This window comes from Phyllostomus hastatus, unplaced genomic scaffold (assembly GCF_019186645.2).
Source record: "Phyllostomus hastatus isolate PE091 unplaced genomic scaffold, TTU_PhHast_1.1 phas_contig_58, whole genome shotgun sequence".
NCBI classification, from domain to species: Eukaryota; Metazoa; Chordata; class Mammalia; order Chiroptera; family Phyllostomidae; genus Phyllostomus; species Phyllostomus hastatus.
In genome coordinates this window covers 17,224,480-17,368,658 of record NW_025333916.1, presented here as the reverse complement: position 1 = coordinate 17,368,658, position 144,179 = coordinate 17,224,480, and the positions used below count along the sequence as shown (strand labels likewise).

Sequence of the window (144,179 nt, the reverse complement as noted above, 5' to 3'; positions counted from 1 at the left end):
GGGGCATCTATCTCCTGCTGACCTCGGTCATCAGTACTCCCCGTTCTCAGGCTTTAGGACTCAGACTGAACTATACCACAGGCTCTCCTGGTTTCTCAGCTTGCTGACTGCAGATCATGGGACTTCTCAGCCTCCATAATTGTATGAACCAATTCCTATAATAAGTCTCTATCTATATCCCTATATCTCTTTCTTTATGTCTATATCTAAATATATCTCCTATTGGTTCTATTTCTCTGGAGAACTCTGATGATTACAATCATAATCTGCTTGAGCTAACACAAATAGCACAGCCTCAGAGAAGCCGCTGAGTACTCATACATAAGTTAAAGAACTGGGAAGACTTTCTCCATGTAGAAATGGGGCAGTTCTAGGGCCCATGTGATCTGGCCACTGACCTGTGACTGATCTGCCAGTCTGTCCCCCGGAATAGCCAATTTATTTTGACCTTACACAGTAAAATCCTTCTCCACACACCCTGGCCATGGATTAGCAGCCATTCTGGGGGTAGAACAGGTTCTGCTTTCTCCCCACCACCACAGAGTCCCAGGCCAGGCCATCTCAGGCCTGTGGGTGACCTGAACAGTTTGAAATCTCTTCAAACAGCTGAGAGATTTATTCAGCATCTGTTTAAAGAAGAGGCTGAATTAGGGCTGCATGTGGTCTATGCAGGCTTCCTGGTAGAAGCATTCTGCCTCGCTTCTATTGGTCTAAGCAATTCAGCTCTGACCCTAACTTGCATCCTCTGCTCACACAGAAAAAACAACAAAAAAAAAACAAAAAAAAACCCTGTATGAGTTTTACTCAAACAAGCCCCGTAGCAATCTCAACACATCCTCAAACATCTCATGAATTGACTCCTTCCAATTCTCTTCCTGGAAAGAGTTTTGGTAAATACAATGTTTTCCATCTCGTTCCATTTAGCATTCCTTAAAATTGCTGCCCTGCCCCCTAACCCAGATTTCATCTTCAACAGCTCAATATCCACTGCTGCTGCTGGCCTGCCCGGCAGCACTTACCCCTCCCACTAGCACTAGACCTGCTCAGGCTTCACCACCTCGCCCATTCCCAGCCCCTAAGGCTTGCATGTGCATGGACCTCGCCTCAGGTCTTACGCTACCTTGGGATACCAACAGGAAAACCACATCAACAAGTCCCCTGCGCTTCATGCCTCCTGGCCTCCAAAGCACATTGAGGTTTTAAAACAAAACAAACTAGGCTTGAGTGGAAGTGACTGCCAATTACAATCTGTTAATTCAACATTGCTAGTAAAAGACCTGAACTATTTTCATTTTCAAACAAAGTGAACATTTGATGTTAATTCTGACCTAAAAAACAGGAGGTGAGGTAGAGGGAGGGAGGGAGGGAGGGAAAGAAAGAGGAAGGAAGGAAGGAAGGAAGGAAGGAAGGAAGGAAGGAAGGAAGGAAGGAAGGAAGGGAGAAAAAGAGAAAAAGATGCTTTCTCCTGTGATTTCAACCCCAAGGGTTGTGTTAAACTGAGCCCTCAGAAGTGGAAGGGTGGGAGGATGTTTTCTGATTCAAGTTGGACTCCAAACTACTTACTCTCTGGTTGACAAACCCTGGTGCACTCTTTGCTTTCCACATGCGCACCAAATTCACCCATTTCCTCCAGCTAGACCTTTGAGCTGCTTTCCTCACTTAGCCTCAGTAATTTGGGGTGGAAATTATTTAGCAGTTTCTTTACATTTAAATAATTACAGTGTGTGCATTTAAACAGAGGGAGTTCCAATCTATTCCAATTATCTCGCCATTAGCATTTTCAGGTTCCCCCATCTGCTAATGAGAATGGAGCTGTGGGTTGCGGTAATCCCTTCAGAAGCTAAATTATTTTGCACATGTATGCAGTAACCATCCGGGATTAGGGCTACACTCCACTGATTTAGCAGAAGCATAAAGATGATGAATAGACATTGCATGCTTTGCAACTGCAGAAAATAATTTTGGTTTATCCTCTCCAAACAAGTTTTACATTCTTTTTAATATCTCAATTTTAAACGCAAAGACCAAGATGGTGGAGGTTTTTCTAAAATAACATATTTAGTATAAGTAACCACTTTGTGAATCATTGTGTCAGTAGGAGCAGGAAGAAGCAGGAGATGGATAAGACAAAACTAGGGAGTAGGTGGGAGAGAAAGGGGAATGTGTGGGCTATTTTTAGAGTTTCAGGGAAGTACCGGTGAGATGCATCTCAAAGCACCCTGCTTATTCGTCATGGTGAGTGAAGTTTTCTGCATTTCTCCTTACCCATTCCCTTCACCTCATCCACCGCCAGAGTTCGGAATTCCTTTGGGTTGGAGGGTACTCTGTCTTCTGGCTCTTATAGGAGCCCATGAAATAATATACCTTTCAACACCAGGCCTGCAGGGATATGCACCTAGGAAAGAGAAAAGGCAGGAGTAGTGACTCATCATGATGACATTTTCACAAGTGTAAGGTGAAGTGAGAAAAATAAGGATGATTATATACATATATAATGATGTACATAATTATATACAAAATTATAATTATATGGTGTAAAATTACTAACTCATTTGGGAGGAAATATTCATTATACTGAGACTGTTTTTATCACTTATTTGAGGGTCAAAAAGTCTTATTATGAAAAGGTATGACAGAAGATGACAGGTTTCGGGTTTGGCTTTTGGTTAATGTCATTTGGTAAATTTAAAAGTTGACTACCCTATGTAGGTCTTCCCCCTCCCCCTTACTTCTTTTTAGAAGTTTACTAATTTGGGCAATGAGAGTTCTGAGAAACCACTGGCCTGAAGTTCTATATCTCAGGGGGTGCCAGCACCCACAGTCCTTCAGCTTGCTTGGAGGTCGTGTCCCCCACTGCCTTCCAGCTCAGTCCATGGAGTTCAAGGCCATGTATGTGGAATGGAGTCTTGACCTCTTTGCTTCTCTCGTTCCATGTGAACCTCTTCTTGTGGGTCCTCTCTGACTCTTCCCTCTCTTTGGGAGGGTCTCCTCCCAAACCGAGACAGCATTACAAAGTCAGGGAGGCCCCCTTGGCAAGTGCACATTCTAGGCTCCAGGCGTCCCGCCTGAGGACTGATGTGGTCTGTAGCCTGGGTTAGGAACCCTGACCCTGGGGCCTGGCAAAGTGAGCTTGTTGGGAGAGCTGCTCTCTGCCCCTTCCTCAGTAGCCCCTCCCTCCCCGTTGCTCCTGATAGCTGCCCTCCCCAGTCTGTGTCCACTCTGCACACAGAGTGTGCAGGCCTCTCCCAGGCCTGGTGGGTTGGCCTGGCCTCCAGCAGGTCACTGTGGGACAGCTGGGAGAGTAGCCATGGCTGCTCTGAGACTGAACAGGACTTTCTCAATCAATAATCATGCCCTTAAGAGATCCGTTATCAATCCAAAATGTATATTAAGTTTTCATCACATAACTCATTCATCAGAAGGCCATGTGATCTTTATCTTTCTTTTCTGAGTGGACAATCATTAGGCGTTCTTTGAAACTGGAGTTTACAAAAAGATGAACTGAGCTCTTGGGAGGTGAGCAGACGTCAACCACAAAGCCACAGCTGACTGCTTCTGCTGCACACAGCATCAGAGAAAAGTGGGGATTTTGCGCTTCCCCTTTCTTGAGCAGTGATGGTGAGGTAAGGTGTATAAGGGGATTGCTTTTATATCTGATCCCCTTGGCAAGTCACCTAAACTGTTCTAAAAGTTAACCAGATAATTAATTGCCCAAGAAATATATCATAGTCACCTATGTAGATATAAATTTTGTCCTATGAATCAGTTATCTATTGCCACAATAACATTGCATAAAAACAACCACAAAACCTCAGCGGGCATACCACAATACGCTTTTATGTAGCTCAGAGTCTGCAGGTAGGTGATTTAGGCTGTGCTCAGACAGGTAGCTCTGGACCCAACTGAGCTTACTCACATGGTTCCTCCACAGCTCAGCTGGCTGTTGGCTGATCCAGGATGGTTTTGACTGACCCCACTTACCTGTGCTACCTTAGGTCATCCTAGACTAGTTTAGGGCTGTTCTTGTAGCGACTGCAGCCAAGCAAAGGGGTAAGTGGAAAGGCACACTTTTTCAAGCCTCAGCTGACCTGGCATTAGCCAACATTCTATTAGCTGAAGAGAGCCACATAACCTGGCCCAGAATTGAAGGGAGGGGTGCTGCAAAGTTACCTGGCAAAGGATGTGGGTGCAGGGAGGGGTGAAGGGTTGGGACTATTAAAGCAGTCAGTCTCCCATACTATGCTTTTTAGGTTTCAGATAAGGTAGAACCTGTTGGAGAAAGAAGAGAAGGGAAGGAGGATGTCATGAAAACAACACTTTTTCCTCCTTTTACTTCCCTACCACACACCTGATTCCCCAACAGGCAGACTGCATGAGAGGATGGGTGTATTTGCACATAATTAGTAATAAATATCAACAACACCTCTCAGGAATCCCTCAAGATAGGGAGGGGTGATGCAGCCTAGTGTTGCTGTTTGCATGCAAGGAAGGTATACTTCTCATACCTACACATTAAAATCTGTGAAGTGTGTACAGCCAAGTACATCCAACTCAAGCAGCACATCTGCTGCCAGTCTTCCACAGCTGTGTTGTGGTAGCAGCACGTCCACACCATGCTCAGTAGCCGTCTGCCTTGAGTGCCTTGAGGCTTAGTGACAGCATTTGTGAATGAAGATGTCAGTTACTCCAGTGGTAGAGGGAAGAGTACGGGGACACAGGGCTTAGCGGAGAGTGGGTGATTTATGCAACGGGTGACACTCTGGTTCTGTTGCTTCCTGGTTCAGGGTCTTGGGACTCCTTGATTTCGAGTAAGTGAGCCAAGCTCGAGCAAGGGGAAGATATGGGGGTGTCTTGTGGGATCCCAGAGTAGGACTGCAGCTTTGCCTCAGGAAGGAAGCTTGTCAGGAGCAAACAGAAAAGAGCAGCCTCACTTTCGCTTTCCCTTGTTGCCTATCTCTGGACCCCATTCGTCAGTCAGCACCAACAGGAGAGGCTGCCTCAGAGCTCACTCGCAGGTCCAGGTCCGAGCAAGTGTGTTGTGAGGGAGGAAGAAACTCTCCCCTTAGGTTCTTTCGGCTGGACTAATCATTAAATTGACAGGAAACAGATTAACAAGAGAAAATAATCAAATTTAACACGCATACACATGGAGTCCCCGCGCCCTGTACATGAGAGAATTAGAGACCTCATGTACATGAGAATTTCAAGGACAGAAAGGGCAGGTGAGGTGCCAAATGCACTCTGAAGCCTGGGGCTTCGCAGGGGAGGAGGGTCCCTGCAGGATGATGAGAAGAGCAGATGTTCGTTAATCAGAAGTTTGCACTGCCTCACAGATAGGTCATAAAACTTCTTTCTGCTGACAACCCTTATTAAAGGCAAGGTTCCAAATTTAAATTCTTTAAGGGAGAGGTAAACATTTCTTATGAACCTGCAGGGCATTGATTGCCTCTGGCTCAAAATAATTCACATGCCAAAGTGGCATATTTCTTTTAATCTTCACTGGAAGACATGTTTATTGATTTGAGAGAGGGGAAGGGAGAGGGAGAGAGGGAAGGAAGGAGGCAGGGAGCGGGGAGAGAGAGAAAAACACTGAAGTGAGAGGGGAAGATCCATCAGTTGCCTCCCGTGTTTGACGCCCTGATGGAGGATCAAACACACAGCCTTTCGGTGCAACAGGACACCGCTCCTCCAACTGAGCCGCCCAGCCAGGGCCAAAGTGGCATAATTTGAGGAGACCTGTTCTGAACCCCTGCAGGGTATTGTGACTATCAGTCCCAAATTCAGTTTCTTGGGAAAAAAACATCTGATTGGCTTAGCCTGGGCTGGGTTTCCATTCCTGCTCTGGGCGGCAGTGACATGGGGCAGAGAGGGCCAGGCCCAGACGAGTTTCTGTGGAAGGCGGATTGACCATTAGCAGGGCAGAGGCCCCAGGGCTGCAGGACGCGGGGCAGATCAGTCTCTCGGAGCCTGTTTCCTCATCCGACCCGCAAAACAGAGAAGCTAGACTGCACCTCTCTGGACTACTGTGTAAATTGCATAATTTCAATCTGTTCCTAATAAGAAAACACCTTTTCATGGACTATAGAATACTCCAAAATATTAACTTAGTGTCTCTTATAATAATATAATAATGTCCTTATATTCATATCCTGTGAAACTAGGGGTAGTATAAGAGCGCACAGGTCTGAGGCTGGGCAGGAGCACCCAAGGTGTCAGTTGCTGTTTCAAGAGTCTAGGCATTGCCCTCCAAAGCTGCAGAAAATATTTTTAAATTATTTCTTGTAATTTTAGAATGTTGCGCGTGGGTCACCGGCCAGTAGTGACCACGGAACGCTGTGGATGGCTCGACGATAAACACGCGAGAAAAAACACACATGCACAGAGACAGACTAGTTTCTGTGGAGAAGTAGGGACGAAATGGCCACCCCCCCCCCAGTGGGGAGCGCCCCGATTTACAGTCCATACCTGCTTTTATTGGGCTCATTCTGCATAATAATTCAGGTAAAGTACAGTACTCATTAGGGGGAAGTAAGGAACCATAGAAAACAAAGAATTCTGCCGGTCTATTGAGTTGGGGGTCAAAGAGCTGTAAGACTGAGGAACAAAATAACTTCCTCCTAAGACCCTTCTCATTCAACTGAGAGCATTCTAAACAAAGAAGGTTTCACAGTAATTTACATGTTCTTTCTTAGGCCTGATCACCCCCGGAGAATCTGCACTTCTCAGTACAGAGCTGCACCACCCTGTCATTGTTTCAGGCTTAGGTGGAGCAAGGGAACTAAGGCAACTGGGAGACAAGGAGGTTTTTTCCCAGACGCTGAGAACTCAGGCTATGTCAAAGCCAAGGAGCGAGGGTCCATCACCCCCTTTTGCTGCAGCCCCCCAATCCTTCTTTTGGGGGGCCTCCCAAAGTGATTGTGCCTGTCTTAGGTCGTTCCCCCCGTGGGGAATCTTACCCGTCTTTGGCTAACCGACCAAGCTTTTTTGGGGTTCAGTCATGAATAAAGCAGCAGAAGCAGCATTCCTGCCAGGAAGATAAGCTTTTGTCTCCTTGCTGGCTTATGGTTCCAAGGGCGTTCCCTTAGCCTTAGCCTAGGCGGGGGTTTCAGCTTCTGATACCAGTCAGGGCGGTTCCCAACATTAGAACAGCACATTCTAAGTACAAAGCATTAAAATAATATAGAATGTATTCAACCACAAGTAAAATATCACCCACATCCGTTCCTCCGCCACCCCAAGCAGCCCCCACAGCAAGGTTACTGCAGCGTGGCGTGTTGGGGGGTTCCATGGGTGGCTTTCATGCATGTGTGCATGTGCGCACACACACGCTGACTCAGGGTTGTTGTCCTGTTCTACAAAACAGAGTCCTGTAATTCGTATTCTTTGGAATGTGCTTTCCTGTGAACTCTTCCTGGGTGAAAACACATGGATCGAGTATCGGTAAGCACAGTTCAGTAATGCTTGGCATGGCCGTCCCCCAAGTAGCTGTCGTTTAAGATAGAGGCAGCGTCGGTCTAGACAGAACCTGGGAACACTGATGTCGAAAAACAAAGCCTTTTCTGTTTCTAAACCTTTTGATCTCTTTTCTCAGAACATTCCAAAAACCTTTAGAAAAGAGCGAAGTGGTAGGAAAGCACAAAAAGTGGTAGAGGCAAAGGCAAAAATAAACGTAGGCCTTCCCCTGATAGGTATCCTAGCCACGACAAGATGTCTGGGCCACTGCAGTGCTGGTCACTCTGTTGGAGCCCAAGGCTCAGTGAGTTCACACTGAAGATATAAGTGGCTTCAATTTTGTCTTCAGATATAAGAGCCCAGAATAGTATATGAGGTCTGTCCAGATAGTATCTAGCCATGTGATAAGAAAAATAGAGGCATTTATTGAAGAAGATACAGGGTACAAGAAACAGTGTACACAGGACAATGATGCCTTGGTCTTCTTCAAAGTAGACACCTTGGAACTTCACTCAGTTCTGCCAGTGTCTCTTCCACTGTTCAAAGCTGTCTGTAAAATTCTTTGTTGGAATCGCCATCAGCTGCCCCATCTTTTCCTGTATCTCATCGATGGTCTGAAATCTCTTCCCTTTCAAAGGTGGTTTTAGTTTTGGGAAAAGCCTGAAGTTACAGGGCACCAAATCTGGGCTGTAGTGGGGGTGCTGAGTCACCTGGGTATTTTGATGCTTTGCCAAAAAATTCTGTATGAGACATGATGCATGAGCGGGCACATTGTCATAATGAAGCCGCCAATCACCAGTTGTCCATAGCTGAAGCCATTTTCATCATATTGCATGTCTCAACCAATGAAGAACATTGAGGTAATACTCCTTATTAATTTGTTGGCCTGGAGGAGTGTACTCATGGTGGACAACACCTTCTCAATCAAAAAACACTGTTAACATGGTGACTTTGAAGTGTTTTTGCCACACACTTATTTGTGTTACATTCATTGCATCATCCCTGAAAGCCTTCTGAATCATCCAAATAATTTCCATGGAGAAATGTTCAAGCTTAATGCAAAATTTTATGCAGATTTGTTGCTCTACACACTCAGTCATTTTGAATGCCATGGCCACACAGTACATATGCTCACTCAACATCTACCGCCCCCACTGACTAGTACAGTGAAGTCGTCATTGTTTATGGATGCATATTCCAGTCCACTCTCCTTGGCTGCCTGGTTACATCGATGTTGTGGAAGTCATTCTCATTATATTAACAATGGCTGTACTTTTTCCAGACAGACCTTGTAAGATATTTAAGGACACAGTTCAAATGCCTAGCCTGGAGGTTTCCACACATGTGATATTTTTATTCTGATATCCACAGACCCACCCTAAATTCATACTCTGAATCATACAGGCTTTTAAAAAACACAGTTTTACATTTATGGCAGGATGGAGTTCCTCTGTCTCTGCCATCCCACCCTGGAAGCAGAGCACTTTCTCGCTTTCCTTCTGGTACCTTGTCCTTACCAAACCAAGATGACAAAAGAGGTCTTCGGTAAGGCAGAGAAAAGTGATGTGAATCTGTTGACATTCCTCCTACCAGAGTTATGCTAAGAGAAAAGACATACCCTCATCTGTCCATTCATTCAATCAATATTTATTGAGCGTCTGCCAGGGAGCAAACACTACTCTCGGCACTCAGGATTCCGTATCGCAACTCATGAGGTTACATTCTGTAGAGGGCATACAGGCAAAAGCCAAATAAATAAGGAAGAGTATTAGCAATGATGAATGGTATGAATAAAATAAATTAGGAAGGGGGTAGGGAATACCGAGATTGGGGGTTTTCCTATTTTTAATAGAGTATCCATTTCCTAGGGCTACGGTAACGAAGTACATCACACAGGGTGGCTTGAAACAGACTGAAGGCAGAGAAGGTGGCAGCAGAGACCCGTAATAAAGAAAATGTTGTTTGCCTTTGGTTGTTTTGCTTGGAGATACCTGAAGAAACTAAACCTCCCCTTAATATTTTGTCCCATTGAAGGAAAAAAACTACAAACAACTGGGATGACCCCTGACAGCTGAGATCCTGAGCAAAAGAGAAAATGGCCAATGGACCGCAAACGGAAGTAAGGTAAAAGTGACCAGAGATGGGGGTCCCAGGGGTCTCTCCAAGGGGGATTTAACACCAATTCATTGAGACAAGTAAGAGGGATGTGTGGCTAGAATGTCAGCTTCACAAGGGCAGAGATATTTATTTTGCTCTGTCCCAAACTTATAGCCAAATATCTGACACATAAGAGGCATTTAAAAAAGCATGTGTTGACTGACTGAAAAAAGGAATGAATAAACGCATGCATGAATCAAAAGTGAAGAGCTTTTTCTCTTTCCCTTCTATTTTTTTTCTCTATTTCCAGTACTCCTTGTGTGCTTGGTCGACAAATAGTAAGATTTATTTTTCTGGAATGGACAGCTAAAGAAAGCTAAGACGTTACAAAGACAAATGTCTACAACCATAAATAATTCCAAACTACAGCCAAAGGCCTACTTCTTTTCAACAAGAGTTGATTTTTCACAATTCCATAGCAAGGAAATTGGTGCCAATCACTGGAGTTGGTTTCAGTACATTTAAGGGACGTGTGCTCAGGGGCTGATGAGCCAGACAGTCCCCCCAAGTCTGCACTGCACATGCATGCTGAGATTAGTAAGGTGGAGCAGTCATAAGAAAGTTGAAAAAGTAAAGACAAAATATATAATGCAAATCCACAAACATTATTGAACCAACAGAAACTAATACATAGAAAAAATGAATAAATTTGGCTCTATTTAAAAAATAACTTATGTACAAAGACACCATTCACAAAGTTAAAAAACAAGACAAAGACTGAGGGAAGATTTTTTTCAATGCACATAGATAATAATCTAGAATATTCTAGATAATAATCCTTTGTGTAAAGAGCTCATATAAACTCTCCCTCCCCCCCAAAAATGAACAATGTGAATAGGCAATTTCTATAAGAGAAAATAAAAATAAGCTTAAGAAACCACTCAATCTCACTACAACCAGGGGAAAATTTAAACAATAATGTACCATATACAGCCCTTACTAATGTGGCTCAGTTGGTTGGGTGTCCTTCTGCAAAGCAAAATCTCAGCAGTTCGATTCCCAGTCAGGGAACCTGCTAGGTTGCAGACCCAGTCCCTAGTAGGGGTATGTTCAAGAGGCAACCAGTAGATGTTTCTCTCACATATCAGTGTTTCTCTCCTTCTCTTCCTCCCTCCCTTCCTTCCCCTCTCTCTAAAAATAAATAAATAAATAAATAAATAAATAATTTAAACAATAACTTACCATGTGTGAGGTATGTCCAGAAAGTATCCAGCCATGTGCTATGAAAAATAGAGACATTTATTGAAGAAAATACAAGATACAAGAAACATTGTACATAGGATAATGATGCCTCAGACTTCCTCAAAGTAGGCACCTTGGGACCTCACAGAGTTCTCCCAATAACCATCAGCTGCCCTGTCATATTTTCCTGAATCTCAGTGATGGTCTGAAATCTCTTGCCTTTCAAAGATGATTTTAGTTTTACAAAAAGCCAGAAATTGCAGGGTGCCAAATCTGGGTTGTAGGGGGACTGAGTCACCTGGGTGATTTGATGTTTTGCCAAAAAACTCTGCACACAGTGTGATACATGAGTGGGCACATTGTTGTGATGAAGCTGCCAATCACCAGTTGCCCATAGCTGTGGCTTTCTGAATCACCTGAATAGTTTCTGCTGAAACATATTCAAGCTTAATGCATAAGCTGATTCACATTTCTTTCTCTACTCAGTCATTTTGAATGCCATGGCCACACAGTACACATGCTCACTCAATGGCATCTTATCACCTCCACTGACTAGTACAGTGAAGTTGTCATTGTTCACACATGCCCATTCCAGTCCACTCTCCTTGGCTGCCAGGTTACATGAGTGTCACCCAAACCATTCGCATGATATTAATAATGGCTGGTCTTTTTCCAGATAGACCTCGTACTTACTTAGCAGAGTTAACCTAGGGGAGCTATTAGCAGTATAGAGCTCTTGCTCTCAGCCAGGCAAGCTATTACACATTCTGGGTGTCTTCATTGCTTCCATAACATTTGCCTAAGCTTCTGGCTTCCTTCTACTTCTCTCCTCTGAATCAAGTTTGAAGCCCCATCTACTTTATTCTCTCTCTTCATCCTGAGTAATCCTAGGCATCCGTGAGTGTTAGATCAAATTGAATTGTCTGTAGACCAAGTTGGATCGCATGTGGGACAAAGGGGTATATAAGGACTATCAGTTAAGCATAGAGAAGATCTACTCGTGCCTGATGAAAAGAACTTACCAATGGAGCCTTTCCCCCAAGATCACATACCATGGCAGCTTCACATTTTGTGTCTGGTGAGTAGCGGTGGTCAAGGGTGGATGCACCAGAACCCTTCTTTCAGTCCAACCCCTGCCCCACTTCCTTCCTAGCTACACTTGGAGTCGCCACCCTCTCCATATATTCCCCTTTTCATGCCCTCACTGGAGTCTGTTTAAGGAATGAGTAGCCATGGGCTGTCTATCTCCCCTTGGAAACAGAGTTTGGTGGCACTAGGTTATGATGTTGCCCTGCTTCATGACCTTGTAACTGTAGCCTTGGGTCAAATGACATGTGGTGATTAAAACAACCCTCTCCACATCCCCAGCCATGCCTAGCACCAGAACCTGAATTTCATTCAGTCTTAGGTTTCAAGCTCCTTTAAAAACCTATAAAGGCTCTTCCCTTCACTATGAATAATTCCTGATTTCATGTTTGTCCTCACAAGAACTCAGATTCCATTTCTCAATATGTCATAGACTCCAATTTTAGTTATTTTTTCATTTTTTTCCAAAATCTGAAAACATTTCTGGGGGATCCTCCCCCAGAGCCCTCTGCAAACATGAGCTCCTTGGTCTCTTTTCCCCATCCAGCCTGGCCTGGGCTGTCAGATGCATGGACTTCATGGAAACTTTTGGGACTTACCTCCAATCCTCTGATCTCAGAAGAAGAGGAATCCAGCAAGCAATTTCACAACGCTGCGGGAGAGGCCACAGGCATTGATTTAAAAAGAATGCCCTTGAGAAAGACCTGGAAGAGCCCTCAGAACCCCCCAAGCTGTGACTATTCCTTCTGTAGCCCCTCTACTGGCTCCTACACCCCCCCACTTTAACACACTGGAGAGAGGGAAGGGTCTATGAATCCACCCATAACCCATACCTCACTGCATGCTATAGATTATTAAATTTTTAGAGTTCCATAGAAATCTTCAACTTGAAAAGTACTTTTGGCCAGTCAATATCCATTATACCTTCCTGGGTTACAACGCTTCAATTTTCTTTAGGGAACTACCTTTTCCCTGCAACATGTGCTTGGAAGAAGTGTTGGTCAGCACACTGTTTTCTACCTTCTCCAAGGGTGGGCATGTGATTCGGGCAAGGCCAATTGGACTGTGGCTATTAGTGAGTGAAACAAGGATGGAGCAGGCTATCAACGTGCGTGCATTCAAAAGGCATCCCGCCACCAGCATCGGACAAGACCACTGATGAAATCCTGCCAGTGGGACCCTGAAGCTGTGCTGGCTCCTATCCTCTTTCAGACCTGCTCCTTGCTCTTCCCTTCAACTCTGTGAGCTACTAATTAGATATAATAGATTTCTTTCTCTTTTTATTTTGCTTAAGTTTGCTAAAGTCATTTTTTGTTTGCCTTCACCCAAAGTATCTTGACAAAGAATTTATTTGATTTCACCCCTTCACTTCATAAGGAACCTGAGGGCCAGAATGGGTCTTGATTGAAGTCACCCAGCCAAAGGACACACATCTACACAGGCACTCAGGTGCCCTCAGCCTCTCCCTGGGCTCTTATTCCTCATCAGGCTGCTGTGGCTGGGTTTGGGACACAGGAGCTCTGCCCCTCTGTGGGGTGGGGGGATGCTGGCCCCCATGCTTCAGAAACTTGTCTTCCCCTTTCTCAGGTGCTGAAAGCAAAGAAGGATCTTCAGTGTCTCTGCTGTAGTCCATCATCTTCCTCTTGCTCTCTGGGCCTAAGGTACTGAGTACCTACAAGGAAATTAGCTCTGTAGCACCCTATGAGACGATTACAGCACAGGGGAAATGCTGTCTCAGCTCCAGAAACATGGGTCCAACTTTTGGCCCTGAACTTCTGTCCGAGGTGCTGTTGTGGGAGGCCAGCTGCCATGATGGCTGGCACCTCCGGGGAATACTATAGAGAAATAAAACATTACAGACACGTTATATCCACTGGGATCTCTTCTTGACCCCCTTCTCTCTGTACCTCTCCCCTGGAGGTAAACTACTTTCCTGAATTTTGCACTTACATATTTTACATGCTTTTATCCTATATATGATCAAACCTTTGAACTTGAATCTTGAAAAGGTCTTATGCTTCAACAAATAAATAAAATGTAGGTGTTTGTAACTGTGGTGTAACAAGTTCCTGTATGACAATACATTTACCACCCCCCTCCCAACTAAAAGGGTATATTAAAGGCAGTGGGCCCACAGTTAAGGGGTCTCTTGCCCAGAGGTTTCTTAAGAACTCCATGAGGTCTGGTGAGACCACAGAGCTTCAGGCACCTGTCCTTGAGGGCCTGGGGAAAATACTCCCCCCTCACCTCCACGCAGCGTTGATTTCTTCACGTAGCCTTGGTAGTAAGCTAATAGGTGGGGTCATCTCACCCTATCTCTCCATCCACCAGCCTGGACCAGTTTTGTAGACTGGCCTAGCTCCTTATGTAGGCTTCATCTACAATAGGAGATTGTGTTTTCAAATTTTATACAAATTGTGTGCTATTGTTGTCTGAATCATTCTGCAAATTGCCGGGGGGCGGGGTTCTCAGTTTATGTTTTGAAGGCTTATAACCACGTTAAATCTCAAAAAACATATGCAACTATATGCATATAACAAAAGCTGTACTTTTTTTTTCCTGGTGAAAAATTACCCAGTTTTAAAATTCTGACAATGCTACAGTGAGCATGCTTGTAAACTGTCTCTTTGTTAATATGTGTGAGCGTTTCTCACTTTATGCTTCATGACAACCTGATGGGTGTGTAAAATGGTATCTCCTTGTGGTTACAATTTGTAGTTTTCTCTTACAAGAAGGAGTCAAACCACTGAGGCAGCCACTGGAAAACTTTTTTAGTAACGGGATGGATATAAATATTTTAGACCATTCACCCTCTGTCCCAATACCTGGCCCTTCCCTAGTAGCACAGAAAGCAGCCACTTTCATTCATAAGCTAGTGGGCATGTTCTAAGGAAGCATTTCTTATAAAAAATAGCTGCAGCTAGCTAGCAGGCTGCAGTTTTCTGACCCTTGTTCAAGAGACAGTCTCTGAAAAACACAAACCAGTAGAAAAACATATATAAGATAATGTACAAGTGGCCAATCAATATACAAAGAGTTCAGTCTCCCAAGCCACCAGCTTGTGATCAGATTCCCTCCTTGACACAGCCTCAGAAGGCCTTCAGGTTTCTTCCACTGGCAGGAGGCGGACATGAGACCAATGGTGAGAGTATCCTGGGGCAGCTCTTCCCACGTAGAATGAGGGGGCACACCCTGGCTGTTCTTCACCTACACCGAAGCTATCCAAGACCCTCCTCGGCACCCTCAGATGCATGTAAAACATGTACCTCCTGCTGGGAGGCAAGCACTGCATCTGGTAGAATCACTGATAGGAGACAGAAAATTTCCAGAGCATCCTTCCTGAAGGTTAAATTCTCTCCTTGTGCATGGAGAGTTGGACAATGGGATGACAGGGCAGAGGCAAAGACATTTCCAGAGGCCTTCCTGCTTGGTCAGCTGTAATACGTTTCCTCTGAACATTGCTGATACCATACATTTTAAACGGCTCAAGCCTGAAGGGAGTTTACCGTTAGAAAAACATCCCCCTGCCCCGAAATATGATCAGTGGGGAAACTAATAGCTGCAGAGTTTGCAAAACATTCCATCTTCCCTGGATTAAGTCTGCAACCTGGGAAAATACCGGGAGCAGATGGTTTGCAATCAGGGTTAACAAGCAGACCCAAGAGGACTGAATTTCTTTCTTTTTCTTTTTTTTCTTTTCTATTCAAGTTTCTTTCTTTTCGTTTTTTTTTAAAGATTTTATGTATTTTTAGAGAGAGGGGAGGGGAGGGAGAAAGAAGGGGAGAGAAACATCAATGTGTGAGAGAAACATTGATTGACTGCCTCTCACACACCCCCACACTGGGAGTCTGGCTGGCAAGCCCAGCATGTGCTCTGACCAGGAATCCAGCTTGGAGACCTTTGGTTTGCAGAAGGACACCCAACCTCCTGAGCCACACCAGTCAGGGCAAGGAACTGAGTTTCTGCCTGTGACTCGTTAATGGAGGAGGCCTGGGCCCTGCAGCCTGGGCAGCTGGAAGTACCCTGATTATGTTGGTGCTAAAGGCAGGGAAGGACCCCAAGGAACACGGCTTTAAAATGCAGGCCTAGCTCACCAGTTAAGACAATGCTAGTCCTGCTGTAACTCGTGCAGGGTGCTTTGAAGCCTTCGTTATCTCCGATGGCAGCTAGATGACATGGCAGATGCTGTGAGCCATGCCCAGTGCAGGTATATAAGATTGGAACATAGGCCATCCCACTCCCCCAAGAAAACCCAAACTATACTCCATTCCAGAAATCACCATTGTAGGATGATCCTCTCCTCCTCACCCCATCCATTTGTCCACTTCCTGCAGACCTTGTGAGGGAGCGGACGGCCTGGAAAGCAGCACCTATAACATCACAACAGAGCCCCGGGGTCCTGGCAGGGACCTGCCCAGGACTCCAGTTCTCTGTGTCAGGTCAGATTTCATAATTAGCTGCTCTGGTCAAAATGTCCCCAGTACAGAACATCTTCTGTATGCAATCAATTCAGTTCTCTGAGCAAGGGCAGTGGACATTCTAGTCCTAACAACTACTTCTCAATACCTGTCTTTCCCAGGAACTGCTTCCTTAAAGTCTGGGTGGCCCAAGTTGTGCCTCAGATCTCATCAGAAGGTAGGAATAGAGGACGTCCAAGTAACAGTGCTGACTTGGGGATCACACAGGCTCTTGTCCACTCTGCTCAAAACGGGTGTCCCATGTACAGAGCACTGGCATTCCCCAGAGTCAACGCTCTCACCTCCCAAACCATTGCTTCCCACCACTAACGTAAGTGCCGTGTCTGCCAGGGACCGCCCCCACCCCATGCAGCTGGAGACACACCAGCCCGGACTCTGCTCAGTACCAAGCAGTGCCCTTGCCTCTCAGGGATGGATGATTAGCCTGTTCCCTGACTCTGGGTCTCACCTTGCTGCTTGTACCCCCATGGCTCACCCAGTCTTTTTATTTTTTCTCACTTGAGGGTATGTTTATTGATTTTAGAGAGAGAGAAACATCAATGTGAGAGAGAAGCATCAAATGGTTGCCTCCCATTTGTGTCCCAACTAGGGGTTGAACTCACAACCTTTTTGTGTATGGAAGGATGATACTCCAGACAACTGAGCCACCCGGCCACACCTCACTGAGTCTTTAATAAAATCAATGTTCTCCACTTCTATCTGGAGCCTTTTTCTCCGTGAAGACTCAGACATGGCTAATCCACAGGGTCAACACATCACAGTTCTCTCCATCCTCTCGCCCCTTTTATCCCCTATCAGCTCTTCGACCTACCCTGGGGCCTGTATCAAAAGCCCTCCTGCAAACCACCTCAGACACAGTGACGCCACACAGGACTGCCTCCTACTCAAGAGATAAAGCCAGATGTGCTAGAACATCAGTTTGAGTTCAAGCTTAAAGATCCACTTCAGTGCTGGCTGGGTAGCTGGTTAGAGCATCCTCCTGATGCGCCAAGGTTGTGGGTTCAATTCCCAGTCAAGTCACATACAAGAAACAACCAATAAATAAGTGGAACAACAAACAGATCTCTCTCTCACACACACACACACACCCATACACACACCCTCCTTCCTCTCTCTCTCTCTAAAAGATCCACTTCATTTAAGGAAACAAAACATAGCAACAGGTATGGTATCCTTTTACCACTGGACTATGGTAAAAGGCTTCTGAACTACCAAAATGCCCATAGTTCATAATTTTAAAGAAATATATTTACTCGCTTATTCATAGCAAGTATTTATCATTCACTTACCACCAGGAAGACAGATGTGGAGCAAGCACACCTTCACTTCCCACAACCAGGCCCTGGCAGACAGTGCTGGTCAATCAGGTATTCTCCCATTGAATCTAGATGAGAGAGCCCCTTTCTCAAAACTGCATTCCAGGCAATCGTTACCAATCAATAGGAATCCGCCTGTGAAATAAAACCAATCTGCTACTCCTAATCAACTGCACGTTGGAGACATTAGATCCTGGAGTTATAAAGATGAACAAAAACAAAACGCTTACCTTTGAGCAACAGTGAGGGAGCCAGACTCATAGTATCTAACTATGAATATGGATTTTGAGGGAAGAGGGCTGTGGTAGTCAGAGTGAGCTGAACTGAGGAGGTAAGAGTTACACAAAAAAAAAAACAGTGGGAAGGGAGAAGTGGGACAGTCCAGGTAGACAGAGCAGCACAGTCAAAGACAAGTGCAGGTGAATGCCCGTGGTGGGTTGGGGAAGGCCCAGTGGTGATGGGTTGTAGCCTGTAGAAGGGAGGTGGGAAATGTGCTGAAGCTAAACCCTGAAGGGCCTGAGAGATTGAATGTCAATCAGAAGACATTGAGGAGACAGTTGAAAATTTCTGAGTATACTTTGCTTTGTGATAAACTTTCTGCACTGGACAGAGATGTTGTATTTCACCTTAGCCCAGTGAGACCTTGCCTGTGGCCAGCACCCTGCAAGGGCTGGGTTTGAGAGTCAGCAAGTAGCGAAGGTCTAGTGGTGAATTTCTGCCTCATTCCCTGACCCAAGATCCACCCCAGGTAACTGGAATGGAAAGGATACCATGGAAACAGAAAGGAAGTATGTTGCTACCTTCTGTGGAACCTGGAATTTGTTTTTCTGTGAATAAAACAGACTTACGAAATGGTGGCTTGTTACAGGTGGACTATCAGGAATAGTCGGGTACTTCCGGGGGTTATATATTCATATGAAATAAGCTTCTCTAGGCTGACCTGGGAATTTAACCATTTATAACATCGTTTCTGTCTGGAAGTATACATGGTTTCCAAACAAGTAACTTGAAAATGAATTTGGAGCACAGTCCAATCAGAAGTGGGAGGTAGCCTGCATTTTTATTGGTCTTTGGGTCCCTTTGGATTCACATGCAGTGTTATTCTTGTCCCTGATCCCAAGATGCAAGTATTAATTGATGTCTAAGTGACATCTTTTCAGTAATGAGCTGAGAGTACTTTTTGAAGAGATATGCTCTTGTACCTCTGGTACATCTGCCTGGATGGTGGAAAGGTCTGCGGCTGGGCATTAGGAGCCGTGAGCTCTGGTCCTGCAGCTGCCATATATTAGCTTTAAGCCTGTGAGCAAGGGTGAGTGACTGTGCAATACCTCTGAGGTTCCTCCATTGCCAACATTCTATGATTTATGGCTTTAAGACAACTAGATCACAGATGATGCAGTAAACTTTCCATTGCTCCTTTTTCTGGTCAAAATACAATGAGCCTGGTCCAACCACTTTATTAGGATGTCTTTATTTTTATGATTTTTATGACTTTTCCACCAAATGCATTGCCTTCTTTATTTGGCCTGGGTTTTGGGGACATCAACTTGGCTATTACATCCACAAATGCTCTTCACAACAGGCAAGAGAGGATGTGGGAGCCAGAACCTTTGAAAGGTCTACATAACTTACAGTTCTGCTGGGATTTTGATTTGATGAACCTGTTTCACCTTAATAAATTACTGAGGCTTCTCTTCCCCTTGAATCTTTTCTGCTGTCTGTTCCAAAACAGGCCAAAGAATATGTTCGAAGTTGCCCTGTTTTGAAGGTGAAAGATTGCTGGGTGTCACCCTGAAAAAGCGACCTGTCCTATTAGATGTTTCTGTGGTTCTCAGGCCACTGTGAGCTTTGCCTTTCACTTGGCAAAGGAAGCCATCGTTTGATAAGCTATTTCTAGCCCAGAACAGCTGTTCACAGCTTAGGTTCAGCAAATGCCATCACACTGCAGACTCAGTCCTAATACCCCCAGAGAAATTGTCATGACCCAAGTGTGTGGCTATGATAAGTGGACAAAGAGTGACCACTTCTCCAAAGTCTCAGAGAAGTCACCCATTGAATATTTAATTATACTCACTTCTCTTAGCCGGTCTCATGCAGGCTCTTACATGCAAAAGCCCAAATGTGAATCTAAAACCCTCTAAGTTCCTACCCTGGTCTTCATTAGTGAAATCAAGGGATCAGATGATAATAGTGAGGTAATAATAATAACAACAACAGTTGCAACTTTCATTTATTTGCTCCTGATTATGTGTTAGGTAATATGCTGGATAATTGACAAAACTATTACTCCTATTTACAGATGAGGGAAAAGAAATTGTGTGGTTTGCCGAAGGACTTGATAGTTAAGAAAACAACAGACTTGGAATTTAAAATCAGGTGCCCCTGGAGAAAAGGCGCATCTTACTTCACTCTGGTTCACAGATTAAAATTTTGACACAGAGACGTGGATGTGGGTATGTGTGCCTGTCCCGACTCCTGGCTTACATATCCTTCCTTGTTAAGGTTCTTTAACAGCCTGTCCTTAATTCTGCTGGAATTATCACCACCTCTCCAGCCTGCCCCCACTTGCATAAAGACAGAGCTCCTTCCCTTGGTCTTTCCTCTGTGTTTCTGGGAACATCTAAATACAGCAGCAGATGTCACAACACATCACTCATGCTACCGCTTGCCCTTCTATTCCTCTCTGCTGCCTCTTGATCAGTTCTGTGATGTGGTCTATAACTTGGGCTGACCTGACAAAGTTCCCAGGTGGCATTTGCCCACCTGTCTGTGACCTCTAGTAGATGCTGAGTGATCCACGCTCCTTTCCTCCATGGCCCCTGGGGGAATCTTGGCTTACCCCCAGGCTCCCTCCAACTGGAAGGGAGAGCATGCTACCATCTGTGTCCGGCTCTCTTGTGTTTCATTTCACCTGTGTGTGAAGGGGTGGGAAAGTGCAGCACCTTACCCAGCCGACTCTGGAGTTACCATTCTTTCTGTTCTCCGTGTGGTCCTCCCATCCAGGGCCAGTAGGCACCCAACGCAGGATCAGAATGGTTCATGGAGCAGCTGCTGTGCTCAGTCAACTGGGCCAGGGCTCCTTCCTCAGTTAAGGGAAAATTTTTCTCCCTGAGGCCCTGGTCCTTCCCTGTAATTTGTGTATGTGTCTACATACGAACCCAGAGGCCTCTGGGCCCATGGAAACCAGGAAATGTGCCTAGAGGGAGTGAGGTGTTGTTTCTAACACACACTGGGTGTCCAGGTCTCAGGAAGGAAAGTCAGGGAGGGCACGTGTCTGGGCTGAAAAATATGTTGAGCTATCCATCTACCGTGGTTTAACCCGTTTACTTGTTTTTCTGCCTCCTTCTCCCACCCCTCCCGCCTTCAAGCAGATAACAGCAGACTGGGCTCCTGCCTAGTGGGAGGTTTGAGGTAGGGCTGGAGGCAAAGATTTACCTTCTGGGCTTTGAAAACAAAAGGCTAAGCTCTTAGTAGAAGACTTAAAAAAATAATACAAATTAAAAAAAAAAAAAAAAAGACTGTCCTGAAGAAACATGGAAGGGAAGAAGCAATTTCCCCAAACTTCCCCGAAAGATCTTCTGTTCGGCCGGGTGGGGGTGGGGGGGGTGGGGAGGTGAAAGTGGAGGTGACAGAGCGAAATTGTAAGCCCTGCTTCCGGGGAGAATGACGTCAGCGTAGCTCGGAGGCGCCTCTGCAGAGATGCTTGGGGGCAGAGTGGAGGGGGAGGTGGGGTCCCCACGTGGCCAGCGGCACGTGGTGGGCCCGAGGCGGGCACGCAGGTCAGGCAAGGGCAGGGCTGTCAGAGAAATGAACTGCGCGTGCAGAGAAGGAGGACTAACCCCCGCACCCCCAGAGGCCGGGCGCTGCGTCCACCCCAGAATCGCTGGCGCTAGCATCCATCACCGGAAGGAGCACACCCCAGTGAGGACTGAGGTTATGCGGTTTTGTTTGTTTGTTTGTTTTCTGCCAGCCAGAAGAAATAAGAACTTGGCATTAGAAATAAAGCTGTTGCAGAAAATGAAGAAAGTTATTCTTAAACCTCAGTGTGTGGGCTGGGACTGTCACCTGTGTCTGCGCCTCTTGCGTTAACCCAGGAGGGGAAAGCTGTGCTCGCACTCTGGCCCCAACACTTGGCGAAACTCAGACCTTCTGTCCTGGACCCCAAAATAAGTAGCCTTGACCATAAGTGTCTTCATATTGTGCTTTCATTTCCACTTCAATGATAAATAATTCAGGGAAATAGTTTTAAATAGAAAGCATTCAGTAAACACTATTGAGTTTTTCCAAAACCTTAAGTTTGAGAGGGATGTCACAAAATCATCTTCAGAGAAGTTGTGTGCGTGTAAGGCCGAAAAAACAAGAGTCTTTAAAGGAAAGTTCTAATTAAATCTTGCAGAGCACTGTATTTCCTGCCTTGTAATTGTGATGTATGGTACGGCTTTGTTTTTAAACAACACCTAATCTTTAAAATGACTCTGCTGAACAGCCTAGCGTTTTTTTTCCAGAATATGTCCACTGTGTATATTAAATTGACTAAACATTCAGGAGAAGGAACACAAATCAGACCCAGGAGAGACTATTATTCAGTGTAAGTAGAAGGGAGGGAGATGTTACCAGTACTGAAAATATACTCAAATTCTGATTAAAATTCCAGATCCAGGCCCATGCAAGCCTCTTAGGAACATTCAAACTGTTGAAAATAGAATGGAAAAAAGCGATTACCGACTGGCATCAGCATTTATTTGTTTAATGAACACTACGTGGCCTGGATCCTATTACTAATGTTTCTCTTCTTCAACATATATCCACTGAGGAAGAAAAGTTCTTTGTTGGTTGCAAAGCGGCCGTCAGAAGTTGGACGCGCTGAGAGATGACAAACAGGCAGCATCTCCTGCGTGCTCACGAGGAAAGTGCTGGCAGTTGCCGACAGGTCATAAACACACACGAAATGCTAAACTTAGTGGGTTGTTAGATGCTTTTCTTAAAGTTAAAAAACATTTTTAAAATAAACCTTCCTTATGTCTACTTGTTTTCCACATTCTCAACTCTGACATTCAAGTGCACTTCACGAACCGACATGTAATAACATTTCAAACCAAATTCAGGAAACCTTCACGAGTCCAGACTCTATTCATAGAGAATTGGCAAGGTGAGAGGCCTAGGAGACTACTGGGAAGTTTATCTTAGCATTCTTATGAATAGACAGGTGAATACTGTAAATGATATTGTTAAGAATAATGTTTATTTAATGGAGATATTTTCACGTTGTTTAGCTATCCCCCAGCAATTAGTTACTTCGAAGCTGTCTGCGTTGTGATCTCTCTGTTAGAGCACTGACGATCAATACATCCTTCTGGAAAGGGTCTCCTGGTCAGTTTCCCTGATGTCACTCCTCCTTCGGCTTCCAACTAGCTCTCAGGACACATCTTCTCAAATTCTTCTGTAGGCTCTTCTTCCTCACCCACCCACTCAGCTGGTGGAATCACTCAGCATTCCACCTGTGGACCTCCTCTCCTCTCTTCTCAATAACCACAAACTCACTGGGCAGCATCGGCCCCAGGGCTTGTCAGTGATAATGCTCATACTTAGGTTTCCAGCCCTGACGTCTTCCTTGAGCTCCCTCGTGTATCTGCTCTCCCAGGGGGTGACCTCCAATCTGCTGCTAGCCTGAACCTTAAACCTGGACACTGTCCTTAATTCCTCCCCCTTCCCCCATCATTATCCTAAATATCACTTTAACCATCCACTCTGTCCCTTCCCACAGCCACCAGCTTATTCCTGCCATCGTCATTTCTCACCTGGACTTCTGTAACAATCTCTTAACTAGTACACCTGCTTCTAATACATTCCCTCTGCCATCCCAGCCCGACACCATAGGGATCTTCCTAGAGTACAAATCTGAGGTGTCATTCCCCTGCTGAATCTCTTAACTGGGACTCTCACTGCCCTTGGGATAAAATTCAAACTTTGTACAGGCTGACAAGGGCCTTTGTGATGAAGACCACATTTGTCTCTCATTATAATCGCCTCTAGTTTTGCACACCAGACTCAATGTGCTATTTTGGCATCTTCTGTTCCCTCCACTTAGATTACCCTTGCCCTTCACCCCTACTCTCTCCTGGATCTATTAAGCTTTCAGTTAAGACATCACCTCCATTGGGAAGCTTTCTCTGCCTTCCCAAGACTATACACGGCACCTCTCATATACACTCCCAAGTACTCCTTGCCACTTCCCATGTCTCAGCATTTAACATGCTGAATTGCAATAGCAGGTTTACGTCAGTTTTCTCTAATGAACTGCAAATACCTTCAAGGAGAGACATGTCTTGTTCATTATATCCCCAACGACCAGTTCATTCTAAATACTCAATACATATTTGAAGGATGAATGAATGCAGTTACCTGTTTCTCAGTTTCCTGATTCTAAATTACGAACAGGGAGGACCTCATCAGCCCAGCCTGAGTCAGTGTCTACCCCCGGCCACACGAGCTGAGTTGAGCTTGTGAGGGGAGAGGTGAACTTGCGTAGAAAGGAGTGTGGAGGCAGACCATGGAAGCATACTTACTAGAATTATACAATGTTTTTCACTGAAATAAAGAAACTGTACTTTATGTTTAAATCATACACTGTATATTTTCCCCTAATCCATGCAGCCTCCTCCCATTAGTTCATTATGAAGAAGTGAAGCTGTACTTTCTTTGTAATGCACAAAATAAAGGGGTCATGGAGGTCCTCTCTTAGCTACATTTAAGCTAAGCCCTGGCTGCTTTGGGAAGAATGACTGGGGGCTGCGGGGGGGGGGCAGGGGGGGCGCAGTGTGGGGCGTGGCACTGAGTTGAGGAAGGTAGAGGGAACAAGAGCAGAACTGGGAATCTCAGGGAACTGTTGTGGCAGTCTTGGCAAAGGGCTAGAGTGGTGGCAACTGTGATGGAAAGAGGTAGATGAGTTCAGGACATTTTTGGAGATGGAACTGTTTGCACTTTTGATAAGTTGGGTGTTGGGGTAAATCGAAGGGAGATGCCAAGAATACAGTTGGTGCAGAGGTTAAGCACGTGAATCACCTGAGTTTAAATCCTAGTCCTACTATTAGTGAGCCCTGTAACCTTGGGTAAGTTACCTAACCTCTCTGTGCCTTGGTTTTCTGGTCTACAAAGTGGGTGATAATAATAGAAGCTCCCCTACGGATTTGTTTTTAAAAAAAATCAGACCCGATATTATATGTACAACATTTCAGACATTGCCAGGCATATTAGTAGGTTTTCTTACAAACTAAGAAAAGTAAATTTTCAGGTCTCTGCCTTTTGCATTGGAGTAACAAAAGGTGACATTTATTGAGATGGGGAAGACCACTAGAGGAAGAGATTTTAGAAGAATAGGTATCAGAGTTCAGCTTCAGATATGAGCTTGAGATTGCTGCAGACTTTCTAGTCATCTTTGGACAGGAGTCTGATCTCAGAAGAGAAGCCTGGGCTAGAGATGTCTGTCTGTGGGACTTCAAAAGACAGGTGATATTTAAAGACCAACAAGGGAGAGTGTGTAAAGGGAGTGAGTTAAGGGTAGTAACAGGGCCAGGGACTGAGCCATGACACTTCTCAAAGCTGAGTAGAGAAGCAGCCAACAAATGACGTTTGCACAGTGCTGTCACGCACGTACATCAGACCAGCGGAAACAGAGACACAAGGAGTACCGAAACAAAGGATTGCACTTCCATTTCTATTCAATGGAGCCTAAAACATCTAATTCTCAGTTTTGTTTTGTTAAATTGATTTTGGGGCTTCTCCTAATGCTCATGGGAGTCTCTTCATTCAAGATTTAAAATTAAATACAGATCATTTGGAGATTTAGGTGCATTTGGTGGTTGGATCTTCAAGGAGTTGGTGAGGACAGAGGCTAGGACATTAAACTTAAACCAGATGATGAAATGCCTTACAAGCCGCATTACGGAGCTTGGACTCGGTAACAACGAGGAGCCATTAAAAGCTATTAGATGGGAGTGAAGCATGATAATTTTACATTCTAGAAAGAGTGCTCTTGAACAGAGTGCAGAATGGTTGGGAAAGCAGCAAACCCAGAAGCTGGGAGACCAATGGTGTGTCTGCAGCAGTGACACAGGACAGAAAAGTCTGTTGGGGCAGAGGAGCCCTTCGCACTGGAGTGAGTACCACAGTGAGGCAGGCACACAGGGGACAAGGTGATTGAGTAGGCAGAGAGTGCGAGAGAGTAGATGACACCAGGCTTCTGGTTTGTTTTCAAACTGGTCTATGCCTTTAATAAACATCTTCCCAAACTTGTATTTATGCTTTACACAGTATCCCCAATGCTTTCTGTAGCGATAACCCTCTAATTTTCAAATATGTTCACATCCTGTCCCCTGATGAATGCACACAGTCATTAAGTAGCTCAAATGGAAAATAAACATGCAGATTTGGGCTCATTTGGGCTCAGTTCTCTGGGCCCCAGGCCTGGGAAGAGGAAACAAATTCTATTACCTAAACCACAGAAGCTGAAATCCTCCAGACAAAGAAGAAACACTCCAGTGATTGACTTGGTCTCTGCATCATTTGGCTTAACAAAATAGAAAAGTGTTAATATGCTAGACCTTATTTACAAAAGAAAATAATTTAGCCTATCATTATGAGAAAAAGCTCATATTTCAAATAGCAATATTCTTGTAATAAATAAAAAGTCCCTTGACAAATTCTATTAAACCCATTCAGATCTCTGTTAATGTGGAAGATTTTCTAATGACTCAGCCCAGAACTGCTTTGCTGGCTGCATGCTGACTTGATTTGTAGCTGTATATAAATATACATATAAAGACATGGCTGCCTCCTTGCTGGGAGCTGAAGGACCCTCAGGAAGGCATTTTTATTTCTAGGTATCTTTCCCAGCTCTCTCATGCTGTTTACAATTGTCCTATTCATAATTCTTTTCTTCTCACACTTCCCGATTCCTCTCCCCTTCGTCTCTCCTGAATCCGTTCCTATCTAGCACTCCACTGAAACTGCATTGTACCTAAGCTGCTTGGAGGCTTGCTTTTGCTAAAACCCTTACCCTGAGGTAAGGCAGCAAATGTTTAATGCATATCTTTGAAGTAAATTCCTAAAGCCTGTGCTAAAACTCCCAAGGATGGAGTGTAACCAGTTCAACACTTTTCCCCTTGCATTTGCAACATTCTTTTCTTTGTGATCTGTAAGAAGTAATCACCTAAAGCAAACCTGTGCATAATGAGGACCTCCCCTGATATAATACTCCCAGAAAAGCAACAAAAGCCTGTCCAGGCAGGGGTTGGGGCACCCTCTCACTCAGAGAGAGGCCCTGCCATCCCTTTTCCCCACAGGACTTCTGCAGTCTGTGTGAATTTGTTCCTTACATCCACAACATCATGGACCCCACTGGTCAGAGTCCGCATCATAAAGAAATGAATTTTTTAGCCACAAGGCAAATGCCTATTACTGGGGATGAGTGACACATTCAGCTTCAAGCTTCCCATTGAGCCATTAACATATCTTCCAAGCGAGGACTGGAACTACAAGTGGTATGTCTGTGACATCTCTCCTTTCCAGCTCATTCCTTCAACTTACTTTTGCACCAGTGTCTGTTCTTCTCCTCAGGAGAGGGAATGGGTACAGTCAGCATCACCTGCTTAGCTTTGTCCTCCCTAGGATGATTTCATCCTCTTCCTCCTTATCTCCACGGGGTCCTACTGGGACCCAGTTCCTCGGGTTCGTACCACAGAAAAAGTGAGCAGTGTCTCTATTAAAGAATGTTGGAGATTTCTAAATTGGCTCAAATCTGTAGCCTTGAACAAACCCGATTTAGCTCATCAACATCAAGAGAAAAGGATAAGGGAGAGTAGAAAAACCAAAGCGAAGGGCTAAGACGGGAGCTCTGCATTCCTAGAGGCTAGCATGAGGGCAATGGGAGAGGGAGAGGGGCATGGATGGAAGGAATGGACTGCCTCATGGGGCAGACATTAGGAGACACACATCTTTCTTTGACTTAAGCTGGACACTTGTGCTAACCCATCAAAAGTTTTGTGGGGCGCCGTAGTGCTGCTGGTAACTAGGACAGTCTTGGAGGAAGCTGCTCCAAGAACGCTTGGGAACACCCACTGAATGAGAAATGCCCAAGCAGAGATGTGGCAAAAGCTCTTACCCACTGGAGGTTTTCTGGAGATTCCAGGCCCCTTCTCTCTAGACTCACCATACTCTAACAACCATTGGGATCAGTAACTAACTAGAGGGAGGCTGAGCTTTTGTTTCAGTAAGTACTGGGCTCTTGTGAATGATGAGTCCTCAAAAACGCTGTCTTTTACACAGCACTGAATTTAACCTTGGTCAAAAAGAAATCAACAGGGAAAGTACCACATCATAGTAACGGACACATAGTAGGCTTTCAACAACTGCTAGTTCCTGCTTGCTACCACTCTTGTTCCCTCTGGTAGCCCCCACCCACCTTTGAGATGACTGTTTTCCATGTTTGTCTCTTTCATCTGTATTTCTTCTTCTTTGGCCCCAGATGTCAGATTGGCTTGCGTTACTCCAGGATGAATCATTTGATTTCCTGTCCATGTTCCTAACCTTTCCAGCTCCTCTTGTATCATTTCTCAGTCATCCCTGCTGTTTACAATACCTCTCAATTTAAAACAATCTGCAAATCTCATTACCGAACCGCTGACTCCTCTTCCCCGTGATCACAGGACATGTTGCATAAAACAACGCCTAACACCAACTCTCTTCCTTCCCTCTGAGGCACCACAGCCCTAAGGAACTTCACTGTGTTACTATTTTCAATATGATTATATTACACATTTGCTCCTAGTCTGTGCAAATCTAATGGGTGAAAATCAGGATTAATCATTTTTTAGCTTGTTTTCATGTCACAAAAAAGTTGATGCCTTTAACTAGTCACATGTTCTTGTATCCTCACCCTTTCACTTACAAAATAAAATCACTCAACTTTGCAAGGTAGTTATAGCCTTGAATGTAGGTATTTAATGACATTTGGCCATTTTAGTTTATAAGAAATTGTTTCTTAGTCAAGTTTTGAGAAAAAATCTTAAATTCTTCTATTTTAATAGTAAGCTTCTGAGGAACCCACCACTTTCTCACAGCTGATTCACTGGGTCTTGGCGTCAGCTCCTCTCACTGCTTTTCCTGATATGCTCACACTGTGTTCCAGTCCTACCCGGCCTTCCTTCCTCAACAACTTGTTGAACCCTTTCTACATTCCAAGCACTGTGCTAGGTGTGGGGATATGATAAAGAGCCTCAACCTTCTATGACGTTCTCAATTCAGGAAAGAACACGAAGGAAATAACACTGGTGGCACCTGCCTCTTCTGGGTCTGCAGCACGTTGTCCCATTCAGGCCACAGGAAAACCGCATTTTACAGCAGGCAAAACTGGGTTTCAGAAAAGCCCGGTAACATGCCTTTTATGTAGGCTGCAAACAGACCAGTCACAGAAGAAATAAATGAGCAATAGACACGTGGGGGGGGCGGATATTCAACCTTACTAATAATCAAAGGAATACATGTTAAATCAATAAAAATACTATTTTTTACCTACAAAGTCGGCGAAGAAGAGTGTGTGGAGCTGGTGGGGCTGCAGTAGTGCCAGCTCTCCCATGGGGCTGCAGAGAATGCACAGTGGCCCAGACTTCCTGAGAAATAAGGTAATAATATGTAACAAGGACCATTAAAAGGGGAACGCACTTTAATGTTTGTCACAAGGGAGTGAAATAAACAATGCTACATTCATACAATTACACACAGCCTTTGAAAATCATATAGAATATGTAATGACCTGTAAGATTTTCTGAACACTAAGTGAAAAAGCATATTACAGAACAGTACATACATGGAGATCACAATATACACAGGGATGTGTGTGTGTGTGTGTGCTCGCGCAGAAAATCAAAGACTGGAAGCATAGGTACCAATATGTCAACAGAGGTTATTCATCAGAGGTAGACTGGGGCTCTTTCTGTTAGTATCTAATTTTAATATTTGAAAAAACAAACACAAGCCCTGGCTGGCATAGCTCTGTGGACTGAGCGCAGGCTTTGAACCAAAGCATTGTAGGTTTGATTCCCAGTCAGGGCACATACCTGGGTTGCAGGCCATGGTCCCCAGCAACCTCACATTGATGTTTCTCTCTCTTTCTCCCTCCCTTCCCTCTCTAAAAATAAATGAATAAAATCCTTAAAAAAACACACACATAAAAATGTTCATTTGTTCACGTTCAGGTTCCACTGCATTGCATTAAATAGCAATGCAGACTGAGGGTCCAGTGTCTCGCTGGAAGCCATCATTTTGGTGTCTTGTGTTAAGCCTGGCTTTCCACTCTAAAGTCCGCTGTCTTTCCGTGTCCCATTCTTCATCACCGTAGCTCCGATTACAGCACAGCTAGAGTTCCTTTCTCTTTGGTTCTTTTCTCTCTTAATTTCCACACCTGCTATACCCCTTCTCACCTTTTTCTAAACCATGTTAGCATGAAGTAGTCGCCTTGTGAATTTGCTGTTATATGTGATACAAAATGTAAAACATGGTCATTAGACAGATGAAAAAGGCAATGCCCCCTCAAGGAAAAACGGGGACAATATGTACCAGAATAGGCACAATCCAACGGTCTTCAAATAAATCAGTTTGCTTCTTGCATTTGAAATAAAACTGAAATCTGTTTTGCCTTACTTGTGATATTTGGGAAGTGTTATGCTTTCTTCTACACAATAAGATTTCTTAACTTTTTCACAGTAAGAATTATTGAAAGGACCACCTTTCCCAAACTAGGATTTGAAGAACCAATCCTTAAGTATATTTATAAATGTTCATTTTCTTATTCTTTTCCCTCGCTTACTCAAAAAGTAGGATAAGTATAATAGCCTCTCTCACACTTGGAAGAATACTTTTGTAGTCCTGAGTTGGCAGTGTTAGAAATTAGAAATGTCTTTGATGATGCACAGCTGCCTTCATTTCTTAATCACACACATGTCTAATGCATTCCAGGGGGCTGACTAATGTACCTAGAGAATGGACCGTAGTCTCCCATCCTTTCTCCTGAAGTCTCGTCAGTTAGGTCAAGAAGGGACTAGTTTCTCCTTTGCTCTATGACTAGGAACTTCGTTACAAGATGATCTTGAGTAAGGCACATCCTTACACGTCCCCACCACTTCCTTCTTGTTCTCAGATCCAGTTAAACATGTGAGCAGCACTCATATACCCAGTTTCTCATGGGTAAATTTCTCTAATTTATCATTATCAGTGATCTAAACAGTTCCTTTATCTCAGTCTTCCTCATATTCGGATTCACTTAGGCTAAGATCCCCATATGGAAAAACTTAAGTTTTCCTACCAATAGCTGCTCTTAGTGGCAAAGGAAAACAGAGCACTGTTATCGTGTGGCCTACCATCCACTGAAGGTTTTCACACTAAATAGTTACCCAGGAGTCTCTGAGCACCCAAAGCCATCCCAGACCAAAGCAAGCCTCTGAGCGGAGCAATTAAGAACCAAGTTTCCGAAGTTCTTCGTGGTATGGTTCTCAGATTTGTGATTCCAATTCGCTGTCATTCCTCAAAAGAATTACATTATTCCACGATACTAACTATCCTTTCCTGCTCTCTTGTTGAAGATAAGTAATCATTATCACCCACCTTAATCCACCCAAGGACCTTACATCTGGGACCCAAAGTTCACATGCGATCAAGATTTGCGTACTTTGGAGATGGCTGGTTTCCCATGTAGGAGAAATACAGTGCTTACTTACCTGAACAGCTCTACTTGGAAGACTGATGCATTTCACTGTATGTGTATTATACCTCAATTAAAAATAAACTCTAACAAACACACTCATCCTCCCAGGGAACCTGCCCTTCCTTGACTAGCTCTACCAGAGTTCTGTATATGCATACATCTTTCCCATTAAAAAAAAATGCAGCAAAAAACATGTCTTCCCCCCTCACTAAAATTGCACTATTTTTTCTCAGTGTATGTCTTCCATTCAATTACATGGGACACTGCTGAACTATGTAAGTGGGCAAAGGGAAACTTCAAAAACTTACAGAGTCCCAGGGATGACATAACTGTCACCCTGAACAGCTGTGTGAGTCGCCCGAGTCACACACTTCCCAGAGGCCGAGGGAGCAGGCCACTGCCCTCCCTGAGCAAGGGCTAGAAAGGGCACAAGTGACCTCAATGCATCACAGACAGAATGAACATTTTAAGAACAATCCCTGATCTAGTTCAGTCCCAATCCTGAATAATCGTTTGTGACTATCCAAAAATTCACCTTAAGGAATAAATAACATCAAATCAGTATTTAATAAACATCCAGGAGATCTGAGATTTTATTGTGAAAACAGCTCTTTTGACATTATATCCAGTTTTTCATTTGTCAGCATAAATTATTTATAACACTGATCATCACCACCACTTCTGGGTATTTATACACAATCTCTCAGTAAAATACAGTCATACTACACAATGCCAGAATGTTGAAATTATGACCAAAATTGCTTATTTTAAGATTGTTTATAACAAATCTATAGTATTTGTACACTAGAACAGATGTTTAAAATGTTTACCATTCAAAGATAGGCTTGGTGGAACAAAGCCACCATGTATATAAATATATATTTCTTATTTATCTTCTTTGCTGTCCATCTTCCAGAAAGCTGAAGTTACATTCCAAATACCTCAAATTTCCACTTCAAGATAAACAGAAAAATGGAGAGACATTATTTTTTATTTTACAAAATAAGACATAAAGTAAAAATAAATAAATAAAGCTCATCTTTATGCAATTAACATAAAAGCTTCAGAGCACCCTTCCTTTGCCAAGAAACGCAGACGCCAGCTTGCAGGAGACAGAGCCGGCAGTCCGGCAAAAGCGTGGCCAGCAATGCCTTCTCTATAGCGCATGGCTTGCAAAGGACTGATGCAAACTCTGGCAACGCATTCTTCCTGACTTCCAAGGATCTGGTATACATAAACCCAATGATCAAAAGGCATTTCTCTGAATTTGCATGAGGAAGAATCACAACAAAGGTCCAACTGCTTTTCACGTGACAAGATGTTCACCATCATGCAATGCAAACACAAGGACAAGTCTTCCCTCAAATGCACGTCCGAAGCTGGGTGTTCCAGATCTGCAACTGTCTACACAACAGAAGACAAACCAGCACACCCCGGTGCCTGGTTGGTAATCTGGTTTCATACTTGGAAATGAAATCCAACATACTTAGTCCTCTGAAATCTGGAGGCCAGTAAAGTTTAAATTTGGGGGATATAAAAACTGCTGGGAATGTAAACTGTAAACTCTAAAACCTCGTGCTACGAAATGCACACAAAAACTGCATGGCCCTTAGGTAGACTGTGCCTCCAGAACTGAAATACAACTTGAAAATATTAACCTTCCTTTGCTTTGCTCCTGAAAGACCTATAAACTTTCTAGGACACAATGTGTGCACGCGCATGCATGCGCGCAAAAATAACCAGCTTACATTTGACTTTGGTGCTATAAATAATATTCATTGCCTTTTTGACAGCCAAAAATGGTTTAGAAGATTGTTCTGGAATTCCGAGTTTGTTCCCTCTATCTCCTAGATGCCTGTGAACTAGTTAGGGTAGTTCTCTGAAACCACCCATTCCCAAGCTGCCTGGGATTCTAGGGAAAGGGGCTGGACTGACCAGGGGCCTCGCATGGGCGTACCTCACCAACCTCACAGACCGCAGCCACCCTTCTCACAACCCCATGGTCCCAGGGAGTCCTGACCTGTTTCTTCCCGTTCATGGCCACTCGTTGAGGCACCCAACCAGAAGCCTTTGCAACGAGCACAAACAAGCAAAAACACTCTAGGCCAGCATTTCCCTACGTGTATTTCACAGAACACAAATCTCATAAGACACCTAATTTTAAAAAATCCACATAAATGGAGACAACTGTACTTGAACAACAATTTAAAAAATGTGAAAAACAAGTCCACATAAAAATAAATTAGGGAAATGGTATACAAAACACAGGTCCTGCTTGGAGACTGAAACCACACATTAGCATGTCAAAGTTCTGAAAAGCCTACAGTAACTTCTGTCTAAACCAACACTTTCCAAATCTATTTGACTCTCTATTCATGTAACAACATATTCTGCCAAGACACACCTTTAGGAACCACTTGTCCAATGAACTAAAAGATCTTTTTTAATCTTACAGTATAATTTCAAATTAATAATAAGGACATAAAAAGACATATTTTCCTGTATTTTTTTATAAAGAAATTGCTTTTTCTCTGAATATTCTTCTATCATTAAAAAAAATCCCCATTCCCCTCTCTGTTTAAAAATGTTCAAGTCAAGGCTACCCTTTCTTATAATCACTGTTCAAGAGTGCTAACTCTCGTCATTGGCCTCTTCACCTGGAAAAATAATCGCCACTATGTTTTTGATTCTGAGGCTGCCTCTCCACCTCCATCACAACAGTTTTGACTCTAGGTCGGGTAACCTGGGCTCCTAGAAAACACTCCTCCCAAGAGAGTTTTGGGCTGAATTACTTTCACACCCTTAAAAAAAACAAACTCCATCTTAACAGCTCAGTGAAAATCAGCTTTTTGAAGATCTAATGAAACTTCAATTAAACCTGTGAGGATAATAGGATTACTGACCTTTAATTCGGGTAACTAACAACAAATTTCCTAATGATCTGTTTAGGAAGTATGAAAACACTGAAAAGTGAATGTAAATTCCACAGAGCTGAACAAGGAAAAAAGGCAAAAGATAAAACTCTTAACACGAACAACATATACAAAAGATCATCATCACAACCCAATTGTAATCTGAGGCTCTGCTCAGGAGTTCAATGACATACATAACCAAACCAAGACAAAGTCAATTACGAAATCCCTGCGAGTTTAAAACCAAAAGCACACGGACAGGCTGCACCTCCACTAAAGCGAGGCCCCCGTGTGTGGACCCACGCAAAGGCCAAGGACTACCACCTAGAGACACAGAAAGTTCTTTCAAACTATTTTACCCTTAAGAATAAGCCCAGGTACCCTAGAAAGAAAGAGATATCATTATAAACATAAAATTGTAGAATATTTTTATATCCTAGGGAAAAGGAGTTCCTGGTCTAGGTTGTTTTTTGTTTTTGTTGTTTTTCCTGGTAAGGCAAAAGAGATCTCATCAGCAATTGTTGCAAACCTGAGTTGCTTGTTTCTTTAAACTCAAATATGAAATAAATTATATTTCATTTATATTTTGTATTTATTCATCTGGAATTGAATACTGGATACTATCTTTGGAGCATTAAATTTTAAATCATAGTTTATATAGATAATGATAAATTTACTCTACTGAATTTACTTTTTAAAACCCTTTTATTTTAAAGTAGTTATAGATTCACAAATTGCAAAACAATACAGCGAAATCCTGTGTACCCATCACTCAGCTTTTTGTCTTTGCATTTAAGCATTTATATTTTGGTTTTAAAGGATTAACATTTTTGACAGTTTATGAAAAAACTGTCAAAAAATCAGAAATGTACATTCTTGGAAGAGGCCCTAAGAAAACATACTACTGACTTCAAACTTTTATCACATGAGGCTACTTTTAAAAAATTGGTTTTCTGAAATACTCTCACCAATTTTTGACTCTTTTGACGTGTTTTTTTTTTTTCATTTTTCCAGACTTCTGAAAATTATAATTTAGCTATGACTGAAATAAGCTTCTCCATTCCTTCATGTTTATATGCAAGGGATGACCCAAAAAAGCACCCAGAGGTGCTTTTTATCTTCTGGAGGGTGGGCCCCTTGTAATACAGGCTTCCCCCATTAGGTGTTCTAGGAACCCATCTGTATCAGTGTGCCAGCTGGCATTGTTGTGAGAGGCTATGTTCAGCTTCAGTAAATTTTTTTCAAAGATTCTTTCAGCATGTTTGCCCATTTCATGATGGGTGATTTAGAAGCACACCTGCCCACACAGCAGGGTGTTCAGCAGTTTTTACCAAAAGTGGCAAGACCCCCACCCCCCACCTGCCCTCACCCAATTTCACCCCAAGAGACTTTATTTTTGTTTTCCCAGATGAAAAAAGTCCTGCAAGGGAATGGTTTGCCAATGTGGAAGAGGTAAAACAAAAAACAGTAGAAGCACTAAGAGGCAACAAAATTGATGAGTTCAAAACTGTTTTGAGCAGTGGAAAAAAGAGTCTCAAAAGGTGTATTGCATCAAATGGAGAGTGTTTGAAGGTGACTAAAGTTTAAACATGTAAGAATAAATACACAGTTTATCAATAAATTCCAGGGAGGTTTTTTTGGGTCCCCCTCGTATCTAGCAATATTGAATGAATAGAAATTACAAATGGAAATTAAAATGTTTTGGGTTTAATGTAAAATCTCTAATCCTCTAATACCCCCAAAATAATACAAACATACCTAAATTGACATCTATTTTACTTGTCAGTGCCTACCTTTGTAGGGGTAAAAAAACACTGTGAAGGAATGACCATCCTCACGGTTCTTTAGTTTCTTTAGTGCTGTGAGAATCGTCAGTCTTATGGCTGACTGATGATGGCTGATGTAGGTTCTTTATCACACAGGCATTATCTGACCAGTTTTCTAATCCTATGCCACAAACAAAGATAAACATGTAGTCCTTTTTATGTTAGCCTCCACCATCACTTCCAAAAGAAAGTAGGTCATAGCATTTTGTTTAAGACTGTGGACTGTTTATCTCAACAAACTCAGACTTAATACAAAGCACATCCCGACAGGCTGATCGCCAGCCCTGTCCAGACTGGCGTGTTGTTCCTCCCCAAGAGCGCATATATGCAGTGGTCTGTGCTCAGTTAGAACTTATACCAAAAAAGCTCAGCTAAGTAGGCCAACATACAAATTTTCACACATCTAAACCACATTTTGCCTCTTAAGAAAAGTGCTGTGGAAGCACCAGGGCCTATGTGGTACAAGTCTAAAGGCAGTTCAAAGCAGGAATGACCAAAAGGAAATATATCCTATTTACAGTCATCTTCTCTACTAGAAAATGACAAATACCTGTTTTAAAACAGAGCCTGTGATTAGACTTTCAACACATGGAACTGTATGGGATGCTTCTTGGCTGAAGTCTGTGTGTTGTAAGAGCACAATCTCCCACATTCTTATAGAAACTAAAACACGCTTTTCTTATTCATGGACAGTACTAGTTTTATTGACATAAAAATTTACATAATCCAGCATTATCTTTTGACTTTGCCTATGGAGAGACTTGGAATTAAATTTACCATTCAATTTTATAATCTGTAAGGGTTAGTATAGCTCTCTCTACCACTCCAAAACTAACTTTAATTGTCCTGTTTTACATGTGTTTGACAATTCTAAGCCACTTCAAAAGCTTTTTGGAAGCTTTAATATAAATCATAACTAAAAATGACTAACCCTGGCTGAAGCATAAACAGATGTTTGACTGATGCGCTAACTAACCACCTCCAATGTACATCATCAATCATAGAAGACAATAAAATCCTCTGGTCATGATTTTCAATACACAACATTCACACGGAGTTCAGACTGTTGGAAACGAACAGAAGATTAACACAGAACACACACACACACTCTCTCCCACCTGTTGCAGAAATTACAGTTACTCTCCCTAAATGCATCCAAACAGATAAACAGGATTTTGAAGACCACATTGTCTCTCACTTTCAAGAAGAAATATTTACAAGGACTTAAAACTCCTATATAAATAGCTACCCAAATACCAAACAAATTGAGAGGATGCAGGTCAAACACAGCGGAGCTCCACTCAGCTCAAACTGGATGAGTTTGGACTACAAAGCTGTTTTCTTTGCATGTGGGTTTCTGCAAAATGCGATAAGATTTGCTGAGCACCATAGTATTCCTTTAAGACACTAATCAAAAATATGGTCCTATATTTTAAAAATCCCAGAAGTGGTTTTAGGACAACAGAAGCACCTCAGCTGCTAAAATAAGATTTTAGTATAAGTAAAATTACTTGCACAGCAAATCTTTTAACAGTTCAGCAACCAATAAGTAGAAAATATTCTTAAAAATGTACTGCTATTCCCGATTATTCCACTGGATCCTTCAACTATAGTTAAACTACATAAAAATAGTTGTCATAAAACTTTTTGACTACATGATAGGCTTCTTATGAAAGAACACTGGTATGAGCCAAGCATGATGAACTTGGACCAGCACACAGTAGGTACTTCTATGACTCTGGTGAGAGTTCCTTTTGAGTGGTGTCTACAAACGGAACAGGTTTCAGTAAGACTTTAGAGCCTGGCATAACAACGATGTCAACACATTCAGTCCTCCTGGAATCAATCCAAGAAAGAGATGACCAGAGTTAAAGATATACTGCAAATACATAGGTCTGAAGTGGGCACATTCACCCAACAAACTAAAAGAGCCCTTACTAACCTAGACTGAACATATCAGCAAATACTTATGTAATACTGAAGTGCATATAGTCAGATAAATATTATATGTAACCACCTTTAATATTTACATATGGTACCAGACCCCCAAAAGATTAGTTTTATGAGAGCATAATTTAAAAGCACATTCCTCATTGCTTTTTATAGTTAAATGCAGGCTTTTCCTATGGAAGTAAATACAATATTAGGATAATATATTTTTCCTAATGTCTAAAGTAGGCATCAAATTTCTAAACAGAAGAAAAAGGACTCAGCCCAAGAGCCACATATTAGATACTCATATTGGTCTAAGAAAACTAAATTTATAAATTAGCTTAAATAAAGTGAGAGTGCACATTCAGAACAGAATTGTAGCTTTTGGTCAGCAACACGTGAACCGAAGGCAAAAATCTGCCACGATTAAGGCAGGTTTTTCTTTTCATATATACAGTACAATGTGTTTTCTTTTTCTCCCCAAGTTCACTTAGTATTCACTTTGATGGAATTTAAAGTGCATTGCCAAGCTAAAATACAAGCTTACTAATTTAAAAAAATAGATTATCATACAAAGTTTGTCTTGCTTGAGTCTTCCTGTACCTAGTAACAGAATTTTCTCTCTGTCTTCACACACTCGGTGTGAGAGAGCACTGCAGCAGTCCGTAACCCTGGACACGGAGCACGGTGTCTGTCAGGGGGACAGCCGTTGTAAGGAGTCGCTTTCTTCTTCTGCTGGAGTCAGTTTAAGTGTTGGCAGTTTCCGAGGAGGAAGCTGCGGGCTTTGGCGAAGATTGTCATCCATCTGTGGGAAGTACAAAAGGTACATCTGACTAACGGCTATGGCACCGTGTGCGTGGACTGTGGCCTCCCCACCCAAACTGTAACCCAGAGCAGTACAGGACCATATGTGTCTAGGGCTGCCAGAGGAACCTTTTTCTTATGGATCGTCTCTCAAGAATTCTAAATGTCATTCTTCAAATACCAGCTGACTCAGTAGATGTACAAAAGCAATATGGCTCATCTTGATGCTTTCACAAAATTATCGTTATTCTACAAAATGGATACTCTGCTGAAATCAACCCTGACATGACTTGGTTTAAGAGGTCTTCTACTTCTCTTATACTAAGCTCCACAGTTTAGAAAGTTTGTTCACATACAATACCTCATTTGATCTTCCCAATACCATTGTAAAGAAAGAAAAAAAAGCAGTTACAATCATTCCGTTTTACAGACTAACAAAATGAAGCTCAGAATGGTTAAGGAATTTGCATTCAGTTGCAAAGCTAGTATCAGAGCTGAAATTTGAACTCACTATTATTCTTTGAACTCACTGTCTGAATGAAAATTACCTGTACGCCACTCAAAAAGACCAGCTGTTTCAGATTGAAAATATTTAGACCAAGGGAAGCTAGGAAAAGAGACGGAAACAAGGATACACTCTTTAGCCCTGATTCAGAGGCATTCCAAACGATGGATCAGTTCTAAGTCTACTCTAGAAAAACAAATTCATATGGAGCAGAGTGAGAAAATGCCCGAGTTTCGGACTTACACTAAGGAGTACATTGGCATTCCTGGAAGCACTAGCAGAGGGAGTATTTAGAATTGAATCAGATTTTCGAAAACTACCTTTAACCAGAGCACCCTGCAAACAGAGCAAAATACTCAGGTCCTGGTGCTGAGCTCACTATCAGTTCAACTTCATAAAAGACTTGAAAGCAGCTGCCATCAAAGACACAAAACCAACAGAATATAACATCTTTTTACCCACTTGATATGCATGTTTTAGAGTTTTGATTATCTTCTCAAGATGTTCTCTCATACAGCAGGGTGGAAGTGTCTCAGCAGAGGTACACAGGGTGTGTAGGAAAGAGGATGGAAACTATACTGGCTAGCCTTCATCTAGCAGATAAGTGTCTTAAATAGTCTGTGCCTAAAATAGTCTGAGAAACTTTTCCATTATCTGCACTTAACACTCAATGTATTTTCTCTCATGAGATTTACTGGGGTGGACAAAGAATTAAAACAAACTAGGCTTTTATTCAGTTTACCCAAACCTTAATACTGGGCTCTTACAATTTTACTGCTCAGTTTTACTTATTTCTCAAGTTCTAACAACACATGAAATACAATAAAAAGAAACAGAACAGTCATTCCAGAGGGTGGCAGCTATAAGCCCAGCTACTATGCTACTAGCAATAGACACACAATCTCGTTCATAAGTTAGTTGGCTGATTAACTGCAAGGCCCATGCTGGAGTCCAATTGCTAGGGTTCAAATAACCTCTCAAACTCTTGTTGCTTGAATAACCTTGGATAGGTGACACAAGCTACTCTCGAAGCCTCAGTATTCTCCTCCATAAAACAGGGAGGACAGAGGACCTGCACTCATAGAGCTGCGGTGAGGATTAGATGAGGTAACTCATATAAAGGGCATACAACACAGCGCCCTTTACTGTTAGCCAGTGTTATTAAGCTGCATGGCCCCACTGGTTTGTGACAGAATTAAGTATTAAAAGCAAGTTTACCAGACACTTGGGGGAAATGCATAACTCTCTTGTATTTTTCCAATTAGAATCACCCTTAAAATTTCCATTGTTGGCTTTCCTCTACCCAGTTACTCAATCACTCTCTCATCAAATGAACACCCCCAAAATGGCAAAATACCTACACTGATAAAAAAAAATTGTGGACAACATTTAGAAAAGAAAAAGGTAAGAAGGAGAAAATATGACACAGTTCATGTGTAAGAACAAGATGTCGTAACACAATTAACAAGAAAGGATAAGCTCAGATGCTTCCGATCTCAAGAAGTGTTAACCTTCAGAGACAGAAGCAGACAAGCAAGCAAGAATTGTTTTTGTCTTTTTTTTTTTTAAGCCAGGCTTTTGGGTCTCCTAACTTGAAAAATACTAATTGTGTGGTAAAAGTAAATGCAATCGTGTTATCAGATTTTCCCCCAAAGCAATCAAACCACTTCTGGCTTCAAAATACTGTATTATATTACACAACTTTAGTAAATGTATATTTAAAAAGCTTTCTGAAAAAATTAAGAGGGTAAAGTTAATTCATAACCCAAATTACAATATTAATCGCAGAAAGGAAAATACTAAACTACTATTACAAATGATTGAAGTAAACATGACCTTTTCAATCAAGTTGGATTCCTTATTTACAAGCTGTGTGAGTTTCTGCAGATTTGCATCTACCGTTTCTTGTCCAGCAGGAGAAATGCCTAGGAAGCCAGGGACAGAAGTCAGAAAGACAGGAAACTGTGAAAGCCTTTAAAGCTGTTTAGATCAAAAGACTTTTGAATCTATTCACCCTCCCACATGGACCACCCTCCAAAAAAAAGGCAAAGAGAAAAACTATTCTGGGTCCAAAGTCAAACTTAGGTGGCAAAGTAATGCTCCAAAAGCAAACCATAAACAAAAGGACCAAATCTGTCCACAGAGTAGACCCTGTTAGGCTAAGTGTGGTGCAACTAGGCAAAGCACTTAGTAAGAGAGCACAGCAGTCCTCCTTTCCTTCTCAGGTCTCAGTCGTGCCTTCCCCCACCCATTCCAAATAGGTCGTCAGTCACAACTATTTGCATAGTTTTCTAAGGCAGTCAGTCCCAAACGGGTATCCACCGGCATCCAAAGTATCCAAAGGGACTTTAAAAAATAGATTCCTGGGATCTATCCCTAAGAAACTCCAATTTAGTAAATCTGGTATAGGACCCAAGATTTTATATTTGTCCTGTAGAAAGGTTTGCCAACCACTGCTTCAAAGTAACAAGGTTGAACGTTACTTAATTTCATGACTCTCAAACTATTAATATTAACTCATCCCTACATACAAAACACATAGCCACCCATAAAAAATAAACTGTTGCTCAGCCAGCTATCTTTATAACTCCTGCTTCTTAAAATGACAGTTTCTGCCAACTCTCCCAATATAAATTTAGTATCCCAATCACTTAAGCACGAGGCCTCACTCTCCCAAAGAATCATATCCTAAATGACAGGTGCCCTCTGTTTACTATACCTCCAGTCTGATGCAATCAGTTTTCAAGTAGTGGAATCATGGGGGTGTACCTCACCAAAATCAATCTGCTACTGATTTCTGTTCACGCAGGAAAATGCTAGAAGCAACATTTAAAGTAATTGCCCATTTGCATTAGGAAAAGTGCTATCTTAATAAATAGTTCAATAAATACCTGTGGTTTAATCTTTTCAAAGAAAATGACCCACTTCAAAGGGGCAATATTTAAAGAAGAACATAAAGCAAGAATTGTATAAAACCCAAAAGAAGAGACAAAAAGCAAATATTAATTTCTCTATTTAAATAAGGACTAAACCATGAAAATAAAGTTGAGAAAATGCAACTTCTCGAGGTGCTATTAACCAGCATTTAAAGAAAATACGCAAACTTCTTTAATAAGTAATAAATCTTGCTATATATCCTTAGGAAATATACAAATACTACTACATACAAACAGAGACCAGCTGAAGAGGAGCCAGCTTACCTCCAAGGCTGAGCCTAAAATAACTGTTGAGGATGTCATCACAAAAGCGACACAGGTTAGAGAGCTGTTTCAAATGTTCTTGTAACTGAACTTTAGGGAAGCGGACTTTATACAGAGGTGCAAGAAAACCAAACACATAGGCATCCAAGGTAGAAGGCCTAAAAATACATTCAGCATTTTTTAAAAAGCACATTAGAAAATATTAATTTGGTATTATTAAAAAAATTCTCAAATATATTATTAGTCAGTTCTCAAGCATACAATACAGTCTTTTTAAAGGTTTACCACCCATTTTAGCTTATAATATGATGTAACTAGGATTTTATTTGGCTTTTTATTATTCATTTTATTGAGAAGAAAATTCGGTTGTCAATTAAAGATTCATTTTCACTCAGGAGTGTTATATAGGGATTGGCGATAGGGTGGGAGTAGTCTCAGATGTTCTCGGTTCACTGCTGCAGTGCAGTAAGTCAACGTTAGATCACTGCCAACGGAAAGTTTCCCATGGTAAAACCCATTACATATTTTAAGTGAAAAACTCAATGGGGAAGGGTGAAGACAAGGGGAGTTGCTTTGAATGATTGCTCATTGAAAATACGCACACAAAACATCAAAATGACTTTTAAGGGAATGCACTCACATATCTCCAAAGAAAAACTGAGATGTCCCCAATCTGTTTGACAGAAGATTTAGGCACTCCTTGGCATCTCTGTAGATCTAATAAGGATGACATTACATCTCAGAGACAGGAAAGATGCTCTCAAGCTCCTCTTTTAGGCAGGCAACTACAGATAAATTCGTCTCCACTATCTCTCGTCCCTCCTTGGGAAGGCCCCACTTGGACAGCAACCGTACCTGTGCTTCCACTTCTCGGAGGTTGTAGAGAGGAGGCTGCCCCCTGGTCAGGAGAATCCTAGTCAATGCTCCCTTAGACATTCTTCCAGGAAGGATCAAACTCAAGGGAAAGGGAATTCGTGAAGCAAACCATGGCTTTGTCACAGAAAAGTAATTTTCACTCTCAACCCAGAATGTATGAAGCTGCAAAAGAAAAGAAAAAACACCACAAGGATGTTCTTTTATTAAAAGATCACTCAGTCGATGTGCAAGTTTCTCATAAATATCTTTGTATAAAGTGAATTCATACAAATTTTCTACTTAGAAAGACTCAAGGATTAAACAAGATTTTAAATGTGAGTTGTTGTTTTTTTTTAATCTCTATATCCCAGGCACCCAGAAAAAGGCCTAGCATACAGTAGGCGCTCAATCTTTGCTGCATGAATGGATTACAGTTCATCCAATTTTATAATGGAGCGACAAACTCCATCTTCCACGAAGACTTTTCAATTACAAATGACATTATCTTTTACTTGATTGTTTCGTGTACTAGTAGAATGCCTAAAAGAATCCAGTTTCACTGGAAAATGAAAGAATCAAGGCTAATGCATAAGTGAAATTTCCTCTCTTAAGCCTTTTTTATCATTTTTCTTCTAAATAAGTACATTTTCAGTAGATCATTAGAATATTGTAATATTCACCAATGCTCACCACTGCAGGAAGAAGCTTCTCTTCAAGGAGAGCAATGTAAGCCAGCGTATCTGCCCCTTGTTTTGCTGAGAGTTCATAATCAGCATTATATTTCTATTAAAAAATATAAAACCAAAAAAACCGTCAGAAGTCAAGAGCATCCCAAAACAGTGAAGCTAAATAAATTACAATTCCTATTTATTCTTCTTCAAAAATAGCAAACATGATACTAAAAGGGAGAAAGAAATGCATAGTGGCAAATGCTGCTTAATGCAAATAAAGTTCTTAGCACAGCATCATGCACACAATAAAGTCTATAACTGTTACAATTTTTATTCACTATTATTTCAGTAATTGTTAATGACCAGTTTTGTACAAACTGATTAAATAGAAGTTATTGTTATCATTGATAATAAGGGAAAAGTTCTAATTGGTTGCATTTTCCCCCATGAAACTAGAAAGAAAAACTTCCAATTGTCTAGTGACTTGACAAAAAAGAATTTCTAAAAAAATCCGCAAACCTTACAATGTATTTTTTTAAAGCGATATGCAGGGATCAACAATCTACTTCTTCTAAAGGAACCACCCACCTGTTTTCTTAAAAAGTTTAGTATTTTTGCGGGTTGAGAAACAATGTTGTCTTCAGTTGTCAAGATTGGTACATCTCCTACAATCAAAAAACGGTTTACATACAAAGAAACATTTCTATTTCCTCTTAAAGATTCCAATACTCAACTCTACCAATTGTCCATTGGAGGGGAGAAAAAAGTAAGTTGATATCTTAGTTTTCTGCAATTTCACAAAGAGCAGTGCTACAGAATATTTACATTTCTCATAATTGCCTCTGATTTGGCTTGCACTTTGAGTATTACTCAGAATGATAAAACCATAAGCTACACCAGCCAAGGTCATGGTAAAAAGAAACGAAAATCTTAAAGCTTTATGCCTCAGAGCTTTAAAAGGGGAAAGGGGGAGGCCCTTAAAGAGGGCAGAAGTGGTGTTTAAAGTTTACACTGTACCTCTTGAACCTCTCCAGGTGTTATCTATGACATTGACTTTCAAGGGTGCACCAGAAAACTTGGCGTAAGCCTGAAACAGAGTTTGCAATAAAATATTTTAGGCTGAGTACGTAATGCAAATCTTCAGAGCTGCTTTATTTCACGGCCCGGTTCCCCGAAGACAAGGGGGCGCGTCCTTTCCCTAATCTCTAGACGGGGCAGCACGCGCGCCACTATCCGGCTTTCGGAAACCTTTTTACCCAAAGGGTCCGGGGGGCGGGGGAAAGATGCGGAGCTGGTCGCGCTCGCGCGCGCGCGCATCCCCTACTTCGAACTTTCACACCACCGCCCAGATAGCTTTGCAAGACTGAGGATAACTCAGTCCAAGCGGAGAAGTGATGGGTCTCCCGTCACAGGCCAGGTTGTAACTCATCAACTACAGAGAACCCAGAGCGGTGCAAGCAGCAGCGAGCAGCGCCACGGTGGCCTCCGCGGGGCTGGGAACCACTAACAGCCGCCAGTACCCGGCCCAGCCAACCTCGCGCCTCTAGCCCCGCGCTGTCTTTCCCGCCCCTGGCCTCACCATTACCACCAAGGATTCACTGTGTATCGATGGGAGCCCCCAGCCCCCTCCCCAGCAACTGAGCTCCAAGGGGGCCGCCATCTTGCCCGGGCCAACATTTGCCCTCCCGGAAGTACTTTTGCCGCCTAGTTTCCGGCAGGTGGAAATCAGAGGCGGGGCAAGGGAAGGGCGGGGCGAGGGGGGAAGGGCGGGGCGAGGGGGGGAAGGGCGGGGCGAGGGGGGAAGGGCGGGGCGAGGGGGAAGGGCGGGGCAGGGGGGAAGGGCAGGGGCGGGGGGGAAGGGCGGGGCGAGGGGGGAAGGGCGGGGCGAGGGGGAAGGGCGGGGCGAGGGGGAAGGGCGGGGCGAGGGGGAAGGGCGGGGCGGGTACCTTTGGACTCTGGAGAGAAGCAGAAAAGACGGGTGGTGAGTAAAAAGCAAGTTTAGGAAAAGCTTGGCCTAGGGGTTAGGAGTCCTGGGCCTTAAGTCACACCCACCAGTCATTCCTTAAATATTTGTTGGATGCCTAATGTATCCCAAACCCTTTGAACCTTTCCTTCCTGGGCCTAAACTAACTTGTTTGTACAATAGGTAAGACAGTTTGTTTACAAGATTGTTGTGTTTAAAATTATGACATGGGGGAAACAAATTTGGCATACAGTAGGCATTTAATAACTGTTCAACCTCTTCCCCCATATTTTGGGTTGGCCAAAAAGTTCATCTACGTTTTCCACACAATGGCTCTAGTCTTTAGTTTCATTCAAAACAATTTTATTAGATTGTACTGTGACAGCTGTCACATCAGCATGCATTTAAAAAAAAACATCAAAATTGGTGAACTTTTGTGCAGTCCTTTTAATTTTGAAGATGGAAGAAGATATACAACATTTCAGCATATTATGATTTACTATTTCAAGAAAGGTAAAAACAACAACTGAAACATAAGAAAAGATTGGTTTAGTGTATGAAGAAAGTGCTGTGACTGAACATGTCAAAAGTGGTTTGCAGAGTTTCTTGGTACTACTGACACTTGGGACAAATAATTCTTTGTTGTGGGGTTGTCTTACGAATTGGAAGATGTTTAGCAGCATCCTTGGCCTCTACCCACTAGAAGCCAATAGCAGGAGATAGCTGACATACTCAAACTATCCAAATCAATAACATTATTGGTGAAAATGAAAAATGTGTCTTTATTTTATGGAAAAAGCTAAATGGACTTTTTGGCCAACCCAATGCTTGGCCTCTGCCTCTTTGCACTCTCAATATTAATTATGTCATCATCATGTTAACTGCTCCACCCTCCTTGAAAGTAACCCTATTCCTAAAATGTGACAGGTGAATACTGCCTTCCTTTGGTATGAAATATGTTTCTTTCCTACCACTGCCCCTTCAAAAGTGAACTTAACTGTCATCTTCTCTGGGATGATTCTACAAAGTTAGGAACTTCTAGGTTCCTGTGGCCCCTTGTACATACTTGACTTGTAGCTTCGATCCCTAGATATAGACCTTTTGCCTTTCACTACAGGAAGCTCTTTGAAGACAGGAAAATGTTGACTTCATAGAAGTGAGACCTGTGCAGTCACATAGGGCCCTGTGCTTAAAAGGGCTCACACTTGCTGTTATCATCTTAAAATTCTTAATAATTTTTGGAAAAGGGGCTCTGCATTTTTATTGTTAAATGGGCCCTGAAAATCACATAGCCAGTTGTGTCTGTGGGTCCAATAGGCATGAACTAAATGTTTCTTGAACATCAAACTGACAATTCCTCAGAAAAACAGTTAAAAGATAGGCCTTGGAAATGTCATGATCCTAACATGCTTAGTGGGTCCTGAAGTAAAGACTTAATTGCTGTATTTTTTCTAGAAGTCACAGTAGTCTTTCTTGAATACTCTCTGTCATTCTTCTTGACTTTTTTCTTTTCCTTTGCCCAACCAAGATAGATGGGTTCCCTTAAACAACTGAGAGCTTAAAAGAAACCTCTGCAAATGTTCATAAAGTTACAATTCAACCAAAAAAATTGTTAGTCACTCCCTTACTGTTTATATACCCATCTAAATTACTTTGTCAATCTGCTAAAAACCTTTGTCATATTTCAAAGACAACAGTTCTCAGAAATAGAGAGGAAAAAGTATGTCAAAGGTGGGAATCCATTAATAATACTGTGTAACTGGAAAATGCTTAATATATGTATTACTAAAACTAAATATCAAAATATTTATTGACTACTGTATTCAAGACACTGTAAGGCTCTGGGAGAATATGGAGATAAATAAAACATGAATTCTATTCACAGGAGTTTATAGTGTACAAAGGAGACTTACAATCAGGTGTAATAAGTCCGATTATCATGAGTAAAATTAGACATATAAATAAAATTCTTTGAAAGCACAGAGCAGGAATGATGCCTCCTCTGTGGGATTTAGTGGAGGTTATCTGTTCAGTTTTCAGTAAACAGAATGTAATGCAACTTTCAGGTTTGAATAATGGGACCTTCCTGTTTTGAGGGCTCACATTTCAAGCCATAAAACTCAGAGTCCATATACTACAATCAGGCGATTTAAATACCATACACAGAGAATGTGGATTCCCCAAGTCTTGTTTGTACGGTGTAGGGGGTTGAGAGTGGTGCACCTTCCTTGTGAATGCATAATTCTTCGGTTCAGCCTTCTTCCTTATTGCTGGTGTTACATATAGCAACTTCATTTGCTTTAAAGAGAAATTAAATCTCTTCTCTTAGCATTGAATTAAGACAGAGAATAGCATGCTATTGCATCTGAGAGAGAATCCTTCTCACAGGTTTATTTGTGCCAGTTTAATTGCGATCTTTTATTGCTGTACCTCCTCTTGAGAGTCTGTGTTTGCTAGATTGAATTTTAAAACCTTTGTGGGGCTGATTTCACAACCAGGCTGAATACTGTTCCAGAGAACCACACAGAAAGCTGAAACCTTCAGGAATTATGCCTGGTATGGGTAGTTGGCTCCAGTGTCTTTTCCTGGCTACTGAAGAGTATTGTTCAGAGTTCATCAAAATCATTTCATATTTCTACCAGGAAGCATACTATCTGCAAACCATTCATGTATGTGTGGGATGACCTGAATCACAGCTTTTTAATGAATATTCCAGACAATATTTTCCCTGAAAAAGAAATATTTTTCAAAAGATGGGTAAAATGACTTCATGTAGTGATAGTCATCTAAACTCAGGGGATCTGACCTTGGCATCTATTCTTATCCCTCATGTTTTTCTTAACTTGGGAGCCATGGTGCAGGTTCTGTTAGGATCTTTATATCTGGATGAGTAAGCATCTGTGAAATGGAGCTGTGAGCAAAGATGAAAGGTTTGTGACAAGTAATCATTCAGTGTGATCCCTTAGGGAAAGTTGAACTAGAGAGCCCTGAATGTCCCTTTCAACTCTTAACTTCCATAATTCAATTCCATGTTCAGATGTAGAATCCTTGGAGAGGAAAAATTCAAACACTAAGTGAAAGTCAGGAATAAAATCCTTTTCAGGCTTTTTTTGGAGGGATAGTTGGTAAAACAAAGTCTACATATTTGAGGTAACTGTAGATGATTAGGAGGTACCATTTTGTCAAGCAGATCACTAGTCTAGTGTGGTTTTAGACAAAGGCTCTAATGTACGGCAATGTTTGGCAAAGGCCTAAGAGAAGAATAAGAACTTTAGCCAATCTTGAAGGATGAGTACATTGGATTTAGATTGGCACAGGGGAAGGCATTCCATATGGACTATGCTGCATGAGTCAAGGTACAGAGATGGAATGACTATAGCAAAGAGTTTAAAGACAAGTAAATGGATGGTAGATTCAATAAAAAGTTGGAGATTGATCAGAAAGACTGTTGGTTGACTAACTTGAGAAAGAGAATTGGTGATATTGGAAGGCCTGAGCATATGGATTTTTGAGGAGGTAAAAAAGAGTAAAAGTCTAAATATAATATTAATGGATTTGCATTGTCATGGATAGAAGGTGGAATGCCATTGTTGCATAGATACCATAGGAGGAAGGGTTTTATGAATCCACAAATCGTATTAAATTAAGCAAAAATGTCATGGAAAATGAAGTGAGGAAATGCCGCTGAATAGTATTAGAAGAAAGTCACCTGGCACCCTTGCTCTGAGCATTTCTCATCAACTAGGTTGCTGGAAATCAAACTGCAAGGGATCCCACAGCTGCTCTCTCCTCCAGAAGACAAAAAAAAAACACACAAAAACAAACAAACAAAAAAACCCCCAGCAGTCCAGCAGGGGATTACTGAAGAGAAATTAGTGTTAGGAACAGGAACAGGTACAAGATTATTGGGAATATGACACAGATCCCATATAGGAAGGAAAGAAATAAGATAGGAGCGGAAGACCCAAGATAAAGGTTTTGAAGGAGATGACAGGGTAAATCTACATACATATGAAGACAAAATTTGCTACTAGTGAGCAAAAGGCTTAAGATTCCAGAAAGAAGAGGGATGGGGTCCTAGGAATTACCCTAAGAGTTGAAAGGCTGAGATGAGTAGCTTGAGCAATGGAGCTGGCATAGACAATGAGAGACATGCTTTTTAATTTTTCAATAATATTCCAATTTTAATTAATTCAGCAATTACTAGCCAAGCTACCTACCAGGAACAACAACACCTGGGCCTGGTATTATGAAGACAAGAGAAGTGAAATTCAGTGTCCATAATATATAACAGAAATCCAAGTCAAGTGATAGACATGCATGCTTTCTGAAATTGGAGGAAGCTTCAAGGAAAACAGAGAATGCTAAGTTAGCTCAAATCAGTTACCTTCAAATTTCCCTCAAATTTCAGTTTATGCTTCACAACTTCCTAAATGCTATCAAAAGCAACAGCTGGCTTCAGTGAGCCCCAAGCCCCCATATTACTTGCTAAATAGCCCCAGGTAGGGCACTAGCAGCAGCCAGCCTAGATTCATAGCTTGCCTTTGCCTGGGAACCAAGCTCAGCACAAGTAGCAGCCATCTCAGACTGCTCTATAGCCCATGCAGGGTGGACCCAGGCAAAACACAGGTGGGAGCTGCCCTTGGTCTGTACTGACTGGGAAACCCCAGCGCCTGTGCACCCAGTGAACAGCTACAGACCATGTCAGAGCACAACTACCCTGCCCCTGCACAGCTGACCCTTCATGGGGGGGCAGAGGTCAGTGAACAGTGGTCACAGGCAGCCCTTACAGCTGACTAGCCTGGCTAAATCCATCCTGTTTACCTGCCAATAGCAATCAAGGCTCAATTACAAGAGGAGGGTATACTCAGCCAACAAAGAGGGTGCACCTTGAGTACACAGATTGGGTGATGGGGAGTCCATGCCATTGGACCCTATAGGAAACCTACTAAATTAGGCAACACTACCAAGACACAGAGTCAAAGCAGCTCTACCTAATACATAGAAACAAACACAAGGAGGCTGCCAAAAATGAGGAGACAAAGAAACATGGCCCAAATGAAAGAACAGATCAAAACTCCAGAAAAATAACAAAACAAAATGGAGAAAAGCAAGCTATCAGATGCAGAGTTCAAAACACTGACTATAAGGATGCTCAAGGAACTTAGTGAGGACTTCAACAGCATTAAAAACATCTAGACAGAAACAAAGGATATACTAATTAAAATAAAGAACAATTTATAGGGACACAACAGTAGAGTGGATGAAGCTGAGAATCAAATCAATGATTTAGAACATAAGGAAGCAAAAATCAACTGATCAAAACAAGAAAAAGGAATTTAAAAAAACGGGGATAATATAAGCAGTCTCTGAGACAACTTTAAGAGGTCGAACATTCACATCATAAGAGTGCCAGAATGAGAAGAGAAAGAGCAAGAAATTGGAAATCTATTTGAAAACATAATGACAGAAAACTTCCCTAATTTGGTGAGGGAAGTAGACATACAAGTCTGGGAAGCACACAGAGTCCCAAAGAAGATGAATGCAAAGAGGCCCACTCCAAGACACATCATAATTAAAATGCCAAGGATTAAAGATAAAGAGAGAACCTTAAATGTAGCAAGAGAAAAGCAGTTAGTTACCTACAGGGGAGTTCCCATAAAACTGTCAGCTGATTTCTCGAAAGAAACTGTGCAGGCTAGAAGGGATAGGGAAGAAACATTCAAACTTATGAAAAGGAGAGACTTACAGACAAGACTGCTCTACCCAGCAAAGCTATCATTTAGAATCGAAGAGCAGATAAAGAGCTTCCCAGACAAGAAAAAACTAAAGGAGTTCACCATCACCAAACCATTATTATATGAAATATTAAAGGGATTTATTTAAGAAAAAGAAGATCAAAACTATGAACAATAAAATGGCAATAAACACATATCTATCAACAATTGAATCTAGCCCTGGTTGGTGTGGCTCAGTGGATTGAGTGCCAGCATGCAAACCCAGGGTTGCCATTTTGATTCCCGGTCAGGCACATGCCTGAGTTGTGGACAGGCCCCCAGTGGGGGCATGTGAGAGGCAACCACACATTGATGTTTCTCTCCCTCTTTTCCTCCCTTCCCCTCTGTCTAAAAATAAATAAATAAAATCTTTAAAACAAAAACAATTGAATCTAAAAAACAAACTAAGCAAATGAGAGATAAAATCATAAATACAGAGAGCGTTTTATGGTTGCCAGAAGGGTGGGAGTATGGGGGAATGGGTGAAGATGTGAAAGGATATAGTACAAACAGGTAGTTACAGAATAGCCATGGGGATGTAAAGTACAGTATAGGAACTGAGTTGCCAAAGAATTCGTACACATGACCCATGGACATGAACAATGGTGTGTGGATTGCCTGAGGGGGTGTGGGTGCTTGGTGGGGGGGAGCAAAGGGAAAAATTGAGACAACTATAATAGCATAATTAATAATATATAATTAAAAATAAAACAATAAATGGGCCAGCCCACCAAGAAGTTATAGCAATCCTAAATGTGTAAACCAAACAATAGGGCTTCAAAGTACATGAACTAAAAACTGATAGAAGTGAAGGAATAAATAGAAAAATTATAATTATAGTTATGTTCTACTCTCAGCAATTGATGGAACTAATACAGAAAATAAGCAAAACTCTAGAAAAATTAAACAACAGGATTTAATTGACATTTATAGAATGTTATATCCAACAACAGCAAGACATACATTGTAAGACTCATGAAACATTCACCAAGGTAGACCAACCATATACTGAGTCATAAAGCAAACCTCAACAAAACTTTTTAATGCAATCATACAAAATATATTCTTTTACCACACTAGAATCAAGCTAGGACTCAGTGACATAAAGACAACAGTGAACTCTACAAACACTTGGAAATGAAACATATGCTCCTAAATAATCAGTAGGTCACAGAAAAAGTCTCAAAGAAAAAAAAAAGTTAAATAATGAAAATATAACAAATTCTATTAAGAGAATGAAAACATTAAAAAAAGATAAGCCACAGACTGGAAAAACTATTTGCAAAACACATGTGTTTAAGAACTTGTATCTAAAAATATACAAAGAACTCTTAAGACTCAACAAGAAAGCAAACAATCCAATTTAAAACTGGAAAAAAACATGTGAGAAGACACACCATCAAAGAGGATCTACAGATGGAAATAAGCATATGAATAGATGCTCAACATCATTTGTCATTAGTTGCAGAGGACTAGGAGATGAAGCAGTGTCAGGTCAGCACTCTGTAAGCAGATGTCCAGGGAAGGAGTTCTCAGCAGACATAATAGCTTCAATAAAGACATAGAGTAGAGAAATAGTATTTGTGTGTTGAGAACTATGTATAATTCAACACTTCAGGAGGGGAAAGTATGTAGTAGATAATGATGAGAAATAAGGCTACATAGATAACTATGTAGCCACGCTAAGGGACTGGGACTTGGAGAAACCAAGGGTAAATAACTTATCCTGAAAAGTGATTACATGAGGATTTTTTTACCCAATTCTGTTTGTCTCCAAAGCCTGTACTTTTTACACTAAATCATACTTACTTCATACACATCCTGGAAGTTAACTATTTACCAAAGATATAAATAAATCATATTGTAACCAGGAAAAAAATACCAATTTGGAAAATATTTTAATAACATTATTTTGAAAAAGCTAGTGTTGTAATCTGACTTTTAACACTCTTTGAATGTTGAGTCATTGATTAGACATTTTTTACTCTCCAATTTTACTCTCAAAACCATGCACTCTACTTGTATTTTTTAAGATTTTATTTATTTATTTATGTTTAGAGAGAAGGGCAGAGAAGGAGAGAAACATTGATGTGGGACAGAAGCATTGATCAGCTGCCTCTCGTGCGGTCCCAACTGGGGACCTGGCCCATAACCCAGGCATGTGTCCTGGCTGGGAATACAACCTGACCTTTCAGTCCACAGGCCAGCACTCAGTCCACTGAGCCACACCAGCTTGGGCATCTATTTGGTGTTGTTAACTGTAATTGATATTAAAATAGCAAACTTTCCAACATCTAATACTGGACTTACACTTAGGGGTGCTGCACAAGAGGCACTCAGCTCTTTGGACATCCAGCCACTGCCTTCGGTAACTGCCTGACATAGACCTAAACCTGAGACCAGACCTTCACATCAAGGGCACCTCCATCAAAGCACATCTGCTGGGCCTGATGGGAGCAGAGGTCTCTCCCAGTCCTGGCATCAGGGATTGACATCTTCTCAATGGATGTCAGGGGAGGCCCAGTTGCCAAGGATGACTCTGCTGCCCCTAAACCATTAGCATTTCCCAAAGAGGAACAGAAGCCCAAGGACCGTGCCCTCTGCTGTGTTTGCCAGTCACACTGCCTCATAAGGGCGGGGAAGCACCCCGCTCCATGACCTCATGCTCTACCCTGATGTGAATGGTCGTCATCCTTTTTCACCAAATCATTTTAATAGAAAGGGTGCATGGAAAGTGAACTATAATCACTTGGTGCGGAGCAGAGAGCAGAGAGAGAACATTTTATATTCCAGAATAAATTGTCCAAGTAGTGAATGTCACTGGGGTGAGTCCTGTAATGAGACAGGAGAGAAACACTGGGCAGTTGAGGAAAGTCCAGGAGAAAAAGAAAGTCTGAGAACAAACCTAGGGAGCATTAAATGTATACAGACTCGGAAAAAGACTTCTGAACACAGCTGTGCTGACGGTGGTGGAAAGCCCAGCTGGTACATGTCCCTGCCCAGGAGGTGGGCAGAGGATCCAGTATTTCAATGAAAGTTCATTGAATAACTTTGTCTCCTGTTTCTCTTTAGACCTTTAATTAAATGCGCTGATTTTTATAATAAAAACTGGGAATGCAATTTTTCAGTAAGAACAAGTTTGATTTTTTTAAACACTTTGTATTATAGTCTGTAACAGGTAAATGATTTGCAAGTAAAGTATTGTGGTTAATTTCTGGTGGGTGAATGAAGGGTAGAATTTTAAGGAGGGGCTTCAATAATTTGCTGTAACAAACTTAGTGGAATAGTAGGAATGAATGGTTGTTGCATTATTCTTATACCTTTACATATGCCTGAAACATTTCATAACTTTCAAAAGTGAACTGGAGATGCAGGCAATATTTAGGGAAAGGAGAGAGGGAGCAAGACAAAGATCAAAGGGGTCAGGGATGAGACAAAGGAGGAGAAATAAGTAGAGAGAGAGAAAAATAGAGGAGGGATGATTTTGAACCCAGAGAGTTTTGTGAAGCCTTAGGTTACAGGTCACACCATGCTGTTGCTCGGGATTTGCCCTATCATCTATTGTCCTCATTGAATAAGCTCTCTAACCCTTTCTCACCAAATATGAGGTCAAGCAGCTGCCCACAGCATCCTGATCTCCACAACTCAGACACAAAGGCTGTTCTTCCAAAGGAAAAAAGAAAAAAATGCACAGCAAATGCAATTCCTTTGTAAAGAAAAGAAACAACAATGAACATATATGTATGAATGAACCTAAAGCAACCCTAAACTACTGCCCTTTGGAGGCAGAAGCAGATACTTTTGCCAAGTTTAAAATGAAATTCCATATCCCTCAGGGGCCCTTCCTTGCCATTACTATGTAATTTCCATGCAGGTTGTCTATATAGTTAATCTTCCTCTGTAGCATCTGGTATTTATCATCAGAAACAGATTGGTGAGAGATTTTGGAGAAGTTCTTCATATATTGTGGATTTTAAACATTCCTCTTCAAGTCTGTTTCTTTACAAGTGCAGCTGAGCACAGGGAAATACGGATAGGAAGTAGGGGGATGGATCATTCATACATGGAACTCTCCTAATGTGGCATAAATGAATCACAGCCAGAGAGGCAAAAGTAAAGGAAAATAAAATTTACAATTAAAAGGCTTTGCAAATCTTCCAGCTTAACTTCCTCACTTTCTACCCATGGCAGGTAGCTTTCACAAGGAATCCTAACCACAATGGCAGAGCTGAATCTAGGGGTTGGGTTTTCTGAAGTGTCATTCAGGGTTGCCGTAAAGTTTTATTTTTCTCCCCAAATGGGGAAAATGGAAAAGTTTTAGGGATCAGCACTGCATTTGACTGGCCTGGGGAAATCAGGACTTGGTACCTCAGGGATACTTTCAACTGTTGGTGACATGAAACAACTCTTCGTGTTCACTCCCAAGACACAGAGCCGGGGTCCTGTTAGACATATGGTGCATGTTTGACCTTTGCCGGACACTGGGTGGGACCCTTCTTGCTTCTCACCTGCTACAGTCTATCCTTCTCTGTGGCCTGTGGATCTAATTTAGAACTTCAGAAAAATCTAGAAATGAACAAGTCAGTAAAAGATTAGAGTAGTATTTACTCACTGGGGCAAAGCTGCAACTTGGAGCATTGTACAGCTGTGGCAAGTAAAAAATAAAAATCAATTAAAAATTAGAATAACAGTGAGAACTCAGAAATGACAGCAATGAGACGAAGTTCACATGGAAAAGCTGTACTCAATGTATTTTAGGATGAAGTGGGTTTCCTTACCTTTTCCTTAGCCCCTGGTGTGAATATTTATTTTCATGCTATGATACTACTAACCAGAAAAGTAGAAAATACTTCAAATGTCTTCATTTTTAATGTGATATTCTCAAGCTTTTTCTGTATTGGCAGAAAATAATAAATTTTGGATTTCTTAAAGTTTAGCAGCTTGTGGTTCCATGTGTAATAAATATAAGTATAGGTAAGAGTTAATTTAATTAGTAAATTGGCAGTTATCCAAATTATTCTTTAAAATTTAACTTGCCAACCATGACATTTTGTGATTGTCAATTCTAATATATTTTAATATTACTGAACCACAAAGCACATTAAACTTTGTATGGAGAGAGCCTGGCTCAGAAGGATGGGCACGGCATGTGAATTCTAATGAGTTGCGGTCTGGGATAGGTTCCACCACGTGTTGGCCTGAGCAGTTCACTTCAATTCCCTGAGCTTCAGGGTCCTGTTTTATGTAAAGAAGAAGGGCACAGATCCCCCTTCTGCCTGGCTGGCAGGATGTTGTAAGAATCCAGGGAAAGAATACATGGTAGAGATGTTTATAACCTGGAACACTGTGTACAAGTTTATATTTTGTCTGTGGCATTGTTTTTAAAGTGAAGGGTTTTATATGCATGTTAGTTTTCTGGAAAAATAATGGTATCCAGAAAAGGAATTGGGGAACTCTTTTTTATTTTTCTTGTAGGTGTAAAATATCAAGAGGTTTCATTTCCCTACCTTGGTCAACTTTGCTCTGCTTTGGTCCTTTTGGAAGCTCGACCACTGTCCTCAGATTCTCTTACCCCTCACAGTCAGATTGGAAACTGTTCCCACCCCCCAGCCCTACCCCCATCCCACCCCCACTGCCCTGGAACTCAACACCACCCTGCTGGCACATCCCACAGTGAAAATGTCTGAAGTGGGAACGGTTAAAGAAGGATTCCGACTACAATTGCAAAGCTGGCTTAGAATGAAGCAGGCATGCCAGTCATCCATTCAGAAAATGTTTACTGGGCACCAACTGTATACCAGACACTCTTCTGGGGTGCACAGATAAACAAAATGGGCAAAAATTCCTTCTCTTGTGGAGCGTACATTCCAGAATTTGAGGCCAAGGACATCAAAGTCCCAGAGGGATGGGACAGGAGGGAAAATGGATGATGCCCAATGAACAACAGTATGAAACCCAGGAGGTGTTCCTCCTCATCCATGGCTCCACAGCCCATAGACATGCACAGACCCAGACTTGACCGTAATGGGCCTGGATGCTAACAAGGAGCAATTAAACATATTTTTCTTATGATTTTCACAGACATATACAATAAAATGGTTTAAAAGGACTAAATTAATTTAGCAGTAGTAAGTTTTTTTTTAAATTTCATGTCATTTTCTACTGGTAGGTCAACAAAAACTGAGCTTAGTGCAGGGGCATCCCTGCGTCTCCTGGAATTCATCTGCACCATGAAGCCAGATAGCTAGTGCTCAAGGTCAGCCCCCCTAAGAAGCAGACATCCCTCTGCTGCCCACTGTGTGTGCCCAATCTGCAGGACTCAGCTGCTGCCCACATTCTGGTTCTCAGTCAAGTTCTGCCACAATGCTAGAATCCCGTCAACTGACATACCTCTTCAGGTCCACCTGCTTCAAGGGCCCAACTTGTCTGTGAATGAAGCTGAAGCTCAGAAAATCAGTGAGGCACCCAGAGTAAGCCAGTGGCAGAACCTCAACCAGGATTCAAGTCTTCTGACCCCGGCTCACACAGACCTAGGATATATTTTCATGAAAGACAAATATTATTGTTTGTGTCTTATTGTCGCTTTTCTTGTGGTGATGTGGGTGGTATGTTAGATTTTATCTGAGATTATCAGTACTGATTATTCATATTCTTCTCAAATAAGAACTACTTAGTTTTATTTTGAGAGTGAAGAAGGCAATAGATGCTCCTGCCAGAAAAGAAATTGAAAGACCTGATTTGTATATTTAGGGTAAGGTCATGGGACAAACTGGGCCCAGGTCCAGCATAACTGTACACCATTCCTAGCAAAGCATAAGAGCATAAAAATGTTTACCATTTCATACCAATGTTAACAAAAATCAGATTGACATAATTTTCAAAGAAGAAACTAAAGATAGTCTCAAGCTGTGTTCATAGTAATATGGTCTTTCTGAAAGATAATTAGTTTGTTTATGTACCACATTAACATAAAAGATTTTTAAAACCAGTGAGCATCTTTTAATTAAAAGCAGTGCTTTAAATGAAGATATAAAAGCAGTTCTACCAGTTAAAAACTAAGGCAAATGTCTCCATCTAAGGTAGGGTTGCCAGATAAAATACAAGATGCCCAGTTTAATTTGAATTTCATATGAATAACAGATAAATTTTTTCATATAAGTAAAACCCTCAAATCTAACTCAGCTTCCTGTATTTTTACTTGCTAAACATGGCAACTATAATCTAAAGGACAAATTTTGTTTCCAAATACTGCTCCTGAATAAAATGCAAAGTATATGATAACCAATGAATTTGGAAAATATTTGATAAAATTTTATACCTGACTGCAGCAGTTTCCCGACATCGGCACTGCTGACATTTTGAGCCAGACAGTTCTTTGTTGTGGGACCATCCTGTGTGCTACAGGGCGTTCAGCAGCTTCCCTGGCCTCTACTCAGTAGATGCCAGTAGCTTCCATGGTTGTAACAACCAGGAATATCTCTAGACATTGCCAAATAATCCCTGGGGGTAGGGGGAACAAAATTATCCCTGGTTGAAGACCACTGTTCTGTGGGAGAAAACATAAGTAAGTGTGCTACATATATTTTAGTAGAAAAGTAGCTTATCTTGGTCTTGGACACAGAAGAGGAAAAGCATACATTATATAGTTTTCATTTAAAGCATCTTGGGAAAGACCAGGAGAGAACTGATGGGAAATGCTTGAGGGGTGGAAGAGCTGGTGGACATGGGATCGTTTTGCAATCTGAGGCTCTATTAGAGAAGCTTCTGTTCCTCTAGCGGCTTTGAGAGGAAAAGATCTTAGGAAGAGCCTGTGAGAGGGCTCAAGTTCCCAGCACAGTCTTAGCCAGGCTCTGCAAGAGGAGTTAGTGCAGTCCACTGATTTCAGGAAAAGGAGTGTTTTATTTGGATAGCAATAAGTGAAATTCCAACCTAGGCCACCTAGCTGAATAATTATGCCTGTGTGTCCAAAAAAAAAAAAAACCAATGCCAAGAGGGGTGTGGAGAAGAACCAGATTGAGAACTGTTTGCTATATGATTTTCAGAAAATAATCTAACAGGGAATTTTGCTAGGTGCTATTGCTTCTGTTTCCCTCAGGAAAACATATGAATTTAGTTTTCTTTCTAAACCAAGGAGGTAATGTGGTCATGCATGTTATGAGGAAATTTTTAAAGCATTAACATTTCAAATCTTTGTGGCTTTAATTACTGTTCTTTGGTTTTATAGAGAGAGTCACTAATCATTCCTTCCTCCAAGGAATTTTTAGCTCTAATCCTATTTTCCACTCAAATTCCACATGATTGCCAGACTGGATTGAAAAATCAAATCTACTTCCAGTGAAGAGAGATTCAAAGGAACAGTGGTTCAAAGAAAAGTCCAAAGAGAATTCATGAGCTTCTTATTCTGCCTTTATTAATTTGAAGTCTACAACTTCAGATTTTGTGAGGATAATGCAAAAAAAAAATTTTGAGTCATTCCAACTAAATGTAAGAAATGTAAAAGTTATTTTAACTAAGTGTGTTGTTTTTTTTAAGTTATGTCAAGGCAATTCTGTTCTAAGAGCAAAGAAACTCAGTTCTGGTCCACAGTTCTTTCTTTAGACAAACAATATACAGAATTCCTAAAGATGGAGCAAAGACCGATTGCCCTTAAGATAAAGTCCGGAATCCTTACTGCAGTCTACAAGCCTCTAAATTATCCAACAGAAGTAGATCAGTTTCTCCAACTCCTAGGGTAAAGCTAAGCTCCTCTAACACACAGAGCCCAAAACAGAATGGCTCAAATAAGATCAAAGTTGATTAATCTCTCACGTAACAGATTAGAAGCATGCAGGTAGTCAGTGATCCAGGTTTCTTGGGGAGCTTGATCCATGAAGTCATCCGTTGACCCAAGTACTTTCTATCTTGTTCCTTCACCCTGAAAGTCATTGTCCTTATCCATATGGTTAAAGCTGGCTCACCACCACCTTCCCTATGTTCCAACCTGTAGAAAGGTAGGCAGAGAGGTGGGCAAACACAGAAAACACTCTTTGTGATGGGGATTATTGCACAGGAGTACTCCTTAAGGTGAGATCAACACCTGTGTAGAGGTGTGGGGGATGGAGAGGAGAGACCTCTAATTGGGCAAAGGGAGAAGTTTTGGCTATGGGATAGTCTCAAGGTCTCAACTGACCTTACAGGGAACCCTGACCCAGAGATGGCCCTTAGAGTTAGGATGGGAAGTTGGGTCTTTGTGTCCCTTGACCAGTTATTGGCTTCATGCTGCTCCAGAAAGGGGGCATGGCCTTGGATGAGACAGCTGTTTTAGCTGAGGTCATTCCCAAACATGGCTGGTAGTCAGTCACCTTCTGGATGGCTAGATGGCAGCACAGTGCAGCAGCTATGACCGGATATAACCTGAAGTTGCAGAAACCCCTTTAATTTACATCTCCTTATCTAGAATGTCTAGGACAGCCAGCCTAGGCTGGGAAATACAGTCTCTAGATGGAGTCAATATGCCTAGCTAGGAAGGGGAAGGAAGAAGAGGGGGAATGGATATGGGGGAAGAGGGAAGGAAAATCATTGCTTCAGTTTGTTCAGTTTATTGATGATTTTAAATCAAAAAGTATTTTATTGAGGAAGCTACCCACAAAGCACAGAGGCAGAAATAGCTAAAAACAGGACAGGGACTGAAAGGTTGCTCATATCCAGTGATGTATTGAGTACTGATGACTACACCAAACTTAGCTAGATTTTGGAAGGAGCCATCACGGATTTCCCAGAGCTCTGTAGGAAGAAGTTCCTAGGGACAACTCCTAGGCTGCCCGCCCCCCCCACCCCAAGCCACAGGGAGAACCAAATAAAGCAGCATCTTCAGGAAAGGCCTGACTTTGAGCTCTATCTATTTCTATCTCTGAGGTTAGATGTTTTTTGAAGACCTGCTACATATCAGAGCAAGTCAATTAATGTAGAGTATAAAAGGTACTGAAATGTGATTCTGCTTCTACAAAGATACCAGTGATTGTACTGACCAAAATTAAACACCAATCGGATAACACTAATACAAATGTATTACTTTCTATTAGTGGTACTTGGATTTTTAACATAATAATGTTGTGTGGAAAGAAAAAAAACTAAGCTTTAGTGACTGCTACCCCTTTCTTTTTTTAATGTATTTTTTCCTTTTTTAAAAATTTTTACTAAATTTATTGATGTGATATTGGTTAATGGGATCATAGGTTTCAAGTGTATGTTTCTAAGACACAAGATCTGTATATTACACTGCAACAATCCAATTAAAAAATGGGCAGAGGACCTGAGCAAACATGTTGCACAAGAAGATGTACAAACAACCAACAGATATATGAAAATATATTCAACCAATATATTTCCTATTAAGGAAATGCAAATCAAAACCACAATGAAATACTACCTCACACCTGTTGGAATGGGTATTTAATTGACAAGACAAATAATAACAAAGAGATAGTGCAGAAAAGGGTACCCCTCTTTCTAAACAAAGTAGCCAGACACGTTCCTGCCACTGCCTGGGCCAGGGATTGGAACCTATTGTAAAAGGTGTCACCTATAAACTAAACATAAGGAGATCAGCAACCTCTGAAGAAGCCTGGTAATAAGACTGTTTGTTACCAGTAGCAGCACTGTATTAGGCAGCATGAGACTAAACACCAACTGATCCTCTCATGACATTGGAATAAGACAGAGAGAGGAGCCAGAAGGCATGAACAGGAAAAGCATAGTGAAACTACAGAAAATATAGAAGGAGATGAGGGACCATGAAATGTCTGACTTCTAGAATGGCCAATGGGCTCCTAGAAGTACTTTGGTCTCACCCTTGAGGGCAAATTCCAATCACAGGTTGAAGCTAAGAAGCTTAGGAAGCCTCAGGGCTTCCTGCTGAGACAGTCCCCACTCCCCAAGGTTGTGGTTTCCTGGGCTTCCCTCACCCCAGCATCCTGACCGCCAGCATCCATCATTTGAAGCAATATGAGTGTGTCCACAACTAATAACTTAAATATGCCTAATGAGAAAGCCTACATGCCCACCTACAAGTATGGTGAAACTAAGATACAGGTTCCAACTCAGGAAATTTCATTCTGCTGAAGTAGGGGTGTTAATATCTCTTTAGAAAATCTCTGGTCAGCCTATCTACTGGGCCCTCATTCTAGGACTCTGCTGCACAGTGCTTGACCCTGCCAAAGATGCTCTCTCCTCCCTGCTGTCCCCTCTGCCCTCAACCCTATCCTTTCCCACACACCGGTGCTGAAATGCAGGGCGCTTAGCTGCATATAGAAAAGACCACAGGAATCCTCAAAATGGAACAAGCTTTCACCCTACCCCCCAAAAAAGTGTTGAATTTCTTAACTCCAGAGGAGTCTTTCCAGGATCCTGCATGCTGATATTTTAAGAACAAAGCAGTATCTCCATGAAAGGGGCCTACTCTGAGTCCTATCTAGGTCTACCTCTGGGATTTAGCCATAGCCAGGCACATAGGCTAGGTGGGAATGGTGTCCCGTCCAAAGCATATTTGCACCAGGCACTACAGATAAAGATTAAGAAAGCAGGCTCCAGAATTCCACAGGTCTGTGTTTAAATCTTAGCTCTGCCACTCATTAGCAGTGTGACCTTGGAAAAGTCATGTATCCTCCTCAAGCCTCCCTCTCCTCTTTTGTAAAATAGGAGCACAATAAAAGTATTTGCTTCACAGGACTGTTGTAAGAATTGAAGTAAAATCAGCTCGTGGCACAGGGCCTAGAATGTAGTGACACCTAATAAATGACAGCTGTAGCAGTAGCTACCCCACAAATAAGCCTATTTGGAGGAAATTTACCCTAAAGCAAGAAGAAAGTGAACTTGACCAGTAGCAAAACCCCATGAGTGGAGATTCTGAATATAGATTGGTGCCCAGCTCTTAGCTCTGTCTCCTGGCCCAACTCCCCAATAGTTCATCATCACATATAGAGGTGGGATTACAAGTAAATTCTGAACAGAGCTGTTCCATTAAAAACTCGTTAAAGATTTGGGGTGTTGCAAGGTATCGTTGCTTTGGCACCACCACAACTTCCCAAAATATATATACTCCAACTAACCAGAGAAGAGTCTGTCTCTCGAACCTCACTTCAAAATGCTGTACAGCTTTGGAATCTCACAGGATCCAAAGCACCAGAGGTTACTTAGCAGATTGGCAACGGTATCCAGCAGACATGACTGTGGTCCCCAGCTGATGTGACAGCCATGTAGACATGACTATGGTTCCCAGCAGATGGAATAATGATCTCCAACAGACATGAGTGCAGTCCCCAGCAGACATGATAGTGATCCCCAGCAGATGTGGTGGTATCTCCAGAAAAAGCAGACGAGTGCTCTGTGAACATAGAAGGACTCTAGGGAACAGCAACCAGCTGAGGCTGGTTGAGAACAAGAGTGGTGCTGGAGCCCAAGGGTGTGGCACTGGCTAATGATTGGGGGAAGAACAGAAGAAAATGGAGTGGCAGCCATATTTATTTATGAACACATGCAGATTATAGCCAAGGTACAGAAATTTGGGGCATGAGGGAAGTGAAGGAGACTGAATTGAAGCAAAGTGAGAAAACTAGGCAAGGAGCTATGGAGTGCTCTTCTGTTATCTGGGATCCTCATAAGAGTCGGATGAAGAGGTTCATTTGCAGCACAGTGTTTCAGTGAGGAAGTGCTGCACCAGGAGTCTGGAGCACTGGGTTTCCCTCCTAGTCTGACTCTCTCTCTGGGGGAAGTAACTGAACTTCTATGGACCTCAGCTTATCTGTGTATAGAAAGGAGGGAAGAAGGTTGTACTTCATAAATGAGGCCCTTTCTTTGATGATTTTATTCCATCACTACCAGATTCAGATAAAGCCATGGTCTCCCTAACACTCCTTGCCTGTTGAAATGTGTAACTCCCAAGAACTTGGAAACGTTAGCATTCTGGTTAGTCATCTTCTAATGGAAACTTTACATCCTTTAAAATAATTAACATTCAGTACTCAACCTTAGAACATTATCCAAATTTAGATGAGAAAAGATGAAGCAACAGAAAGGTGTTACCCTATCACAGTTTTCTTTTTGGCATTATAACAAAGACCCAAGAGGAGACGGGGAACGTTTTCCTTTTCCTAGTACTGAGTTGGTGGCAGCAAAAGGTAAATAGGAGTTCGCTATCTCAGGGGAGGACTTCTCCTAGGTGACCCAGGTGTCAAGTGCAGCTGAGGTGAGGCCCTCCTGGGGCTTGCATGGCCCTGTCTCTAGTGAGAGACCCTCTATAAAGGCCCACAAGTCCCTGGGGAGGAAGGAGGGGAACCTCTAAAGGGTTGAAACCTGCCTCACTTACTGGGGGTGGGAGTGAGATAGCAAGTACCCCCGTGAGCTGCAACAGGAGAGATGAATCCATGTTCTGGAGCTCATCCTATGCCTTCTGGCACATCCCCTCTCTGATAATCACGTGTTTCACTGAAACACATAATCCTCGTCATTAGTAAAATAATTGCTGACTGTCGACACTTGTGCAGAAGGTCAGGTGTCACAGGGAAGACTAGCAGACGGCTACTTTCCATGGTGAAAGCTCCAGAGAATGCAATTGTGGATTCAGTCTCAGGGCTGTAGAAGCCCTTCCCTCATCCATATGTGAGGGAGGCTGAAGAATACCCAGCAGAGTGACACTACTGTCACTAAAAGTCAAGGTGTCTTTTATGAGGTGGACATTAACATGAGCCTGGTAAGTACTTTCTCAGACAAACTACAAGGAAGCCAATTTAACAGAAAGTTGCTTGGCTAGCAGCAAGGCTGATGTTTCATGGAGTCAGCCTGTAATTACCTGATACATCCCTTTCTACCACGGGGCCTGTCTTCCTTTGGACCAGAAGGGTTGTGTTTGGGGCCAGGACAACACACACTTCCCTGGACAGTACTCGCAGGTCCACTGCCAGCTTTTGACTCACTGACTCTTCCCATGCTACCCACTTCCCAACCATCAATGTATGCCCAATTCCCTTTCTGGCCGACACAGCCTTTCCTTAGATGTTTTAAAGCCTTGCATCAGGACAGATTACAGTCTCTATACTGTATAAGATATGAGTATGTACTAGGTTACCCATCATGTGCTCCACTGGCAAAAGGCGATTTCTTTCCTTAACCTAATTCTCTGGGCCACTCCATTGTTGCCCTCCTCCCAGGTAACACCTACTCTGTAGCCTTAAAATGTCATTTTGTTTTAGTTCATTTCAATTTTATTTTCTGTGTTCTTTTGAATGTCTCCACTGATTTTTTGAGTGGGATTGCTCTGAGAAAGGTTGTTATTTCTAGCATGAATTGAATCAAATGAGATGACAAATTCGACTGTCATATTCAGCTTTATTATACCAAAGGAGAGCAGGTTCTTTCCCCATTACAATTTTTATTTCAGAGACAAAACTGTGTCCATAAATGATGACCAAATATACATAATTACTACTACTGGCTCTAAAAGTTCATCAGTAAAGTATTGCAATATGAGGTAACAGGTTTTCACTTCTGTTGCATAATAGATTTTGCTTATCTTGTTAAAGGTTTGCATCTCTAGAACTTGCTAAAAAAACCCAAACATGGACAAACTGCTTGTAATTCCAACCTTGAATGAACTGATTCAAACAGGGTAAATCTATTCCATGCTTTCCATGCTGCCACTAATGAAGAAGACTAAAGGGCAAATGAAATCAAAACCACGTCCAGAGTTCAGTCTTCCATTTGCTTTAATCATTTCACTGTTATTTGTTGATACATTCAACTACTTATTCATTTATTCCGACCTAATTTGTTCCACAGAACATTTAAGATGGATGACAAGAACACAATATGAAAATCAGGATCAGGAAAAACAAAAATGTTAGATGATTGAAGTGAAAGGGAGGAGTTAGAAGATGTATAGGATAGTAGTTCCTACATAATTATTTCAGTGTAGGCCAGTGTCTGTGCTAGGATTCTTGGTGGAAAAAAGCAAAAATGAAAATGTAACAGATACTAGCTATTGCCTATACCAAAAACCTCTCAAAATAAACACTTGGCTCTGAAAGGAATTCTTTACTTTACATGAAAAAAACTCAGTGATGTGGAGGACACAATCCTATAATATATTTTTCCAGGCAGAACTGCAAAACAACAGAATCTGCAGTTTTTAAGGGATATTTTTGTTTCATTCTTCCCTCTTTAGTTTCTGAGCAATACATCCTCTGTCAATCTTCCCGGGATTAGCATAAATATTTAAATATTTAATTAAATCACGCTTAATCAATCTTCTTTATTTGCTCCTAAAAATGACCTTATAAAACTATAGCAAATTTCTTCCCTCCCATTTTTATACTTATAGTATTTTATTTCTGCCTTAATTTCTAATCCTGCAAATTAGACATTATTATTGCTTTATATGGCCAGCATTTCAATTTATTTATAAATGTCTTTGCTCATTATTTCTTATATTTCAGGTTTCAATTTGAGTTCATTTTATCTGAGTCTGAAAAATATTCTTATAATCCCCTTCTGTGAGACTTTATACTCAATTTTATCTTAAAATGCCTTTATTTTACCCCTATTCTTATGAAATCCTTTGATTAATTGTAGAGTTTGGAATTGATAATTATTTTTTTTCTCAGCACATTAGCAATATGATATCTACTGGCTTCCATTCATGCTGTTGAAAACAGTGCTTTCACTCAAATTTTTATCCATTTGAGGTGATTTGTCTTTTTTTCTTGGCTGCTTTTAAATGCAGTGTATTTACTTTTCAACTGCCCAGCTGAAAATACGGTTGTCTCCATGCAAAAAGAGGGGGGGTAGGGTGAAGAAAAAAGGAAAAAAGAAAAATCTCTGTCAAGCTGATTTTTTCCCGAATAAGCTCATTTATTCAAATCATTATAAAGTCATGTTTCTACATTTTGTACTCTATATATGAGTGTATATATATGTGTGTGTATATATATATATATATATATAAAATAATAGACTAGATCATGAAAGAACACCTTCTCAGTAAGTCATAAATACCTTTCTTTTACAAGAACAGTGGAAATAGCCCTGTTGACAAGTGTAATACCTCAGTCCTTTCATTTGCTTGTATAAGGAGAGACTACCTAAGACTACTAAATATCTCTCACATTTTCTCTTGTGCTGTTGTGGACTTGGGATGCTTCAGACCAAGCTGCTTTATGAGGATGTGACACCTTCCTTAAACAAACCTCCACATAAGAACCAGGGTAAACCTTTCCCCTAGATAGCTGAGTGGATTACCATCAATTTCCTCAATTGCATGAGCTGCAGCCTCCACTGATGAACAGGAATATTTATTAATGAAAAATAGAGAAATAACTTCCGGCCAAGATGGAGGTGTAGATAGACGCACTGTGCCTCCTCGCACAACCAAAACTAAGGACAACAAAAATTTAGAAACAAAAAAAACAACCAGAACAGTGAGAAATGAAATGAATGGAAGCCTGACAACCATTCATCCAGACTGGTAAGGAGGGGCGGAGTTGGAGGCCTATGGAGAGGGGTCGAGGGGTCGAGGGGTCCTGGCAGGAAAAAGCAGTGGCTGGCAGTCACAGGCATGCAGGGCCCAGGCGGCAGTTGACAGACCCTAGAAGTGCAGGGGCAGCTGACAACTCAATGGCAGACCCTGGGCTCAGAAGGCAACGAGCAGACCCAGTGAGGTGTGCAAGGCAGCTGGCTGTCCACAGTCACACATTCGCACACAGATAAACTAGGCGAAAACGGGCTGTGACACAGATCGTGCAACCCAGGGACCCAGCACAGGGAAACAAAGCCTAAAAGCACCAATTGAAAACACCTGTGGGGGTTGAGGCCGGGAGAATCTCTCAACCTCACAGGAGAGCTCCTTGGGGAGACCCACAGGGTCCTAGAACGTGCACAAGCCCACCCGCCCAGGAGCCAGCACCAGAAGGGCCCAATCTGCTTGTGGGAAGTGGCAGAAGGGACTGAAGTCCGAGAGAGAGCAGAGGAGGTGCCATTGTTCCCTCTTGGACCCCACCCCCACATACAACATCACAACCCAGCAACTGAGGTGCCCCGCCCTGGTGAACACCTAAGGCTCCGTCCCTCATATGTAACAGGCTCAACCAAACCAAAAGGGGGGCGGCGGAAGATGGCTCAACCAGAATTGAAGGCCCCTCAGCCAGTGCTTTTGAGCAAACAAGATGCATAGTTCAAAGCACTGGTGATCAGGATGCTCACAGAATTGGTGGATTTTGGTCACAAATTAGATGAAAACATGAAGGCTACAATAAGTGAAATGAAGAAAAATGCACACGGAACCAATAGTGATGAAAAGAAAACTGGGTTTCAAATCAATGGAATGGACCAGAAGGAAGAAAGGAACAGCCAAACAGAAAAGAATGAAGAAACAAGAATTCAAAAAAATGAGGAGAGGCTTAGGAACCTCCAGGACATCTTTAAATGATCCAACATCCGAATTATAGGGGTACCAAAAGAGGAAGAGGAAAAACAACAAGTGGAAAAGTTATTTGAACAAATAATAAAGGAGAACTTCCCCAATCTGGCAAAGGAAATAGACTTTCAGGAAGTCCAGGAAGCTCAGACATTCCCAAAGAAGTTGGACCCAAGGAGGAACACACCAAGGCATATCATAGTTACATTACCCAAGGTAAAAATGAAGGAGAGAATTCTAGAAGCAGCAAGAGATAAGGGGACAGTCATCTACAAAGGAGTTCCCATCAGAATGTCAGCTGATTTCTCAAAAGAGACCTTGCAGGCAAGAAGAGGCTGGAAAGAAGTATTCCAAGTCATGAAAGGCAAGGACCTACATCCCACATTGCATTCTAAATGAAAGCCTATCCAGATAAGCTTTCATTTAGAATGGAAGGGCAGATAAAGTGCTTCTCAGATAAGGCCAAGCTAAAGGAGTTCATCATCACCAAACCCTTATTATATGAAGTGTTAAAGGGACTTATCTAAGGAAAAGAAGATAAAAAATATGAATAGTAAAAAAAGACATCAAACTCAGTTATTAACAACCACACCTAAAACAAAAGCAAACTAAGCAAACAAATAGAACAGGAACAGAACCACAGAAATGGAGAACACATGGAAGGTTAGCAACAGGGGAGTGGGAGGAGGAGGGGAAAAGGTATAGAGAATAAGTAGCATGATAATAGGTAGAAAATAGACAGGGAGAGGGCAAGAATAGTATGGGAAATGTAGAAGCTAAAGAACTTATGACACATGGACATGAACTAAAGGAGGGGAATGTGGGTGGGAGGGGGTGGGCAGGGTGGAAGAGAGTAAAGGGGGAAAATGGGACAACTCTAATAGCATAATCAATAAAATAAAAGAAAAAGAAAAAAGAAAAATAGAGAAATAGAGGAAAAGTAAACAACTGTTATCTATTCTGCAACAAGCAAATCTCAGAATCATAACATTCCATGAGCTCTCACAACTCCTGACTATAATAAAATAATTATTCCCCACTGTCAATTATAGGTTATTTTTACTCTGGCTCCTTATTCAGCCTAAACCACCACCCTCCAAATTTTCTATTTTTCTGATCTGTATATTGGTCAACTTATCTAGCTGTACCTGTATATACAGACTTACACAGGAGTGAAATTATTGTGTCTATAGGTAATAACACAGCTCCCTCCACACCCTGATTTGGGAGCTTAATTTTTGCCCTAGGTTACCAAGGCAGCCAAAAGCATTAATTCTGCTTGTAGTCAGGGCAACTGAATTTCCTCTAAGCCCTACAGTCCTTCCCTTTTTTTTTTTAACAAGAGGATTGGGTGCCCGCTCCCTCAGAGAACATGCTCTACTTGTTCAAAGACTGTCATGGCAACCTCCTACTTCCCCACGTCCTCTCATTTAGCCTCCAAATAATAGTAGATTTAAAAAGTCAGTTACAAATAGAAACACCTGAATCCCATCAAAAGAGAGAGAGAAGAAGAAGGAGTAAGAAAAAAAGGAGGAAGGGGTGGGGGAGGAGGAGGAGGAGAAAGAGAGGAAAGAACTATGTGCCAGACACTAGTTTAAATATTTGTTCTCTCACCTAACAAGTGCTATTGGCATCTCCACTAACCTTAGGACACGTACCACTAGCATCTCCATCTTACAAATAGCATCCCAATCTAAGGAACAGGACCATTAAATAGCTTCCCAAGGACACACAATGATGGAGCCAGAATTGAAGCTGGACAGTATGGCTACACAGCATGCTGCATTCCTGCTTGTTTTCACCCACCCCTGTCAGAAATGTTTCAGATTCACAGCCTCCTGGGTGTTGGCTTCAGGCCTCTGAAGACAGAGCCCAAGCCCAGGAACAAACAACCACTGTTCATGGAGAGTCACAATATGGTCAGGCACCATCCTAGCACTAGTTCTCATACAACTCCCATGGTAGGTCACTCCCATTTCCCAGCAAGGAAACTGAGACATCGCCTGCTCTCCAGAGCCGAAGGAACCCCAGGCCATATACCTCATAAATGACCAAGGCAGTGTGGCTCCACTGTGTCGCTTCTCTGGATCGGACATAGCATTCCTCCACAGGACAAGGCTAGGCCATGATATATTGTGCTGGTGACCACAACCCTTTCACAATGGGCTTTAAAAAGTATGGAGGAAGAGAACTTCTGGCCAAGATGGAGAAACGTAGATACACTTTGCTTTCTCACACAACCAAAAGAAGAAAACTACCAATTTTAAAACAAAAAACAACCAGAACTGTGAGAAAATTGAATTGTATGGAAGTCCAACAACCAAGAAATTAGAGAAGAAACATTCATCCAGACTCGGAGGAGGGTCAGAGAAGGGCAGCCAGGGTAGAAAGGGCACACAACAAGGCTGCAGTTGGTGGACCAGGGTGGGCGAGGCAGTGGCTGGCAGACCAGTCCCACATTCACATGCAGATAAACCGGGAGGAACAGCTGGGGAGTGAGACAGACAGTGCAACCCAAGGTTCTAGTGCAGGGAAATAAAGCCTCAAAACCTCTGATTGTAAAAACCTGTGCAGGTTGTAGCAGTGGGAAAAACTGCCAGTCTCCCAGAGAAGCCCATTGGAGAGGACCGCAGGATCCTAGAATGTACACAAGACCACCCACCCAGGAACCAGCAGCAGGGCAGCAACTGAAAGGGCACAATCCACTTGTGAGTAGCAGGGGATGTACTGTATTTTTCGGACCTATGTTTTAGAAGAGGAAAATAGGGAAAAAATTTTGAAGCAAAAAATGTGATAAAATATTTAGTAACATAAAAAACATAACATTTCACCAATGTAAATGTAAACAGAATTCAACAGCAGCATTAACAACCATTATTAACAACCATTATTCCTCCCAAATTTGAGGCGGTGGGGGGGTGCATCTTATAGTCTGAAAATAGGTAACTGAAAGTGGGGCAACAGCCAAGCAAGCAACATTGTTTTCTCTTGACCCCTCCCCCACATACAGCACCACAACACAGTGACGTGGGTTGCCCTGCCCTGGAGAATACCTAAGGCTCCACTCCTTAAAACATAATAGGTGCACGGAGACAACAAAAACGGCCCAAATGAAATAACAGATCAAAACTCCAGAAAAAGAACTAAGCGAAAAGGAGATAGCCAACCTATCAGATGCAGAGTTCAAAACACTGATCATCAGGACACTCACAGAAATTATTGAGTACAGGTGCAAACTAGAGGAATAAGTAAAGGCTATGAAGAGTGAAATAAAGAAAAATATACAGGGAACAAACAATGAAGAGAAGGAAACTGGATTCAGGTCAATGTTTTGGAACAGAAGGAAGAAATAAACAACCAGAACAGAATGAAGGAATAAGAATTCAAAAAAATGAGAAGAGGCTTAGGAACCTCTAGGACAACTTGAAACATTTCAACATCTGAGTCATAGGGGTTCCAGAAGGAGAAGAGGAAGAGTGAGAAATTGAAAACTTATTTGAAGAAATAATGAAGGAAAACTTCCCCAATCTGGTAAAGGAAATAGACATGCAAGTCCAGGAAGCCCAGAGAATCCCAAAGAAGTTGGATCTGAGAAGAAACACACCAAGATACACATAATTAAATTACCCAAGATTAAATATAAGGAAAGAATCTTAAAAGCAGCAAAAGAAAAGAAGAAGTTAACTACAAAGGAGTTCCCGTAAGACTCTCAGCTGATTTTTCAAAAGAAAATTGTGGGCAAGAAGAGGCTGCAAAGAAATATGCAAAGTTAGGAAAGGCAAGGACCTACATCCAAGAATACTCTATCCAGCAAAGCTATCATTTAGAATGGAAGGGCAGATAAAGTACTTCCCAGATAAGGTCAAGTTAAAGGAGTTCATCAACACCAATCCTTTATTATATGAAATGTTAAAGGGACTTATCTAAGAAAAAGAAGATCAAAACTATGAACAATAAAATGACAACAAACTCACAACTATAAACAACTGAAGCTAAAAACAAAAACAGACTAAGCAAATAACTAGAACAGGAACAGAATCAAAGAAATGGATATCACATGGAGGGTTATCTAGTGGGGAGGTGGAGAATGGGGGAAACGGTACAGGGAATAAGAAGAGTAATTGGTAGGCACAAAATAGACAGGGGGAGGTTAAGAATCATATAGGAAATAGAGAATTCAAAGAACTAATATGTACGACCCATGGACATGAACTAAGTGGGGGTGAGGGGAAGCTGGGGGGAGTGGTGGTGCAGGGTGGAGGGGGATAAAGGGGAGAACAATGAGACAACTCGAATAGGATAATCAATAAAATATACTTAAAAAAGCATAGAGGAAGAAAAAGCAAATAGTAGAAAACCGAGTTTTTGGCTTCACATGATATATTAGAAGGAAGTAAGTTAAATTATCATATTCATTCTTAGGGTCTCCCTTCACCCAGTCTGCCCAGGAAGTAGGGTTTTCTGCATTGATCAGATGCTCACTCTCTGTAGGGCAGCTCAGCAGAGCAAGGGAGCTGGGTCAGCGGTCAGGGACCTGAGTGTGAGCCCAAGCTCTGGCGTTTCCTTGGGAAGGTTGTTTAATTCCCTGACCTTTAGTTTTCTAGTCTTTGTTGTGGGAATTACAACCATCCTATCTATCTTACCTCATTATTGTATAGATTAAATGAGATTGAATATAATACAGGGCTCTATATCTAGATACTTAAAGTTGAATATTATTATGTGGGCTACTAAGACTCTTTCACAGGAAAGAGAAAAATGGGGGGGTGTATGTATACACACACATGCACATATATGTATGCATGAATGTGTGTGCAAACACATGTGCACAAGTCAGTTATGTTGTGCAAATGAAGATGAAATTATATAGTCAAAATCTCACAGGAAAAGCCTGATGAAGTGTGCTAGGGCAAATATGCAGGATTCTGATTTTAGCTGCTTAACCTCAGATATGCAGACAATGTTGAAAGCTTGCTGCTGTGACTGAGATAAGAGGAGCAGTAGCCCTCAAAGGACTGGCACCACAGCCCGTGGATCACACAGACAACTTTAGGGAGCTCCACACAGAGGGCCCTGGGAAACGAGCTCTTGTACCCCAGGGATGGTGGGGTTGGGGCCCCAGGGGTAGTGGGGAGGGTAAGAGATGAAAATATTAAGTAGGTCATTGGACTCTGACAATACCCTGAATGATCGCTCAATACCCCTGGGTGAAATAAGCTTGTCCTTGAGGGATCCTTTACTGCCTTCTCACCTTTCCCTCCAAGGTCCTTCCTCATACCCCTTTCTCTCTTTCGGCTCCCAAATTCCTCCGCTATATTTGCCCACTTCCGGTTTTCTTGCCAAAACTTTTACTTTATTGGATTTGTCATGTTTATTTTCCTTTCCCACTGGTCAATCTTCAAATGCAGCAATGAAAATAATCAATATCACTAGCAACTATATCCACACTCAGAATTACTTTTGTGAAGAAACATGTCAGAACTTCCTAAGGTAATCTCTTTCTGAGAGTTATATAAGTTGGATTTTTAATTGACACAATAAAATATGTTATGTGCCAAGGAAATTTAATGCTCAAATGGAATAACAAAATATGTTTGCAGTTCACATTTCCCTAGATGCAAAAAAGGAATCATGTTTTCATTAGATAGTTTTTTTTCAAGTCAGTGACCAACTGCCTCTCATTTCTCTTGAGAATTTTTAAAAGAGATTTTATTTATTTATTTTTAGAAAAGGGAAGGGAGGGAGAAAGAGAGGGAGAGAAGTATCAATGTGTGGATGCCTCTCACATGCCCCCTACTGGAGACCTGGACCGAAACCCAGGCATGTGCCCTGACTGGGAATTGAACTGTGACAGTTTGGTTTGCAGTCCAGCACTCAGTCCACAGAGCCACACCAGGCAGGGCTCTCTTGAGATTTATATAAAGCTGGTCCATTTTAACACCACTGGGAAAACATCATACCTGGAGAGAAGAAGGAGAGGTACAGTAGCTTTAATATTTATTAATTGGTGGTACTAAGAAACCAGATGTAACTCTAATGCTTTATGTCCCTCAAATTGCAGGTCTGGGTAGAAGATCAGAGGGTAAGGAATGGAGTATCAGTAACAGAAAGAGCCCATTAATCTTTGCTTCTTCTTTCTGTCTGCTTTTCTGCTTAATGAATAAGTCTAATATGGTGGATAAAATTGCCAGAAAATGTATGGTCTAGAACAGGGGCCAGCAACGTTGTCCATAAAAAACCAGAGAGTTAGTATTCTAGTTTTGTGCAGGTCCCATGGTCTCTTTTGCAAACATTCCACCTGGTGGTTGTGCCACAAAAGCAGCCATTGACCAGTGAATGTGGCTGTGTTGCAGTAAAACTGTACTGATAGACCTTAAAATTTGAATTCCACATAATTTTCACATGTCAGAGATCAAATTTAAAAAAAAAATTCCCAACCATTTAAAAATGTAAAAACTATTGCTAGCTTGCTGACCCAACAAAAAAAGGCAGTAGGCCAGATTTGGCCTGCTTGGCCCCAGTAGACCAATCCCACTCTAGAACATTTCGTATATTAAACATATTCTTCACATTAAACCCATCGAAATTGAAGTTATTTGTCTCTTTTTGCCCATCTGCTTTTCTCTATTATTTTCTCCTCACACCCTCCCCTGTATTTTGATTTACTAGTACATCACATCTTATCTACCTTCACCTACCTATTTTTTTGGTCTTGCTATGAACTTCACAAGAGAGTAAGGACCATTTGCGAATGACCCTCCTGTGAACACCCAGCACTGTGGCGGGCTCTCACTTTCCCACCCTTCCTGGCAGACAAGACATGGGTATGTCTGTGACCCACTGTGATCTGAGAAGTATGTTTGGGTGTTTCTAGGAATGATTTTCCTCTGTGGAGAGGTAGACATAAAGATAGAGACACAGAGACAGAGAGAGAGGGAGAGAGAACAAGAGCAGAAGCCTGACCCTTTTGTTTTCTATTTTTGGATGCTGTCATGGAAAGATATGATGTCTGGAGCTGCAGCAGCCATATTGCACCCTGAGGGAAGTCCAAGAGCTGACCCAGGGGCATGATATTGTTAATTCACTGAAGTCCACTGCAACTCTCTCCCTCTGGACTTCATGTTATAGAAGATAAACCCCTGGGGGGGAATTCTGTTACTGTCTTACACAGACAGCCTTCATGATTGTGAAGCTTATATTATTAGATGTGACACATAAAATGCAAAACTATTAGAGGAAAACACAAAATATATTTTAGTGCTCCTTGATTAAGAAAAAGTGCATATCAACTATTCTCTCCTTGGCAGCCCTAGTCCATCCTACTCAAAATGTTTTTATCTCTCCCAATAGTTTCTGGTCCATCTCCACCTTCCACTTCACAAGCAAGCTTCTTGAAAGAAAGTGATTTTACTTTTAGTATTACCCTTACTATCTCCACTTCCTACTCTGTCATCCTCACTCCTCAAATGGCAGTACTCTGCTTTTCTTTCATCCACACTACCCTGTCAAACTGCTTGCAACAGAGTCACCAATGACTTCTGTGCTGACAAACCCAGCACGGTTTTTACTCCTTATCTTGCTTGACCTCTCCACAGTGTCGATACTATTCACCAGACCTCCCTGACACCATACTTCCTGGTTTTATTTTACCTCATTCCATCTTTATTGCTGGCTTCTCCTTCTCTACTGGTCTCTGAATGTTAATGTTCCTCAGTGTTCTTTCCTCATCTTACACACTCTTCTTTATCTTATCTTCACCTATGGCTTTAGCTGCTACCTACAAATTAATGAGGCCCATGCCCATAAGCCTCTCTCCCATGTAACTAAATGTTTAATAGACAGCTCCATTTGATCATTTTGATGATGTTTGAAGCTCAACATGGCCACGCCAAATCATCGTCTACCCCTCCCATCTCAGGGAACAACACTACAATACGCTGAGCTGCCCAGGTCAGAACCCCAGACGTCAGGACGAGTTCTTCCCTTACTTTGTCTCATGGAGGCTGCCTCCTTCCTTCATGACCCCAAATGAAAAGCCAACTCTTCTAAGAAGACTTTTCTCTAGATTTTTATATTTTATTAATTTTTAGAGAGGGGAAGGGAGGAAGAAAGAGAGGGAGAGAAACATCAATGTGTGGTGGCTCTCTCACACCCCCACCTGAGGACCTGGCCACAACCCAGGCACGTGCCCTGACCTGACTGGGACTCGAACCAGTGACTCTTTGGTTTGCAGGCCAGCATTCAATCCACTGAGCCACACCAGCCACAGCTAAGAAACCCTTTCTAACTCACTCTAACTGCAAACTGCTTTCTTCTCAACATTTCCTTATTTCTTAGGATACATGTCTATTACAGCCCTTTTTATATTGTTTATATCATCTGCTTGTTGATAGGCTATGAGCTAGAGAACTGTGTCTCACGCATCTTTGTATGCCCACTGTCGAACACAGTGCTGGGCATGTGCTAGAAGACTGTCAGTAAACATTCGTTGAATTAATTAATAAATGGACATATAGTGATTATGTGTTGGGTAACATTACATTAATGAGAAAAAATTCTAATTAAGATTTCATGCCTGATTAGCAAATATTCTAACACAATACTTTGTCCATGATCGGATAGCAAACCCACATAATTTTTAAATTTAGAGTTGGAAAAAACTGCATATATCTACATCAGCTGCTTTATGGACACATTAGGGCTCATTTGTAATTAGCAGTACCAATTTTCCTATTGAAAATTAACTAATAAAATTTTTCACGTGTTAGTTTTTTTTTAAGGTTAAACATGCCCCCCCATTCAAGTAATATTATTCATTTGTTTACAAAACTTTCCCCCATGGATTAACTTCAATCAATTCAAATCAAATTAGCCCAAATTCTAGACTCCAAATGAAGAGAATTTTAGCATATTTTGCAAGCTTGCTTTACATCCTATTATGTCATTGCCCTCTGCATCATATTTCCATAGCAAACACCGTCAGATGGCTGGCACTAATCTGGGTTTTTTTCTGATCCTTATTACCACTGGACAGTGCAAGAACCACCAGGCAGGTGGAATGGCGTACTGTTTAGTGGAATGGCTACTTTAAGAAATGCTAGTTGATGAAACTCTCTCTGGACTTCAAGGTAGGTTGACACAGTTATTATTTGTAACAAATGTCCTCACAGCTGCACTTCTGGCTCTTTTTCTAAGGAATTTTTACACAGTTCTTAATAAACTGTATTTTAAAGTTTAATGAGAGTTTTTTAGCAGTCTACCCTTAGTGCGATTGAAACAGAGTGTGATTTTACACACTACTTTCTTCACTGATCTTTAGTGCCTAATTGCTAAAGCAACATATGTTAAAAATTCTGGGAGTAAAAAAAAAGTTTCTTACTTTTAACTGTACACTAATCAAAGGCCCCCTGCTTCATTTACTGGTCCCTTATTTGAGTTTCCTGGTTTCCATAGAAGTGGTTTTCCTGTCACCTAACCAAGCACCTCCTTTGTTACTAGCATGGAACTGAGTCGCAGCCCAAAGTCTACATTCCCAGCACTGTGGCACAGAGTCATCACACGGCACAGCGTGAACTGTCGTTCCTTTACACAGCCTTTAAATGTTAGTAACTGTCTTTCATTTCTACTCCCTTCAAGAATTCAAGTGAAAAACTTGACAAACTAATGATAACTCTATACAAATACCAATGAACAAATATATATATAAAGCTTCTACTTAGTTGTGCCAAACAGCAATAATATGAGCAACTTCTCCCACTTCTAAAGAAGAGCAGAAGCAGTGTGGGAATCCCCACACCCAAAACGGGGCTTGCATGTTGAGATCGATGATGATACCACACAGGCAGCAAAAGGGTTTGAAAAGGTTTATTTGTCACATAATGAGGAGAGAGCAGGATAGTCTGAAAACGGCTTGAGAGAGCAGGGCATGGAGAAGAGCTTTGTGGGATTTACGGTGTTTAGGGGAGCCGGCTGGAACGAGGGCTCCCCTGCAGGCTCCGGGGCTTGCACAGTTGGAACTTCCTGCCAGCACCAGTGGAGGGAGCACCCAAGCTTTCCTAACTGCTTGCCCAGATGTAGAGCTGAGGGGAGGGGAGCTGTGGAGCTTATAAGCTGTCAGCAAATGCCAGAAATGAAGTCATGCTCTGTATTACAACAGTTAGAAATGGAAGGAAACCCAGTATATCAGTTATCTATTGCTACAGTGTTACACAACAAACAGCCCCAAAATCGTCATGGCTTACAAAAATAATGTTGATTGCTCCCCTGGAGCTGGAGTCACCTAGACAACCCTGCTCACCCTGCTGAACCCACTCACCTGTCTGAGTCAGCTGCCAGCTGCTCTCGGCTGGCTCTGCCCGGGCTGACTGCGGTGACTCAGCTCTGCTCCCCGTCTCTCATCCTGCAACAGCCCAGCACAGCCACGCACGCTGCCGTGGCAAAGGCAGAAGTACCGGAGGAAGCAAGCCCAATCACACATACATTTTTTAAGTTTTTTCTTGTGGCACTTTGGCTAAAGTCCGATTGTCCAAGTTAGATGGTCAAGGTCATGGTCAAAATGGGAGGCAAAAGATGTGTGTACAGAGGAGCACAGAATTGGGGCCATTTTTGCAACCTGCCACACAAATGGATTACTGACATATCACGACCTCTTACCCTACTTTATACCATGTTAAGAAAGGAACAGTCAATTCAATGACAAAGCTGCTCACTTTTAAGTGCTGGGCACTGTACTTGGAATTGGGGCTACAAAAGTAAATGAGATAGTGCTAAGGAGCATAGAGTCTGATACTTGGGGAAAAGTAAGTAAATAAACTAATACACAATTAAAATAAATTAAAATTAAGTGATAAGTGCAACAACAGATATTCTGATGAGGTCGCATAGAAAAGAAACTGATTTAACTCTTTCACCTCCTTTACCATAGATTTCATAGCCAATTTAATAAATTTTATCGTAATAAAATTTCCTCTTAATTCTGAGGACACAAAGAAAAAGCTGACTGAGATTTCCCAGCAAGCAGCTTGATTAAAATGCAGGCTCTTTAGAAGCAAAACTAGAGCCTGAGTCTGTTAGGCTAGCAGAAAGTCATTTGATTCCCTTCTTGCTCCGTTACACTGAGTAGTCATTCAGTTTCATCCAACACCTGTTGTGTACCCAGCCATGCAAGCTTGTTTCCTGAGAATTTGCTAGGAACTAGGGATGCCTAGAGAAAATGGCTTCAAAAAAGCAAAACGACTAAAAAATGGTACCTGCCTTCGAGTAGCTTGTAGTGTAGTCCTGCTTAGTCTCAAGTCCTCACTGTCTAAAACACATATAAGCAAAGCTGTCCCTGAAACAGAAGTTGGGGGTCTGGAGCCCCCTGTGACCCAGGCCTCTCCTAGGGGCACAGTATGGAGACCTAAGGATTCAATAGTCTAGTCCATGTCATTAGATTATGGTCACATTGCTAGGAACATGTACACTCTCTGTCTCCTCAGTGCTCTCATATGTAGACATGCCGTGGTTCATTCATACAGTGACTTCAGTGTAATGTGGCACTAAATGAAGCCTGGATTAGAATTCTATTAGACCTCAAATGGAAAAGTACTCTGGAGGCAGCTTGGGAATCTCGGGGTCATTAGCTTTAAGTAGAATCATAACTGGTGAGGGGCTACTCTAGCACAGTTCGGAAATAAGCTGATGAGTTGATCTTCCACCTGGTGGCAGGTAGCTTCTTAACCTTTGAAAGAAATTCTCTGAGACATAAAGATTGGGTAGAAATTCTTTGAGACATAGAGATAGAATAGAAATTCTTGGCTGGATCTTCTCCAGTAATCAGAGGGAAAAGTTAGCCATCGTTCTGAAATATTTTTCTCCCAGTTAATCCACATTATTTTTAAGGGGCTTTGCCGAGGAGGAAGACTGATTCCTTATGTTTCTTCCCTCTCTTTCAGGTCCTACTCTCATACCTCTGAACTGTAGCATGGGATCTTTTGGGAGGGTGGAACAGAAAAGGACAGACAGAAGAAAGTGACTTGAAAATAAATTCTCCATAAAACACCACTGCCCTGTAAATGGTTCTGTCTGGATGGATTCCTTGAGATGTGTTTTATTTCCTTTAAAAAAAACACACACGCACAAAAAAAAAACTTTCGAACTTTCACTGTTCAGGTCTCAAAACTTGATGAGAAAAAAATATTCAACAATTGAGGTATTCAGGAAAAGCTTGAAGAAATGAAAGAAGCCACCTGCTCTCTGGACCAAAAGTTCCTGGAGAGCCTTCAGGTTTCATTCAAAGGGGAGCCCAAGATGAATGTTAAAAGCCTGTCCAAACAATATTCTAAAACAAAAGGAGTACAAGAGGTGGAGGAGCTAATGGTGTCCAAAGCCAGCAGGTCAGTGTCACTTCATTCTTTCGCCCCTTTCTCCCCCTTCATCTCCACCCTGTCCTCCTGTGCGCCTCTCACCAACCCCCTGCTGCGCATACTCTCCTCCCGCCTCCGAAGCCCCTCGCAGTCCGAGGCCGCCTCCACGCCCACCCGAGGACTGGAAAGGTCCGGGGCTCCTGCGGGTCCCTACTCACGCCACCTCCTCCCAGGCTCCCCATTCCGGCCGCCCCCACTCTTCCCGGCAAAAGAGGATCCTAGCCAAGGGGACCGCCCCAGCCTCGGCCCTCCCCCTCCCCGGGACCCGCCGGGCCATAAAGCTCGGGCCACCGCGGCACAGCACAGTCGACAGCGCACCAGCTCCGCGTAGCGCCGAGACCCGAGCACCGCCCCCGACGGCACGCTGGGACACGGGTCCAGCTCCAGCCCCACACCGCGCACCCTTCACCTGCGCCACCGTGCGGGGTCCCACCGAGACACAGCGCACCGCTGGAGGACACCGAGGCCGGACCTGCGCTGCCGTCGCTGCCGGCCCCCGCGGGGAGCAGAAAGAGCCAACATGCTGGCACCGGGCGGAGCCGCCTTCCTACTGCTGCACCTGGCCCTGCAGCCGTGGCTGGGGGCCGGCGCCCAGGCCCCCCAGGGTAAGTGGGCTCGAGCTGCTGCGGGGTGACCCGCTCAGGCCCCTCATTTGCAGAGCCCGCGGTCCGGACCTACGCTTGGGCGAGTGGGGGGACCAGCTCACCAGCTTGACTTCTGGGACCTCGCTGGGCACCTCTGTGTCTCTCTGGGGCCTGAGTCAAAGCATTTTGTGATTGGAAGCCGTGATTAGATTACAGAATTTCTGAGACTCCATTATCCAGCAATGAGTCCCATTCCTTAAACAAGGGTTTTGGGAACGCAAAACTTATTTTCAGTCGATGGTAGGATGTGCGGGTCACTAGCTGACCCCCAACACGGCCCTAGACCTCTAACAGGCCCCGTCTGGGGTAGCCTGAAACCCGGTTCTGTGCCCTTATCTCAGTCTGGCCAGCCCACTCCCCTCTCTTTGCCCCCTAAATCCTTCCCTACAGCGGGAGCGAGGTTCATCCAGACAGCCCAAGACCTGCGTTCCCGAGAAAGGCACAGCGTTCTTCCACTGAAGAACGTGCCCTACCACTCGCCTTTTCAGCTCTGACTTTGCCTGGACCCCAACACCCACTTACAGAGTTGCCCTCATCTCTCGATTCCTGAGATAAACAGAACAGAAGGGCTGAGAAATCGGTCTTTATGAAGAAGTAAAAATTCGATAAATCTAGTGAAAAGACACCTGGATAAACCTCAAACCCCTTTGTGATATGGGATGAGAATAACCACTAGGCAGGCAGCAATTAAGCTTAAACAGAATTTTTTGTTTTTTGTAAAGGCCAAAATGAAGAAATTATTGGGTTGACCAAAGCATCCATTTAGTTTTTTCCATAAAATAAATGACACATTTTTCATTTTCACCAATAACGTTATTGATTTGGATAGTTTCAGTATGTCAGCTGTCTCCCGCTATTGGCTTCTAGTGGGTAGAGGCCAGGGGTGCCGCTAAACATCTTCCAGTGCATAAGACAGCCCCACAGCAGAGACTTATTTGGCCAAAATGTCAATAGCACCAAAAAGCTTCCCAAACCACTTTTGACACGTTCGATTAGTCACAGCACCTTCCCCATACACTGCACAAATCTTTTTGTATGTTTCCATTGCATTTTTACCTTTCTCAAAATAACAAAGCATAATACACCAAAAATGTTGCTTATTTTTTTCCATCTTCAATATTTAAAGGGCTGCACAAAAATTCATCAATTTTGATTTTTAAATGCATGCTGATATGACAGCTGTCACAGTACAATCTAATGAAATTGTTTTGAATGAAATTAAAAAGCAAAAGATTTATACGATCTGAAGAGAAACCAGGGTAAGAATGAAACACTGCTAAAAACTAAGCACTACTAAAGCCAACTTAGGGAAAAAAAACTAAATGAACTTTTTGGCCAACCCAATATTTAAGCAAGAAATTATCTTAGGTGATGACCTTCATCTGTTTGAAACAGATGCCTGGGTTGGTTTATTACTAAGGAAATAAAGCTGGAAGAGACCACAGCTTGAAGGAAAGGTTATTCCTCACGGGGCCAGAATGAAGAAGGCCTGTGAGGACATTCCCGAATCCCTTCCCCTCCTGTTGCCATCACCACCCATTTAAACTTTGCATTTCACCAAATCACTTGTTTTTATTCCAGACCAGCCAACGAGAAGTCTAGTTTCAAGGGGTACTGTACTGCTTTTAGTCTGTGTTGATATGTTTGAAATGCTGTAGTTGATAATATTTATCCATTGTGACCTTGCTTCTAGGAAAAGAAAGCCTTTTATTTAATTGAAGTATAATTGACATGTAACATTAAATAGTTTCAGGTATACTTGATTTGATAATGGTATATATTTCAAAATAATCACCAAAACAGTTCTAGTTAATATTAGATCACCATACATAATTACAGAAGTTTTTTTCTTGTGATGAAAACTTTTGAGATCTACTCTCTTAGCAACTTTCAAATATACAATACAGTATTTTTAACTATAGTCACCATGCTGCACATTACATCCCTGTGACTTATTTTATAACTGGACATTTGTACCTTTTATCTCCTTCACCCATTTCACTCATACATACCCAACCCCACCATCTGGAAACCACAAATCTGTTCCCAGTATCTACGAGCTTGGAGTTTTTTCTTTGTTTGCTTGTTTTTTTCAGTTCCACATGTAAGTGAGATCTTACAGTATTTTTCTTTCTCTGTCTGACGTATTTCACTTAGCATAATACCTTCTAGGTCACAGGTGGCCCACAGGCCGAATCCAGCCTCCCACCTTATTTTATCCAGCCCAGCACCTTTTTTCCACTCAGCAGCAGCGCCGAGCTCTTGCTTCACTGTTAAGGAGTAGTTACATTTATACAGTCCTAAAATTACATTCAGCCCTTTGAAGGCAACTGCGAGGCTGATGTGGCCCCTGGTGAAAATGAGTTTGACACCCCTGTTCTAGGTCCATTCATGTTGTCACAAATGAGAACATTTCATTCATTTTATGACTGAATAATATTCCATTGTGTATATGTATATGTATATATACACACACACCATATTTTTTGTATCCATTTATCCATCTGGGAGCACTTAGGTTGTTTCCATATCTTGGCTATTGTAAATAATGGTGCAGTGAATATGAGGATGCATATATATCTTCAAGTTAGTGTTTGTTTTTTGATAAATGCCCAGAAATGGAATTGCTGGATCATATGGTAGTTCTATTTTTACATGTTTGAGGAACTTTCATACAGTGTCCCACAGTGGCTGCACCCATTTACATTCCCCCCAGGGATGCACAGAGTTACCTTTTCTCCATACCCTCACCCACTCGTGGTGTTTCTTATCTTTCTAATTAGCCTTTCTAACAGGTATGAAGTGATGGCTCATTGTGGTGGTTTTGATTTGCATTCAATTACTGATGGTGAGCATCTTCACATGTACCCACTGACCATCTGTATGTCTTCTTTGGAAAAATATTTATTCAGATCTTAGGCCCATTTGTAAATCAGATTGGGTTTTTTTTTTTGCATGAGTCCTTTATATATTTTGGATATTAACTTATCAGATATATGATGTGAAAATATTTTCTCCTACTCAGTAAGCTACCTTTTCATTTTGTTGATGGCCTCCTTTGCTGTGCAGAAGCTTTCTAGTTTAATGTAGTCCCACTTGTTTACACTTGCTCTTGTTACTGTTGCCGTCAGAGAGGCAGCTGTTCAATATAATTCAAAAGTTTTCATATTGCAGACATTTTAGGCAGGTTTGAATTTATAGGTATAATATTTTAGGTTATATGAATTTTGACATTTGAACACACTACTTCCTGGTGAGCTACAGGAATGGATTTTGCTTCTTCTCAGACAGAGCTGCCTGTTTTCTTTTTTTTTTTTAATCCTCATCAGAGGATATGTTCATTGATTTTAGAGACAGACAGACAGACAGACAGACAGACATTGATTGGTTGCCTTCTCTATGCTCCTTGACTGGGGATCAAACCCGAAACCTAGGTATGTGCCCTGATGGGGAATTGAACTAGAGACCTTCTGGTGTATAGGACAACCAACTGAGCCACCTGGCCAGGGCGACAGAGCTGCCTGTTTTTTTTTTTTAATTTATTTTTTATTTTTTTAATTTTATTTATTTATTTTTAGAGAGGGAAGGGAGGGAGAGGAAGGGAGAGAGAGAGAGAGAAACATCAATGTGCGGTTGCTGGGGTTTCTGGCCTGCAACCCAGGAATGTACCCTGGCTGGGAATCGAACCTGGGACACTTTGGTTCCCAGCCTGCGCTCAATCCACTGAGCTACGCCAGCCAGGGCTAGAGCTGCCTGTTTTATGCAGACCTGAAATCAGCCTATAGTACCTAAATTATCTGGTTAATGCAGTTTCTGTAGATTATCTGATTAAGTCAAGTTTCTGATAGATTTTTTTATTGAGTTAATTACCTTGCAATTATCAGCTCAATTGGATAATATGCTGATCTCCTTTCTCCTCTAAGCTAGCCTTGTTAGTCTTATTAGGATGTATTCAATTTCCATAACACGGTACTTGGGCTCCTTGATAGCAGTAATTTCACCTCTAACACTAGAAGTTTGTGCTTGGATCCTGGTGCTGTTACTAAAATGTAATAACATTACATTAACAAGGAAATGGCAGTGTCTCATTTCCTTTTCAAAACACTCTCCAAATTCATTACTAACTAATCCTAACTCTGCCTCTTGAGAGAGAAGCCAGTGCTTTAGACGAACTGAACAGATTGAAGAATGGGTAAATTTAGCTTGAGCTAATTTATGGGAGTGATCATAGTCAGAACAAGAATCAGGAATTCTTATTCAGTTTTAAATGAAATTCCCATCCTTTAAACACACATCTCCTTTCTGAAGATGCCTTGTCCTGAATAGAACTTTCAAACATATTGCCCTCACTGGCAGAAATGTGAAATTTCCAGTTCTCTGGAAATTTGAAAGTTCTATTTCTCTTTCGAAGTACAGTAGCAGTAGTCCTCATGTTGGGGGGAAAGTGGGGTGCTCGAAGGAACATAATAGATGTCCCGCTTTCCAACATTTCTAGCCGTGAATTCATTATTGTGTAGGGTCCTGGGTCCACATGAAAGAAACAACACAGGTTCATTTTGAAGACAGGTTGTCTATTAAAAAGAGTAGACTTCCTTAAGTAGATTTTGCCCGTTTGTTTTATAACTTTTATTTCTTCTTCTTAATACAAAAGCAACACATGTTCATTGTGAAAAAAAAAAACAAAAATAGAAAAATGGGTCAGCAAAAGTAAAGGAAATTCAGACATTTATAATTACAACCTTGCCCAGACATCACTACTATTCATGTTGACATTTTGTTGTATTGTCTTTCAAATCTTTTTCTATGCAAACATATATATTTCAAATAGGATCCTGTTGTGTATAGTTTAATAATTTTTTCCAATTAATATATCATGAACATTTTTCCATGTCTGCAAGTATTCAGCTGCACTACCTTTATTAATAATATTCCACTTTTTAGAAGGACCAAAATGTATTTATCCAGGGCCCTAACAGAAGCTGTTCCCAGTGTTTTGACATTATAAATAATAATTTGTTGAGCAACGGCAGTGCCATAGGATGGATCAGTCTCTGTCCAGCCCTCTTTCTCTGCCGACGACACTTTGTTTCATAACAAAGTGCTGTGCCAACAGAGCTTCAGGCTCCCCACCTCTTCCACTGAATTTTAACATAATTCCCCCCTTAACAGAAATTTTAGAATTACCACTGGTGGTAAATATCTTTGTACCTAAATAATTTACCATGTTATCCGTATTTCCTTAGGATAAATTCCTTTAAGCAGGATTGCTAAGTGGAAAAGCACATATGCCTTAGGGCCTTTGCTACTATTGTTTAAACTGTCTTCAAAATGTTTATTCTAATTAGATCTTACCCACAGGTATATGAGTTCCCATTTCCCTGAACCCTTACCAACAGTTAGGTATTATTATGTTTATTGTTTTTGCAACTTAGTGAAAATAATACAATTTAGGTTAGCAATTCCTTAATCATTAGCTAAGCCTGTGAACATTTATATGTAATTATTTGCTATTATAATTTTTTTCTGTACATTGCTTTTTCATATATTTTGCCCATTTTTCTATAAGGATGCTTGTTTCATTGATTTTTAAGAGCTATTTACAATTATAAATACTATTACACTTTTAGTAACCAGATTATTATATCCAGGAGACAGCTATGGAATTGTTCAAACAATATTTGCATAAACCAACAGAAATACTAAGTACCTTGTAGTGAGTAAGACTCAAATTTGGCCATTGCCTTCTAAATAACTCTAGTTGTACTCTCTCATACCTCTCTTAAATACTAAAAAAGTTGAAGAGAAAGTGCTGCTGGTTTGATCAAAAGCAACTTGTCCCTGGCCATTGTGGCTCACTCAGTTGGATGGGCATTGTCGCATAAAACAAAACGTTGGTTCAATTCCCAGTCAGGGCACACACATAGGTTGCAGGTTTGGTTCCCTGTTGGAGTGGGCAGGGAAGCATCCAATCAGTGTTTTTCTTCATCTATTTTTCTCTTCCTTCCCCTCTTTCTTTAAAAAAAAAAGCAACTAGTTTTGTAAGTCAACTCCATCAGTCAGGTTATAGTCAAGAAATAATGACCACATTGTTTTGTTTTGTTTCTGCATTGGAATTTTTTAACAGAGAAATATTGGAGAACTATAAATATACAAAGGGAATATTTAGGTCTCACAAAGGTAGGAAACCACTTTAAAAAAAAAAGACTTATATTCTTTTTAAAAATATTTTATTTATTTATTTTTAGAGAGAGGCAAAGGGAAGGAGAAAGAGGAAACATCAATGTGTGGTTGCCTCTCAAGCACCCCCTACTGGTGACCTCGCCCACAACCCAGGCATGTGCCCTGACTGAGAATTAAACCAGCAACCCTTTAGTTTACAGGCCTGCTCTCAATCCACTGAGCTACGCCAGCCAGGGCCACTTTCTTGACCCTTTATCTCTCCCCACATCCATGCTGTATGCTGCATTCCTTCTGTCATTAATCACTGCCTAAAAAAATACAATTGTCTGTGGTCTAGGAGGTGCATGAAGAACCCTAAGGACACCAGAAATTCACCACTTGGAGAACTAAGAAAAGCAATGACTTGAATGCTCTCACCTTGTTCCCCTTGTACTTTAAACCTTCAGTGCTTTGTCCAGTGGGCATTTTCAGAGCCACTTCTTAAGCCAAATGCAATTCGGGTCTTGCAAACTTAGTCTTCTCCTGGGGGCTATAACCTAGTGGTAAATATTGTGCTATATTTCTTCTGGTTCAAGTGTCTAGCCACTGTAAGCTAAGGAACTGGGGAGTTTGGCAATATGGAAAATGACTACATTAGTGTACATTGCTTTATAGCTTTCTGTCAAATTGTACCCCCTCAAAAAAAAGTGTTTGCCCCAAAGTTAAATCTTTCACTGATGATCCCTTTCTCTCTCTTCTCCCCAGTTTTTGACCTTCTTCCGTCCTCCAGCCAGAGGCTGAACCCAAGTGCTCTGCGGCCAATCCTGACCGACCCCACCCTGAATGAGCTCTATCTGATCGCCACCTTCAAGCTGCAGACTAAGAGTTCCGCCACCATCTTCGGCGTTTACTCTTCCACTGACAACAGCAAATATTTTGAATTTACTGTGATGGGACGCTTAAACAAAGGTAAGCAAATTTGCAGAAATCATTTTCTTTTTTTATTCCTGGATTTGAGATCTACTTTTCTTAACATGGTTCCCTTGTACAATTCTTTTTCTGATCCACTATTCCTTTCAGTGTTGTTTGAACACCACTGGTGTTTTCAACACCAAATTCTTCTAATTGTACATTCACCTATAAAGGGAGTTTGAATTGATGTTGAGAGAAAGAATGAAGAACTGCCTGTAGCCAAAATGCCCTCTGACATTGTCCCTCATGTTATTCTGGACCCAGTTCTGGAAGAGACTGGACCCAAGACAATTAGGTCACTATCTTGGTCAGCTCCAGCTGCTTATAACAAACACCATAAGGTGGCTTGAACAACATTTGTTTCTTACAGTTCTGGAAGCTGGTAAGTTCAGGATCAAGGTACCAGCAGATTCAGTTCCAGGTGAGAACCTGGGTCCTGGCTTATAGACAGCCCCCCTCTCACTGTGTCCCCTCATGACGTTTGCTCATTGTGTGCTGCTGAGGGGAGCAAGAGCTTTTTGCCTTCCTTTTCTTATAAGGATACCAACAGCATCATGGGGGTCCTCATGACCTCATCTAAATCTCATTACCTCCCAAAGGCCCACTTCCTGATACCATCACATTATGGGTAGGGCTTCAACATAGGGATATTAGGGGGATACAAACATTCGAGCATTGCAGTCACCCACACCATTGTATAGCATTTCAATGGAAGCATTTGGAAGCATTTCACCTAGGAGGCCTACCGCATTTTTGCTGCATATAATACACTCCCATGTATAATGCCCACCTGCATTTTTGGTCTGAATTTTCAGAAAAAAAAATCTTTTGCTCCAATTTTTAATTCAATTATTTATTTAGTTATATTTAGAAGCAAAACTGATTATCATATTCCAGGGTATTATATTGCATACAGATACCATTGTTGCTTTCTACAGTTATACTTCTAATGCATAAGCATAAATTAAAAAAAATTAGCCCTGGCTGGTGTGGCTCAGTGGATTGAGCACCAGACTGCGAAGCAAAGGATTTCTGGTTCAATTCCCAGTCAAGGCACAAGCCTGGGTTGTGGGCCAGGTCCCCAGTAGGGGGTGCTTGAGAGGCAACCACACATTTATGTTTCTCTCCCTCTCTTTCTCCCTCCCTTCCCCATTCTCTAAAAATAAATAAATAAAATCTTGTTTTAAAAATTTAAAAACATTTATATAGATACAGAATTAGTGCTACCCATGTATAATGCACATCCTTATTTTTCCCTCAGAAATTTGCGCCAAAAAAAGCTGTGCATTATACACAGAAAAATATGGTAACTCCCAGCTCTGCAAGCACCTTTCCAGACTTGAAGGAGAAACTGTACCTCAGCCAGTAGAACTAAATGAACAGCTCTCTTTTCCACCTCTTCCATGCCGGTTTACACAGACCTGTCACCTGTTTGGTCCCTCTATTGTTGAATGTTTTACTGTCAAAATGAGTTACTACAAGTACTAAAAAATGGCTCTCCGAGAAAAAGGTCACTGTTTTTTCATCCCTTTCTCTTCCACCCATGCCCTGGGGACAGCACCTGTTCCTGCTTATTGAGGAATGTGACAGATACATGTTTTGCTTTTAATAAAAAAATTTTTAGAAGATGACCAGTCCTTCTGGCTAAATTTTATATTTATTTCAGATTGCTTTACAGAGTATGTAGATACTTAAAAGTGCTCCAGAATTTTAGATTCTAATTGTGACTGAACACTTAAGTCAGCAGGCTTTAGGAGCTGGAAGACATTCCTAATCCTTAGCTTTCATGGGACTGTAGAGTTAAAAGCAAGAAGGAATGAGGTTTTAACCCCTTCCTTCAAGTCAAATCCCAACATCCTCTTTCCCTTCTCCCACTCCACTCGCAAGTCTGCATTCTCTGTGCCTCACAGCGTCTCGGGTTGTGGTAAAGCTTTATATAACGGAGTCTGGGGACACGGTTCGTGGTTCAACCATTCCTTCTTCCTTTGCCCCATCCTTAGCCCTGATGGGAGGTGATTTCACCCATCTCTTTGCCTTGAATCAGCCCCATTTTGCCCGACATCTCTCGAAGGTACTTCTCATCTAACAACCCAGCTACTCAGTTCATGCTCTGCAAAAACCATCCTTCTTCATCTAAAGATCAGTAGCTTCTCACTGAACTGTCTGTTTAAACGCATGAAAGATTTTTCTTTTAGCTCTCTCAGCCTACTGGTTAAAAGGCTCTCTGTAGAGGGCGTTTAACTCTGCTTCTAACCCTTCACTGAATCTCACCCTCACTTTCTAAATTGGCCAGCATGTATGAACCCATTGCAGAAAGTCTGTGTTGCCTGGAAACACAAGGAAGCAGCTTAGCCTGCACTGATTCTTTCTGTTTGGTGAGCAGGGGTAATGCTAGATATATGGGCAGGTAGATAGGTAGGTAAGAGTGTTGTTAGTTTGTTTGCTTTGAAGAATCACCAATCATGTGATTCCACTGTAAATCCTGGCTGATCACCATGTTAGAGGAGAAGATGAAAGGGATGGTGAACACCTCTGCACCACACCCCCCAACCTATTAGAGGCTAGCAATAGCTCCTACAAAATACTTTTTAAGACAGAATCTGAGCCCTGGCTGCTATGGCTCAGTGGATTGAGTGCCAGCCTGCAAACTGAAAGGTCACTGGTTCAATTCCCCATCAGGGCACATGCCTGGGTTGTGGGCCAGGTCCGTGGTTAGGGGTGTGCGAGAGGCAGCCAATCCATGTATCTCTCACATATCTTGATACTTCTCTACCTCTCCTTCCCCTTCCCTCTCTCTAAAAATAAACAAAATATTTTTTAAAGAGTGAAAACAATCCACAAATGAAAAATCTCAAAAAACAAAGAGGAACTGATAGTAGTATTAGAGTTTAGAGAGTTGGAGAATGTAACAGAAATTTCACAGGAGCAAAAGAGAAAAGTACAGAGATTTACTATCACTGGTGAATCTGAAAGTTCTAGGAAGGAGCAGCCCATGCTGAGTGGAACACGAAAAAGTCACTGCATCTATCAGGTCCAAGGAAAGACATGACACGTGGTGGTGACTCCCCATTGTGATGTTCAGTGTTCGTGCATACAAGCCTGACATAATTTACAGGAGAGAGGAGAATCGTCCTGGAAGGTGAGCCCCTATCATTACCCAGCTGGCAAGGCTCCACTGATCTGTCTTCTTGATTTGCATGGCAGACAGTGAAACAAGAAATCAAGATGTATCTGAACTGACGTAAAACCCCTGAGTAGGAAATAAGACCCATCTTTCCCTCCCTTAAAGGCCAAGATCTGGGAGTGGGTGACTACACAGATAGTACCAAAGCAGGATTTGGTTGTCTGGGCCTTCAGAGAGTTTCTACAATAAACTAAAGTGTAGCCATGAAGACTGCAAAGACTAGGTTTGCCACTGAGCAATCTGCTTCTACTCTCACACTCTCCAAGTCATCTTACCCATAGTGACCTCATTACTATTTACAAAGCATGATAACTTGGATCAAGTTATGCCTGACACCAGAGACCTTTTGTGGCTTCCCATTCCAAAGTAAATAAGGCATAAACACCCCAGCTGCGCAATCCAGGCTTTCCACTGCATGACCCCCAACCAGCCTTTCCAGTTTATCTGTCCTTCCAACCCTCCATGCAGCCATATCCATCATTTCGATGAACCAGCTCCTATTCCCCAGACCCATCCATGCTGTGGTTCCTTCTCCATCCTTGTGCTCTTGCCCTCTGCTCCCCCTGTACTCATCCCACACCATTCCAGACAGCAAAATCCTACACATGCAAGACCTGGCTGAAAATTTTTCTTAGACCTTTCCTTATTTGACTTTGTATCTCTATGGGAGGCACTAATCTTAGTTTGTCTTATACTTGAATTACTTCCAGGTCTTATTTCCCTTAAATAACCTTTGTGATGAAAATAAGCATTTTACAGAAACCATCTTACTGAATAGAAGATATGGTTGATGCTTTTCTAGTATCTGGCACAGAGGCAACTTTCCAGTTAGTATCCCACCTTTGAGTCACAGTTGAAAATGTTAACGACTCTGTCACCATGAATACAGCTCTAAGTTGCTCTTGCTTTCAATTGCTGTCTCTGAAGTGGGGATGCAATAATAGTTGCTTTGCAGGTTCATTGCAAGAAGTGAATTATATAAAGTATAATAATACTTTAGACTGAATCTCAATAAGAGTGTCAGGTTCTTCTAGAAAGAAGGAAAGAAAAGAGGAGGAGGAGAGAGGGGAAGAGATAGGTATCCCTCTAAGCAACTTCCAAAGATGATTTGGTGAATTCTTCTTGGCTTGCCTTGATGAAAGCTTCCCCTTTTAGAAAAAGCAAATGAGAAGAACTGCTTCTTGTGTTGTTATTTTACTTTTTTTCACTTAAAATTTACACTCAATATTATTTGGTTAGTTTCAGGTGTACAGCATAGTGATTAGACAATCATGTATACTTTACAAAGTGTTCCCCTTGAGATTAAGAAAAACAAAACTTGTAGACACAGACAATAGCATGGTGACTACCAGAAGGAAAGGGGGTGGGAGCTAGTAGAAGAGGGTAAAGGGGGGATAGCTAGTGATGGAAGGAGACTTGTCTTGGGGTGGTGAACACACAATACAATAGACAGATGATATATTATAGAATTGTACACCTAAAACCTATATACTTTTATTAACCAGTGAAACCCCCAAAGTGTTCCCCTCAGTGTTTCTAGTTCCCACCTGGCACCATACGTAGTTATTATATTATCATTGACTATGTATTTTCTACACTGTACTTTATATTCCCGTGACTATTTTTGTAACTACCAACCTGTACTAAGAACAGTCTTAATTTGATCTCCACAGAAGAACAACTTCTTGGTGTGGAAATGAAGGGAATTCCAAGACTTCGCAGCAATGACTGGAGAGTTAGTCAAGCTCCTAAGCCTAAGCGCAGGGGATATCAGACAGTTTAGGGCAGTGGTTCTGAAGGCTGTGAGCTAAAGGGAGAGATGTAGCTTGGGAGAGATGGAAGAGTTTAAAAATTAGAATTTGGAACCCAATAATGATGGGTAAAAAATGAGGTGTCTCAAACATTTATAATAATATTTATGGAGCCCTGATAATGTACCAGGACTGTGTGAAAGGCTCAACACTCATTTTCCCTTTTAACTTTCACAATATTCTTATTCTATGAGCTCAATTTTAAAGTGGCTGTCTATAGAAAATGAAAGAATTTTAGTGAACTTAGGAAAAACCTCCTGTGGGGTATGTTATTATTCATGTATTTTATGATTACCTGGAAAAGAAAGCTGGGCTTATTTGAAAACAAATGGGTTTACTAAAAATGAATCATGCCAACTTTTTATGTAAGTAAAGTTTCTAAGCTGATAGACCAAAAAGATGCTGTGAGCATAATGTATCTTGACTTCAGAAAAGATGTTATTAAGTTGCTCATTATACCTTTCTGAATAATATTAAAAGAATGAGCTTGATAAATAGTACTGTTAGGAGTTGGGAAGTTGCCTTATAGAAGTATTAGGGTGTTTTGACAAGTCTCTATCTTGGATATTTAACTGTTCAACTTATTAGTGACTTAGACAGTATTTTATCATGTTTGTAATTGGCACAAAGCTAGAAAAGATAGCTGAACATACTGGATGCCATGATCAAGGTTTATAAGGCCCTACCAGACTGATAAAATGTGCCACCATCAGTCAGATGAAATATAACAAGAAAAGGTGTAAGTCCACCACCTAGGAGTGAAAAGTAAATTGCAGAAGTACAGGATGTGTGAAATCTATCCCAGGGGTTCCATTCAGCAACATTAAGAACCAATCAGTGTTGAGCACAGCGCCTGACATAGTAGTTGCTCAAAAATGTTTGCTGATTGAATGAACAAACAGATACAGTGGATGTGATGGATTTAAAAAGTTCCTTAAATTATAGCTGTGTTAATGCATACATGTGGCCAGATAAGGGAGCTAATATAGTAGTCCCACTGCACTTTGAATTATCTAGGCCACATGTAGAATATTGTCTAGTTCTGGACACATTTCACAGGGACACTGACAAGTCAGAGATTACCTTGAGAGTCACCTAAACAGCACCCCTTTGGACCCCACTTTTTTTTACCACATCATCAGTCAAAAAGTTAAAGGAACTGGAAAAATTAAAGAGCCAGACTGAAGACATGAGATAAAAGTTGACTTAAAATATGTGAAGAATACCATTTTGACTGAGGATAAGACTAAATCTATCTGTAGTTCTGAAGAGGAAAATCAGGACCCACTGGTGGAAGCCAGAGGTCAGAGGAACCAAATACTAGCTCTGTATTAGGAAAACCTTGGAGAGAAATCCAAAAGTGATATGGTTTTCTCCACAAAGTAGTGGGTTCCTTGTTATTGGAAATGTGGTGGGAGAGGCTGCATTTGTATTGAGGAAATTTGTGAAGTGAGATATTAAGCTGGATGACTCATATCCTCTGGCTCTTCTAAGGCTAGAGAGATTCCATGGGCAAAGGACCTGAATGACATATATCCCATCTGCTGGGGTCCGAGGTGTTATGGATGAGATGAGACAAATTCATGGACTACTGAGTCCTGTGGAGGAAAAGGGACGGCTTGGCTTATCTCTCAAGAGGAGAAAAAGCCTCAAAGTACCTTGGCCACCCTCTCAAGAGGAAAGCACCTCGACCCTTGCCTTGACAAGCTTTTATTGTGTTCAATTTGCACAGGAATACAGGGTGTATACGTAAGGCTCATCAATCATTGTCAGGCAGTAATGATTAAACAATAGATAGCATTCAAAGAACTCTGAGGGCTTATTTTAAGTCAGGGTCAGATAGTTAAAGGGCCATAAAACTTTGGGGAACAAATTCACTTCTGTGTGGACCCTTATCATTTAAATTGAGGGTATTAGTGAAGTAGGTTTCACAGGATTTTATGCATTCTTTCTTAGGCCTGATCGTCCTAGGGAATCTGCCCTTTCCAGCACGGGGCTGCACCCACCTCCAGCATTGTTTCAGGCTTAAGTCAGGTAGGGGAAGTAAGGCAGCCAAGAGATTAGGAGACTTCTTGCAGACAGAATGAGGACTCAGGCTATGTCAAAGCTGAGGAGCGAGGATCCATTAACCCCTTTTTCTACAGCCCCCCAAGTCCTTCCATGAGGGCCTCTTCACAACCATGCCTATCTTAGGTTGTCCCTCTTTTGAGGAATCTTACCCATCATTGGCTATCCAGTCATCTGCTCTGGGCCAAACAGGGTAAAGAGAAAGGGGGCAGAGGTGGTGCCCCTATAAGGAATATACACTTTGTCTCCTAAGTGGCTTATGATCCCAAGGTCCTTTACTCAGCCTTAGCCATGGGGGTTTACAGCTTCTGAAACCAGGCAGAGAAGTTCCCAGCACCTGAACAGACACTTCTCCAAGGACATACAGAAGGCCCAAAGTCACATGAAAAAGTGTTCAACATCACTAGCCATCACAGAGATGCAAAATAAAACCACAATGAGATACCACTTCACACCAGTCAGAATGGCCATCATTAATAAATCAGCAAACAAGTGCTGGTGAGGCTGTGGAGAAAGGGGAACCCTAGTGCACTGTTAGTGGGAATGCAGACTGGTGCAGCCACTGTGGAAAACAGTATGGAATTTCCTCAAAAAACTAAAGATGGAACTGCCTTTCAATCCAGTGATTCCCACTAAGAATCCTGAAATACCAATTCAGAAGAACCTATGCACCCCAATGTTTATAGCAGTGTTATTTACAATAACCAAGTGCTAGAAACAGCCTAAGTGTCCATCAGTTAATGAACAGATCAAAAAAACATGGTACATTTAAACAATGGAATACTATGCAGCAGAAGGAAAGGAGCTCCTACTCTGTGACAGCACGGATGGAACTGGAGAGCATTATGCTAAGTAAAGTAAGCCAGGTGATAAAAGACAAATACCATATGATCACACCTATAAGTGGAACCTAATCAACAAAATAAACAAATGAGCAAAATAGAACCAGAGACATTGAAATAAAGAACAAACTGACAGTGACCAGGGGGAGGGTGATAATGGGGGAAGAAGGGTAAGGGGCAAGAAAAGGAACATGAATTGAGGACTCGGCACAGACAGTGAGGGAGGGATTTACTGTGGGAGTGAGGATAACAGGGTAGGTGTGAGCAATGGGGAAAAAGATGGGACAACTGTAACTGAACAATAAAAAAAAATTGCAACTCTCTTCCTATAACATGACCTTGGGATTCTGTGCTTACTGCTTTGCCACTTACCAGATAGTTGTGTACAGTGATGAGTCTCAATTTTTCAAAATATAAAGCTCTCTGCAGATGTTCAATATAATTCCTGTGCTTCCTTTCAACAGATGATTCCTTTGCTCTGTGTGTGTACATACTCTGTAAATTTTGCATTTGTTCAAACCACTTTAAGAAAATTTTGAAACACACAGATTACATTTGTCATGTCTGGGAGTCACCCAGAGTACTTTCAGGAAAAGCAATTTGATGATTTACTCTTTATATATATTTCCAAAGCACTAAAGTTACAAAGACCAAGTGTATAGGGCATAAAGATAAATAAGCAAAGGCAAACAAGAATATCCATTGCAAGAGACACTAATGGCAAGAAGGCTTTTATAAAATGTACAATTATTTAAAAAGAAGAGGAAAGGTTGACACCAATGGCTTTCATCATATATTTAAAAGTGTGAAAGAGCAAAGCCATTTGCCAAGCAAAGTGGAAAGCCCCAGACTAACCTTCCGAGTTTGCTGCCCGCAGGACAGGTCACTCCGAACTTCTTGGCCAAGCAGACAGAAGATCATCATTTCAGTTCTTTACAGCTGGCACGCTGCCTTGTGGCTCTGACATCCAACACATCGTAACATTTTTGACTACCAGTTCCTTTTATCAAAACAAGCACCTTTTGAAAATTCTTCCCCAAGATAGAAATATTACAAATCTTTATTGCATGGGTTTGCTTTTTCATCTCCTGCCAGTCACTGAGATGGTATTCGATCAGGTCAGGCTGCATAGCTCCTGTGTCAGGCTGGTCCCAGGCATGGGAATGAAGCTGTGAAGTCAGGCCCCAAACTGTCAAGTACACAAAGATGCTAAGTTTAGGAGGGAAAGGTTTATATAAATAAACCTGTAGAAACTGTTCCCTACATTTGAAAAACTCATGGATTATAATATCAGAATGGACTCATGAATACTCTATTTTATCTATTTATTAAAGTAAATAAATAGTTGTATTTGGTACTCTCAGATGCTATGGCATGTGGGGAAACTAGTAAGAAATAGACTCCTGATACCAAAAGTTTATACTCTGGTAGAGAAGATAAGAAATAAACACAGATATACCAATACCTACATTTGTACAGCAGTTTATAATTTTACATTTTCTTTTTTTCTTTCAGTGAATTTTTTTTGCTTTTTGTTCTTTTAATTATTCAAACATTTTTCAATTACATTTTACATTCAATATTATTTTGTATTAGTTTCAGGTGTACAATATAGTGGTTAGACAATCATATACTTTACAAAAGTGTCCACCTGATATTTCTGGTACCTGGCTGTCACCATACATATTATTATAATATTATTGGCTACAATATATTTCCTATGCTGTACTTTGCATCCCCATGACTATTTTGTAACTACCAGTGTGTACTTCTCAGTCTCTTTGCCTTTTTCACCCAGGCCCCCAACCCTTCTGCCCTCTAGCAACCACCAGTCTGTTCTCTTGTATCTGTGGGTCTGGTTCTGTTTTGTGTGTTTATATTGTTCTTTAGATTCCACATATGAGTGAAAACATATGGTATTTGTCCTTCTGTGACTGACTTATTTCCCTTAGCATAATACCCTCTAGATCTACCCATGCTGTCACAAATGATAATATTTTTCTTCTTTTTATGGGCAAGTAATATTCCACTTATGTATGTACCACATCATCTTATCTACTCATTCATTGATGGGTACTTGAACTGCTTCCATCACTTGGCCATCGTAAATAATGCTGCAGTGAACATAGGGATGCATGTACATGTCTTTCAAACTTGTGTTTTGGATTTCTTCAGATATATACCCAGAAGTGGAATTGCTGGGTCATAGGCAGTTTTATTTTTAACTTTTTGAGGAATCTCCATACTGTTTCACATAGAGAATGCACCAATCTGCATTCCCACCAACAGTGCACGAGTGCTCCCTTTCTCCACACCCTTACTAGCACTTCTTGTTTGTTGATTTATTGGTGATAGCCATTCTGACAGGTGTGAGGTGATATCTTATTATGGTTTTAATCTGCATTTTTCTCTGATGACTGAGTGATGTGAGCATCTTTTCATATGTCTGTTGGCCATCTGTATTTCCTCCTATGAGAAGTGTCTATTTAGGTCCTTTGCCCAATTTTAAATTAGATTATTTGTTTTATTTGGTGTTGAGTTGTACAAGGTCTTTTTAAGTTTTGGCTATTAACCCCTTATCAGATGTATCATTGGCAAATATCTTCTCCCATTCAGTGAGTTGTCTTTTCATTTTGTTGATGGTTTCCTTTGCTGTGCAAAAACTTTTTAGTTTGGTGTAGTCCCAACTGTGTATTTTTTAGTTTCCCTGGCCCAAGGAGATATATCAGAACAAAATATTACTAAGAGAAATGGCAGAGATTTTACTGCCTTTGTTTTCTTCTAGGATTTTTATGGTATTGAGTCTTAAGTTTAAATTCATTTTGAGATTATTCATGTGTATGGTGTGAGAAGGTGGTCTAGTTTCATTTTTTGCACATATCTGTCCAATTTTCCCCAACACTGTTTATTGAATAAATAGACCATCTTTACCTCATTGTATGTTCTTGTCTCCTCTGTCAAATATTAATTGACCTTAAAGACGTGGCTTTGTCTCTGGACTCTCTATTCTGTTCCATTGATCTATGTGTCTGTTTTTATGCCCGTACCTATGGTTCTGTTTTGATGACTATGGCCTTATAGTATAGTTTGATATTGAGCAGCATGATTCCTTCAAATTTGTTGTTCTTTCTCAAGATTGCTATGACTATTTGGAGTCTTTTGTGGTCCATATAAAATTTTTGGATTATTTGTTCTAGATCTGTGGCATATGCCATTGGTATTTTGATAGGAATTGTGTTGAATCTATAGATTGCTTTGGGTAACATGGACATTTTAACAATATTAATTCTTCCAATCCATGAATACAGTGTATACTTCTAGTTATTTGTATTTCCTTCAGTTTCTTTCTTCAGTGTCTTACAATTTTCTGAGTACAGGTCTTTGACACCCTTGATTAAATTTATTCCTAGATATTTTTTATGCAATTGTAAATGGGATTGTTTTCTTAGTTGCCCTGATAGTCCATTACTGGTGTATAATAATGCAACTGATTTGTGGATATTTATTTTATATCCTGTTCCTTTACTTAATTTATTTATCAGTTCCAGTAGGGGGGTTTTTTTGGTGGCATTTTTAGGATTTTCTATATACAGTATCATGTCATCTGCAAATAATGACAATTTTACTTCCTTTCTGATTTGGATGCCTTTTATTTCTTCTTGGATTGCTGTGGCTAGAACTTCCAGTGCTATGTGAATAAAAGTGGTGAAAGTGGACATTACTGTCTTGTTTCTGATGTTAAGGAAAGTGCTTTTAGTTTTTTCCCATTGAGTATGATGGGAAAAAAACTAGGTTTTTCCCATATATGACAAATTCTGGGTTTGTTATATTTAAATATGCCCCCTCTAGTCCCACTTTGCTGAGGGTTTTGATCATAAATGGGTGTTGGATTTTGTCAAAAGCTTTTTCTATATCTATTGATATGATCATAGATTTTTGTCCTTCTTTTTGTTTATGTGGTGAATCACATTAATTGATTTGCAGGCACTGTACCAAACTTACACCCCAGGAATGAATCCCACTTGATCATGGTGTATGATCTTTTTAATGTGTTGTTTGATTTGGTTTGCTATTATTTTGTTGAAGACTTTTGCATCTACGTTCATCAGAGATAATTGGCCTACAATTTTCTTTCTTTATAGTGTCTTTATATGGCTTTTGAATTAAAATAATGCTGGCCTTGTAAATTGAGCTTGGGAGTCTTCCCTCCTCATGAATTTTTTGGAATAGTTTGAGAGTGATAGGTGTTAGTTCTTCTTTGAATGTTTAATAAATTTCTACTAGATAGCCATCCAGTCCAGCACTTTTGTGTGCTGGGAATTTTTTGATGACTGCTTCAACTTCATTAGTTGTAATCAGTCTGCTCAGATTCTCTGTTTGTTCTTGATTCAGTTTTTGGAGATTTCATGTTTCTAAAAAATTATCCATTTCTTCCAGAATGTCTGATTTGTTAGCCCATAATTGTTCATAGTATTTTCATATAATCTTTTGTATTTCTGTGGTTAGTTTTGCATTTTCTTATTTGACTACCACTGAAAACAAAATGAAGTCAGAAAGGCAGTTAATTGCATTTAGAAGACACTTAGTAAGTGGACATTTAGTAAAGTGGGCAAGTCCAAGGTCACATAGCTATTGAGTATCTGAGCCATAAATGGAATCTGAGTCCTGGAAATGTACATCTAGAACAGTTTTGAGAAAGTGTTATGGGAATGGGAATGAGGCAGATACCTTTCGACCATGGGGAAGAAGGAAGACTTCAAGGAATAGGGTACATTTGAGTTGGATCTTGGGTTCAGATGTGTAGCAATCATGGAGCACACAGGAGAGCTATGGAGAACATTCCACACATAAAGAAAAAGATGAGGCAAGCTGGAAAAAGAAAGGGGTGAAAACCCAGAACAGATTGTACAGTTTGGCTGGGCTTCAGCAGCAGAGAGGGTCAAGGAAGTGATGGGAAGGTTGGGGTCAGTGCTGGGATAAGGAGTTTAGACATTATTGAGAAACCACTGGGGAGCTATTGAGGGCTTTTATTTACTTGCTTGTATGTTGCTTTAAAAGGCAATAACTTGGTCAGAACAGTCCTATAAGAAGCTCCAGCTGTCAATCCAGAAAAACTGCAGAAAAGTAGGAAGGTAAGTCAGGAATATGACAAAGAAACCCAAAGATGGAACAGAGTAGAGGCAGAAATGCCATTCAAAGATCTTCAGCCTTCTGTTCTAATCAGATGTGCGGAGTCCTTCATACTAGCCCCCAGAGAGAACCAGGCGGAAATCACCAAGCTAACTTGTTTCAGCTATTTGACGAATGAAAAGGGAGCAAGAGAACGGAATGTGCCACAGCTGAAGAAACAGAGTTGTACCCAGTGACTGTTTTCCTGAGAACGGTGCTCCTGGGTGGTGACGGGCAGAGGTGTGGTGGACCCAGGAGAAGGCTGCTCCCCCAACCTCAGGGCACTGGCTGTGCTGGGCTCAGATAGGGAGAGGTGAGCACTGGGAAATGGGGACCCTGAGAGAGGAATGCTCCATGTCTGTTCTCTCCACTCTGCTGGTGCTGCCCCCGAGAAGGTTGCCCAGCATGCTGCAGGCTCCGGTGCCACAGCTTTAGGCTGTTTCTGGACTCAATATGACTGATGTGAAAATGTTGAGTTTTCTGAGCAGGTGCCTGCCTGCTCTCTGGGGTAGTCTTACTGCTCTGAAGATAAAATAAGTATAGAAGCACTGAAGTAAGGAATTTGCAATAAAAAAGAAAAATGAAAACGGGCACCATAAGAGAAATGAGTATTATGGGATCGAGTATGAAGAATGGTGAATGTCAAAGCCCTTGAAAATATTTCTGCTAACAGACATTGTGAAGATGGAAGTTTTCATAGTTCTTTTCCTTTTTTTTTCCTTTTCTTTCCTTTTTTTTTTCTTGCTGTTGTCACAAGAGCTGGGAGCATGAAGACTTTGACGTTTCAGTGTTGCATCGCAGCACAAAGCAAGGCAGAGACACCCTTAAATGGCAGCACAAACACAGTAGTAGGCTTTGTTCCCTGCAATAAATCTTGAATCGCTGCTCTAATAAATCTTTTGTATTTTATATGTGAAATGCTTTCAATGCAATCATTTAATTATTCATTGCAAGTTCATATTTTAACATTTAATATACATCTGTTATGTGTAAAGTACTCCACTAGTTACTAGTTACAAAATTAAACTTAGCTATTCAGTTATAAAAATAAATCACACCCACATGCTCTGGAATGCCTGTTGTAAAAGCAGGCTAGGTGCCCTTGGACATGACGAGAGTAATGAGATATTGAGCATACGTGTCTGCAACCTAACTGAAGCTTGGTGGTCTAAGTGGTATTTTTATTGGCCTGTTAAAAACTCTAGGTATTTGCAAATCTGTTTTAAAAAGTAAAAAAGTAGAAGTTTAAAAAATTAAATGAGTACATATTTAGGTTTACTTTTTCCCTCTTTTGGGTACTGTATATGCCTCCAATTTTTGACCATGCCAATAATAAATTTTAAACAATATTAAATAAAGGGGTAAAAATTCCGTTCTATCCCATATTTAGAACACCTCAAGAATTTTAATTCATGTCTCTTTTCTTCCTTCCCACTGTTTCTTTCTCTTAATATACCATATTTATTCAAGTCTTATCAATGATTGAACTTCAGGAAACATAGTATCATTCTATAGTCCAGCTAGTCTGTCCCACCAAGCCCTGTCAATTCTTGTCTCTCGGTGAGCAAGAGGTGCTGACCACATAGGCAGAAGAGATCTTCTGTGTGACCCCCTGGCACCTCTGTACAGCACCAGACCTGAGGCCATCTGGCCCTCTCCAGCCACGGTCAAATGGAAAAGCCAATCTCGTCAGAGTTTGGAAGAGGTGGGAGCATCAACCTAGAAAATCTGATGTGGGAAAAGTCTTAGTGTTTCACAGTAGGGGCTATTTTCTTGGCAATACTGCCACACAAATAGGTACTCCTGGCTACTCCATGGTGCAGCGCCAAGCTGGTATTTACACTCTCTAGACAAGGTATCTGAGAAAAGATGGTCGGAATTCTTGCTGCAAACCATGCAAACTGATCAGCACATTCTGGGTATATGTGTGTAATTTATTTTTTCACTTTTTTGTGTTCTATAAGTAATGCATGTTTCTTGTAGAAAAATTAGACAATGAAGATGAACAAGGGGAAAAGCACATCATGCAAGCACTGATCACATTAATGTTGACATTATCCCCTTCTAATTTTCTGTGTATGTGTGTATATATATATATTATATTTTCTGAATGAAACTATACTGACTCATAATGTTTTTGCACTCAAATATTGGGAGCGTCTTTTTGTGTTTTTTTAATTAAATGTATTGGGGTAACATTGGTTAATAACAGTATATAAATGCCAAGTATACAACTCTGTAGTGTGCCATCTGTACATTGCATTGTGTGCTCACCACCCAGAGTCCTTCTGTCACCATGTGTTTGACCCACTTGACCCTTGTCTTCCCTCCCCCATCTCCCTTTCCCTTTGGTTAACTAGCATACTATCGCCTGTGACTATGAGTTTTTTGTGTTGTTTGTTCACTTGTCACTTTGGTTTATATCTCACATATGAGTGAAACCATATGGTTCTTGTCTCTTTCCATCTGACTTACTTCACTCTCAAGATCCATCCATGTTGTTGCAAATAGCAATATTTCATTCATTTCTATGGCTGAGTAGTATTCCATTGGGTGTACACACCATATCTCCTTTATTCAATTATCCATCGAAGGATGCTTAGGCTGCTTCTATGTCTTGGCCACTGTGATTAATGCTGCAATAAATACAGGGATAAACATATCTTTACAAATAAATGTTTTCACATTTTTTAGATAGATGTGCAGAAGAGGAATTGTTGCGTCTTATGGTAGCTCTAACAGTGTGGAACCTCCATACTGTTTTTCTTTTTTTCTCCATGTTTATACAATTTTTAATGTAATCTTTATTGTATTTTTCCATTGCCATTTAGTCCCTTATACCCCTCACCCCCTCAGCAATCACCACACTGTTATCCATGGTGACTGTACCAACCTCCACTCCCACAAGCAGTGTGCCCACGAGGGTTCCTTGTCTCCCACATTCTCTCCAACACTTATTTATTATCTTACTGATAATAGCACTGCTAGTAAGTGTGAGGTAGTATCTCATTGTGGTTTTGGTTTGCATTTCCCTTATAGCTTGTGAAGTTAAGCATCTTTTCATGTATCTGTTGGCCATTTGTATGTCTTCTTGGGGAAAGTGTCTGTTCAGGTCTTCTGGCTATTTCTTAATTGGATTGTTTGTTTTGTTGTTGCTGAGTTGTGTGAGTTCTTTATATATTTTGGATATTAGTCCCTTATTGGAGATATCATTTGCAAATACCTTCTCACATTCAACTAGTTGCCTTTTTGTTTTGTTGATGGTTGCTTTTGCTGTCCAGAAGCTTTTCAGTTTGATGTAGTTCCATTCATTTAATTTTGTTTTTACTTCCCTTGCCTTTGAGGCCTAGTTCACAAAAACCAATCTGAGACCAAGGTCCCTAAGTTTAATACTTGTGTTTTTTCCTATGTATTTTATTATTTCAGGTCTTATATTTAAGTCTTTAATCCTTTTTAATTTTTGTTTGTAGTATCAGATAGTGGTTTAGTTTCATTCTTTTGCATGGGACTTTCCAATTTTCTCAACACCATTTATCAGAGAGGCTTTCCTTTCTCCATTGTAAGTTTTTGGCTCTTTTGTCAAAAATTATTTGCCCATATACATGTGGTTTTATATCTGGGCTCTCAATTCTGTTCCACTGGTCTGTGTGTCTGTTTTTTCTGCCAGTAACATATTGTCTTGATCACTGTAGCTTTCTGGTATAATTTGAAGTCAGGAAATGTAATACCTCTGGCTTTGTTCTTTTTTCTCAGGATTGCTTTGGCCATTCAGGGTCTTACATGGTTTTGTACAGATTTTATAATTCTTTGTTCCATTCTTTTGAAAATACCTTTAGGATTTTAATGGGGAGTTCATTAAATCTGTGTATTGTTCTATTTATAATGGCATAGACCTATGTTGATTTTTCCAATACTTTCCATTTTTTTTCCCATTTCTTTATGTCTTTTTAAATTTCTTTCAGCAACACATTATAGTTTGCAGTATATAGGTCGTTCACTTCCTTTGTTAAGGTTATTCCTAGGTATAGTATCCTTTTTGTTGCAATTGCAAATGGGATTGTTTTCTTCATTTCTTTTTGTGATATTTCAGTTAGTGTATAGGAACACATGAATGTTTGTACATTGATTTTTGTACCCAGTAACTATACTCTATTTGTTTATTGCTTCTTACAGTCTTTTGGCAGAGTCTTCAGGGTTTTCTCTATATAGAATCATGTCACCTGCAAAAAGTGAAAATTTTACTTCTTCATTCCCAGTTTTCATGCCTTTTATTTCTTCCTCTTGCCCAGCTGCTCTGGCTAGGACTTCCAGGACTATGTTGAATAACAGTAGCAAGACAAGGGAATTCTTGTCTTGTCTTGTCTTGTAATTTCTCTTTCATTTCTGATTTTATTTATTTGAGTCTTTTTTCCTTAGTCTAGGCAAAGATTTGTCAATTTTATTTACCTATTAAAGAATCTGGTCTGTGTTTCATTAAATTTGTCTATTGTCTTTTTGATCTCTATTTCATTTAATTCTGCTCTAATTTTTATTATTTCCTTCTACTGACTTTGGGATTTGTTTATTCTCCTTTTTCTAGTCATTTAGGGTGAAACATTAGATTGTTAACTTGAGTTTTTCTTGTTTCTTGAGGTAGGCCTTCATACTATAAACTTCCCTCTTAGTACTGCTTTGCTATATCCCCCAAATTTTAGGATGTATTGCTCTCATTTGTCTCTAACTTTTCATCTCTGCTTTTATTTTTTCTTGGACCCAGAAGTTGTTCAGTGGCATGTTGTTTAATCTCTGTATATTTGTGGGTTTTTCCAGCTTTATTTTTGCAGTTAGTTTCCATTTTCATACTATTGTGGTCAGAGAATATGATTGCTATGATTTTAATCTTTTTAAATATATCAAGGCTAGTTTTGTGGGCCAACATATGGTCTATGCTTGAAAATGTTCCAGGTGCACTAAAGAAGAATACATATTCTGTTGTTTTGGAATGGACAGCTCTGTAAATATCAATTATGCCCATGTGGTCTAATGTGTCATTTAAGGCCAATATTTTCACATTAATTTTCTGTTACATGATCTATTTATTACTCTCAATGGGGTATTTAGGTCCCCTACTGTAATTGTCAGTTTCTTCTTTAGGTCTGCCGTAATTGCTTTATATATTTTGTTGCTCCCAAGTTGTGTTGTGTGCATATATATTGAGAAGTGTTATGTCTTCCTGATGTATTATCCCCTTTATCATTATAAAATGTCCATCTTTGTCTATTGTTACCTTTTTAAAATTTTTTCAATTTTTCAATTACAGTTGACATTCAATTTTATATTAGTTTCAGGTGTACTGTGGTATAGTGTTTAGACATTTATATAACTTGCGAAGTGATCCCCAATTAGTCTAATACGTCCAATACCACACATAGTTATTATGATTTTATTCACTACATTCCCTGTGCCGTACTGTATATCCTTGTGACTATTTTGTCATTTCCAAATTGTACTTCTTAATCCCTTCACCTTTTTTACCCATTCTACCAACTCCCTCCTATCTGAAAACCATCACTTTGTTCTCCATGTCTATGAATTTGTTTTTCTTTATTTTAGTTTTTAGATTCCACATATAAGTAAAATACAGTATTTGTCTTTGTCTGACTTATTTCATTTAGCATAATACCTCTAGATCCATCCATGTTGTCACAGAAGGTAAGATTTCATTCTTTTTATTCCACTGTAATATTCCAAGTAATATCCCACTGTATATATACACCACATCTTCTTTATTCAGTTGTCTTTTGATGGACATTTAGGTTTCTTTCATATCTTGGCTATTGTAAATAATACTGCAGTGAACATAGTGATGCATATATCTTTTCAAACTAGTTTTAGATTTTTTCAGATAAATACCCAAATGTAGGATTGCTCAGTCATATGGTAGTTCTATTTTCAGTTTTTTGAGGAACCTCCATACTGTTTTCCATAGTGGCTGCGCCGATTTGCAATCCCATCAGCAGTGTATGAGGATTCCCCCTTCCTCCACCACATTCTCTTCAACACGTCCGTTGTTGATTTATGGATGGTAGTCATTCTGACACATGTACGGTGATATCTCATTGTGGATTTAATTTGCATTTCTCTGATGATTAGTGATGTAGAGCATCTTTCCATATGTCTATTGGCCATCTGTATGTCCTCTTTGGAGAAATGTCTGTTCAGGTTCTCTACCCATTTTTTAATTCAATTGTATTTTTGTCATTAAGTTGTATGATTCTCATTACCTTTTTTTAAATCTTGAAATCTTTTCTGTCTGATGTGAATATGGCTATACTCACTTTTCTCTCAATGCCATTTGCTTTGGGTATCTATCATCTTCCACCTCTTCACTTTGAGTCTGTGTTTGTCTTTGTAGCTGAGACGGGTTTCCTAAAGGCAACATATAGTTGGGTCTTGATTTTTTAAATCCATCTGTGTCTTTTAATTGGTGAGTTCAATCCATTTACACTTAGGATGATTAGTGATACAGAGTCATCTCCATTTTATCTTTTTGTTTTCTGATTGCTGTATTTCTCTACTATTTCTTTTCTCTTGTGTTTTTGCCTGCTATTTTAGTCTGGTGGTATTCTATGATTTTTTTTATCTCCACCTTCTCTTTTCCTTTTTAATGTTACATGTCTCTGTTCTAGATTTTTAGATGGTGGTTGCCATTAGGTTTGTGCAAAAATAAATGTTTCATACACAGAATAGTCCTTTTGCTTCTGATTGCATTCTATCTCCACTCACCCATGCAAGTTTAGTCCTTTCCTCTTCCTTATTGTTTTTTGTTGTCACGTATTACCCCTTTTTATGCTGCATGTTCATTTTCCAATTGCAGAAGCTATAATCTTTTTTGATGTTTTTATCACTTTTAACCTTTGTGTTATATTTAAGTGTTTAAACCCTATTCTAAAAAAGAGTGTGATTTCCCCCTTCTGTCCATTTTTGTCATCTTACAATTTTGTATTCTTTTGTCTTTTTGTTTCAGGTAGAAGGGCTTCTTTCAATATTTCTTGTATTTTTAAATATTTTATTGTTTATGCTATCGCAGTTTTTCCGCTTTCTTCCCCATCATACCCCTCCACCCAGCCCATCCCCTACTTCCATAATCAGTCCCCTCACCCTTGTCCACATCTGTGGGTGCTTCATATATGCTCTTTGGTTAGTCTCCTCACCTTCTTTCAGTCTGTCCCCACCTTCCCGCCTCACCTCTTACAGCTGTCACTCTATTCCATGATTCTGTGCCTCTGGTTCTATTTGCTCATTAGTTTATTTAGTTCATCAATATTTCTTTTAATGCAGTTCTTGGGGTGTATATTCTCTTAGCTTTTTCTACAAAAGTCTTTATTTCTCCTTCATATCTAAAGGACTGCTTTGCTTGCTGGCTATTCCTAGCTGGCTATTTCTCTCCTTCAGTGTTTTGAATATTTGATTACACTCTCTCCTAGCCTGTAGGATTTCTGCTTAAAATCCAGTGATAAGCTAACGGGGTTTCCTTTATAGGTTACAGTCTTTCTTTTTCTGGCTGCCCTGGGAATTCTTTCTTTGTCTGCTATACCACACCTTGGAGGAGGTCCTTTTGTATTGACATAATTAGGTGTTCTGTTAGCTTCTTGGATTTGAGGGTCCAGCTTTTTTCATAGGTTGGGAAGTTCTCATCTCTTACTCATTTGAATAGCTTTCTGTCCCCTTCTCACTCTCTTCTCCCTCTGCTGTACTTATTATTCTTATATTGCTCTTTCTCATGGAGTCAGCCAGTTCTAGTCGCATCCTTTCTTTCTTTCTTTTTTTTACTCTCAATTCCTCTCTTCTTTCACCTGAGTCATTTATACATTTCTATCTTCAAGATCACTAACTCTTTATTCCATCTGGTTTGCTTTAGTTCCTAAACTCTCTCTTCTTCATCTCATTTATTGAGTTCTTCAGCTCCAGAATTTGTTTGATTCTCTTTTATTGTTTCGATCTCTTTGGTATAGTATTCCTTTTGTTCATTGATTTTTATCTCTGAGCTCATCAAACTGCCTTTCTGAGTTTTCTTGTATCTTGTTGATTTTTTTTTCTAGATCTGCAATCTTGAATTCTATGCATTTAAGTCTTAATCTTCTATGTCTTTGAGCTTATTTTCTGGGGACTTTTAAATTTTCTTTCCGAAATTCCTTGCTACCTTGGTTGTTCATGGTACTTCATGGCTTATTTCTGTCCCTGGGCATTTGAAGCATTGAAGTCTTTTTGAAGTACTTGTTGCCTTTAACCCATCACCAAATTTATAAGTAAAGGTCTTTCTTTTGTATTCCAGTCAATGATGCTATAGCTCAATTTTACATTTTCTCTTATCTGCAGTACTGGCACTTCTGGGATCTCTGTGGGGCAGTGTCACCTTACCCATGGGGAATACCCTATAGTCCTCCTACAAAAGGTTAGCGTCCCCTCTGTGATGAGGTTGCCTTGGTCTCAGGGCACCACTGCCATGGGGGGTGTGGTGAGTGATGGTGTTCCAGGTCTATGAGTTCCTGGCATTGCTTTCCTGCGACCAGAAGCTGCCAGCCATGCAGCACTATCTGGGGTGTCCCAGTTGCCTCTACCTGTTCTACCATGATGAGTGGGGGAGGTGTAGGCAAGTGGATGTGGGTTCATGCATTTGTGGCTTTTCCCCCCACTGGTTTTTGCCACAGTAAGTACAAGCCACTCTGGCTAGAATGTTGCTTCTGCGCCTTCACGACCTGCCTCCACTGCTGCCACATCTTCTGGAGCTTGGCAGGCTATGGCAGGGTGAGGAGGGGTAGATTCACACATCTGTGGCTTTGTTCTTTTTTCCTCTGGTGATGGTGGCTGCTCCACTGCAGCTGCCACCCTTTGCATTGCTTCTCCACCCCATGCTCATCCTCAGTATGTATCAGCCTCTGGCTTGCCGTGTGGGGGTCGCTACCCAACCCTCTACCACTATCATGTCTGCTGGGGCCATGGCAGGCACCAGACAACCTCGGCAGGCACCAGACAACCTCTGCAGCTCCCATCTCTGTCCCTCTTCCATTCCACCTCACCCACTTGCTCTGATATGCCCACCTGCAGATGTTTCAATGTGTGGATCCCTCAGAGGTGTTCGTGTGTTGAGTAGGGAATCCTTTGTTAAATTATAGTTGTCCAACTTGTAACTTTAAGGGGAGAGGCCAAGAGGTTTTCTTATACTGCCATGATGCTGACATTACTCTCTTTTTGTGTTTTTAATATGCAGTAATTCCACTGCATTCATTTTATGATTATACCATTATTTAAATAGCCAGCCCTCCATCTCTTTTTAGACATACATGTTGTGTCAAATGTTTGTTATAATATTTCTGAAGTGAATATTCTTTTCCATATGTTTGGGTTTTCCCCTTATTATCAATTTCTAGAAGTGGCATTTCTGGGCCATAGTATCTGTACAGCTTCAAGGTTTTTGTATCTGTCACTAAATTGTCCTCAGAAAAGTTATACCAATTTAAAACTGTTCTACCCTGGAGCAGTCAAAGACTTGGACTCAGACCTTTGGAGCTGTAATGATATGTTTACTAGCTTAATTATCTATTGACATTAACACTCAGCCTTCAACCTTGTTCCTAGGATTATTTTTGGTGATGAACTTGTGTTTGACAGTGGTATCCATGGATTGAGCTAGAGGTGTTCCGGCTGGATTCACTAAGCCCTTAGAAGCAAATCACTTTGCTCTTTATAGCAAACCTCACCCAATGGTCTTTACTTCCAAAGGCTCAGGACCCAAGAACAAATTTTAACTCAGGGTTCAATATATTCAGGACAATAATAAAGTAAAAAGCAAGATTAAAAAAGCAGAATTTTAAAATTTGCATGAATTTTGATTTCATGAGCTCAACAAGATGTATGAACAGATAGCTACATGCATAGAAAACAAATAAGCAAACATAAAATAAGGTAGTGAAGTCCCCCCTTTCTCTTTTTGCAACCATGGATACCTTTGATTTTCTAACTGAGCGTTGTTAAATTAAAGATGGGTTGCTGAGGGAATATATGGCAGATTACACACAATTCAATATACTTATAGAGTATACACTTGCAAAGGACTGTCCGTGCCTGGCATGAAATAAGCCACCCTTGGTTTCAAATTTTAGTCCTGCCATTTACTCTGTCCTTGAGCATATTGCCTCACTGTCCTCATCATTAGATTTTCCAGTGTCGTGAGGTTGTCATGAGTAGAAATTAAGTGTTTAAAACAACTGTGGGCAGCACCCAGCATGGTAGTGCTCAGTAAATGGCAAATTAATGCATTCATGCCTTCAGGAGCTGACTTGGATTCAGTGGATTTTCCATGGGTTCTGCTTGCTCACTGTACTTATCACTATCTGCTATTATATAGCTTATTTTCAAATTTGCTACTCTTTTTCCGTCTCTTCATGAGCACAACACGTGCTGGGAATAATGCCTGGCATACAAGATGATGAATATGTGTGGTTCCAGTGACCCAGCCTTGTGACTAGGAGGCCCTTGAGCACAGAACAGCCCATCCCCCTTATCTCATTGTGTATTGATCTGTGCTTGGTTTCAGCCATCCTCCGTTACCTGAAGAATGATGGGAAGATCCATTTGGTGGTTTTTAACAACCTTCAACTAGCTGACGGCAAGCGGCACAGGGTCCTCCTGAGACTGAGCAATCTGCAGCGAGGGTCTGGCTCTGTAGAGCTGTACGTGGACTGCACCCAAGTGGATTCTGTTCACAATCTCCCCAGAGCCTTTTCTGGCCTCTCCCAGAGTCCCGAGTCCATTGAATTGAGGACTTTCCAGAGGAGGGCACAGGTAAGAACCCACAGACCATTCTCTGCAGTGGAAAGGTGAGCTGCCGAGGTTCAGAGAATGCAGAGGCGTGTGCTGAGGCGATCAGTGGATGTAGTTCTGGCTGCATAGTAGAATCACCTGCCAAACTTGAAAAACCACAGATAGAGGGCCCGTCCTCAAGATGATCTGAAATAGAATCTGTAGGCATGGTGCCTAGGTATCAATATCATATTTTGCCATGTATAATGCACACTTTTTGCCCAAATTTTTGAGGGAAAAATAAGGATGTGCATTATACATGGATATAATGATTGCATACCAGGGGTATAATAATGGGTATAACAATCCCTTGCGTAATGTACACAAAAGCGTGGGTGTGCATCATACGCAGCAGCCTACAGTATTTTTTAAAATACTGATTCTAATGTGAAGTCAAAGTTAATAATTTCCGCTTTTGATGGTAAGTGGAGACTGGATACAATTGTAAAGTTGGAAATAAATGACAAAAATTTAAAGACTATCTTAGGATGATAGAATGACATATTTTTAATCTTTCTGTTATTATTTATTATTTTTAATGAAAATTTAAAAGAATGATTGGAAACTACTAAGCAATAGGAATATTTTTCATAAGGTGTTATCAGAACATCCCTAACAAAAAGGACCTTGTTGCCAACTTAGTTCCATGTGCCCTTAAAAATCTGTTTTCTGTGTCTGTTTTCTGTTTTATGCCATGCTGATGGAACTTTTTTCATTATATCACTGCATCTGCTATAGAAATTGCCACATGTATTGTTCTAGGATTGCGTGCTAGGAAATGCTTTGTTTCCTCTAAAGAACTAGTATTCTTTGTCCTTTCCATTAATTATAACTGGCCATAGGTCCTGAATTTTATCTGAAATGAAAGTTAGTGCCAAAGTCAGTAACCGTGTTCATCTGTCATGGTCCATAATATTGTTGTCTTCTAACTCCCGGTTCTCATTTTCCATTTCTACTTTATTACATGTGCCTTACAAGCTGTGCTGTAATGAAGAGGCAGGATGTAAGCAATAATTTCCATTACAGCTAGGAATGCTGAGATGTTTTAGATAATATTTTTTTAAAAACTATGAATCTAATACTAAATTTTGTGCTTGGAAAAGAGGAAGCATTTTTAAGCAAAAATTACAGGAAAACAAAAATCCAAGATTCTGTTTTATTTTGTTTTTGCAGATACACACACATGCACACATCTATTTAATGTAGATTTAAATAAGAGAGAAAGATTAATGAGTAGAGAGATATGCTAAACTTTATTTTTTGAACCCCCCTAAATACCAAAATAATCAGAATGAAAGAAATTATTGCACTCGTCATTTCAGAAATTAGCATCTACCACCACATAAGTCGATTTCTAAAAGCCTGGAGTCAGTCATGACAAGGTCATCAGAAACTACCCTTATGGAAAATTTCTCAAAAGTCCCAGCTCCTTGGACTATCAGCAAGGACCAGAGTGCTCTCTCTTCAGCTACCTACTCGTTCAGTCAGTCGATTAGTCAGCAGATAAGCACATTCTAGGCATTAGGGATACTGTGGGGGCAAAACAGTCACGGTCCGGCCTCCACAGACCTGGAAGTACAGTGTCCAGCACACTGTCTGCTACACAGCACATGTTGAATGCATCTTAACTTAGCTAATTAAAAAGTTGAATTGCCCTTAAAATCCTTAGCATACCTACTTCTAAACTAAAAATGATGGTTTTACATTGGCAGATAACAATCTTTTTCTGTCCTTTATAGACATCATAATGGATATGAGTGAAAGTTATAAAATTAAGGGGTGAGGAAATTGACTTTGTGACTAATGATGAATGATTGACATCACCCAGTAAAGTAAAAACCTGAGGCCAGCTACCTAATAATCTTAGAATATCCTGTTTATTTATTCTCATAAACCAAGAAAATCAGAGAGTTTTCTAAAACCTGGAGCCAGGACATCCTAAAAACAATGTTCTTTAAAACTGGAACAAATAAATAAAATATTTACTACAGTCTACACTCCATAAACAAATTCTAGATAATTCTCTTTTTTTAAGATTTTACTTACTTAATTTTAGAGAGAGGGGAAGAGAGGGAGAAAGAGAGAGAGGGAAACATCAATGTGTGAGAGATACACTGATTGGTTGCCTTTCACATATCCCCAACTGGGGACCTGGCCCGTAACCCAGGCACATACCCTGACTGGGAATGGAACTAGCAACCTTTTTGGTTCTCAGGCTGGCACTCAATCCACTGAGCCACACCAGCCAGGGCAAATTCCAGATAGCTTTGTTTTTTCTTTCTTTTTTTTTTTTAATTGTTGTTCAATTAAAGTTTCCCCGTTTTCCCCACATTACTCTCCCCTGTCCTACCCACCCCCACCACACACATTCAGTCCTCTCCCCCACAACTGTCTTCGTCCAGGGGACCTTTATACATGTCCTTTGATGACCCTTCCCCTTCTTTCCCCCAGCTGTGCCCCCACCTGCCTTCCCTCTGGTGACTGTCAGTTTGTTCTTTTTTTCCATGTAAATTCCAAATAATTCTTAAGAGGCTCCTTGCCACAAAATAACTGTTTGCCAAGAAGGAAAGAGCCTTTCTTCTTCTCAGAACTGCCTTCATGAACTCTCAGACCAAGTTAAATGCCGGCATTTTCCTCAGCTCTGGCTAAAACTTCTATAGTTGCTTCAGTAAAAAGGATAGGGCTGGCAGACTTTAGGAAAAATGCAAACCACAAAATTATATAAGATGTCAGGGTCCAAGTGCACAGGGCTACTCTGTTATGAAAGTTGTATGAATATGCAAGCACATTGGCTTTTTGAGTGGCATCAGCACTGTGTGGTATGAATCTGATTTTTTCCAGGACTTTTTGGAAGAGCTGAAGCTGGTGGTGAGAGGCTCGCTGTTCCAGGTGGCCAGCCTGCAAGACTGCTTCCTGCAACAGAGCGAGCCCCTGGCCGCTGCCAGCACAGGTGTGGACTCTTGGGCACTTTGCACACTTTTGTCAACACAGACCAACCCCCAGGCCTCCAAATGAGCTGGGTCCCCTCACCAAAAGGTGAACAATCCTGCAGGAGGTACCTACAGAAGTCAGGCTCTTTTGCCAAAATCCAGGGCAGGGAATATTTTCGTCGTGCTTTTTTATTTTTATAACTCACATGAATTTTGAACTAGCTGGTGGCATCCCAATCATTATTTTCTAGATGAATCACACCAAGCTAAATTCCCATACCCTCGGTTTTGTCAGAATAATGCTCTGGGAAATCATTTGCTTTGGAGTCACTATAGAAATGGCTGTCGCTGGCTGAATGCTCCTTACCTTTTGTTGTTGCTATAGGAGACTTTAATCGGCAGTTCTTGGGACAAATGGCGCAACTAAACCAGCTCCTGGGAGAGGTGAAGGATCTTCTGAGACAGCAGGTAACAACCTAGACATATCATTGGGAAAGCCTCAGTGTTATGAGAGAAGCTCTTTGCAGGGAGCAGCGGGCCTGCAGCCCCGGCAGGGATGAGCCCTACAGCCAGAGTCTCGTGGCCCACCTCCCTGGGACGCTGATACCAATGCTCTGAAAACGAGGACAAGTGTGTGATAAACAGCATGGCTCTGAGCAGAGCAGGAGCCATGGAGGGTTACTTTAGAACTACTTTAAGAAGTGTTTAATAGCTTGGTACACATGGATGCTTTCATTCCTGGATTATGTATCAGGAACTCCCTTTCGATCTTTTTTTTTTTTCCTCTCTTCCCATTTCTAAAGGTCAAGGAAACATCATTTTTGCGAAACACCATAGCTGAATGCCAGGCTTGTGGTAAGTGCTTCTCTAGTAACTGGCTCGTTCTGAGTGAGAAGAGCAGTGGCAGACTGATGATGGGCTTGGGGTGAGGTTACATTGGCTGCAGATTCTGGAGGTTTGGCACAGAGATGGAGGAAAGAGAGGTTCATTGAAAAACCAAATTTTATTTTGTATCAGCAATGTTTCCCGGGTGGTGAATAAGCCTATTGTTTTCCTCCTAGGTCCTCTCAGCATGCAGTCTCCTACCCCAAGCACACTGGTGCCCCCGGGACCCCCGGCACCCCCAGTGCGCCTGTGCGACTCCAACTCTTGTTTCCGTGGAGTCCGATGCACTAACACTAGAGATGGCTTTCAGTGCGGGCCCTGCCCCGAGGGCTACACAGGAAATGGGATCACCTGTTCTGATATTGATGAGGTAAATGTTCAACTGGCCAGGGTAGGGGCTCCCTAAATATCTTGCACTCCCTACAGCATATGGAAAAAGAAGCCAGGCTAATGACTAAGGGATGACTTGGGTTGGCCTCCAGGCTACTTAAAAACTACTTCCTAATGCGTCCTTAGAGACCATGAGACGCAGTGAGCAGTGGGAGGAAGGAGGCATGACACATGGTGTGGCTGTGTTCATAATACATCCGCTCTGTGTTTCCAGCTCTTCTGCTCGTCCGTGTTGCTACGATACTGAGATTGCAGCTTCACACTCTACCATGGATTATTTCTCTTAAGTAGTCTCTGTTATAATTTTGATTTTTTCCACACTTTTACAAATGCAGGAGGGGGAGACCTGTGTAAGGATATGTTCTAGAGGTTACAACTGCTTTCTTCAAGCTTCCAAAAATAGAGCAGCAGAGGGGAATCTCAAACTAACATTGACGAGGTCCCATAACCTGTAACCAGAACAGCCCAGGGATGGAGCCAGAAAGACATACAGCAAATGCAGGCTGGTTGGGCAGCTGCCAAAGCCTCTGAAATAGCCAATTTCAAGACCATGACTAGCCAGGCACCAGTGCAATACCAAAGTAGTGTTCACAGTAGGTAGCAAGGCTGCTGTCAGAATGTGCCTTTCCCCTCCCACCCAGCCAGACGAAGGTCTGAAGCAGAAATGGAGGGGGCGAGGTGCATACAAGGAGCGTAGACACACATTCACACAGACACACACTCACAGATGCACACACACACACTGCTCCTACAGGTTCCTGGTAGCACTCTGCTCATTACCTCCCCAGGCAGTAAGCAATTAAGATGGTCTCTAGCAATCGCTCAATTGCAGAAACCTCTGTACACGTTTCACAAAACTGCATCTGGTTTTTATCTGTGAGCTGGAATTTTCCTCCTTTTGAAAGGGCCAGAAGTGATCGTGTTTTTTACATTAGTTGAAGTAGTTTTAAAAAAATAAAGATCAGAACCAATCTCCTAGACTCCAAGGGCCCTGGAACTGCCGTGGGCTCGCTCGGCAGGGCGCAGACAGGCACAGGGCCTGATGGGTCACATCTAACTGAAGCGACAGCTGCCCGAGCTTTGTGTTAGGGGTCTCTTCTTTTGAGTAGTTGGTTCAGCACTGCCTTTGGGCTCATATGACAGACAGCTGTCAAGCAGTGTGAGAGTATCGTCCTTTCGCAGGGATTTCTAAATTCCAAGTTAGAATATCAGGGACTTTACACTGAGAGGTGCAGTGATTAACATTAGGGCCCCTTTCCACCGGGCTGCACCATTGCTCTGTAATACAAGCGAAGCAACTTCAGATTGCATGGGTCAGGGATTCCCAGGGTAACTCTGAAATCGGAAGCCTTTATTTCCTTTTACCATTCTAACCACCAAAATTGATTCAACAAGCATGTGCAGACAGATGAATGCAAGTTTGAGAATGTTTTCACCATGTGACTAATGACTTTGATTATTTTTTCTCTCCAGTGCAAGTACCACCCCTGCTACCCAGGTGTGCGCTGTGTGAACTTAGCCCCTGGCTTCAGATGTGATGCCTGCCCCGTGGGCTTCACAGGGCCCACAGTACAGGGTGTTGGGATCAGTTTTGCCAAGACAAATAAACAGGTGGGCTGAAGTTTATTTTTATCTTAATTACCAGCAGAAAGTCTGGTTGGCGCCCATCTCATTTTGTACAATGCTTTACCTCCTTCTACAGCCGATGACATGGTGCCAGTGAGCACATTAGGATGTTTTCCATCTCATTTCTGAAGATATGTAATCACAAAGGTTGGTAGGGAGGAAGCTCTTCAGTGGGATTAACAGGGTATTACTAGAAAGATAGTGAATGGAGTAAAGCGTGATTCAGGCATATTTTGTTGATAGCCACCGAACATTTTGTCCGGCAAAAATAACTTGAAAATCAGGGAAACAAATAAAAGCTTCAAAAAATTAGGTCACTTTTATAGTCATTGTTGATGATCAGAAACTGCTTTAGAGACGAGAGGATTCAATAGGCGAAATCGCCCCCCGAGGAATCCCCTGCTTCTCCTGCTATAAGCTCTAGATTGCCATAAAGCAATTTCTGACAGTCTTCATTTATTTCCAATGTTCTGCTGAATCCTGGTCATTATTTAACTGACTGACTGTGAAATTCTCTTTGATGTCTTCAGCCCTTAAAATTGCTTGGTCTATAAATATATTTTACTACCTTAGGGAAATTATTAGCTTTAAAGAAGGGCAGGGTTCATTATCTCTTAGCCGCTTATCAAAGAATCCTACAGGGCATGATTTTTTAGACTAGAAAAAGGAGGCAAGCCAGACAGCTAGGAGTGACAATAAGCCATTAGAGTAATGACCCAGCATTTTTCTTCCTCTCCTCTAAAGACAAAGTTTCCAGGACTGAACCAAGAAAAACAGACAAAGTGAAATAGAAGGGGCTTTATGTAAGCTATTAAGGAGCACTTCCCAGTGGATTTTCAGCAATATGGTAGATTGAACTGCGGTAGAAGGGAATCACCATGATTAAATTTGAAGACAATTTTAATGCATCACCGATATCAAAAGAAATAAAAAGAAATGTGGAAACAAAGACGGAACTTAAAACCAGAGCTGTGGGCAGAAGCTGACGCCGCAGCTGCTCGTGAGAGATGGGAGCTGGATATAGGTCCCAGCGGTGGGGAGCTGGGCTTTAGCACCTATGTGTGTACAGCAACCCGCAGGTCTTGGACCCGCAGGAAGATCTAACACCCCTGCACAAAGCCAGGGGCCTCAGAGAACTACCTTTCCCATTGTAAGGAGGTAAGAAAACTTCACTAGCCCCAAAAATCAACGAGGAAGCTTAATGTCAGTTTGGGGGCAAAGTTAACACAAATAAAAAGTGTCCACAACAAATCAAATCTCCACACTTACGTCACATACAGTTGTGAGCTCCAGACCTGTGTTACACATATAAAGCAGATATATAAGCCAAAATGAACATGAGAACCAGCTCTGGAGCAGTAAAACCCCCCAGGGCCCCGGCTAAGGCCAACACCACACTGCTTGGTGGAGAGACTCCAAACCCAGAGCCAGTGGGACACCCACGGGCAAAGGCAGGGCCACTGAGGATGTGCTCATAAACACAAATGACATTTACATGAGGACGCTGCCATGAGGAAACATAGGGAATATAAGTTCAAAAGGATAAAGAGAAAGAGGAAGGAATAGATATCATAATTCAAGAATATAGCAATGAAGGAGGGGGGATAGACATATTGAGAAATAGCCAAGTTAAATTTATTCAATAAAAATATCATTGGCATTAAAAACTTAATAGGTGAGCAAGACAGATGATGTAGTTTGAAGATTGGACGGTGGGACTAAGGAAATCATCCAGACTGCAGCACAGAGAAATAAAGATACGGAAAATACAAATGAGAGGTTAAAAGTCAACAGAAGAGATTAATGAGAAAGTCCAATATTTGTTTAATTGTAGTTTTAAAGAAAGACTAGAAGGAATAGGAGCAGAAGAAAACAGAATTTTCCAGAATTGCAGAAAAATAGGTATTCTCTGGTAGAAGTACATTGAGTCCCAAGCAGGATGAAGAAGAACCTTCTTCACTAAAAAGGTGGTAGAACAGATTAATCATACAAGTTGTCTTTTCTGAACCACTTTAAACACCAAATAGACAACTACCACTTGAAATTAAGGTAAGTACAGCCTGACACAAACACAGGGAGATGGCTAAAATGATGCCCCAGTTACCGTTCTGCCTGAGATTTCCTGTCTTCACTTCACATGACGATGTCAAAACACAGCAAAATTGCTTTGCGTTTGTACGTAAACAGAGTGTCTCTTTAAATCCTTCTGCACTAGGTCTGCAATGATATTGATGAGTGTCGAAATGGAGCATGTGTCCTCAATTCCATCTGCGTTAACACTTTGGTGAGTAGTCTTCATGGCTGATGCGATCAAAGCAGACTAGTTATTAACCCAAGTGTGTGTTTATAAATCATAACCCCAAACACACATAGAACATATGGGCATGATTTATTTGACTGGTAAATGAGGGTAAAATTTTGTGCTAAAAATGGTTTTTAATACATAAGAATAACTGTATAAGTAGTTTTTAAAAGAGTAATTTTGTAACTGCCAAACTTGTTTTTAGTCTTCCATCAAAGTTGCAGCGTTGGGCTTTTAGATACATATTAATGACTGAAATATTATCACTTTTGTATTTTATGAAAATGAAGAGCTTCTTCATTTATTCTCAGTATTCCAGAAGGTGAATTTTACTGGTGATGACACAATCCCCAAACAGTATTCATTATTTCCATGAAATTTTTGAAAGTTATTTGTGTTCAATTAAAATGCTTAGCACTTAGGGGGTCTAAAATCTTCAGATATGGGTTTTATTTCTGAAGCTTCCCATCAGCTGCTTCCAAGGTGTTCGGTGCAGCACGGGAGCTTGTCGACGGAAGAGAAGAACCACTGAGTCCACGTCCGACTGCTTCTGTCTTCCTCTGTGTCCCTGGGGACGTCACTTAATCCACAGGTTCCCAGTTTCCTCGTATGGAAAAGCTTGTTAGAAATACCATCATTTATTTTAATCCTCACAACAACCCTGTCAACAGGCACTGTTATCATCCCCATTTCATAGCTGAAGACCCTGACGCACAGAAAGGCTAGGTAATTGGGCAAAGGCTGCACATGTCACGAGGCTTCTGGGGCGGCTGCAGAGCCTGTGGTCTTCTCCACACGCTGTGCTGCCTAGGAGCACCCAGGGATTTATACGCAGCTTAAGGACACAACTAGTCTGCACAAATAGGAGGCACTGACATAAAGGTAATAGCTAAAGCCACCTAGGGAGGAAAGAAGTGAGCACCTCAAAAAATAAAGAAGTGGGCAAAGGAAGATGAGCAGAAGCAGAGGAGAGAACCGACCCAAAGGAGCGGTCCAATGAGTCTGGCGGGTCAAGAAAGAGCATTGAAGAGCATCCTTTGAACTTGGCAGTTCTGGGATGTTAGTGACTAAAACCATGGAATTGTACACTTTACGTGGACCTCTTTCATAGTATGTAAGTTTCATCTCCATGAAGCTGTTAAAAAAACTATAAAAGTCATACCTGGCAGTGGAAGTACCTTTGCAAGGGCGCTGACGGCGTTAGCAGGTTTCTGCCACAGCAGCCCAGCTCGTCAAGGTTTGTCAGTGCAAGGCTGCCAGCATTTCTCTGTACCCTGCTCTTTCATCACTCCATTGTTAAAAAAGAAAATGCCACCAAATAAAACCAGTAAATAAAAAAATTCCGACTTGTATTTTGATCAAATAAAACTCTATCTCCCTTGTCCCAGAGTAGATTCTCTAACTTCCCCTTCCAGTACTTTATGGGAACTTTCAGCCTTTCCCCCTTGGCCCCCTCCGTGCCACTGGCTTGTCAGAGTGATGGATGGTTCACTGTCTCGCCATCTGCCCTGTTCTTCTGGTCCTTCATGCCTGCAGGACCGGCTGCAGCCTCCACTCTGGTGGCGTCTTTCACAGTATTCACACCATCTTAGAAGACTCACGTGTAAACAGAGAGACAGGCACAGGTCTCACTTAATCCTGGCATCACGTCAAAGTAAACACAGAGACGATAACTTCACTCACACTTCTGAGCTCCTGGCTTATCATCTTATCTGTGCTTTTACAGGGATCTTACCACTGTGGGCCTTGCAAACCCGGGTACACTGGGGATCAAACAAGGGGATGCAAAACGGAAAGAAACTGCAGAAACCCCGAACTGAATCCTTGCAGCGTGAACGCGCAGTGCATCGAAGAGCGGGGTGGGGACGTGACGTGTGTGGTAAGTTGCTTTATCATTTTACCCTCCTCCATCTTAAACACGATGCTGGTTTCTACATGCTTCAGGGTAAAAGTACTCAAAAATGAAAACATTTCAATCAAGATAAACACAGAATGTAATGGTAAGAGCGTCATCTGGGTTTGTGGGGAGCAGTCGGAAGTCCATCCAACCAGCAGCTGCCTCTTCTCTCCCTGTTGGCCGTGGGTGGACCCTGTGCCCCTTGGGCCGCACAGTGGTGGAGCCCCAGCTCCCAAGCACGCTCTGCGGAAGGTCTGAGAAGTGAGCAGCAGGGGGCCAAGGAGCCTTCTTCCCGCCCTTCCATCTCCTGCCCTAGTGACTTGTTTGTAATAACTTATTAGCACACTGCTGTCATTTCTAACTGTCCTCACCCTTAAGACGTTTCAAAATCTGTCCCCAGGAGGTGGTTCACAGTGGAGAGGTGGCAGGCTGTTGTAAACCCTCAGAGAGAAAGAAACCCTGTGTCTCCCACACATTGAGTCTCCCTCCACCCACGTTCAGAAATCACCACTCTTCTTCCTGCGCACTTCCCAACCCTGGAGCCGATCTGGGGGGAGGAGGCTGGGGAGGAGGCTGGGGAGGGAGCAGGGTAGTCTTGGCCTCACCTGAGTCTCCTGCCAGGCTGGTATTCTGGGCCCTTGGGGAGGAAGAAGGCTTGTTCCTGCCCTCCCAAACTCAGGCTCCAGAGTCCTTGCGGATTCTAGGCATTGATGAATCAGCCACTTTCAGCTGCCCACCTCCGCCCCACTTTCCAGCGAGCCAGGCCCTGGCAGGTGACCCTCAGAGTCCGAGGTTCACAGGTTCGTGAACACGTCTGAGTGGCAGGATGGATTCGGGAAGACTTCTCCCTTCTCCACTATGCCTCACATTTAGATGTGTTTAAGCTCGCAAAAGTTTCTACCATGAGCATATCGCTTTGAAAGTAGAAAAAATGAAAAGAGTCAAAGTAAGTTTAGAAAATAAATGCAATGACATCAGCTCTTGCTGGCAGTACAAGGCGCTGATGAAGGAACAAGCTGGGTCAGAGGGGAAAAACAGTTTCCCTAATTCCCGTGGACCGGGCACATTTATCACCGCTGAGAGGGAAGCGTGGATCTATATTTAAATCCTCATTTTCTGTGAACAAGTTAACGACTTCCCTGGGACAGTGGGTGATGGGGCTCTTAATATGTTTTTGAATTTGTAATAAGGTGCAACGACAGATGGTAAAGGATTAATACACTTGGTGTGACTACTAAAATAATGTAATCTGCCAGAAAATGGCTCATTAAAAATGTATTTGTTCCTAAAGGAAATGTTTTCTTCATTACAATGAGTCAGGGACCATACCCCATAGCCGAGCACGGCAGGCCGGCTGCAGGCCCTGAGGAAGCCGCTGGGTAGGCGCGGGGTCGTGGCGGGAGGGCTGTCTTTGGAATCCTGCCTCCACATCTCTGGTTGCAGAAGGAGAGTGCAGACGCCTGAGAGGGGGCAGGCTGCCGCTTAGGCAGTCACTTGTCTTAAATCACCTGCTTCTGATGAGTGCGGCCAGGAAATTCAACATTGACTCACGGAGAGTTTCTCTTCCCTTGGCCCTGACTGTTCAGCAGACTCTTTTCCCCTCCCTGCCCCGCGAGCTGCCTATCCTTTTCCAGGTCCTTTCTCTCGTGTTCTCTGTGGTCCCGCCGGCCCCTCCCGCAAGTGCCCACCCTGCTCCCGGGCAGGGCTCCCAGGTGCCATCTCATACCAAGGACACCACTTACGGAGTAACTCCCTTTCTCCCTGGTTTGTCAAACATCCTTTAATGAGGTCAACCAGGAGCCAGCCTATCAGAGGAAGAACCGCTGTCAAAGCGCTCGTTAACCGAATATACATGGCGGAAGGCAGCTGGGACTGTTCAAGTCCTAGCTCTGAGACCCTGAGCAAGGGACCTAACCACCCCGAGCCTAGCTGACTCTTGTGTAAAACGGGATAACAGAGGCCTTGCCGCACCGCCACAACAATCGGAGAAAATGGCTGTAGAGTCTGGTGTGGGATAACTGATGTTTTCATGCCTGTTCTGCTGACATGAGGCTTGCTCTCAGCAGCTGCTGGTGGCCTGGGTACTGGGCAGACTTCTCCAGGGGAGCAGTGGACACACAGACCCAGCACTGTGCCTGTGGGGACCTTGTCCTGTTAAAAGAAGTGGGTAGAAATAGACATCAGGTACTTCAAAAGGCTCCTCCTCTTGTGGGAATTGATCTAAAGGACCGTTAGATTCACAGAGATGACTGTGATTCAAGAATGATAAGGAAAGTGCCGCATTTCCCCCGAGAAAAGAAATTGGACAGTCCCATGGAGAACTTCTGGCAATCGCTGAAAATTACAAACAGCCTTAGAACCAGGAATTTCACACTAAGAAACCAGTACGTGTACAGAGACACGCGCACTAGAGTGAATTGTTGCAGCATTGTTTGCAATCTAGAAAGGTTTCTAAAACCCGACGCCCACCAGTAGAGGACTAGGTAAATTAATTGAGGCACGTGCATACCGCATTTTGTATGATATATTGGTTGCCATTAAAAAAAAGACATAATTCTACAAGGAGTGGTATGGAAAGAACTCCAAGATATAATGTTAATTTTTTAAAAACCAAGCTGCAGAATCACGTATCAATGTACGTGGCCAATTGTGTTAAAGGACAGAGAAAAAGAGCGGTGTGCGTTTGCTCGTCCACCCGTAGCCTACCTCTCCAACGACGCAGGGCAACTGATTCCCGTGCTTGCCTGAGCTAAGGGAACAGGAGCAGGAAGTTCACACTGTATCTCCCTTTGTACCTAGTGAATTTTGAACCATTACACTGTTCAAAAAGATCCTTCTTTTGTTTTAAGATCCTTCCCAGCAAGGCCATCTGGCGCCGGGCCCTCCCTCTGGGGATGTGCACACAGGGGTAGAGGCTCTTGTCAGCCACCAGCCTCCTGCCAGGTGCGGCTCCCCAGGCCTCTGATGGGCTTTCCCTTCACAGTGCGGAGTCGGATGGGCTGGGGACGGCTACTTCTGTGGAAAGGATGTGGACATTGACAGCTACCCAGACGAAGAACTTCCATGCTCTGCAAAGAACTGCAAGAAGGTACGGAGGGCAAGTAGGAAAAAACACACACTGACTCACTCACACACTGTGGCTCTCCGAGTGACATCGCATGTGGGGAAAGGTTCTGTGGGTTCCACTGAAATGTGCATTTTTAGACTGGCGAAAGAGCAATTAATAATAAAGCCAGGCAGCCACAGTTATCTTGAGGTTTGACTTAAGACAGGTGTAGAGGGGAGTGTGGGAAGAGGGGGAAGGTGGTAAAAGGGTACAAACTTTCAGTTATAAGATGAATAAGGTCGGAGAATCTAAGATATAATGTAGTGACTAGTTGATAACCCTATTGTATCATTGAAATTTGCTAAGAGAGTGGAACTTGAATGTTCTCAGCAAAAAAGGGTGGGGATAGGTAAGGTGATGGATTTGTTAATTAACTTGATGGGGGAATCCTTTCACAGTGCATAAGTGTATGAAATCATCACATGATACACTTACAATTTTGTTCATTATACTTCAATAAAGCTAAAACAAAAACAGGTATGGATGTCTCTCTGAGCTGTGTTCCCTCACTTAGGACAACTGCAAGTATGTGCCAAATTCTGGCCAAGAAGATGCAGACAGAGATGGCATTGGCGACGCTTGTGATGAGGATGCTGACGGAGACGGGATCGTGAATGAGCAGGTACCGACTTTGCAGGGAGGGCCCATGAATTGCCACATGCCAGGGATGGTGGAAGAAATCTCGTGAAGTCAACTATGTATATTAACCATACCACATGTTAGTTTCTGTCCCTGCATTCCCACAGCACCACAACTTCTTATTTTAAGTTATCAAATGTTTAAAACATAAAACTGGCAAACCTGGGCCTCCTGAGTTCTGACAACCCAGGACCATGTCGTGGGGGAGGTGGCTGGCCGGCATCCACTGCAGAACCAGCACATGGTAGGGAAGCAGTAACAGTTGGAGGAAGTGTTCGGTCTTCTGATCCTTTAGGACAACTGTGTCCTGACTCACAACGTGGACCAAAGAAACAGTGACCAAGATATCTTCGGGGATGCCTGTGATAACTGCCGGGATGTCCTAAATAATGACCAGAAAGACACTGATGGGGATGGAAAAGGAGACGCCTGCGACGATGACATGGATGGAGATGGTGGGTTTGCCTCGTTTTGCCTCACGTTCAGAACAGACTTGTCCTCTTGCCCTGTTCTCCCTGAGGAGCAGGGATAGGATTACTAGCTACGAGGGCCTTCCCGCTCCAGGTGGGTCCACGCAGCCTGTGACTGGGGGACCCAAGGTCCGCTCATGTCTGTAGAAGGAGACTCCATAGCCAACTCCCCTATTCAATAACCCTGGTGTTTCTGGAACGCCACACCACTGCCAGAAACCTTGTTGGAAAGCAGTATCTCGCCAGGGCTGTGTCTTTGCAGGGCATCCATCTTCCAGATTCTACCTTTCCCAATTCCCCACCATCCTTTTCACACATGAGGGGCCTGGAAGGGGAGAGTTGGGTGAGCGGGCCTTGAGCAGGGTCACAGACTACAGCCCCCAGGTCAGGCTCCTCCTGCAGAAAATCAGGTACTTCCCAGGAGACACAGGCATCCCCCGCCTGCTCTGGAGAGAGCTGTGGCCGCAGGGTGGCTGCACTGCCCAGCTCCAGGGTGCACTGAAGGGCCGCGAGACTGGTCTGTGTAAATGGGCCCTGGTGCACAGTCCTGAGCTCTGGAGCCCACAGGACCTGAGCAAGGACAGTTGTTCCTCTAGAGCTTCCGTAACATACATATGACCATTATCAAACCAAGGGCCAGATCCTTTACCTTCTGAAAAACATACCAGATCACAGGGACTTGAAGGAAAATCCTTTCAGAACTATATTACATATGTGCACGCGCACATACACACACCCCACCCCGCTCCAAAATATCCACACCTCCGTGAAACATGGCCTCGCCTTCTACAAGCCCAACTGATGACGCAGATCCAGTGGTGTACTGATAAACCAACTCAACGAAACAAACCAAAACCCCGAGTTGTAGCATTTGCCAGTTTCTGTCATGTAAACAACCATTCCCACCATTGCTGAGTCCAAGCTACCTATACGAGAGGACGTGATTGAACGGGAAGCTGGGAAGAGAGGGGCATGATGGGCCCGCCCGAGCCCTTGGGTACCAGGCCCGACTCACACACCCAGAAGTCCTCCGTCTCCAGGGTGAGCCCACCTGGCCCTCACGACCTCATCTGGTTGCAGAGATAGCCCTTGATATCTTGGACAAATTATAACTCATCAGATAAATGCCTCAGATCACTGTTCATTTTTAAGTCTCCCAGAATGCATCCTTTGACCTCACCTCCAGACAACTGCTGGAAGAGGTGGTGGCGCTCTGAGGATGGGCTGGGCAGGGGTCACTCCCCACACACGTGTGTACAGACCTGGTCTCCACACGACACCCGGAAGTGTATGTCCCAGACCTGTCCGTGGTGTTCGCCTGACTCAGGGAAGCACTCCTTTCTCGTAGGAATCAAAAACATTCTGGACAACTGCCAGAAAGTGCCCAATCGAGACCAACGGGACAAGGATGGTGATGGTGTGGGGGATGCCTGTGACAGTTGTCCTGATGTCAGCAACCCTAACCAGGTTAGTAGGGTGCAGGGGAATTCACAGTGCAGGCTGACCTCCCCCAGCAAAGACACATGTATGACCAAGCAGCAGAGCCCCCGGCTCAGCTCTTGGCCGCTGCCATGGGCCTGACAGAGTGGAGGCGGGGGAGTTGCCCGCCAGGCCTGGAGGCGGGAGGAGGAGCGGCAGGAGACTTGAGGCCGGTGGTCTGATCGCACAGCTGCAGACTGCCTCTGAGGTTAGTGACATGAGTTTGGTGAGGCCCAGACAAATTTTTTCTGCTGAAATGGAAGTGTAGCATGGACGTTATCCTTGGGAACTCTGTGCCCCTTTAGTCCCCGGGTCCCTCCACTGACTATGTATGGACATTTCAGATGAAGATCCGTCAGCGACGTGTGGTCTCCCTCATCACTCCTCCTCCCGGTCTAGATAACTGGGGATGATGTGTCATGTATATTTAAAGCCCCGAGAGAGGAGAGTCATTGTTGTCCTCTGTGACTCACTCCCACCCTGGCTCAGTTCCCAAATGCAGAGGCAGACGGTCAGTTTGCCTGGTGCTGGGGCCTGTGGCTGGGTCCCTCCCGACCCAGGCTCGGGTTCCACATCTCCACCTGCCGCCACGCTGCCCCGGTGCCCTTTTCCGATCAGCTCATCTGGTGTGTGGGCAGCCCATCCATGTCGCCTGATATTTTGGAAGGCGTTTCTGAAAATTCAGCATTGTGCCTACACCAATATGGTGTTGTCCTTTTGCAGTTTTGCACTGTCCCCATTCCAGAGAAAGAAATCCTGAGACCCAGTGGTGATGGGCCAGGTCTGCCTTCTCTGGAACGTTCTGTGCACACAGTCTCAGGGGTAGATAACATCACGTTCTGTTCTCTTTGCAGTCTGATGTGGATAACGACCTGGTTGGAGACTCCTGTGACACCAATCAGGACAGGTAGGGCGCATCTGCCAGCTGCACAGCACCACATGAAACACCTGGAGAGAGTTGTGCCCTTCGGGGTGTCCTGCTGCCACCAGGCTTCGGGCTCTCTCTAGGTAGACTGAGCTGCTGGGGGCACAGTAGCCCTGCCTCTGGTCAGGGTTGCCACACCTCCCTGAAAGTTCTGTATTAGTGGGGTGACAGTGTCAGGAGAAGCCACTAGGCACTCTAGCAGGTGAGAGTCTGTTAGAGGAGAGGCAGTATGGGCTCTAGCGTGACACAGCTAGATACAAATCCCAGTTCATTTGCTTACAGATCGGTGAACCTTAGGCAAGTTACCTCATCTCTCTGCACCTCAATTTTCTCATCTGCAAAACGGGTCGACAGTGCAGTGTAGCTCATGGGACTATTGTAATAATGGAGTTAATTTGTGAAAAGTGCATGTTACAGTTTTGGTTACATAGATAGCATTCAATAGACACTAGCTCTTCTCCATTACGGTCTTTCAGCTCAGGAAAGCTTCACCGCCATCCCAAAATAGAAAGCTGTCAGTTTGCTGCAGGATCGCACTCCTTTCATCGTCCTTAGAATTTTTCATTATACTTCTCTCCTCTGAGTGGAATTGTTCTGTGCAAGGGAATCTTGTCAACCCTCCTAGCCCCACGGGGACAGAGTCCTAGGTCAAAGCCTGGATCAGATGCTGCAGGAACATCACCAAAAACATGGACATGTGCAGCTCTGCCCAGAGGCTTCTGCAGAACCAGGCTCCGAACCCTTTCGTCTCTATGGGGATTGGGACAGAGGCGGTGGGACAGGGATAAGACAGGGAGAGGATTCCGAGAGGCAAAAGCAGGGAGAAACATAGCTCTGCTTCGCAGCCTCTTGCCGGAGGTTGCCCTGCAGACAGCAGCCTGGCCCAAGGACAGTTCCTATGAAGTCCCCTCATCATCCTTGTGTTCAGCGTCCTTGCTGTAAAGGACAGACACACTAGCCACCTGAACTTAAATGTACTTCTCAGTCTCTCAGTCTCAATTTCTTCATCTGCAAAGTGGAGATAATTAAGTGCACCCTGCAGGTCATGGTGAAATGAAAGATAATGTAGGTAAAGCTCCCGGACGCAGCGCTGATCCTCGGGTGACCTGCACAAAGTGGTGGCTGCTGCTATCACAGCCTGGAGAGAGGCAGGTCAGTGAGAGCCTGACCTGGGATGTCTCCGCCTTTGAGTGGAAGCGGGGACCGGTACCCTGATAACGTCCCTAATGATGTCCATCAAGAATGTTCCCCATCTCGGGTCATCCTGCACTCTGAGTGCCATCTAAGTAATTTCTGAAATATCGTGTCCCACCAGCCTCTAGATATTTGCATAAAGTAAATGACTCATTCTGCTACATTTTGATTCCCACAATCTTGAACTTTGGGGAGGAGGATAGGAACCACTTGATTTTGCATTAAAATGTCCAGGGCTACAGAGAGCTATTGGAAATAGCTCCATCTTAGGAGTTAAAAAGCAGCTACAGGCACAGGAATGCCACTGCTGGAGCGAGGTCACTTTCTGCTTGTCAGGTGTGGCCTCACTTTCTCTGGGACCCAGCTGGGAAGCATGGCCTGAAGGGCGTGACTGGGCCCTGGCTTCCTCCCTGGTCCCATCCCAGATAAGGCAGGGACAGTTCCCAGGCCAAGGTTGGCCCTGAGTGGGGCGGATGGAGCATCTGCTCTGATCCAGGATAGCCCCGGGAGGTCTTGTCACCACAGGGAAAGCTCTAGGGACGGGACAGAAGGCCTGGAAAGGAGAAAAGTCACGTGGGCAGAGAAGGAGGGTTCTGAGAAGTGCTTTGGACCAGGGCCGAGCCCAGCCCACATGCTCACCTGTCAGGAAGGGGCTGCCCTGTTCTCTTTGCCATTCACACCTGATCCTTCTTGGGTCTCCTGGCCAGGGATTGTCAAGAGCAACAGAAAAGAAAATGCTATAGGGCTTCCTAAGACCAAGTACTTTAGGAGTGCTTTTTCCTACATTAAAATTGAAAGTGCAAAATTCTAATCACTTAATCATTTCATCTTCGTAACAACCTTATGAGGTAGGCTCTGTTATTATCCCATTTTCCAGATGGGAACACTGAGCCATAGAGGGTCCAGTGTCCTGCTGGGGCCACAAGCGTAAGGGGCTGAGCAGTCAGGCTCCACGGCCCCTCACCGATCCCTTGGCACCTTCTCTCTCTCAGCCGGGGATCAGCCAGTAGCCTCCAGGGTTGGATAGGAGCGTCTGGGCACAAAATCACAAATTTGACCCTTATCTTCTTGCACAGGAAGTAAGCTGTTATCACATCAGGTTGAGGAAGTAAGTGGGCAAATGGTCTTTGAGGCCCACAGTGGGCCTTATATCTAAGGTCTTAACGTGTTTGATAAAAGACCAGGCCCCGTTAAAACCCCAACCCCAAACCCTCCCTCCTGAGAGCTGGACTCCCACTGCCTTCTCGTGACCCGTGATGCAGACTGCCTCTGTCTCCCGCAGTGATGGAGACGGGCACCAGGACAGTACAGACAACTGTCCCAACGTCATTAACAGTGCCCAGCTGGACACTGATAAGGATGGAATCGGTGACGAGTGTGACGATGATGATGACAATGATGGCATTCCAGACCGGGTGCCCCCTGGACCAGACAACTGCCGGCTGGTCCCCAACCCAGGCCAGGAGGACAGCAACAGTAAGTGGGATCAGCCCAGGGCTGCACGGGACCCCCAGGCTCCCTTCAGCCAGGCGCAAGGTGGCACACCCCTCCCAGGAAGGGCACCAGCTTCTCTGAGCAGCCACAGCTTGTGTGGACAGTGGACACCTGGTAGATACCAGTCTCCAACTGTCAGAGAGAAGCTGCTTTGCAGATTCTGAGCAGCGCTAGGATGAGATCCCACGGGGCAGGGAGCAGCCAGATGCTCCCACGAAAGGAGCTTGGAGAGCTGCTCTGCCCTCTCGCTTGCTCCCTTCCCCAGGAATCGCAGAAAAGGAGCGGGAGAGAGAGAAGGCATAGCAGCAAATGGCTTAGGTGGGGTCACAGACTCAGATGTGAAAGGTGGGCACCCAGCCAGAAGTGAGACAGCAGGTGCAGACTGTGGTGAGCTGGTGAGGGCCCGCCCATCCCCACTGTGCAGATGCAAATATTGTAACACCAGCAGCTGAACAAAATACACTATGGGCCAGATTCAGCCTTAGAACCACCAGAAATTATGGTCTTAGGATAAATTTTGGTGACAGTAATTTCCCTGATTGTCATACATTGTAGTCTAGAAAGGTCTATAGACGTTTGTTTACGTAAGGTTAGGCCTGAGATTCAGCTGTTGGTGAACCCCACTAACCTCGGAGGATACCCAGGGTTTCTGGTAAGGTCATTTTGAACAGTCCCCGCTCCACTCTGTCCCCAGGAAGTCCTTTTGACCACATACAGTGGGATTCACCAACCTATCACGAGGACAGATGGCTGTGGTGTGGGCCTGGGCAGGCTCAGGCGTGGCTGATGTCAGGGTTCCCCTCCCCATGTGGGATGAAAACTGCAGCCCTGAGGTGGAGCTTGGGCTCGCTTCTGTTCCTTGCCCAGCCCCCTTTGTCTTCAAGGAGTGGTGGTGGGTACAGCATCATTAGCTCCTCTCCTCCCCTTGCACCCTGCTCAGGTGACGGTGTGGGAGATGCCTGTGAGACAGACTTTGACCAGGACAAGGTCATCGATCGGATCGATGTCTGCCCGGAGAATGCTGAGGTCACCCTGACCGACTTCAGGGCCTACCAGACTGTGGTCCTGGACCCTGAAGGGGACGCTCAGATTGATCCAAACTGGGTGGTCCTGAACCAGGTCAGTCGCATGGTTGGCAACATCTCAGCTTTGCCTCAACACAGACCCCCTGAGCATAGTAGGCCACACAGACAGTGCTGACTGCAAGGCAGGCCCTACTCCCCGTCACACTTATTCCTCACCACAGCCCGGTGACAAAGCACTCTCACTAGTCCCAGTATATGGGGGAATGGGACCAAGTCTTGTGTAACTTTAATGATTGCTCACGGTAGTGCTGCAGCAAGTGGCTGAGATCGCTGCAAACGGGATGCAGGCAGTCTGGCCCTACAGCCATGCCCTGCTTCTCCAGCACACTGCCTCCCACGGCCCTCGTTGTGTAACTGACGGAGGCAGGCACAGAGAGGCTTAGGTTTCCCAGCATCCCCCAGCAAGACATTCATTAGAAGTGTGTGTTCTCAAGCAAGGCTTTATTGAGTCAGCCTAAATGACAGTTTTAGCAAAATTATTTCTATTCAGCTCTGAGCACAGAACAAGGTAGGGCAATCTCTTGGGTAATAGAGTCTTTATGTGGAGGTCAGATGTCACTGACCGCTTACCTCCTTCAACTCCCACTGCAGGGCATGGAGATCGTGCAGACCATGAACAGCGACCCTGGGCTGGCCGTAGGTATGTCCAGGGCCTTCGTCACCACTTGTGTGGAACTCACTCTTTCCAGGTGCTCGTGTGGCTTTGTCTGCGTTTCTAATTTTACTCTGATCTCTACAGGATACACGGCTTTTAATGGGGTTGACTTCGAAGGGACCTTTCACGTTAACACCCAGACAGATGATGACTATGCCGGCTTCATCTTTGGTTACCAAGACAGCTCCAGCTTCTACGTGGTCATGTGGAAGCAGACGGAGCAGACGTACTGGCAGGCCACCCCATTCCGAGCGGTGGCAGAACCTGGCATTCAGCTTAAGGTACGGGCGGTGTGCAGTCACTCATCTCCCTTCCTTCTCGGCCCTTCACACGCCTCCTGCATTCTGCGCCCCCCCCCCATGGCACCGTTTTCATCTACAAAACAGCTGCTTTCATGCCATCATTCGAGTCACTGTAGCCTACCCAGGGCCTTGCCTTCCTCCCCTTGTACGAGCTTCCTTCTAACTTCTGGGTGGCCCTAGTGTGAGACCGTCAGCCCAAGTAGGGCCCAAGAGGTGGAGAAGACCTGGGGGTAGGGGTACATCTGAAGCACACTGTGTTGGAAACTGGCTCATCGGTTTCCTCAGTGGGGCCGGCTTTATACAGGAGGGCTGCGAGGCTGCCTCCGCCACTCCTGCTGGGGAAAAGGCAGATTTCAGAGCCCCCATCAGGCAGATGTGGGAAGCAGTGGATTTATAGCAGGAAAAATATGGGGTTGGTGGAATATTGGCCAGGGCCGGTTATTGCAGGGCTGGGATCACCTCAGTGGAAGTGGCATCTTAAGGGTTTATGCTTTTGTGCAAATCCAAGGCAGCCGGATCACAGCCGTGAACTCGGCACCCTTCACTGCCCTGCGGATGCAGGAGGGGTGGCTTGCGCATTCTGTTCTAAAACCCTGCTCGTGTCATTGTGCAGGCTGTGAAGTCTAAGACAGGCCCAGGAGAGCACCTCCGAAACTCCCTGTGGCACACTGGGGACACCAGTGACCAGGTCAGGCTGCTGTGGAAGGACTCCAGGAACGTGGGCTGGAAGGACAAGGTGTCCTACCGCTGGTTCCTGCAGCACAGGCCCCAGGTGGGCTACATCAGGTAGGCGGACGACTCCTCTCACCTTGCACTGGAAGCAAAGCACAACATCACTCTGCACCTCGGAGCCTGCACCCTGAGCAGGCCTGACCCAGCACTGTCTGCAAGGGCATCCAGGGCTCCCAGACCTCGGGCTACGGCTCACATGTAGGGGTGGGGGGAGCAAGGCTCAGGCTGACCACCTGGACTTTAGGACCGAATTGAGGGTAGAAGGACCTTCCGGGGGAGACTTGAGTATAGGGGAACTAGTGCCCTTCTGCCACGTTCTTCAGAGAAACCTCAGAGTGGACACATGGATCTGTGTGAGGTGAGATGCGTGGCCGAGTCTCCACCCACACCCCATGTGACCCCCTGGGCCCTGTGTGATGCTTACCTGTCAATATTTCACACTGCAGTGAGTCCCTTAGAGCCCATCTTTCCTCCTGCACATAAACCCCATGTGGGCTGAGCCTGTGTCTTATTTGATCTCAGTCTCCCAGAGCCTGGCATGCACCACATACGGCATGAACTGATTTTCATGGAAGTCAATGTAATCTGCCTCATTTCCCTGTAGGACTATTAAAAAAAAACCTATTCTCAAAAGCTAGGATAGCTTTGGACTGCATCTTTGAAATTGAGACTGGGTACTCACTCTCTCATTGCTCCAGCACACAGACCAACAAGCCCACCAGCTTATGTGGTGTGTTTGTGAAGGAGAGCTGATTGCAGTCTCCTGACCAGAGCGGGACTGCAGCCTGAGGGGGTGGGGGCGGGGAGGGAAATTGTGGGGCTAACTCACGTTTTGTTCTTCTTTGAGACATTTCAGAGCATGCACTGTTTGCCTCAGTCATGTGATCTTGTTCTCAACTCTGTAAGCCCAATGCCCCTTTTTTATAACAAATATTTAAGTGCCCCCTCTTCTGTTGCAAAATGAAATCATAGAAAATATAACCAACCTGCTCATATAGTTGTAGAAAATCTGTTTGACCCCTAACGACAGAGAAATAAAAACTCTTTATGAGAAAGTGCTTGAACATCACCTCACCAGAACGCAACATGAAGCAGACACTTGCCCTTCTCCCTGGAACTGCTGTGAAGGTGACGTTCTAACAATGCAGCTGTTGTGTTGATGCCTTTTAAATATTACAGTGGTGTTACCAACAGTAGTGTGAATTTCTAAAATAGTAAACAGCTTTGGTTTTTTTTCAATTGCAGTTGATAATATTATTAGCTTCAGGTGTACAGCATAGCAGTTAGACATAACTTAAAGTGATCTCCCCCATAAGCCTGCTGCCCACTGGACACCACACATGACAGTGTTATTACACTGTAATTACAGTGTTACTGGCTTATTGCAGTGTTACTGGTTATTACAGTGTCACTGACTGTATTCCCTGTGCTGACACTGTACTCCACACCCCCGAGACGCTTCTGTGGTTGCTACTTTGTACTTCTTAGTCCCTTTCCACCCAGGCTCTTTCCCAGCTGGCAACCATCAGCTTCTTTTCTGTATCTATGAGTTTGTTTTTGAACAGCTTTTCATTTTCAAACAGAACAAAGTACTCAACAGTTTCTCAACTTACCCTGGAACATTCAGTTTATACAAGGGTGGGCAAAAGTTGGTTTACAGTTGTGAGTACACAAAAGTTTATTCTTGTGTTACTTATTTGTATTACACCTGTAAATGTACTCCTCCCACCCCTTTATTAAAACAGTACAAAAAATACATGTTCACGAGGAAAAAGGAGTTAGGTTCTAGGCCCGGGTACTGACTAAACAGGCTCCTTACGTACCCAGGTGTCTGAGTGAAGGGCAAGTTTCGATTGTTCTCTCCAGGCCCTTGTAAGCCATCCAGCACCCCTGGTGTCTGTCTTCATGCCACAGGGACAGCCAGAAATGACCCCACAAATTTTTAAAACCCTGCTTTAGGGAGTGTCGTCTTTCCTGATGAAAATTATTGCCCCGAGCTTCCACCAGACAAAATCAATCAGCCCTAAGAGCGAGGAGCAGTGTTTGTTAGGCATAGTGTGTAGCCAGGGTAACTCACAGAACAATGAAGTCACAAAGCTTCTGGGTCCTGGGTCATATTATGATTTCTCTGTAACTGATGAGCAAGTACGTACCCATCGGGTTTGACTCTGTGCCCAGGGTCTTGTTGGGCTTTGGGAGCAACAGAAGATGGGAGGACACCTGGTCCCTGATCTCATGGAGCTTCCCATCTAGTGGGAAAAAGGCAATAGCTAGAGCACCACCCAGGTCCTTGGGAAATAGAGGCACGTGCGTGAGCAGCGGGAGCCTGGCTCTCACGAAGGGCACTTCCCCCTTACCTCCGTGTGAGTTTCATGGATACCCACTTGGGCTGTGTTGTCTGCAGGGTGCGATTTTATGAAGGCTCCGAGTTGGTGGCTGACTCTGGGGTCACCATAGACACCACCATGCGTGGGGGCCGGCTTGGCGTGTTCTGCTTCTCCCAAGAAAACATCATTTGGTCCAACCTCAAGTATCGCTGCAATGGTAATGTACATTCTTATTACTGCAATACTGTTGCTGAAATCAAATCAAGCCACCTTATTTGTATAGCACACTTTCCTCCCAGAAGCCCAGCGCTCATGCCACCTAGTCATTAAAGCCTGCTCGTCCCTGTGTAACTGAAGTAAAAGGCAGATCTCATTTTTTCCTGTTTAATAGATGAGGAAATTGAGGCCCATAGAATTTAACTTCTTGGCGCTTGGCTTTGGGGTTCAGTGAGAAATTCAATCAGGTTTAATTTTCGGGCAGCCCTTATTTGCATGCGGCTCAAACATAATCACAGACTGAGTGACTCTCCCTGCTAATAATCTTTAGGCCCGTGAATGAGCACTCCCAGGCTCTCCAGCCAGTGACGTGCAAAGCCACCAGATGCAGAAGATGGCTGTGGCCTGCGGGGCAGGCAGACAGCGACCCCTACAGGCCGCCTGTGCTGGGTGCGGGGAGTGGGGAGCAGGATCCGGGGTGAGGGGCCTTCCTAACCCCGTGCCATTCTTCTTCACAGACACTATTCCGGAGGATTTCCAAGAGTTCCAAACCCAGAATTTCGATCGCCTGGATAAATAGGCCCAAGAAGCGATTTGCAACTGCTCTTCCAAATACTAAGGCCATATCTTTTTTAAATTCCTACAACTTTGTATACCCTGTGGCTTTCTTTTACTAGCCCAAATATATCAAACTTTTTATGTGAATGTGGCAATAAAGAAGAGGTAATTTCTAAAAACGTGTCACTCAGACGTCATGTATGCACACACCGTCAAAGCCTGGGACACAAGTATGTTGCCTGAGGTGTCCCCGCTGACCCTGCGGGAGGATCTCTGTCCTCAGACCTGGCCGTCAGGGAGACTGGGCCGGTCAGTGAGCACGTGGAGAAGCAGAACGCCCGGGCCAAAGGTCTGTCTTCGGTCACTCTTGGCAGCTTCACACAAAAACCTCAGGTCCCAGGCATGTGTCAGCAGCCTCCTTGTTCGGGGTAAGGCCCCTCAAAAACATGTGCTCGGAGCCCCCTTCCCAGTGAAGATTCTTCCTTAGATACAGTTGCCTAATTCTCTCCGATACCCTCCTCCTTGACACACACCTCCACGGAGATTTCATCCCAGCACTTCCAACAAATGCCGCATGCTTATTGGTGTGTGTATTTGTCTCCCCCTAGTGGAAAGTAAGCTTATTGAGCATGAATGACCGGGTCTTGCACAATCAGTATCCCTAAATGCCTAACAGCACAGCCATCCTTTGGTATCCACTGGGGATTGGTTCTAGGACCCCCTGCAGATACAAAAACTCACAGATGCTCAAGTACCTTATATAAAACTGCAAAGTATTTGCATAATATAAATCATCTCTAGATTACTTACAATCCCTAAAGTAAGGTAGATAAGTTATTACACAATATTGTTCAGGGAATAGTGACAAAAAGGCCACATGTTTAGCACAGGCTTAACTACCTAGTACATGTCCCCAACAATGTACCTTTACCCACTTCCACTCCTGGATATTTTCAAACTATGGTTGGCTGAGATCATGGATGTAGAACTTACCAATCCAGAGGGCCGGTACTTGGCATGTGGTTGATATCCGGTAAATGTTCGCTGGATAGATGTGCAAATGGAAGGGTAAAAGCCTCTGGTGACAAGGACAATGCAGTAGAGAGACCACATCAGCCCTCCAACCACTTAAAAAGCTGCTCACGACGCATGCCCAGACTATGGTGGTGTCAGTGGCATTGCTGCACACACAGGGCAGAAACGTGCCCAATTTGTGCACTAGCCTTTCTTCCATTCCACTTGTCAGGCAAAGACTCAGGCCAGTTTTTACACATTCCTTAAGAATATTGTTTCAAAGATTACTGCTGGTTAGTAAAACATTCTCCTATTCCAGAATTCCTGGAAATATCTTAAATCATACATAAAGGGAAATGCTCAGCCCAGTTCTATAATCTCAAGAGTCAGAAAATACAATAGCATGTGCATGGCCAATGTGAGAAGTGGAGGATTTCGGGGTACCCCCAACGCACACACACGTAAGGCCTAGAGGTGCATGTTACCTCAATTCAGGACATTCAATTACTGGCATCATCGCAGTCTTCAGGGAGTGGACAGACCTCAGGCCTGTCCAGCAACTGTTCCCTCCCTGTCACGATCTTGACTCCCGGGGGTCCTGCTGCCAGAGCTACCTTCCATGGACTTCTGGGCCATATTGCTGTCACAGGTCTTTTGCAACCTATGGTTCCACATCTAGCAAATCTCTCCCAATTCCCAAAAAACCTGGGAAGGAAAAGTAAATTCATTTGCATGAAGACTGCCATCTCAATCTTCTCCCATGTCCTCGCTGTTTATATCTGACTGAAAGGTTATTTCCTGAGCCCTTTGGCCTCCAGGAGCTCTCTGGCCCACTTGGTCCTCATCCACTCTATGGTACAGTTAGGTTATAACTTTACAGATAACTATTTTAATGACCTTTTTTTATGAGTCCTTGGCACTTTACCAGGCAGTCTATAAGGAAGGCCACAGATCCCCTTGTTGAAGAATTTCACTCTAATCACTAGAGAGCAGAGCAGATCCTGTGCACAAAATACACTGATCTCTAACAGGAAAGTGCTGGGTGATCAGATCTGGATGTGAATCTGAGCTGAATTCTTACAGTGCCTTGATTGGACTTCCAGTGAGTCTGGTTTCCTTATCAAAACCATCCTGTGGCTCCTATATTCTCGCCTACACTGCCTCCCTGAGTCTGGTAGAAACAGGCAGCCTCCCACCTGCCAGTCTCCCTGCTGTTAGCTGTGTGGTTGCTCCAAGAAAGCAATCTCTTCACAGGAAACAGTTTCTTTAGTTAATACCCTTGTGATTATCACCAAGGGAGCATCGTGGGCCCACAGGAGATCTAGAACAGCTGAGGAAGCTAAGTACATTTTGGGGAGGACAAAGTTATTACACACAATCAGGGAGCACACAGAACAGGTAGATTCAGTGGTGTGCTAAAGCCAGCACATACTGGCTCATGAGAACCAACCATCAAATATTTAAGAATTTTGTGAGCCAGGGGTTAAAAAGTCGATAGGCTGAAATTGGCTTTGGTTGGAATAGTTACACCACAGAAACTGACAAACACTGCAAATCAGGACTCCGGAGAGCTGGTTGTCAAACATTCACCAGCACACAGCCGGGCACACTATCTCATCCCACTCCTGGTTGTCCCCCAATGTCTGGGAAGCTCATATAGCAAGACTGACACTATCCGAAAACTATTTGTGTAAGAAATGGGAAAGTCCTTTTAGAAGAAAACATAGGAAAGAAGCTCCTCAGCATTGGTCTTGGCAATGATTTTTTAGATACAATGCCAAAGCCACAAACAACAACAAAAGCAAAATCAACCAATGAGACTACATCAAACTCAAAAGCTTCTGCACAGCAAAAGAAACAATTAACAAAATGAACAGCCAACCTACTGAATGGGGGAATATTTTTGTAAGGGGTTAATATGCAAAATACATAAAGAGCTCATACTACCCAATAACAAAAAAAAGTTTAATTTAAAAATGACACAATAACTAGACATTTTTTCCAAAGAGAACATTAAAATGGCAAACAAGTACATGGGAAGATGCACACACAAAAAAAGGAAAAAGGACCCATGGACATCGACAACAGTGTGGTGATTGCAGGGGGAGGGGGGTATGAGGAGACTAAATGGTAATGGATAAAAATATAATAAAGATTAAATATTTAAAAAGATGCTCAAGATCACTAATCATCAGGGACAGGTAAATCAAACCCCCAGTGAGACATTGCTTCATACCTGTTGGAATGATCGCCACCAAAAAGACAACAGGGGCTGGCGAGGGTGTGGTGAAAAGGGAACCCTTGTGCAGTTGGTGGGAACATAAACTGGTCCAACCACTAAGGAAAACAATATAGAAGTTCCTGAAAAATAAAAGATTTGTAAAAACTACCTCAAGATCCACCAATTCCACTCTGAGCATATACCCAAAGGAAATGAAAAGAGACCTCTGCGTTCCCGTGTTCACTGCAGCTTTATTCCCGACAGCAAAGATGTGGAAACAACCTAAATGTCCACTGGCAGATGAATGGATTTTAAAAATTATATATATTTTTTATATATGCACATATATATATATATATATGCTCATATTATTCAGCCCTGAGAGACAAGGATATCCTGCCATCTGCAACAACATGAGTGGACCCCCCAGGACATTTTGAGTGAGATAAGTCAGAGAAAGACAAATTTGTATGATACCACTTACACGTGAAATTTTAAAAGGTCAAATTCATAAAAAACGGGGCGTAAAATGGTGGTCACCAAGGGATGAAGAGTGGGGGAAGACCGATGCCATTGAAGGGAGCAACCTGCAGTGAGAACTGAACAAGCCAGAGGGGTCGACCGCACGGGGCAGCAGGTGCAGACACCATGCTGCGCTGCAGCCATCGAACCTGCCGAGACACTAGCGATTATCCCGACCACTGAAAACAAAGGGTGATTAAGTAATGTGATAGAGGAGCTAGGTGTAGACACAATAGCTCATATATAGATCATATTACAGTGTACAGGGTGGGGCAAAAGGAGGTTTACAGTTGTGTGGAAAATAATATACTAAGTCATAAATAATAATACAAGAAAACACTGTTTCTCATATTCACAACTTTGTGAACAGAGTGGGGTAAACCTTCCTTTGCCCCACACTATATAAATGTATCAAATTAACACATTGTACACCTTAAATGTACACAATATTATATATCAAATATCTTCAATTTTTTTTAAATGGAGAAGTAGAATAAGTTGTGACATTGGGAAGCGCCTGAGAGGGCCTAGCCAGACACACACCATGGAGATGGACTGGCCCGTGTGGTGCCCTCTCCTCCAAGTCGCTCCTGGGATTTTTGAATTTTGATACTCAACTCTACCACAGGGGCTCGAATCCTTACTAGGGGCCCGTTCAGCTTGGTAAGGTCCTCATCTGAACCACATGAACGTCCCAGGAGTCCGAGCCGTCAGTCACTCTCTGCCTGGGATGTATCCTGTTGCCCGTCCCCCTCCTGCCCTCTGAGATCATGGGTCCTGAGGGGATGGCAGGCGTGGCTGGGACAGAGACGTGTGACTATGGGGAAAGGTTGTCCTGGTGGAATCCCACAGGACATGGGAGCGATCTTGGGGAAGGAGGAGGGCACGGGGGGCATCAGGAGAAGGCCCCAGGGCACAGCAGCAGGTGCAGAAAGGGGACGAGAGCACATTTTGCCTCCACCCAAGCGAGAATGGAAGCTCTTCCTTCTCCCTGCCCAGGGTATGTTCCTATGTTTCAGAATTATTATAGGCAATAAACCTTAGCTAAATGTTGGTGCTGGGCTATAGAATCAAAGAATGAGAAACATACAGAATCCAGTCACCTGGATCCTTATATTATTCAAATATCTATAAGCACTTTTTATGGCCCAGACCAGGAAGATACCTCAGAATATATTCAAGCAACAGAAAAAGAATCTGATCTACAAGTGAGAAAACCTAGGAGTAGGTCATTTCTCACATGAGTCTAGGGGAGTGAGACGTGAGGTGCCCCTCTTTGGAGGGTGTACACTTAGGGTCCCTCACGACAGTGGGACTAGGAAAAAGGGCTCGATCTTTCCTTTCGTTTCCTAAGGAAAAAGTACCCTTCAGTGTCCATAGCTCCAAGCTTACATGCTCGCCCCAATCTTTGGTTAGTAAAGAACCGCAGCCCACTGACAAGTTCTCCCTAAATTTCCTGAGACAGTACAGTTTCCTTAGTGGACAAGGGCCTTTTATTCCTGAGAAAACGTAGAATCAATATGGAGATGCTGAATCCATCATCCTAATATCTGAGTGCTTTATGAGAATTATTTTTGAATATGTGGTATTTAAATTACTTGAAATATTTAAGAGAAGTTGGTACCGTAGATAATCTAATAAACTGAACTCGTGATTCTAATTAGAAATGTACAGTTGAGTATTTGATTTTATATTTGTGATTTTAAGTCAAAAAGTATGGGAGAAATTGGTTGAACATATAAATAATTGTGAGGTAGTTAACATCTCCACAATATTATAAGTTTGTTATATTTGTAAGAGT

The 144,179-nt window shown here is 42.5% G+C and overlaps 2 protein-coding genes across 5 annotated transcripts; one reads left to right on the top strand and one right to left on the bottom strand.

Annotated features, from left to right (window-relative positions):
- Nucleotides 1-36,844: 36,844 nt before the first annotated feature.
- On the bottom strand, nt 36,845-45,826 carry MTX3 (metaxin 3). 4 transcript variants are annotated; one of them, XM_045848216.1, is made up of 9 exons: nt 45,712-45,826; nt 45,150-45,219; nt 44,721-44,797; nt 44,152-44,244; nt 43,462-43,644; nt 43,247-43,323; nt 42,607-42,764; nt 41,243-41,331; nt 36,845-38,902 (listed from the first exon to the last, which is right to left on the bottom strand). In XM_045848216.1, the coding sequence occupies exons 1-9, from the start codon at nt 45,790-45,792 to the stop codon at nt 38,792-38,794; spliced, it is 939 nt and encodes a 312-aa protein (XP_045704172.1). In that variant the 5' UTR covers nt 45,793-45,826; the 3' UTR covers nt 36,845-38,791. The 4 variants fall into 4 exon arrangements, with proteins under 4 accessions (XP_045704172.1, XP_045704173.1, XP_045704175.1 ...); XM_045848217.1 differs by having other exon boundaries at nt 45,718-45,806; XM_045848219.1 differs by lacking the exon at nt 41,243-41,331 and having other exon boundaries at nt 45,712-45,806.
- A 36,179-nt stretch (nt 45,827-82,005) lies between these two features.
- THBS4 (thrombospondin 4) lies at nt 82,006-138,781 on the top strand. Its single transcript, XM_045847883.1, has 22 exons — nt 82,006-82,324; nt 89,288-89,491; nt 113,144-113,391; nt 116,251-116,359; nt 116,725-116,807; nt 117,143-117,194; nt 117,401-117,594; nt 119,088-119,225; nt 121,456-121,524; nt 123,269-123,421; nt 126,423-126,527; nt 127,060-127,167; nt 127,480-127,639; nt 129,003-129,121; nt 129,988-130,040; nt 132,535-132,728; nt 133,687-133,865; nt 134,423-134,471; nt 134,571-134,767; nt 135,402-135,574; nt 137,925-138,064; nt 138,582-138,781. The coding sequence occupies exons 1-22, from the start codon at nt 82,240-82,242 to the stop codon at nt 138,641-138,643; spliced, it is 2,874 nt and encodes a 957-aa protein (XP_045703839.1). The 5' UTR covers nt 82,006-82,239; the 3' UTR covers nt 138,644-138,781.
- The last annotated feature ends 5,398 nt before the right edge of the window (nt 138,782-144,179 follow it).

Coding starts and splice junctions, on each gene's coding strand:
- THBS4 (XM_045847883.1), top strand. CDS start 82,240: ATGCTGGCACCGGGCGGAGCCGCCTTCCTACTGCTGCACCTGGCCCTG. Junction 117,195..117,400: donor AGCTGAATGCCAGGCTTGTG/GTAAGTGCTTCT, acceptor TTTTCCTCCTAG/GTCCTCTCAGCATGCAGTCT. Junction 134,472..134,570: donor CGACCCTGGGCTGGCCGTAG/GTATGTCCAGGG, acceptor TGATCTCTACAG/GATACACGGCTTTTAATGGG.
- MTX3 (XM_045848216.1), bottom strand. CDS start 45,792: ATGGCGGCCCCCTTGGAGCTCAGTTGCTGGGGAGGGGGCTGGGGGCTC. Junction 44,245..44,720: donor TAAACTTTTTAAGAAAACAG/GTGGGTGGTTCC, acceptor ATTTTTTAATAG/AAATATAATGCTGATTATGA. Junction 41,332..42,606: donor TTTTAGGCTCAGCCTTGGAG/GTAAGCTGGCTC, acceptor CTGGCTTCCTAG/GCATTTCTCCTGCTGGACAA.